This window comes from Chiloscyllium plagiosum, unplaced genomic scaffold (genome assembly GCF_037043375.1).
Source record: "Chiloscyllium plagiosum isolate Xiang-an unplaced genomic scaffold, Cpla_swu_hap1 HiC_scaffold_39, whole genome shotgun sequence".
Classification (NCBI taxonomy): Eukaryota; Metazoa; Chordata; class Chondrichthyes; order Orectolobiformes; family Hemiscylliidae; genus Chiloscyllium; species Chiloscyllium plagiosum.
This window is the reverse complement of record NW_028270177.1, coordinates 3280131-3424309: the sequence shown is the minus strand read 5'-3', so window position 1 is coordinate 3424309 and position 144179 is coordinate 3280131. Positions and strand designations below refer to the sequence as shown.

The following is a 144179-nucleotide window of genomic DNA, read 5'->3' as shown; positions in this document are numbered from 1 at the left end:
GTGCAAGTTACACATCAATAGCTATTTTGTTAAAGCGGAATTGATTTCTCTTCCCCAATCTGCACAGACCATTGTTTCTGGTTTATGTGGAATGAGGTAGTTCCTCCCAAAATTAGACATCGATAATTAGAGAGGTTCTTCACGATCTTGTCAGACTAATTAGTAATTAATGATGATTTTTATTGCATAATTCCAATCTCTTATGACACCCCCTTCCTCCCACTTCAAAAGGTCAATCATCCATGGGGATGTTCATCGATGACTCCACAATGTTCACCATCACTGAGGCAGTCCAGGGTTCAAATACAACAAGATCTTGACAATACCCAGTCCCGGGCTGACCAGTAACATTCAATACCCAGCCTCGGGCTGACCAGTAACACGCAATACCCAGCCCCGGGCTGACCAGTAACACCCAATACCCAGTCCCGGGCTGACCAGTAATACCCAATACCCAGTCCCGGGCTGACCAGTAACACCCAATACCCAGCCCCGGGCTGACCAGTAACACCCAATACCCAGCCCCGGGCTGACCAGTAACACTCAATACCCAGCCCCGGGCTGACCAGTAACACCCAATACCCAGCCCCGGGCTGACCAGTAACACTCAATACCCAGTCCCGGGCTGACCAGTAACACCCAATACCCAGCCCCAGGCTGACCAGTAACACCCAATACCCAGCCCCGGGCTGACCAGTAACACCCAATACCCAGCCCCAGGCTGACCAGTAACACCCAATACCCAGTCCCAGCCTGACCAGTAACACCCAATACCCAGCCCCGGGCTGACCAGTAACACCCAATACCCAGCCCCAGGCTGACCAGTAACACCCAATACCCAGTCCCAGCCTGACCAGTAACACCCAATACCCAGCCCCGGGCTGACCAGTAACACCCAATACCCAGCCCCAGGCTGACCAGTAACACCCAATACCCAGCCCCAGGCTGACCAGTAACACCCAATACCCAGTCCCGGGCTGACCAGTAACACTCAATACCCAGTCCCGGGCTGACCAGTAACACCCAATACCCAGCCTCGGGCTGACCAGTAACACCCAATACCCAGTCCCAGGCTGACCAGTAACACCCAATACCCAGTCCCAGGCTGACCAGTAACACCCAATACCCAGCCCCAGGCTGACCAGTAACACCCAATACCCAGCCCCAGGCTGACCAGTAACATTCAATACCCAGCCCCAGGCTGACCAGTAACACTCAATACCCAGCCCCAGGCTGACCAGTAACACTCAATACCCAGCTCCAGGCTGACCAGTAACACTCAATACCCAGTCCCGGGCTGACCAGTAACACCCAATACCCAGCCTCGGGCTGACCAGTAACACCCAATACCCAGTCCCAGGCTGACCACTAACACCCAATACCCAGTCCCGGGCTGACCAGTAACACCCAATACCCAGCCCCAGGCTGACCAGTAACACCCAATGCCCAGCCCCGGGCTGACCAGTAACATTCAATACCCAGCCCCAGGCTGACCAGTAACACCCAATACCCAGCCCCAGGCTGACCAGTAACACTCAATACCCAGCCCCAGGCTGACCAGTAACACTCAATACCCAGCCCCAGGCTGACCAGTAACACCCAATACCCAGCCCCGGGTTGACCAGTAACATTCAATTCCAGAAGTGGCCTAACCATTATGTTTTATTTTGCCTGTCCTCGGGTGCTGCCTGAATTGCTGTGCTCTTCCAGCACCACTAATCCAGAATCTGGTTTCCAGCATCTGCAGTCATTGTTTTTACCTCAATGTCCTGTACAGCCGCAACATGTCCTCCCAACTCCTGTACTCAATACTCTGACCAATAAAGGAAACCATACCAAATGCCTCCTTCACTATCCTATCTACCTGCGACTCCACTTTCAAGGAGCTATGAACCTGCACTGCAAGGTCACTTTGTTCAGCAACACTCCCTAGGATGTTACCATTAAGTATATAAGTCCTACTAAGATTTGCTTTCCCAAAATGCAGCACCTCACATTTATCTGAATTAAACTCCATCTGCCAGTCCTCAGCCCATTGGCCCATCTGATCAAGATCCCATTGTAATCCGAGATTACCCTCTTCGCTGTCCACTACACCTCCAAGTTTAGTGTTATCTGCAAACTTATTAACTATACCTCCAATGTTCACATCCAAATCATTTATATAAATGACGAAAAGTAGTGGACCCAGCACCGATCCTTGTGACACTCGACTGGTCACAGGCCTCCAGTCTGAAAAACAACCCTCCACCATCACCCTCTATCTTCTACCTTCCAGCCAGTTCTGTATCCAAATGGCTAGTTCTGCCTGAATTTCGTGAGATCTAACCTTGCTAACCTGTCTCCTATGAGGAACCTTGTCAAACATCTTACTGAAGTCCATATAGATCATGTCTACCGCTCTGCCCTCATCTATCCTTTCTATTACTTTTTCAAAAAACTCAATCAAGTTTCTGAAACATGATTTCCCATGTACGAATCCATGTTGATTATCCCTAATCAGTCCTTGCCTTTCCAAATACATGCAAATCCTGTTCCTCAGGACTCCCTCCAACAACATGGCCACCACCGCTGTCAGGCTCACTGGTCTATAGTTCCCAGGCTTTTCCTTAAGTTCCAGGACTTTGACCCAGTAACAATGAAGGTGGCGATTATATCCCATTGACAGAAGGGTACACTCATCCCACTGTGTTTCTGTTTGATTGTTTTAAGACCTTTGAGAGACATGCCAAGAACAAGTGGTAGCTCACTATTCTCTGTTGGCATAGTGCCACATTTCACCCGGGGGGGCGCTGCCAATCTATTGACACAGAAGATGTTTGTGAGCCAAGTTAAATCCCACCCAATCCCCTCCCCCATTACTGTTCCACTTTGCAACACCAAAGTGGTGTCACATGACTGAGTTGCTTTGATCAGTATCAAGTGGATCTAAATGACCAAAACATGTAAAATTCAATTACAGTTTGAACAATGAAGGTTATACAGTTTTCTGGGTCTCCATGGTAACTGTTCTTTCCATTATTATAACAGATAATAAATAGATTTTGTTATTCAATTAATGACAAGTGATTATTCATTTTCTCACAGAGACAAGCATAATACAGTAAGGCATTGGGTAGATTTGAAATAAGCACTTCAGATGTGTGTGTGTGATGTTTGTGAGAGCATGGAACACTTTCTATTTTGGGACTGAACTGTTCCTGGGTCAGCTCCATTCCATTTAAACAGAAAGTCTACGGTGACACAAACCCATTGAGTCTTCACTCCTAAGTTATCACACCTAAAGAGTCATGTCCAACTGCCCCAGGTACATTTATCCATCTCACAATCAGGACAGTGTTACACTGGATAACTCACTGCGATTGGCTGCTTCATACAAATTTTGCCTCAGGACATACCACCTTCAATCACCCTCCCCTCCCCTCTTGCCATTGCTCATCTACATCATTGTAGACCCCTCCCCTGTCTTCCCAGAGCCAATTGGAAAATGAACAGATTTGCCATCACTTGATTGGATGTTTCTTCATTGTCAACCATTATCCTCTTATATTTATAACCAATTAGCACATGTATGAGCAAAGGCTCAGTGGTTAGCACTGCTGCCTCATAGCACCAGGTACAGTGTATGCCTTGGGTGACTGATTGTGTAGAGTTTGCACATTCTCCCTCAGGGTATGCTGGTTCCCTCCCATAGTCAAGGGATGTACGTGGTCAAGAGATTGACCATGGGAAATGGTGGGTCTGAGTGGGATGCTGTTTAGCGGGTTGGTGTGGACTTGATGGGCTGAATGGCCTCCATCCACACTGTGATGATTCTGTAATATTCAAAGAACATGGGGAAAGAGTTAACTTACTGCCACTTCTCCTGGGTTTTGCTCACTGCAGTGTTCTGGAGATTAATCACCTTTCCCAGTCCATGGAGATATGGGATCATAGTGTCACACTGTGCTGTCAGTTTTTTAGATTGCTTACAGTGTGGAAACAGGCCCTTCGGCCCAAGAAGTCCACACTGACCCTCTGAACAGCAACCTACCCAGACCCCTTCCCCTACATTTACCCCTTCACCTAACACTATGGACAATTTAGCATGGTCACTTCACCTGACCTGCACATCTTTAGACTGTGGGAGGAAACCGGAGCACCCGGAGGAAACCCACGCAGACACGGGGAGAATGTGCAAACTCCACACAGACAGTCGCCCGAGGTGGGATTTGAACCTGGGTCTCTGGCGCTGTGAGGCAGCAGTGCTAACCACTGTGCCACCTTGCCGTTCTTCAGCTTGGACACTAACAACAGTCAAAGCACCCAGAGATGGTCTGGCCTTTAGTTCAGACTCAACTTGAGCTGATATCATGAAGCTGAAAATGTGTTGCTGGAAAAGTGCAGCAGGTCAGGCAGCATCCAAGGAGCAGGAGAACCGACGTTTCGGGCATGAGGCCTCCTCCAGGTAAGGATCCAGGGCCTGCACTCCACCGGTTTGCCTTTTACTGCTTTTTATTCTCAAAGCTGAGATGATGAAGTCATGTGCTCTGATTCATTGTCAGTGGAGAAGATTCGAGTTCATCTAAAGGGCAGTTTGAAATCTGTGACTAAGGACATGAGCAGATTGCAATAATGAAACTGTGCAGTACACCAAGTCTGTTCCATCTGAATATGACAACATGTCAGAGTCTCTAAGTACATGGTGGCGTAGGTGAGAGACTGGGTGTAAGATTGTATAAAACTGTGTGTAGGATTACATCAGACATGAGGAGAAAAACTGGCCATTCAGCCCAACCAACCCTTGCTGAGGGATGGTGGATGGTTGCTCCTCTCAAGCCACCCGTGTTAAATCCGTTTCGGAAGTGGATGTAAGGTGATGTACAGTAATATTTGAGATTGCGTAGGAGCTTGGATAGGAGTGTGCAGGACGATATGAGAGTTTTTGTTTTGGTGTGTAGGAGTCAGTACAGAGTTTGCACAGTCACCAGCGAAGATCTGACAGTGTGAAAATCATGATTCTACGTCAAAAATCAGCAAAATAATTGAGGTGAACTCCATCCTGCCAGTAGCTGAGCTGAAACAAGGCTTTGATAGAAGAGACAGCAGTTGCCTGAATGGGAGGCAGCAGTCAGAGAATGCTCTGAGGGGATGGTCTGACCTTAGCTGGTACAATTCCATTGTGTGACCGAACCCAGTTCAATCGACTAACAGAGGCACAAGTCACCATATTGTTTCCAGATGTGCTCAGAGAGCTTTGTGCTTTGGAAGCATCTTGTGTATTAATAGGAGCAAATGATGAAGACAGCCGGAGCACAACATTGCTATCTGCACCTTTTAGAAGGAAGAAACTGACAGAGCTGGCTTTATTTTTTTTTAGCAACAAATGGACACATTCTGAGAGGGAACCCAAATCTGCTTTTTTAAAAAAAACAGCCAGTTCCAAAAAAAACACAATTTGGCCATAACCCAAAACCCAAATTGCTATTGTTCTCATCAGGCGAAGGCCTTGCCATTCAAATGATTTTTATTATAAATGAATGTTTCACATTTCAATGTGAATCTTGGTGCCTCAGGTTGAAAGCAAATTTGATTCTAATGGCTTAGAAATTAATGTATCTCCAGCAACCCCAAGTTACACAAGAGAAATGAATGTTTCCTATAGTCGAGCCATTAGAGCAGCTTTAGTCGAACATGGTACAGTCTATCGGATAGACTGCGCCAATAACAGGCATCTATCAACCTCTACTCACCGTGTTGTAAAACATGCATTTCTCAGCAAATAAAACAATGCCTTACTGCAGCTCTTGGACTAAACTCTGTGATTCACAACAATTATTCATTCTCAATGCAGTGACTTTCATCAGGTACACCAGTGCAGTAGCTATTTAAGCACAGCATGATCCCATTAATAACCTTGAGAAAGATGAACACCTGTGCACCTGGTGGTGTTTCAGGGAGGGGTGATGCCTTTGAAAATCTACCATAGGATCATTAAAACCCGCATAAATTGCTGGGAAAAGTAGCTGTTTCTTGAGATTGTGTAAAGTTTGGATGGGGTAAAGATGGAGAAGGTGTTTCAGGGTAATCCGAATTAGGGTCAAGAATCATTTATAAAAAAGACAATTACTTATAAAGTCAATAGGGACTCAGAAAGAACTTCTTAACTCAGAGAAAGTGCTGAGAATATAAAACTCGCTACCAAATGGAGTGGTTCAGGTGAATAGTATGGATGGATTTAAAGGGAAACTTGATAAGTAATCTTGGGAAGAAGGTGGGGAGAAAGAGAGAGAGATATTGAAAGGAGGAGGGGCTTAAACACTAGACTGAACCATTGGGTCAAATGGCTTGTTTCTGCACCATAAGGAACAAAGTTAATATGATATAGTTGTGCCCTCAGCTTAATGCCTTTCCTGAAGGATCTCTCTTCCTGCTGTGTTTCTGAAGAGGTTTCCTCCACTTTGACTTCAAGCTCAGCATTTCTGTACTCCCCCTTTCCCAGCAACGTTGTGCAGCAGCCCCACCCTCCCCACTCGGGAGCACCGATGTTATCAGCCTGAGCAGGTGTACAAATTCCACTTTTAGTTGTTTCCTAATTGAGGTTTCCTTCAGGTAGTGAGCATTAACTAGGGATTCACTTGTGTTCCCATAGTCAGAACAGAGAGTGTGGTTGTTGGATTTGAAGGATAATGTTTGTAATGTCTACCCCTGCAAATCAAACCTTCTAATTGTTTAAAGATAGCTTCCAGTTTTCTGTTTCTCAGCTTGGCTTTTTGGGAGACAGTACTGTTTCCTTGCCACCTAATACAACAACAATTTCCACTGCCCTTTCAATGTCATATAGAACAAAACATAGAACAAAACAGCACAGAACAGGCCCTTCGGCCCACGATGTTGTGCCGAACATTTGTCCTAGCTTAAGCACCCATCCATGTACCTATCCAATTGCCGCTTAAAGGTCACCAATGATTCTGACTCTACCACTCCCACAGGCAGCGCATTCCATGCCCCCACCACTCTCTGGGTAAAGAACCTACCCCTGACATCTCCCCTATACCTTCCACCCTTCACCTTAAATTTATGTCCCCTTGTAACACTCTGTTGTACTCGGGGGAAAAAGTCTCTGACTGTCTACTCTATCTATTCCTCTGATCATCTTATAAACCTCTATCAAGTCACCCCTCATCCTTCACCGTTCCAATGAGAAAAGGCCTAGCACTCTCAACCTATCCTCGTACGACCTATTCTCCATTCCAGGCAACATCCTGGTAAATCTTCTCTGCACCCTCTCCAAAGCTTCCACATCTTTCTTAAAGTGAGGCGACCAGAACTGCACACAGTACTCCAAATGTGGCCTAACCAAGGTCCTGTACAGCTGCAACATCACTTCACGACTCTTGAATTCAATCCCTCTGCTAATGAACGCTAATACACCATAGGCCTTCTTACAAGCTCTATCCACCTGAGTGGCAACTTTCAAAGATCTATGAACATAGACCCCAAGATCCCTCTGCTCCTCCACCTTACTAAGAACCCTACCGTTAACCCTGTATTCCGCATTCTTATTTGTCCTTCCAAAATGGACAACCTCACACTTGACATATAGTATGTAAAGACAGTTGGCAGGACTATTAACACATCAACAATAACATGTTGCCACGGGAGGAGATACCAGGTCAGATGAACAATAATTTGATCAAGGAGGTAGATTGCAAGGGTTTCTCAAACGAGGAAAGTACAACAAAGGGGCAGAAAGGTTTCGGGAGATTAATTCAGACCTTCGGACCTGAGCAGTTGAAGGACTGATGGAAATCAGGGATGCTCAAGGGAGTAGAATTTGAGGAATATGCAGATCACAGAGGATTTGGAGCTAGATGAGATGACAGAGATGGAGAGGAGCAAAATTGTAGAGGGATTTAAAAACCACTGATTAGATCAGGCCTACTTGTAATGCAGCCCAGGACTACATCAGAATCCAGCTCTATCTACTCTCTGGGCTTCAGTGAAACTTTGCTGCTGGTCTCGCTGAATATCCAAACTGGGACAGGACTCCAAAATCTTAATGAGAAAGTAAGTATTAAGAAGCATCTGAAAGGGGGAGTGGTAAAGAAATTTAGGGAGTGAATTTCAGAACTTAGACAGCTGAAGACATTGCTGAAGTGATTAAAATTGGGGGATGTTCAAGAGACCAGAATCACAGGAGAGCAGAGATCTTTGGGGAGAGGATTGTATTAATATTGAGTTATGAATACTAATACTAGTTGGAAAATAATCCAAAAATATGACATTGATGTTACCCTCAACCTTTCCTTCGGTAAGGGCTCAAATCCAGCCATGGGTGAGAGGCGGGAACACAGGCAGAATTTGAAATCGGTTAATAAATTTGCAATATAACAGCTAGTTTCAGTGATGGCGACTGTGAAACTACTGTCAATTGCTGTAAAAATATATCTGGTTCTCTAAAGTCCTTATTTTAAAGAAGGGAATCTGCCATCCTTACCTGGTCTGGCCCCCATGTGACTCCAGACCCACAGCAATGTGGTTGGTTTTTGTCCGGCCTTGGAAATGGCCCTAACAAGCCACTCGAGTTCAAGGGTAATTAGAGATGGGCAACAAATGCTGGGCTCATCAGTAACAGCCACGTCACAGGAAAACATAAAGATAGTGGGCGGCACGGTGGCACAGTGGTTAGCACTGCTGCCTCACAGCGCCAGAGACCCGGGTTCAATTCCCGCCTCAGGCGACTGACTGTGTGGAGTTTGCATGTTCTCCCCGTGTCTGCATGGGTTTCCTCCGGGTGCTCCGGTTTCCTCCCACAGTCCAAAGATGTGCAGGGTCAGGTGAATTGGCCATGCTAAATTGCCCATAGTGTTAGGTAAGGGGTAAATGTAGGGGTATGGGTGGGTTTTGCTTCGGTGGGTCGGTGTGGACTTGTTGGGCCGGAGGGCCTGTTTCCACACTGTAATCTAATCTAATCATAACACCGTGCTCTGTTCAGCTGCTTTTGTGGGCTCACCATTAATGTAGACAACCCACAAGATGAGCAATAACTAACATTTCAGTCATTGGCTCTTTGGCCAATTCACTTTTAAACGATGGTCCATGGGAGGTTAGAAGGTGAGGGGATGGGGAACAGTCCCTGAGATTATAGATCTCACACCATCAGCAGAGTCTGTATTTTTCTGGAACCGTTGGATTTACCAGAACAGGAGCAGGTCTGTTTCCGTGCTGTATGACACTTTTTTTGTAAAGTGTTGCAGGCAGCAAGCTCTTGTGGAAATTGAGATTGTGAATTCCCCAGGATAGTGTCCTTATTTATGGAGACTCCCAGATGGCGACAGTATCAGTGCGAGTCCCTGAGAATGCTTTACTCATTGAGCATTCCTCCACATTGATGAGCAGGGTCCCTTACTCCACTCTCATTGATCCTTCGCTGTGCTTTGCTTCCTGTCACTGGATGAACAGTGGGCTTTAACTGTGGGCATTTCGAACACTGTGACTCTGGGATGCTAGTCACTGCCAGAAAAAGCCAAGTAAACTCATCATTACCAGAAAGGTAGTTTCATGTGGCTGATAAAGGATAGCATGGAACTAGATGGGCTGAATGGCAGGAAGGTCATTGGCTGCAGTTGGATCCTGTAAACAAAGAGGATATGAAGACGAACTAAGTGCCCAAGTATTGATATACTAATTGGAAATCCTAAAACAGCAATTGGCCACACAGAAATCCAGAAACTGTACATTTGTGCTGAGTGACTGAAATTAAAAAATAATTTTCCAACAAAGAAACAAAGATGTAGGTAAAAATATCTCTGGTAAGTGATCCCACCATGCGAAACATTTACATTTATTTTTATGCTGGTAATGAAGTCAGTTACAAATATAAACAGGTGATTCGACAGTCCACCCAACCGAGGTCACCAATATTCAGCGGGAACTGCTTGCTCTCGGCCTGACAGCTCCTTGGCGACATGACCTTGTGATTGAAGGATTGACTTCTCCGATGACCGACCCTCCCCAACATGGGCACTCTGTGTTGGTCACTTTCTCTCAGGCCTGAACAAAACTCAAGTGTCCCCTTGGAGGCAGCCCCAGTTCCAGCACAGATTGTAAACGCATGATTACCAGGCACGACCAGAGACAGCACGAGAAAGAGAGGGAGGGAGAATTGACATTGACCTAATCTGCGTTGAGTCTGCAGCATTGAAACAGGCCATTTGGCCTAGCTTGATCATACTGATGGTGCTGCTCCGATAGAACCAGCTGAGGGAGTCCAGAACTAGAGGGCATAGGTTTGTGGTGAGTGGGGGAAGATTTAAAAGGAACCTAAGGGGTAATGTTTTCACACAGAGGATGATGCGTATATTGAATGAGCTGTCAGAGGCAATGGTGGAGGCTGGTACAATTGCAACATTTAAAAGGCATCTGGATGGGTATATGAATAGGAAGGGTTTGGAGGGATTTGGGTCAAGTACTGACAAATGGGACCTAGATTAATCTAGTCCCATCCGGTCAGCATGGACGAGTTGGGCCAAAGGGTCTGTTTCCGTGCTGCACAGCTCTATGATTCTATGACTCTCTTCAGTTTACCTCATCCCCACTTCTTTCTTATCCTTTCTCCTTCCTGTGTCTATCCAGTTTTCCTCTTCATTACATCTAACATTCATCTTAACTGCTGTAGTCCCCATGGAGGCAAGTTCTCCTTTCCACGCATTTTCTACACAGAGGAGCTTCACTGGGATTCCCTGTTGGATTTACTCGTGACCACCTTATACTTGTGGTTAATAATATATTTGTTGTTATAGCTCCAGTCTGATTCACAAAAAAATAGAAATGTCATCTTTACACTGACCTTAACGACCATTCCATAAACTTAAAGACTTCAATCAGGCCACCCCTCGGCCTCTCCTTTTCCAAACAAAGAACCACAGCCTGTTCAATATCTTTCTTGTGGTGCTTCCTGTATCTTCTCCAATGTCTCTATATCTGTTTATATTTACAGAAAACCTTTAATATAATGAAACGTCCCACAGTGCTGTGCAGGCTGCTTATAAAAGAAAATGTGTCAGCAAACTCGATATGGAAATCTTACATCTGATGAGAAAAGGTTTGGTCAAAGAGGTAGGTTTTAAGGAATGTCTTAAAGGAGGAAACTGCAGTCAAAAAGGGAGAGAGCTGCAGGAAACATCTTCCAGAGCTCATGGCCCAGGCACGTGAAAGCATGGCCATTAACGGTAGAGCGATTAGATCTGGGAACATTTGGGACGCTGGAATACGAGGAGCACTGAGACCACCTGAAGGCAAGGGGCTGGAGGAGATAGGCAGGGGATAGGACAAGCAAAGATTTGACAAGCAGGGGACTGTTGTTTGACTGGAACCCTGTGTGGGTCAGTGAGCACAGAAACAATACAGGAGTGGGAACTTGCAGCAAGTTGGGATTCAGACTTACAAAGAGGAGAATGTGGGGGACAAGAGAGGAGAAGTTTGGGGATAAAGATAACAATGGTGTGAATGAGGGGTTCAACAGCCAGGTGGAGGAGAGACCGAGCTGAAGGTGGAAATAGGTGACCTTAATGATGGCATGAATATGAGGTCAGAAGATCATCTTAGAATCAAACATGTCACTGAGGCTGTGAACAAAATACATCTCTCAATGTCAGATCCTGGGACACTCAGTTCCCTGCGACTCAGTTTTCCTGCTGCACGTTCACGGGGCTACCAGCAATCTGGCCGAGACCAGGCGGACTGCACTGCTGGACTAGAGGAAGCACACTAGTTAGCGTCTTAATGCATGACAGGCTGGACTGCACATTGTACAGGTCCATGTCAATCGCAATAGACATTGAGCTCCATAACTCTCCAACCTTAGAGCGCCCAAGGGAGGTCCTCAAATTATTGCAGATGTTTTGGGGTGAGGAAAGTTTCCATCTGTGGACTCACCTAATATTTATCCCCATACCCCCACCAGCCCCTCATCCCTCCCCCACAGCAAGCCCCATCCACTGGCACCATTTTCTGGATAAACGCTCTGGCACTTGCCCATTTAGTACCTGCTGTTCACTGGTTAATGAGGCTCCAGTCTGAACATGACCTTGAGTGAAAGCCATTTCACCCACTACCCTTGATCCCATTGGCTGGTAAATGGAACTGATGTTCAGATCAGTCATGACATCATTGAATACTGGAAACAGCTGGAGGGGCTGAGTGGCCTAAGTTCCTCTGTTATGATGTCTGTGTTTGTCCAAGTTATTATTTCCCCAGTTTCTTCCTCTGAGCTAGTGACCAAAGCCAAACTGTGCCTCAGTGATACTCTGTCCAGTTATAAGGGCTGGAAAGGTTCATGCATTCTGCACTGTATCACAAATAATCACACAAGATGAGACTGATCAAAGCCAGGGCAGACTGTATAACGCAATTCCAACTTGACAATTTCTCTTTCTGAGGACAATCGATGCAAACTGAAAAGTATCAATTAGATCCATCAAGCAGAAGCCCCACCGAGCAGTTAGCAGTGTTGATTGTTGAAGGAATGTGTTTGTTCTCTGTGATGACCTGTCAGGTTTTGTTGTACTTGATCCCTCAGCTCAGTCAAGTAGCCTTCTTGTTACATTTTAGCAAAAGGAAATTTGCACAAAAACTCACCGACTCTGTTCCTATAAATAACAAAATCTCAAGGTGTCACAGAACCTGCATCAAAATATAAGTCTGAAGTATATGCAAACTCAGGTGAAAGCTCACACACAGCAACCCCTGAAATGGGGATGTCAGCCACTCCGCAGTCTGCTGGAGGAAGATGTTATGAGGCTTCTGTCTCTGTGGAATTAAATCAAACTCAGTTCTTGCAGGGGTTTGCAAGCAGACTATGTTTCAAGTGTGTCTTGAGACCCTGTGTGCTTTATGAAGCTTATAAATCCTGCATTGCTGGCAGTTGCGCATGAACAGAATGGTTAATGTGTAAGATGCTGAGAGTGTTCAGGGTCAATAGCTGGCATCTGGAGGATGCTGTTGTTTAGTTTCAGAATGCACAATGCCATTGATCTTCTACAGTTACATCCTCATGTACAAAGCAGGTTGTGTAAAAGGTGATTATTGATTTATATCTGATTAAGATCGAAATGAGTTTATTGTTGACAATTTGACCAGAAGATTCCCTGGGGGGGGGTTTGTTTGCCCAGGGGCATCACAAGCAATTTTCTGTCTTTGTTTTCATTTCTGGCCCTGATCTTTTCTTCAGTTTCACTTCCCCTGGGAGATCACGTGACTGTGTCTTCCAGGTACCCGAGAACAGAAAGAGGGAAGAGGTGTCCTCTCGTGTTTCTCTGGCCCCTCTTGGGGCATGGGGCAGGTGTGATCCGTCACTTGGCCAACTGCTGCGAGTGGATGGGTCTCGGGATCTCAAAGTCAGTTGATGGGCCCTTGCCTACAGGACGTTCCCACCCACCACTGCCAGGAAGTCCGTTTGAGGAGGGCAGTAAGAGGCATTCAACTCTTGATGGAAACACACAAGATTCTTCCAGGAGTTTACTGGGGAGATACTTCAGGGTTGTTTCCCTTCTAGGACCAGAGGGTGTCACCTCAGAAGAAGGTGTTGCATGTTTAAAATCAAGATAAAGAGGAACTTCCTCTCCCAAAGACTAATGAATTTGTGGAATTGTTTCCTTCAGAGGGCAGTTGAAGCTGGGTCATTCAGTATATTCAAGACTGAGATAGACAGATTTATAATCAGTGAGGGAATCTGCAGTTAGGGAGAAAAAGCAGGCAAGTCGAATAGAGGATTATCCGATCGACCAACATCTCATTGAATGGTCAAGCAGACTCAATGGGCTGAATGGCCTACTTCTACTTTCACGTCTTAATGTCTCGTGTTTTACTGTTGGACAGACTGAGAAAGAGGGAGGATTTTGGCATATGACTGGCTTAGTTCAGGGACAGGGTGGAGGATTTCTGACTAACTCCCTCACTTTTGGTGCTGTCTGTCATGGTGAAAATCTGACCCCCTAGTCACTCTGCCATTGAAGGTGATCAGGCACTTGGGTGAAGAGAGTGATGTGGTGGTATAACACTCAGCTGGTGGCCCAGGCCAAGCTTGAGGGCCATGGGCTCAAATCCCACCTCAGTACCAGTTATAATGCAATTACAAAAGTTGCAACCTCAAGCATATCTCAGTAAAAAGAATGTTGATTAATGATTGTCAATAGTTATATAGCACAAAACCAATCCGTACCAAACATAATCCCAAATTAAACCAGTCCCACCTGCATGTGCTTGGCCCATATCACTCAAAACATTTCTTATTCATGGGCTTATCTAAAGGTCTCTTAAACATTGTAGAACAAAGAACATTACAGCCCAGGAACAGGCCCTTCGGCCCTCCAAGCCTGTGCCAATCCAGAGCCTCTATCTAAACCTGCCGCCTATTTTCCAAGGATCTGTATCCCTCTGCTCCCTGCCCATTCATGTATCTGTCTAGATCCATCTTAAATGACACCATCGTTCCTGCCCCTACCACCTTCTGTGTGAAGAACTTTCCACGTATATCTCTCATAAACTTTTCCCCTCTCACTTTGAATTCATGACCCCTAGTAATTGAGTCCCGCAGTCTGGGAAAATGTTTCTTGCTACCCACCCTGTCTATATCCCTCATGATTTTGTAGGCCTCAATCAGGGCCCCCCTCAACCTCCTTCCTTCCACTGAAAATAATCCGAATCTACTCAACCTCTCCACATCGCTTGCATCCTTCATACCAGGTAATACCCTGGTGAACCTCCTCTGCACCCTCTCCAAAGCATCCACATCCTTTTGGTAATGTGCCGACCAGAACTGCACACGGTATTCCAAATGTGGCCGAACCAAAGTCCTATACAACTGTAACATCACCTGCCAACTCTTGTACTCAATACCCCGTCCGATGAAGGAAAACATGCTGTATGGCTCCTCACCACTTTACTGACCTGTGTTGCCACCTTCAGGGAACAATGGACCTGAACACCCAGATCTCTCTGTACATCAGTTTTCCCCAGGACTTTTCCACTTACTGTATAGTTCACTATGGAATTGGATCTTCCAAAATGCATCACCTTGCATTTGTCCGGATTGAACTCCATCTGCCATTTCCCTGCCCATCTCTCCAACCTATCTATATTCTGTTGTATTCTCTGACTGTCCCCTTCACTATCTGTTACTCCACCAATCTTAGTGTCGACTGTAAACTTATTAATCAGACCACCTATTCCTTCCTCCAGATCATTTGTGTATATCACAAACAGCAGTGATCCCAGTATGGATCCCTGTGGGACACATCTCCACTTTGAGAAGCTCCCTTCCACTATTTCTCTGTCTCCTGTTGCCCAGCCAGTTCTTTATCCATCTCGCTAGAACAGCCTGTTGTAGCTGCACCCATATTCATCACTTCCTGACAGTTCATTCCACACTCTAATCTGCTGGCCTACTTGTGACTCCAGACCCACAGTGATGTTCGTTGACCTTGAATTGCCCCCTGGAATAACACAGTAAGCTGTGCAATTAGGGATGGGCCACAATTGCTGGCCTTGCCTATGGTGCCCACACAAAAGAATGAATTATTTAGCTGAAGTCTTGCTGTATGTCACTTTCCATCTTATTTATGCTCCTGTGAAGCACCTCACCTATATTAAGGGTGCTATATCAATGTAATCTGTTATTGTATGTCAGCATGAAAATTCTGCAGATGGCTGCTGTTTTCCCCACCCATCTGAACCGAGCCATGGGTCCACATCTCTCTGATCCTCTCTATACTTATCAATAAATGTAAATCCATTCAGAAACCGCAAAAAGGGTGAACATCCCCCATTATTACTGTGGTTAGAACAAGGTAATTATAGAGTCATAGAGATGTACAGCTCAGAAACAGACCCTTCGGTCCAACTCATCCGTGCCGACCAGATATCCTAAATTAATCATAGAATCCCTACAGTGTGGAAACAGGCCATTCAGCCCAACAAGTCCACACTGACCTCCAAAGAGCGACCCACCCAGACCCATTCCTCTCCCCTATTACTCTACATTTAAAGAGTGGTAGAGATATTTACCCCTGACTAATGTACCAAGCTAGTTCCATTTGCCAGCACTTGGCCCATATCCCTCTAAACTCAAGCAGCAGACTCGCAGCAGTTGGTAAGATGCCAAGAGGCATGCTGGGAAGGCTTCCTGGTTTATTCCTGCGGTCAGGCTATTTACCGCTGCCCTCCCGGCTGATTGCACACTGCCAATGTAAAGAAGTAAAGGCTAATTGTTGGTCATTGTATTGGTGATAGCGTTATCTGGCTACAGGCCTCAGCATGGCCATGTGTGATCCGTTTGACCAGATCCATGTCCAACTGCAGCAAACCTTGGACAGTACCCAGCCTGGGGCTGGGGCTTGTTTTATTCTGCCCTTTTTTAAATATCTTAAAGCTCTTACAGACACCTCAATGATTTTTTGTTCCCATAACCAAATCACCGTGGCAGATTTGAGCTGATAATTTATCAATGCCACAATGAGACAACAGTAAATTTGAAAGGAGGTCATGAAGATATCATGACAGGTTGAGTGAATAGCTAAGTCATGGCAAATAGGGAATAATGGGGAATAAATGTCTAGAGTAGCCGGAGGATATAAAAGAAGCATCCTAATGAAATCGTCAGAGATTGCAGAGCTCTGAGATGCAGAGGGATCTGGGTGTCCTTGTGTCTGATTCACAACAGACTAAGAAGCAGGTACAGTCAGTAATTAGGAAAACTTACACAGTGTCATTCAAAGACAGTTAAATACAAAAGTAGGAGGTTAAGCTTCAGTTATATAAGACACTGATGAGACTACATCTCAAGTAATGTGCACAGTATTCAAATTCAAGTCTCGATTAGATTCTGTGGAAACAGGCCCTTCGGCCCAACCAGTCCACACCAACCCTCCGAAGAGTAACCCACCCAGACCCATTTCCCTCTGACTAATGCACCTAACACTACGGACAATTTAGCATGGCCAATTCGCCTGACCTGCACATCTTTGGACTGTGGGAGGGAACCAGAGCACCCAGAGGAAACCCACGCAGACACGGGGAGAATGTGCAACTCCACTCAGGACCTTATTTAAGGAAGGTATGAATGTGTTGACAGCTCAGAGAAGACCTTCCAGATTAATCCCGGAAATGGACGGGTTATTCCAGGAGGAATGGTTGCACAATCTCAGCATATACTGACTGAAGTTTGGAAAAGTAAGATTTGATTGTCTTGAAGCATAGAAGAGTTCGAGGACAACCAGGTACTGCAGAGGGGAGGTTCCCCCTTTCAAAAATCAGGGGTTGTCCATTTAAAACAGAGGTTAAGCTTTTTTTCCCCACTAAAGTGTTATAAGTCTTTGGAACTCTCTTCCTGAAAAGGTGTGGAAACTGAATATTTCTAAAGTAGAGGTGGATAGGTTCTTGTTAAACACTGGTGGAGAAAAGTTATTGGGAGGGGATGTGGACATAATTTCCAGTCAGGTCAACCATGATCTTATTGACTAGCAGACCAGGCTCGAGGGCTGAATGGCCTACGCATGCTTTAATTTGCACTTTCCTATGAAAATAACAGCTCAATGCTGGACTGAGAGAGTGTTGATCTTGCAGCTGCACCTGAGATTGCAGGCTTACTTCTAGATTTACCTGTCGACATCTTATAGTTATTACAGTTACAACATTTAAAAGACATTTGGGTAAGTGCATGAATAAGAAATGTTAGGAGGGATATGAGCCAGGAGCAGACAGGTGGGACTAGTTAGATTGGGATTATGGAGGGTTGAATTGAAGGGTCTGTTTCTGTGCTGAATGACTCTATTTCTGTATCTAGGTCACTTTGCGGGAGCAGGCCAACAGACATTGACTTCAATGTAAATAACATCAGAGAGAGATTTTAACTGCATTGTCCATTCACCATTATTCATTTAACTCTATTGACCAAAGTCACGATTTACCCAATGGGGTTTCAAGTTATTGTTCTGCATCCAGTATTTTAACAAAACATTCCAGATGTCTGAAGCATGAACTCGCAATTCCTTGGCTCACACGATGGTACAAACCCTATCTTCAGGACATAACTAAGGTGTTTCATTCTCTCGGTTTAGGGAGCATTTATCTTGTAACAGCTGTTGACATTACTCTGCTCCAAGCTCCTCATCACATCAGGAACCACGTTTTCCCTGAGACCAAGGGACACATTGTTATTCTTTATTTGCATCTTCTCCTCCTCACTCAAAGTCGTGAGATCGTGCCAGTGCAGCAGGAACAGGGCTGAGGGCTGAGCTGTGGGGAAGGAAGAGAGCTTCCCCAGATTGTAAGTGTTCACACTGTCTCAGCTTCTCAGTGAGTTGTTGATACAGCTCCTGCTACTGGGATTGAGCGACTGGATCTGTGCAACCACATATAAAAAATTGTGGATATAATTACCATTATAACTCTTCATTGACCATGAAAGATATTTCTTTTATATTCATTTACAGGATGTGGGAACTGCAAAGACACTATTTATTGTCCATTGCTAACTGACCTTGAAAATGTAGTGGTGACATTTACTAAAATCGGATCTTTTTTATTCTAGATTTATGTAATTAGCAGAATTCGAGTTCCCTTGCAAACTTCACCTCTCACAAGATGTCATTCTCCAGTGTCACTGTCTCAATCTCACATCGCATATTCGACTCTGATCTGTAAATGGTAACTTTGAATTATTCACAAATTTCCATCACCAGCCTCCAATTAGAACACAGTGGCTATAAAATGATGACGATTTAAACACAGAGATATTCTGGTCCCATAGAATCACACAGACTGAGTCGCATCTTTTTTGACAAAGTTTGAAATGGATTAGATTTTTTTGAGTAATGCCCAGTGAGTTCTTTCTCCATAATTTACCAAACCCACTGCATTCATCAAGAATGGCCAACATCCTCCCTCCCTCACCCTCACCCACCCCAACCTCCGACACCACTAACCCTGCGTGCCCTCTGTGCTGCCCACTCAGTCACTCATGGACCTCCCCATCCCCCTCCCTCCCCCACGCGCGCGCGCACGCGCACACACACACACACACACACACAGTAACAGCTGTGCCACCCCATTTCCATCTCCATTAATACCCGCCTCTCTCTTATTCCAGGGACAAACCAGCCCTCATTGGGACAGGAAGAACCCCATTGTGTGGTGGGCTGCCTGATATTCACCCCCTTAATGAGGAGAGCTTCCTGACTCTGACCCCCTCCACCTGGCCTGAATGTCTGTCTGACCATGCCCAGGCCCCAGGCCTGGGATGGGAGGCTGCCCTGGGCCTTCCTGAGCTGGGAGTCCCTGACTGATGTGGGGATGTGTGGTCAGTGCCCATAGAGTGTGTGCTGAGGTGTCGATGCCCAGTCTCCAATCCGCAGGTCACTCTGAGCAAGCTGAGCTGAATTCACCAGGCACCCACGCTGATATCTCTTTCGAGAATCCTCAGTGCCTTGCTTACTCTGGGTTTGGTGAGATTGGTAGCTGAATATTAATGTGTTGGGTTGGGCTGTTAACAAAGGTGTTTGATGAACAATAATCGCCCTTAAATGACAATTCACCTTGCCACTTGTCAGAAGTAGAAAGGATGGAGTGAGATGCTGCTGACTCTGAGATGGGCCTCACTGGATGTTTCGCATGGTCCTGCCATAAATCTTATAATAGCTCACATTATTCAGATCCATTAAGATTCCACCAATTATGTGCTGTGGGTATGCCACCCTTACCCTTATAAGGGGGATTGTGAAATACAGTACCACAGACCTGCTGGTATTTAAAACCATGTATTTCCTCAGCACAATCATTACTTTGCAAAGCTCATACCAGGAGCATTGATTGTCAGGTCACACCTGGTGAGCAGAGTCCCTGAGAAATGTTACACACTGTAATCACTCAGGTATCTGCATTAAAGAAAACCTGAGATCTTAAAACATTTCCTGTGAGAAAGCTGTACAGTCTATTTTTATTGCCACACTTTGTGTTTGACATTCTCATTGTCAATGAGTATGTCAACATTTCCAATGCCATCAATATATGGGAACATGTCCCTGTAATGACACCTTCCTGCCAGCAGGTGGATGGTAGCAGCACTCACCACCCCCTCCCCCACCTTCTCATAAACACTTCTGTACCAATCAACTCAGTTCCTCGATTTATCGTACACTCTGCTACTAACTGTAAATATTATCAAATCGAAATGTTTTGTATATATCAGGACCACATGTACAATGTATAATGAGGTTTAAGTTACATCTGTAGCTCCCAATCCAATTATCTCCCACCCGGTAACCTTGCTTCACCTCCACATGCTGAGTCTTGCCTGTCAGACACTCGACGACATCAATTAGTTTATCTCAGTATCTAGAAGCTACATGAACACTTTCATTATATGCTGCTGCGATCATTCCTGAATAACTATCATTCTATATATGAACTATCTGAGTACCTTAATTAGATCACAGACTGTATAGTGACAAAATATACATCATGCTGTATAGGAGCCAACTGAATGCTACAATTGGAATTGGAATGTGAGCACTCTTGGGTATCCATTTCTTTACAAAGCAAGTGGACAGGTTAGTTACATTGAAACTGCACTGACAAAGAATCATCTGAGTATTTCATTTACACGAGGCAGTAATCACAACAAAGCTTACATTGTTCTATAGATCAACAATTTGAATATCTCATTAAGATTACAGCCTGTAATCAGATCTCAAATCTTTGTTGCTGCATTAATAATTGACCGCTTTGGTGAGGTTTGAGATTCTGAGCACTCACGATATATCCTTTAATATATCATCTCCTCCCCTGTACCAGCCATCTGAAACCAGAACAGAAAATGTCGGAATCTCTCCGCAGGGCTGAAGGCGATGGTTGAAATTTCTCTTCACCTAGCCCTGTGATCACACAGGAATCAGAGATGCCATTTTAAAAGGATTCAAACTTCTCCCTTCAATTCTGGCCTGCTATCACTCCCACGTACCTTTTATTGATAATATATATAAATATAAATATAAATATAAATATATAAAGGGTTGCTGTGTTAAACAAAGCAGAGAGCTGTCTTGTCTCATAATTATGTTATACCTCATACGGCATTGCAGTATAACACACTGATTGGGAAGCTTTTGTCCTTTGCAATATTTTAATCATTTAAAATGCATGATTCACCTTCTCAGTGATTAGGTCTAATTGAGGATGTATAGCCTCCAACCTTCATTTGAATCTTAATGAACAGGTCCATCTGATTTTCATTGTGATTAGGCAATGATTTAATAGTCAGATCATATCTCCAATAATCAGCAACATGAGAACATGTTTCTTTCATTGAATTCCTGAGAATAACTTGCCCGTTCAGCTTCAACACTGAATTTGGGATTCACTGGACAACAATAACTTTTTTTTTAGCATCTTTAATATGATGAAAAATTGCTAGGCTTTTCACAGGAGCGTTGTGAAAGTGAATTTGACACCGAATCACAGAAAACGTTAGAAGAAGTGATCAAAAGCTTGGTTAAAGAGATAGGGTTTAAGAATCAGCTTAAAGGGGCAGAGGGAGAATATACTTGTTTGTATTATTTTTGTAATTTTGTAAAAAAAATTTGAAAAATTTTCTTTTTTCAATTAAAAATACCAATTTTTTTTTATAAAAGGGACAGAGGAGGGAATATCGTGGCTGAAGGACAATTTCAGATTTCAGAGATTAGAACCATGGATTCTCCTTTAAGGCATCCCACAGAAACATGGGCAAATCCCAGGGGGGTCGAAAGGTGGGTTTTCCGCAAACGAGAGAGAACTTTGAGCTTAATAGAGGAGGTACCAGGTCAAAGATCCCAAAAAACATCATGGTGTTATTAAAGACCAGGGGGGCCATTCAGCCCATCATTGCTCTACCAGTTCTATTATCTAATGCCAATCTCCTGCCTTTTCCAATATCCCTGGGCACCTTCACGACCCAAAACACCATCCAGGTTCTTTTTCTCTTGACTTCCTCCTTTTGCCCTGGGTTTCCGGGAGTGCACCTTTACAGCTGGGATACCTGGACAGTGAGGCTGCTGGAAGCTCGAATCCAACATGGCAGTCTGAGAACTCCCAATCCGTTTTAAAGCTAAACTCACAAGTGATCTGCTGGGATTAGATTGTGCAAAAATCCAACAGGGTCATAATTGCTGTCCTCACCCAGTCTGTTGCAATTGCACCCACCTCCACCACTTCCTCTGGCAGCTCATTCCATACACGTACCACCCTCTGCGTGAAAAAAGTTGCCTTTTAGGTCCCTTTTATATCTTTCCCCTCTCACCCTAAACCTATGCCCTCTAGTTCTGGACTTCCCCACCCCAGGGAAAAGACCTTATCTCTTTACCCTATCCATACCTCGCATGATTTTATAAACTTGATAAGGTCACCCCTCAGCCTCCGATGCCCCAGGGAAAACAGCCCCACTCTATTCAGCCTTTCCCTGTAGCTGAAATCCTCCAACCCTGGCAACATCCTTGTAAATCTTTTCTGAACCCTTTCAAGTTTCACAACATCCTTCTGATCGGAAGGAGGCCAGAATTGCACGCAATATTCCAACAGTGGCCTAACCAATGTCATGTGCAACTATATGTTGACCTCCCAACTCGTATACTCAGTACTCTGACCAATAAAGGAAAGCATACTAAACATCTTCTTCACTATCCTATCAACCTGAGACTCCTCTTTCAAGGAGCTATGAGCCTGCACTCCAAAGTCTCTTTGTTCAGAGTCATTATAGTGAGTGGCTGAGAGGTGAACCTGCATTTGGTGGACTCCCTGTACTGCCCTTGTCCTTCTAAAGAGTCGAGGTTGCAGATTTGGAGGGTGGTGTTGCTGGATCCTTGGTGAGTTGCTGCACTGCATCTTTAAGATGGTACCCATTGCTCCTGCTGAGCTGCGATGGTGGAGTGAATGAGGTCACCAGATGGAGCGTCAATTAATCTGGTTGCCTTGTCTTAAATAGTGTCAAACAAGAGTGTTCTGGATGTAGGTGTGCTCGCTGAGCTGGGAGATTCATTTCCAGACGTTTCATCACCTAACTAGGTAACATCTTCAGTGGGCCTCAGGTGAAGCAGTGTACATGATTCCTGCTCATCTCCTGTGGTGATCTCATTTCTGGTTCTTTTTCTCAGGGGGCAGGTTGATGGGTTCTCAAAACCCACTAACAAGTGCGTTGTTGGAGCTGCTCCCATCCAGCTAAGTGGGGAGTATTCCATCACACTCCTGACTTATGTCTTGTAGATGGTGGATGGGCTTCCTGGAGATAGGAAGTAAGTTACTTGTTGCAGTATTCCTGGCCTCTGACCTGCTCTGGTAGCCCCTGTGTTTATGTGATGAGTCCAGTTCAGCTAAATCAATGGGAAGCCCCAGGATGCTGATGGTGGGGCAATTTAGCAATTGTCACGCTGATGTGTTGGGAAGGGGTTTTGACTCATCCGGTGATTGTCTGGCATTGGGCTGGTGTGAGTGTTACTGTGAGATACCTATCCCCTTGGTGCTCTCTGCATCCCAAACTCCAGAGCGTTTCTGGTCATCCTTGAGCTGTCAGTCAAACAATTCTCTACACTGCCCCCAGTCCACAACAATTTCAAATATTTTTACAAATAATAAGCAAAAGTGTTCAAATAATTTTTTTAGAACAATTTTCCACTGAGCCTGCCCTCTCCTGTGTTTTGGATCACATCAATATCGTGGAGGTGACGCTTCCTGCTGACTCCAGGAGCGACCCTGCAGAGTTGGCGATGCTGTTCCCCATGACTTTCAGAGTTAATTGCATCTTCTGGTAAAATGCTCATTCTGTTCCAATAGCCCAGGTCAAATTGAAGGATTTTTCAATTGATATCTGGACTCTCCCTAAAGGGGAATAAACATTAAACTAGGAAACAAAATATGACACGACTTAAATCAATTGTGTAGATTGTTCATCATCTGATCTCCTTCATTCTCTGCAACTGCTGTGTCATATTTATGTTTGATCTTTTGTTTCATAATTAGCTGATGAAGGCAGATGGATGTTTATGGCTGAGATTTCACTGTATATCAGTTCTATAAATATCCAGTGTATGAGGATCTGCTAACTGTACAGATATTATTGTTAGTCTCCAGACAAGGTCCAATCCCAATCTTCACTGACATTTAGACAGCGTGTTCCCTGAGGGAGACAGTTGTAGGAGGCGTCAATCTTTGCTCAGTGGTCTGTGGATAAGAAGAAAGGAAATTGAGCTGCACAGCTACTGCCTTGAGTCAGTGAAGCAGCGTCAGGAATCTCTGTGAGTGCAATTCCCCATAGTTACTGAAACCAGCACCAGTCAAAGTTTACTCGAGAGAGATGGATAAGGGAGAAAAACAGTGAGAGTGGGAGAGAAGGGAAAAGGAGCAAGGTAGAGAGTGTCAGAAAACTGCAACTGAAAACCCATGAAATTTCTGATATGCCCAACTCCCATTAACTCTGGCAAAAAGGTGAAAGAAAGAAATATATTAATAGACAAAAAGAGAGAGTCGAGAGATGGAAAAGGTTGGAGAGAGAATTCCAGAGTTTGGGATTTGGGCATCTTAAAGCACAGCTCCCAGGACTGCAGAAACCTTTGAGGATTGCAGGGCTGGAGAAAATTAGGAAGATGGCAAGGCAGAAAGACCAGAGAAAACAATGCTGATAATGTAGAGTATTATTCTGTTACTAAGGCTCTGTTGTGAGTAATCTGGTCTGACCTCCTAATCTCAGAACTGGGATTCAAGCCCAGCTGCTGAACTACCTGTGACTCTGGCCTCACCACAGGATAGATTGTCTTGGCCAGCACAGGGCTCCCTGCTCCTCAGATCTGAAGCTACGTCTTAACCCAGTCACCCATCACCTCTGTGACCATCGGCCTGCTGTCGCCATTTCAAAAAGGATTTAGATCAATTGAAAACAATTTGTGGGTCTGAGGAAAACGGCAGGGAAGTGAGACTAATTAGAAATCTCTTTTAAAAAGTCAGTGTGGGTCTGATGGGGTGAGCAGCCTCAATCTGTTCTATAATCCTGAAGGGTGTACTCCCGAGATAACCCAAGGGCGGTTCCTGATTCCCAATTGATGGTGTTCTCAATGGAATTGGGAATCATCTGTGCACCATGAGTTCCCAGGAAATTTAGTGCCATTGTAATTTGGAGAATGGGAATCTCGAAACCCCCATGTCTCTTTGGAAGTTCCTGATTGGTGCACCTTCTCCACTGGGAAAGAAAGGCCTGAATTTTCATAGCACCCCTTATAACCTCAGGACTCCCCAAAGTGTTTGACAGCCAATGAAATAATAACACTTGCCAGAAGTATAGGCACTAATGTAACGCAGGGAACACAACAGACAATTTTCACACAGCAAGATCCCACAAACAGCAATCTGACCACTGGTCTTCATGAGCTTGGTTGAGGTATAAATATTGGCCAAGGTACCAGAGAGTACAACCCCACCCCCCCTCCATCTTCCAAACGGTGAGCTAGGATATGTTTGCATCCAGTGGAGAGATCCAGATAGGGGTCACGGGAAAGGCCAGGGGATCCGGGCTGGCTCTCTCTGGGAACGTTGACCCGGGTGTTTGGCGGCTGGCCAGGGTTAGGGCTGGTGAGTGTTTTGAGCAGCTCAGGGACCCCATCTCCGATTTGGAAGATGGATTGGGTTTCGTCAGGCTCTGGCCCTGGCTGTGATGAAGTCATTTTTGCTTCATTCACATTCTATTTCCATCTTCTCCCAGTCGGATGTGAGCACTGACAGAGTCAACACAAACCGCCATTCCCAGCACAAAGCCGGGGCACTATACGCGGTGCCCCACAGTCATTACAATCTGATGTTGGCAGTGCCAGGAGAATGAAGGAAGGACGTTTACACCCTGTCTGTCTCCTGCCTTCACAACTCTCTAATTACCTGAAATCAGTTCTCCCAAAATACACACCGTCTTTTATGCAAGCATCTTGCTTGATAGAGGTGCATTCTGTAAATATGTCAGAATCCATCTGCAGTTATTTAGCCTCACCAACGGTAGTTGCATTCAGTTGCTTAGCAACCAGGCATGACAAGTGCTTTTCTGGGGGGTGGAGGTTGGGGGGGGTGGGGGAGATGAGAGAGAGAGAGCAGGAGCTGTTGTACTCCTGGCTGCTACCCAGTACACTGCAATCATTAACAAACTGCTTCTATATTTAATTACTGTCAGCAAAAGAGAAGGGTTGTGAATAAAAGAAAGAGACAGGAGGCAGATGAACTTCTGAGGGTTGGGAAGGGTGCTCTGCTCTGCTGCCATTGCCCATGGACATATCACTGCCAATCCTAACCATCAACGCTCAACGTCTGTCACTCTCCCGTCTGCTCTAATGATGCAGGCTGCACAGAATAGCCTTTGCTTAAAACTGCAGCCTGAAATCCTGGGACAGCTTTAACCATCCACTCACACTGACAGCAACAGGACAGGCGAAGCTGTTGCCCAGACCTTCTGGGGTGTAAGGATTTTTTACTAAATCAACCTGTTCAGATAGTACCATCAGGCCATTCGGCCCCTCAAGCCTACTCCATCATTCAATAAGATCATGGCTGATCCTATACTCCTCACATCCATTTTCCTATTACCCGTATTACCCTAGTGATATCTGTTAGGGCATGCCTACCAGACCCCATGCCTCCTGGCTTAGAGTAGAGACACTACCACTGTACCAGAACAGCTCTCTCCTGATTGAGTAATCCACCACCAGGGTGCTATTGTCAGAAGATTAATCACTGGAGCATGAAAACACTTTGATCATTTCATTCAAAAACTTGCAATTTTTTGTAATAAGGAAGTCTGGATGGATTCAATCAAGATGAAGCCAAACAGGTAACATTAAATTCCCCAATCCCCATCTTCCAGTGGCCCAGGGGAAATGGGCTGTCCTCAGGAAGAGTCTCAGTGGTAGGAAGGAGGGTTTGCAGGGGGCTCGAGGCAGGTGATGATGGAGACTCCCCCAAGAAGACACTCAGTGTTGGGGCATCACCACCTCACCATGGGATACACCGTCCTCTTTAAGTGGAGGATCTACAGGGCCAGGACCATCACTTAATGGTCTAACAAGAAAAGAATGGACTGAAAAAAAAGTTGTTTTAGATTCACAGGGGTCTACAACTCAGAAAAAGGCCCTTCAGCCCATCAAGTCTATCCCAGTCAAAACAAGCACCTAACTTTTCTAATCCCATTTTCCAGCACTTTGCCCATAGCCTCATATGTTTTGGCATCGCAAATGTACATCATTTCAAAGTTCGGAGTGTTTCTGCGTCTGTCCCCCCTTCCAGGCAATGCGTGTTGATTCCAGGGGGCAATGACAGACATTGTGACAAAAACTGGGAATGTAAGCAAATGTTTAATCTCACTCCTTTGAAATCCCAAATAGGTCCGTCCAAAAGACAGTGTAACACCATAAGGGGGCTGCTTATGGCCTTTCTGAGGATTAACCCTTTCAGACCCATTTCAACACCAATTTGTTACTCTTATGATAATCAGAATTGGTGAAATTGAAGGAGTCTTGTGATGCTGTGGTAGTGTCCCACCTGCTCCTGACACTGTGTCATAATGTGCCTGGACAAAATTATTTTAAAAAGCCTGCACCAATCAGAGTTGGTGTTCCTATCTGAGAAGTTATAGGATTGGCTGGCAAATCGTAGAATCCCCACAGTGTGGAAGCAGGTCAGTTGGCCCATCACATCCATACTGACCATCTGGAAAGCAACTAACTCAGACCCTAGCCCCATAACCCTGTACTTCCCATGGCCAATCCAACCTAACCTGCACATCTTTGGATTGTGGGAGGAAACCCACACAAACACGGGGGAATGTGTAAATTCCACACAGACAGTCACCCGAGGCGGGAATTGAACGCAGATCCCTGGCGCTGTGAGGCAACAGCGCTAACCATTGAGCCACTGTGCTGCCCAGCATTGTGAGTTCAAATCCCATTGACACAATTAGTCAAACTGAGATCAGTAAGTTTGTTAACCTGGCCCCAATATCTTTTACAAAATGCTGGACTTGGAAAAATGAATTGCAACATGCCTGGGCTTCAATGAAGGCAAGGGAAACTGTCACCTTCCCTTGTCATCTGCAGGATTATTTGGGCTTCTGCTCAGCCTGAAACTGGGGCTTAAGCCTCATTTACATCCCTTGGTGCCTGTAGTCCCTCCTGAGGTAAGGAAAGCTGTTTGCAGCTGTGAAGGTTGGAGCTGTTTGCTTTGACAAACAGGAAGAATTCTGATGGACCTACAATGATCAGAGTTTGTTGAAGTCTGTTGGATTATCCATTGATATTTGGGAACTATGGGGCATGATGTCCCTGGCATTTATGGTCCATAGCTGGCTGCGCTGAGCAGGTGACCCTGGGTTATCTGCACCATGTGGTGAAGCAGTATCAGTGTGCTAGGCCACTGCCAAAGTCAGCTCAGAGTCCAGCACACGGGATTGGGAATGGAATCCTTATAAACTCTGAGCCGGCCAGAATGGCAGGTTTCCATCCTGAGAGAGCTCCAGGGAAAGTGACCTGTTTTCAGACAAACCAACAGCTTCCCATTTTACTGATCCCAGATTTCTATTTCCAGATTTCTTTTTCCAAACTGAGTTTGAATGTTTAAGTTACTATGGTGAATGAGAAAATGCTCACTCTCTCAGTCAGTAATAAAGGGTCCTGGAATACAGGACCTCACACTCATTAGAGTGCAGAAGGAGATCATTTTGCCCATCATTTCAGCACAGACTCTCTGAGTCTTTTAATTTACTCCTGGCTTTTCCATATGCCCATAGACATCAGAGCCTCATCTCTGTTTAAATGTGTGACCTTTTACTATGAGATTACACCCTCACATTTCAGACTCTCCCTCAAGGGGAGACAATCTCTCAGCATCCACCCTGTCAACCCCCCCCAAGAAAGGTCGCGTCTCACTCTTCTAAGCTGCAGTTAGTACAGTCGCAATCTACTCAACCTCCCTCTGGACCTAGAATCACCGAGGGAACCTTCTCTGGACCTGTCTCCAAGGCCAGTCTGTCTTTCCTTGGATAAGGGCCCCCAAGCTGTTCCCAGGATTCCAGCTGGGGTCTGGCCAGTGGCTTGTATATAGTTTCATTTTTTATTCCATTCCCTTTGAAATGAAGGCCAACATTCCATTACCCTTCCCTATTACCCTGAACTTGTAATCCTGTGAGTTGTGCAGAAGACCCTGCCCATTGTTCCTGTATAAATAACCATCATTATTAACGAGACATCCACTCAATTATTCAATTCCTCAGTATTCCCCTTACCCAGGCTCCAGCTTTTCAAACTTCAATTTGCTGAAAACGCCAGACCCCTTACTGTATCTCACAAGATCCCCCATGTCAATCATTCCATCCTTGCTCGTCCCTCTCACATCAGCAACACAATGTTCTTTCTCCTGAATAGATCCCCAGACGGACCTGCTCCACCCATTGCAATCTCCTTCAGCTTCATCTCCTCCCTAATCTGGTTGCCTCTTGCACTGTGACCTGCTCTGCTTACAATGCAGCATTAGTCATGGGACTTTCACTGAGACAGACTCCCTTTACTCGTCAATACCCTTTGGCCTCACCCAGCTTTGCCCTGACCTTTGGAAGCCCCACTGATGCCGAACCTTTCTGTGATATTATTGGTCGCTGTGGTCAACTCCAGTGTAACCAGAAAGGGAAAACCAGGTCCCGGTGATGTAACTCATCATAATGTTTTAGAACAGCTGGATCTCACTGTGAAGTATCATGTGACAGTCTTTTACATTGAAGAGGCTATACAAATGTAAGTTGTTGCTTAACTGTGTGTTGGATGCGATTTTAATTTGGGATGGTGAGGTGTCGGTGTACATTAACTTCAAATGACCTCCACTACTAATTACTGTTGAAACATGTAACCAACAAAGCAATTGGTGTATTTGAATGTGTCAATTTAATTCAGTTCCTTCCATCTCTTATTTCTTTACATTAAAACATTAGAGACTCAAATTTCCCAGAGAACGTGATCTTACTATCCAGGCTAATACCTCAATATTTTCCCTGACTGTCTGTATCTCCATAAGCAGCAATACCCTTGGGGTGACAATGACAAGTAACAATCACACTGCACTAATACCAGGCAATGACCATCTCGAACCAGCGAGAATTCAACCTTCTCTCTTTGTCTTTCCTTGGAGTTACCATTGCTGAGTCCCTGACCATTAATGTCCTGGAGTGTATCATTAACCAGAGAAGTGAACTAATCCATCCATACAAACATTGTGGTTACAGCAACCGGTCAGAAGCTGGGACCTCTGCAGTGAATGCCTCCCCTCCACCCACGAGGCCAAAGGCAGAATGTGATGGAATACTCTCCATATCTCCACCCACCCACCATTTCCACCCTGGGGAAAAGTCTCTGGCTATCCACTCTGTCTTTGCCCCTCACCATCTTGTACACCCCTATCAAGTCACCTCTCATCCTACTTCACTCCAATGAGAAAAGCCCTAGTTCCCTCCAGTCTTCATAAGACATGCCCCTCCAGTCTAAGCAGCATCCTGGTAAATCTCCTTTGCATCCTCTCTAAAGCTTCCACATCCTTCCTGTAATGAGGCGACCAGAACTGAACACAATATTCCAAGTATGGTCTAACCAGGGCTTTACAGAACTGCAGCATAATCTCGCAGCTTTTAAACTCAGTTCCCCTGCAAATGAAAGCCAACACACCATATCTATGGACATAGACCTCAAGATCCCTCTGTTCCTCCACACTGCCAAGAATCCTGCCTTTAACCCTGTAATCTGCATTTAAATTTGATTTTCCAAAATGAATTACTTCACACTTTTCCAGGTTGAACTCCATCTGCCATTTATCAGCCCTGTTGCAACCTACAACAACCCTCAACACTGTCCACAACTTCACCAACCTTTGTGTCATCAGCATACTTACTAACCCACCCTTTCACTTCCTCATCCAAGTCATTTACAAAAATCACAATGAGCAGAGGTCCCAGAATAGATCCCTGTGCAACATTACTGGTAATCGTGTGACAGGCTGAATACTGTCCATTTGGTACCACCCTCTATCTTCCATGGGCCAGCCAATTCTGTCTCTAGACAGCTAAATTTCCCTGTATCCCATGCCTCTTTACTTTCTGAATGAGCCTACCATGGGGAACCTTATCATGCACCTTGCTAAAATCCATGTACACCACATCCACTGCTCTACCTTCTCCATTGTGTTTTGTCACATCCTCAAAAATTCAGTAAGTTGTGTGAGGTATGACCTTCCCCTCACAATGCAATGCTGACTGTCTCTAATCAAGCTATGGTTTTCAAATATTCATAAATCCTTTCTCTCAGATTCCTCTCCAATAATTTGTCCACCACAGACGTAAGACTGACTGGTCTGTAGTTCCCAGGATTATCCCTATTCACTTTCTTGAACAAGGGAATAACGTTTGCCGCCCTCCAATCATCTGGCACTACGCCAATGGGCAGTGAGAATGCAAAGATCATCGCCATAGATGCAGCAATCTCTTCCCTTGCTTCCCGTAGTAACCTTGGGTATATCCTGTCTGGCCCAGGTGACTTATCTGTCCTCATGGTTTTCAAAGTTTTTGCCGCATCCTCCTCGTTCACATCAACCTGTTTGAGTATATCAGCCTGTTTCACGCTGTCCTCACAAATAACGAGGTCTCTGTCAGTAGTGAATACTGAAGCAAAATGCTCATTGAGGACCTCCCCTACCTCCTCTGACTCCAGTTGCAAGTTCCCTCCACTATCCCTGATCGGCCCTGCCCTCACTCTGGCCATCCTCTTGTTCCTCACAGAAGTGTAGAATGCCTTGGGGTCAGCTTTTTCATGCCCCCTTCTAGCTCTCCGAAGTGCTTCAGATCCTTCCTGGTTCCCTTGTAACCCTCGAGAGCCCTGTCTGATCCTTGCTTCCTCAACCTTAAGTAAGCTTCCTTCTTCCTCTTGACTAGATGTTCCACATCTCTTGTCATCCAAGGTTCCTTCACCTGACCATCCTTTCCTTGCCTCAGTGGGACAAACCCATCCAGCACTCGCAGCAAGTGCTCCCTAAACAACCTCCATATTTGTGTCGTGCATTTTTCTGAGAATATCTGCTCCCATGGCCGGTGTGTTGGAGGCATGGCCGGTGAGTTGTGAGCATGGCTGGTGTATTGGGAGCATGGCCCATGTATTCGGCGCATGGCCCATGTATTGGGAGCATCGCTAGAGTATTGGGAGTGTGGCCGGAGTATTGGGAGCATGGCAGGTGTATTGGGAACATGGCCAGTGTGTTGGGAGCATGGCTAGACTATTGGGAGCATGGCTAGTGTGTTGGAAGCATGGCCGGTGTATTGGGAGCATGGCTAGACTATTGGGAGCATGGCTAGTGTATTGGGGCAGTGGCCATGTATTGGGAGCATGGCCGGTGTATTGGGAGCATGGCCGGTGTTTTTGGGGCATGGCCAGTGGGTTGTGAGCATGGCCGGTTTGTTAGGAACATGGTCGGTGTATTGGGAGCATGGCTAGAGTATTGGGAGCATGGCTAGTGTATTGGGAGTGTGGCCGGTGTATTGGGAGCATGGCCGGTGTATCTAGAGTGTGGCCGGTGTATTGGGAACATGCCGGTGTACATTGGGAGTGTGGCCGGTGTATTGGGAGCATGGCTAGAGTATTGGGAGCATGGCTAGTGTATTGGGAGCGTGGCCGGTGTATTGGGGGCGTGGCCGGTGTGTGGGGGGCATGGTCGGTGTGTTGGGGGCGTGGCCGGTGTGTTGGGGGCGTGGCCGGTGTGTTGGGGGCGTGGCCGGTTTGTTAGGAACATGGTCGGTGTATTGGGAGCATGGCTAGAGTATTGGGAGTGTGGCCGGCATATTGGGAGCGTGGCCAGTGTATTGGAGTGTGGCCGGCATATTGGGAGCGTGGCCGGTGTATTGGAGTGTGGCCGGCATATTGGGAGCGTGGCCGGTGTATTGGAGTGTGGCCGGCATATTGGGAGCGTGGCCGGTGTATTGGAGTGTGGCCGGTGTATTGGAGTGTGGCCGGTGTATTGGAGTGTGGCCGGTGTATTGGGAGCGTGGCCAGTGTATTGGGAGCGTGGCCAGTGTATTGGGAGCGTGGCCGGTGTATTGGGAGCGTGGCCGGTGTATTGGGAGCGTGGCCGGTGTATTGGAGTGTGGCCGGTGTATTGGAGTGTGGCCGGTGTATTGGGAGCGTGGCCGGTGTATTGGAGTGTGGCCGGTGTATTGGAGTGTGGCCGGTGTATTGGAGTGTGGCCGGTGTATTGGGAGTGTGGCCGGTGTATTGGAGTGTGGCCGGTGTATTGGGAGTGTGGCCGGTGTGTGGGGGCGTGGCCGGTGTGTTGGGGGCGTGGTCGGTGTGTGGGGGGCATGGTCGGTGTGTGGGGGGCATGGCCGGTGTGTGGGGGGCATGGTCGGTGTGTGGGGGGCATGGTCGGTGTGTGGGGGGCGTGGCCGGTGTGTGGGGGGCGTGGCCAGTGTGTGGGGGGCGTGGCCGGTGTGTGGGGGGCGTGGCCGGTGTGTGGGGGGCGTGGTCGGTGTGTGGGGGGCGTGGTCGGTGTGTGGGGGGCGAGGCCGGTGTGTGGGGGGCGTGGCCGGTGTGTGGGGGGCGTGGTCGGTGTGTGGGGGGCGTGGCCGGTGTGTGGGGGGCATGGTCGGTGTGTGGGGGGCGTGGCAGGTGTGTGGGGGGCGTGGTCGGTGTGTGGGGGGCGTGGCCGGTGTGTGGGGGGCGTGGCCGGTGTGTGGGGGGCGTGGCTGGTGTGTGGGGGGCGTGGTCGGTGTGTTGGGAGCGTGGCCGGTGTGTTGGGGGCGTGGCCGGTGTGTTGGGGGCGTGGCCGGTGTGTGGGGGGCATGGTTGGTGTGTGGGGGGCGTGGCAGGTGTGTGGGGGGCGTGGCCGGTGTGTGGGGGGCGTGGCCGGTGTGTGGGGGGCATGGTCGGTGTGTTGGGAGCGTGGCCGGTGTGTTGGGGGCATGGACAGTGTGTTGGGGGCGTGGCCGGTGTGTTGGGGGCGTGGCCGGTGTGTTGGGGGCATGGCCGGTGTGTTGGGGGCGTGGCCGGTGTGTGAGGGGCGTGGCCAGTGTGGGGGGGCGTGGCTGGTGTGTGGTAGGCGTGGCCGGTGTGTGGGGGGCGTGGCTGGTGTGTGGAGGGCGTGGCCGGTGTATGGGGGTCGTGGCCGGTGTGTGGGGGGCGTGGCCGGTGTGGGGGGCGTGGCCGGTGTGTGGGGGGCGTGGCCGTGTGTGGGGGGCATGGCCGGTGTGTGGGGGGCGTGGCCGGTGTGTGGGGGGCATGGTTGGTGTGTGGGGGGCGTGGCCGGTGTGTGGGGGGCGTGGCCGTGTGTGGGGGGCATGGTTGGTGTGTGGGGGGCGTGGCCGGTGTGTGGGGGGCGTGGCCGTGTGTGGGGGGCATGGCCGGTGTGTGGGGGGCGTGGCCGTGTGTGGGGGGCATGGCCGGTGTGTGGGGGGCGTGGCCGGTGTGTGGGGGGCGTGGCCGGTGTGTGGGGGGCATGGTTGGTGTGTGGGGGGCGTGGCCGGTGTGTTGGGGGCGTGGCCGGTGTGTGGGGGGCATGGTTGGTGTGTGGGGGGCGTGGCCGGTGTGTGGGGGGCGTGGCCGGTGTGTGGGGGGCGTGGCCGGTGTGTGGGGGGCGTGGCCGGTGTGTGGGGGGCATGCATGTCCTCTTTCCGTTGTTTGTCTGTTGGCATCTGCGGAGGCGGTCGTGGGGATATCCGTTCTTGGCAAAGACTCTGTCGAGGTGTTCTTCTTCCTTTCTTCGCAGGTCGTGCGTACTGCAGTATGTTGTCACCCCTTTGAACAGGCTGCTGATCCAGCTTGCCTGTGTTTGGGTTTTTGCTGGTTTTGCTCAGGGTCTAGTCCCTGTATGCGGCTTTTCTTGTCGTTTACCATCTACAAGATTCACTGCAGCAACTGGACAAATTTTCTTCAACAACATCTTCCAAGCCCCCGTTCTCCGGCACCTTGGAGGACAGGGACACAGACAGTTGGGAACATTATTGCCTGCATGTTCCCCTTCAAGTCACACACCATTCTGCCCTGGAGCTCTATCCCTAATCTTTCACTGTCACTAGGTCAAAATCCTGAAGCTCACGCTAACTGCACTGTGGGTCTTCCTGCACCATGTGGACTGTAGCGGTTTGTGAAGTCAGCTCACCACCACGTTCCTGAGGGCAATCAGAAATAAATACTGGTCTTGCCAATGGCACTCATTTCCCATAAAAGCTGAGAAATTCATTAAGCAGAGCCCTGTCTGCCATTTTAGGTAGCTGTTGTAGGTTCCATGGCTCTATTGTGAAGAAATGCAGGGCAAAGTCTTCACTATCAGTGTTCTGGCCAGGATTTGTCCCTCACCTCTCACCACTAAAACGGAATATCTGGTCACTAATTCATCGTTGTTGATGGGATCTTGCTGTGTAGAAATTGGTTTCTGTGTTTCTGACATTACAACAGTGTTCAAAAAAGTGTTACCTTGGCTGTGTAGCAATTTGGGACATCCCGAGGTTGTGAAAAGCGCTATATAAATGCAAGGCCTACTGTCACTCCAGCGATGCCGTGGAGAGGGCTGTTCCCAGAAATAAGATCAAAAGGAGTGATGCCCTCGGTGAGCATCCCAGGAGAGTGGGGGAGGTGCTATGTGTTTATGATGAGAGTTGACGAGCAGTCAATATGTCGCTGAGCTGTGAGTGTAGAAAGGCAATTCAGTTAATTTTCAGAGTACAACTAAAGATGTATCGCACTCCCAATTAGTAGCAGCACAACAGAGAACTGACATTAGGCTCCTGTTGGCTGTTTCCTCACACAAAGTGCTAGTGCCATCAGTGAGGTACGATTCACATCTGAGCCCCACGTAATGTTTGCCAATTAGTCAGAGTCTGTGAGAGGAAGATTGCTGACAAGTTGAAGACATCAAATCGAGTGAACATTTTACAGGGAATTAAAAAATAATGGACTGTTCAACTTGCTTCATGTCATTTCTCAAGAGGAAAGCTAAAGATCTGAACATCTTGGTGCATTTATGTTGCCTCCAGCTGTTTTCTTTATTTAAAGTGTTTGGAGAACAATCTGGGGGCAGGGGGGAATTGCTGAATGTTGTCCTGTTTGAGTAGATTGGAGGGGACCATCTCCCTGTCCTCCACTGAGAGCATTTGGGGAAAGACTGTTGAGAAAGTCTAGCCCCATGTTAACCCGGATGTCAGCGAGAGCTGAGATTTCCTGGGTTGGGGAATTTCTTTATCTCTGATCTGATTGACCCCAAACTCAACCAGTGTTCCCCACCATGACACAAGCAGAGATGCAAGCTGGAGAAACGGCGAGGATGGTGGCCCTGTCAGAGCTCCCTGTCATGATTGGGTTATTTGGTGTCCATCAACCCATGGACTTGCGCGAAAAGTGAAATTAAGGATCAGAGTTTCTTTCTGAAAAAGGGCTTATGACAAAATCCCTTCTTCAGTTTCATTTGGCACCTCCTAGCATATTCATGAAGAATTATTCAAGGGCATTTACTGCGTAGTTTTCTTTACATATATTAATAAAATGTACAATTAAGATTAATTTTGTTTTATTCATTTTTGTGGGATATGAGTGTCGCTGGCTGGGCCCAGCATTTATTGCCCATCCCTAGTTACCCCTTGAGAAGGTGGGGGTGAGCTGCCATCTTGAATCACTGCAGTCTACCTGCTATGGGTTGACCCACAGTGTTCTTAGGGAGAGAACTCCAGGGTTTGACCCAATGACAGTGAAGGAACGGCAGTATATTTCCAAATCAGGATGGTGAGTGGCTCAGAGGGGAACTTGAAGGTAATGGAGATCCCACGTATCTTTTGGATGGAAGTGGTTGTGGGTTTAGAATGTGCTATCAGAGGATCTTTGGTGAATGTCTGCAGTACATCTTGTAGATGATATACACTGCTGCTACTGAGGAAAGATTGAATTTAAGCACCAAATTAGGATGCTTAGCATGATGGACCATAATACCATTGACTAATCATGAAAGCTAGTAGCAGAAATAGGCCGTTCAGCCCTTTGAGCTTATTTCAGCCCATTCAGTATGCTTATGGCTGATCCTTTATCATAATGCCATATTCCTGCTTTCCCTTCATATTTCTTGATGCCTCTAATATCTAAAAGCTTTTCAATTTTGTTCTTGATTATAATTAGCGACTTGTGTGGTGGAGAATTTCACAGGTTCACTACTCTTTAACAGAACAAATGTTTCCTCCTCTCAGTCTGAAATGGTGTTCCCCCATGTCCTGAGACTTTGTCCCTTGGTTCTGGGGAAAACATTGTCCCTGTATCCAGTCTGAGCAGTCTTGTTTCAATCGGGTCCTCTCTCATCCTTCCAAACTCAAGGGAATACACAGCCAATCCCTCCTCATAGAATATTCATCATCGCATTGAACATTTCATCAAGATTAATTCAATTACCGAGAAGTAATCTCACTAACATCAGATTACCATGAATATCATTAACCATCAGAATGTAGATGTACAGTAGGCCATGTGACCTTATGAGTCACCATCATAATTCTTAAAGATTATGACTGCATTTTTCCATCAAAATCCCAGCTGCTGGGATAGACAAAGAGGGACAGAACTATAACAAAAAAAAACAGAGGCAAGAAAGGAAGGCAGGATGGAACAAAGCTGGAAAGAAAGATAGAGAAAAAGAAAGAAGTCCAGGTAGAAATTAAAAAAGAGTTGAACGAGACCAATGAACTTGCATTTCTACAGATAGTATCGAATCATCTCTGCCCCAGCCCCAGGATTCTATTACACCTGATCACCAAACCCTAACCTCAACATCAAGCAGCACAATGATATTTATTCAAGGAGTTTTTTGTTTTGTGTCTATTTCGAACCATGATGTTAACAACAGACAAATCAAAACAATGGGAAGTTCCTGTGAAGCTGCAAATTGAAATCTGCCTGGTGGAGGGAGTGTGTACTGGCAGGAAGCCATTGATAGTCTGAGGTTAATATGTGTTTAGGTCAGTTGTAAAGCTTTGCTTTGCCAAGTTGTTAATTATTACAAAATAGAGATTAAATGTCAGCTGGTGGAAAGAACCGCAGTGATACAGCAGAACGAATATTCTGTCACAGTTTAAGGACTTATTAAATTATACATTATAATAATGTGTGATGAAAAATTCATAAGATTTTCATCACCCTTCTCGCATCCTCATGTACAGTTCTCTAACATCTCAAGCTTTCAGTTTTCTCACTCTCCATAAACTAGGTTCTGGAATAAAATTCAACACCATTTTCAACTTGACTGCTGATTATTTAATTGATTTTAATTTTTTTTTATTCCCTTACCACCAGTAACCTTCTCCGAAAACGTGACTATGTTGGATCACAGAGTGTATACAAACGGTTGCTTGGATTCTGTTAAACATAGTTAAGAGAAGATACGACAACATAAATTTATTTAAATATGAACATTTATTAAGGAAATAAAAAGAAAGGAGCAAGAACAATAGGTCTCAAAGGAGGACAAAGGAAGGAAGTTATGTGTGGAGTCAGAGAAAATGGGTGAGATTCTTAATGAGTATTTTGTATTAGTATTCACCGAGGAGAGGAACATGACAGATATTGAGGTGAGGGATAAATGTTAGATTACTCTAGGTCAAGTCGGCACTAGGAGGGAGGAAGTGTTGGCTATTCTAAAAGGCATTAAGGTGGACAGATCCCCAGGATCTATCCCAGGTTAGAGAGAAGCGAGAGCAGAAATAGCTGGGGCCTTAACAGATATCTTTGCAGCGTCCTTGAACACGGGTGAGGACCAAGAGAACTGGAGGATTGCTAATGTTGTCCCTTGTTTAAGAAGGGTAGCAGGGATACTCCAGGTAATTATAGACCGGTGAGCCTGGTGTCAGTGGTAGGGAAGCTGCTGGAGAAGATACTGAGGGATAGGATCTATTCCCATTTGGAAAAAAATGGGCCTACCAGTGATCAGCAACATGGTTTTGTGCAGGGAAGGTCATGTTTTACCAACTTAATAGAATTCTTTGAGGAAGTAACAAAGTTGATTGATGAGGGAAGGACTGTAGATGTCATAAGGCATTTGATAAAGTTCCCCATGGTAGGCTGATGGAGAAGGTGAAGTCACATGGGATCCAGGCTGTTCTAGCTAGATGGTTAAAGAACTGGCTGGGTAACAGGAGACAGAGAGTAATAGTGGAAGGGAGCTTCTCAAAATGGAGACCTGTGAGCAGTGGTGTCCCACAGGGATCCATATTGGGACCACTGGTGTTTGTGATATACATAAATGATCTGGAGGAAGGAATAGGTGGTCTGATTAATAATTTTACAGTCGACACTAAGATTGGTGGAGTAACAGATAGTGAAGGGGACTGTCAAAGAATGTAGCAGAATATAGATGGATTGGAGAGCTGGGGAGAGAAATGGCAGATGGAGTTCAATCTGGTCAAATGTGAGGTGATGCATTTAGGAAAATCCAACTCAGGAGTGAACTATACAGTAAGTGGAAAGGTCCTGGGCAAAACTGATGTACAGAGAGATCTGGGTGTTCAGGTCCATTGTTCCCTGAAGGTGGCAACACAGGTCAGTAAAGTGGTCAAGAGCCATACAGCATATTTTCCTTCATCGGACGGGGTATTGAGTACAAGAGTTGGCAGGTGATGTTACAGTTGTATAGGACTTTGATTCGGCCACATTTGGAATAATGCGTACAGTTCTGGTCGGCACATTACCAAAAGGATGTGGATGCTTTGGAGAGGGTGCAGAGGAGGTTCGCCAGGGTATTACCTGGTGTGGAGGATGCGAGCGATGTGGAGAGGTTGAGTAGATTCGGATTATTTTCACGAAAAAGAAAGAGGTTGGGGGATGGGTCCTGATTGAGGCAGACAAAATCATGAGAGGTGTCGGCAGAGTGGATAGCAAGAAACGTTTTCTCAGAGTGGAGGACTCAATTACTCGGGATGATGAGTTCAAAGTGAGAGGGGAAACGTTTATGGGAGATATGCGTGGAAACTTCTTCACACAGAGGGTTGTGATGGCCTGGAACGTGTTGCCAGTGGAGGTGGTAGGAGCAGGAACGATGGTGTCATTTAAGATGGATCATGAATGGGCAGAGAGCAGAAGGATACAAATCCTTGGAAAATAGGTGGCAGGTTTAGATAGAGGATCTGGATTGGCGCAGGCTTGGAGGGGCCGAAGGGCCTGTTCCTGGGCTGTAATGTTCTTTGTTCTTTGTCCTTACACCTTTCTGCCCATTGGGATTCCTCGATCGATGGCTGGGCTGAAGGCTTAGGTTCATTCCTGGCATCGTTTGTGATCCCAGTCCGGGGGGAAGTCCAATCATTCAGAATGAAGCGCTGTCTCTCATACAGTGCAACAAACAGCAAGTACAGAAAAACAATTGGATTGTGCCATCTTTGGCGCGTACAGGAATGTGAGTCACCCACCACAGGACTTATTCAAGGACATGCAGCTGTCAAATATCATCAAAAATTCTGAGCCATCCTATAGAAACCACCCTGATGATATTTGACAGCATGTGTTACAACTGTAGATGCAGCAACAGCTGCATGAGAACGTATAATAAGAATATGTAACCCACACCAGAAAATGAAAACTACAATGAAAATAACCATCATCAACATGAACAATACAACATGGGCAGCACGGTGGCACAGTGGTTAGCACTGCTGCCTCACAGCGCCAGAGACCTGGGTTCAATTCCCGCCTCAGGCAACTGTCTGTGTGGAGTTTGCATATTCTCCCAGTGTCTGCGTGGGTTTCCTCCTGGTGCTCCGGTTTCCTCCCACAGTCCAAAGATGTGCAGGTCAGGTGAATTGGCCATGCTAAATTGCCCTTAGTGTTAGGTGAAGCGGTAAATGTAGGGGAATGGATCTGGGTGGGTTGCTCTTCGGAGGGTCGGTGTGGACTTGTTGGGCCGAAGGGCCTGTTTCCACACTGTAAGTAATCTAAAAAAAAATAGGGTGTATCATCAAATTAATGATTGCAATGGCTTTGGAGACCTACCCTGTGTGAACTTGTAATTGTGGTCCTGTAGAATCTTCAGTCAGTGACTATTCTTCATGTGAGTGTCAGAGAGGAGCCTGATCTTGCCTTCACGTGATGTCCACAGACTCGTGTGCCAGGGTCCTGGCTCATCTCCCCCTCCTAGGCCTGAGGGTGTTGGCTGTAATTGTCACACCCGATTGTGAGATCAGTTAATGTATGGCTCAGATATTGAAGCTGGGAATTCCTGTTCATAACGGCTCAGTGCTCATTAGGGCCTTGCATGTTGTTGTTATTATTTAATATGGTCTGGCAGTAATGTCGGAACAAGGGGACAGATGATCTCATGTGTTAGTTCAGGGATAATTGGGTGAGATTGCAAAGTACTTGAAAGTGCATAGTAAAATAGTTATCACCATTGTTAACAGCTAACCTGAGAATGCAGATTTTAAAAAAGGGTTTTGTGATTTACACATGAAAGAAGTGAAACTATCACTGTATTCTAACAGATGAAAGGCTTAACAGACAATCAATCTTTCAATGTATAATTTCAGTTACATCACACTGCAAATTTTTACTATAAATTCTGTGTTACGATCGAGCCCTCCACTATCACCTGATGAAGGAGCGTCGCTCCGAAAGCTAGTGCTTCCAATTAAATCTGTTGGACTATAACCTGGTGTTGTGTGATTTTTAACTTTGTACACCCCAGTCCAACACCGGCATCTCCGAATCATAGTAAAATAGGGCTGAGTCAACATGGCTTTGTAAACAGGAGATTATGCCTAACAAACCTGTTTGAATTCTTTGCGGAAGTAATGAGAAAATTAAGACAAAGGAGGAGCCAGGGGATATGATCGATTTTGATTTCCAGAAGGCCTTTGACAAGATGCTGCTCAGGAGGCTGTTAAATTAGAGCCCATTGTGTTAGTGGCAAGGTACTTGCATGGATAGAGGATTAGCTGATTGGCAGAAGGCAGAGAGTGGGGTTCGCCTCAGGATGGCAGCTGGAGGATAGTTGAATTTTGCAGGAGTCCATATTGGGACCATAACTATTCATGCTGTACATTTACAATCTGGACAAAGAAACTGAGGGCTTTGTTGCTAAACTTACAGATGATGCAAATGGAGAGACAGGTTCTATTGAGGAACCAGGGAGGCTGCAGAAGGACTTAGGCAGATGAGGAGAGTGGGCAAAGAAGTGGCAGATGGAGGACAATGTGGGAAAGTGTGAGGTCATGCACTATGGTTGGGAGAAGAGAGGTATACACGAACATCTAACTGGGGAAAGGTTTCAGAAACCTGAAGCACAAAGTGACTTGCAAGCCCTCATTCAGGATTCTTTTAAGATTACCATGCAGAGTTGGTTGGTGGTGAGTGTCTCAAATGGGCTGTCAGAGGTAGTGGTGGAAGCAAGTACAATTCCATCATTTAAGAATCATTTGGACAGGTCCTTGGATGGGATAGGTAATGAGGGATATGGACCAAATGCAGGCAAATGGGACTGGGTCAACTGTAACAACTGGATGGAATGGATAAGTTGGGCCAAAGGGCCTGATTCCATGCTGTAGAGGTGTATGACTCATGACTATTATCAGTTCCTCATATACCTGGAAAATCTAGATTGGGTTCACCAGACATAATATAAACCAATCTTATTCCCTAAGTGTCACAATCAAGCTTATAGGCTGCAAGTAATTATTCCCTGATAGTTCACGTGGTGAAACATTTATATGAACACAGAAGGAGGTCGCTCAGCCCATTGAAGCAATACTGACTCTTTGAAAGACTGATTCAAACATCCCACTCCCATACCCAGTCAGTTGTTCCCTTCATTATTCAACTCCCTTTTAATCGATCAATTCCATTGTCCGCTCAGGCAGTGCATCCAGGATATCTTGTCTAAACGATTGTTTAGATGTGTCTCCTGTGGTTCTTTTCTAATAGCTTTAAAATAATAATATTTTTCTTACACAACCACCAAATACAAGAAACACTCCAACAAGGATGTGAACAAAGGCAAAGTCCACGCAGAATGGAGAGAGGGGCTTTTAATGAACAGTTGGTGAGGCTGTCCTGGAATACATTGCAAGAGGTTAACATCGTCATCTGCGTGAACGTACAGCTACACAGCTGGCAGGGACTGTGGCCCGTTGTTATTCTGTAAATCTGTTTGTGAAGCTCAGTTACCCGGCATCGACAATCTCATACAGTGAGGTGGACTGTAGCACGGGGAAAGGATTGACTGCTTTCACAATGCAAGAGACATCAAAGCTCACTCCAGTAATCATAAGTTTCAGCCTTGAGGTAGCTGTCACAAACAGCATTTACTGGAAAATGAAAGACCCCATGGGGTGGTTTACAGTCCAATTCCCAGCACATATACACACTGTCCAATACCCAGCACATATACACACTGTCCAATACCCAGCACATATACACACTGCCTAATACCCAGCACATATACACACTGTCCAATACCCAGCACATACACACACTGTCCAATACTCAACACATACACACACTGTCCAATACCCAGCACATATACACACTGTCCAATACCCAGCACATACACACCCTGTCTGATACCCAGCACATACACACATTGTCCAATACCCAGCACATATACGTACTGCCCATTACCCAGCACATACACACACTGTCCAATACTCAGCACATACACACACTATCCAATACCCAGCACATATACACACTGCCTAATACCCAGCACATATACACACTGCCTAATACCCAGCACATATACACACTGCCTAATACCCAGAACATATACACACTGTCCAATACCCAGCACATATACACACTGCCTAATACCCAGCACATATACACACTGCCTAATACCCAGCACATATACACACTGTCCAATACCCAGCACATATACACACTGCCTAATACCGAGCACATATACACACTGTCCAATACTCAGCACATACACACACTGTCCAATACCCAGCACATATACACACTGCCTAATACCCAGCACATATACACACTGCCTAATACCCAGCACATATACACACTGCCTAATACCCAGAACATATACACACTGTCCAATACCCAGCACATATACACACTGCCTAATACCCAGCACATATACACACTGTCCAATACCCAGCACATACACACACTGTCCAATACCCAGCACATACACACACTGTCCAATACCCAGCACATACACACCCTGTCTGATACCCAGCACATATACACACTGTCCAATACCCAGCACATACACACACTGTCCAATACCCAGCACATACACACACTGTCCAATACCCAGCACATACACACCCTGTCTGATACCCAGCACATATACACACTGTCCAATACCCAGCACATACACACACTGTCCAATACCCAGCACATACACACCCTGTCTGATACCAGCACATATACACACTGTCCAATACCCAGCACATACACACACTGTCCAATACCCAGCACATACACACACTGTCCAATACCCAGCACATACACACCCTGTCTGATACCCAGCACGTATACACACTGTCCAATACCCAGCACATATACACACTGTCCAATACCCAGCACATACACACCCTGTCTGATACCCAGCACATACACACATTGTCCAATACCCAGCACATATACGTACTGCCCATTACCCAGCACATACACACACTGTCCAATACTCAGCACATACATACACTATCCAATACCCAGCACATATACACACTGCCTAATACCCAGCACATATACACACTGCCTAATACCCAGCACACATACACACTGCCTAATACCCAGCACATATACACACTGCCTAATACCCAGCACATATACACACTGCCTAATACCCAGCACATATACACACTATCCAATACTCAGCACATACACACACTGTCCAATACCCAGCACATATACACACTGCCTAATACCCAGCACATATACACACTGCCTAATACCCAGCACATATACACACTGCCTAATACCCAGCACATATACACACTGCCTAATACCCAGCACATATACACACTATCCAATACTCAGCACATACACACACTGTCCAATACCCAGCACATACACACACTGTCCAATACCCAGCACATACACACACTGTCCAATACCCAGCACATACACACACTGTCCAATACCCAGCACATACACACACTGTCCAATACCCAGCACATACACACACTGTCCAATACCCAGCACATACACACACTGTCCAATACCCAGCACATACACACCCTGTCTGATACCCAGCACATATACACACTGTCCATTACCCAGCACATACACACACTGTCCAATACCCAGCACATACACACCCTGTCTGATACCCAGCACATATACACACTGTCCAATACCCAGCACATATACACACTGTCCAATACCCAGCACATATACACACTGTCCAATACCCAGCACATACACACACTGTCCAATACCCAGCACATATACATACTGCCCATTACCCAGCACATACACACACTGTCCAATACCCAGCACATACACACCCTGTCTGATACCCAGCACATACACACACTGTCCAATACCCAGCACATACACACACTGTCCAATACCCAGCACATATACATACTGCCCATTACCCAGCACATACACACACTGTCCAATACTCAGCACATATACACACTGTCCAATACCCACCACATACACACACTGTCCAATACCCAGCACATAGACACCCTGTCTGATACCCAGCACATATACACACTGTCCAATACCCAGCACATATACACACTGTCCAATACCCACCACATACACACACTGTCCAATACCCAGCACATAGACACCCTGTCTGATACCCAGCACATATACACACTGTCCAATACCCAGCACATACACACACTGTCCAATACCCAGCACATATACATACTGCCCATTACCCAGCACATACACACACTGTCCAATACCCAGCACATATACATACTGCCCATTACCCAGCACATACACACACTGTCCAATACTCAGCACATATACACACTGTCCAATACCCACCACATACACACACTGTCCAATACCCAGCACATAGACACCCTGTCTGATACCCAGCACATATACACACTGTCCAATACCCAGCACATATACACACTGTCCAATACCCACCACATACACACACTGTCCAATACCCAGCACATAGACACCCTGTCTGATACCCAGCACATATACACACTGTCCAATACCCAGCACATACACACACTGTCCAATACCCAGCACATATACACACTGCCCATTACCCAGCACATACACACACTGTCCAATACTCAGCACATATACACACTGTCCAATACCCACCACATACACACACTGTCCAATACCCAGCACATAGACACCCTGTCTGATACCCAGCACATATACACACTGTCCAATACCCAGCACATACACACACTGTCCAATACCCAGCACATACACACACTGTACAATACCCAGCACATACACACCCTGTCTGATACCCAGCACATACACACATTGTCCAATACCCAGCACATATACGTACTGCCCATTACCCAGCACATACACACACTGTCCAATACTCAGCACATACACACACTGTCCAATACCCAGCACATATACACACTGTCCAATACCCAGCACATACACACACTGTCCAATACCCAGCACATACACACCCTGTCTGATACCCAGCACATACACACATTGTCCAATACCCAGCACATACACACACTGTCCAATACCCAGCACATATACGTACTGCCCATTACCCAGCACATACACACACTGTCCAATACTCAGCACATACACACACTGTCCAATACCCAGCACATATACACACTGCCCAATACCCAGCACATACACACACTGTCCAATACCCAGCACATACACACACTATCCAATACCGAGCACATATACACACTGTCCAATACTCAGCACATATACGTACCGCCCATTACCCAGCACATATACACACTGCCTAACACCCAGCACATATACACACTGTCCAATACCCAGCACATACACACACTGTCCAATACCCAGCACATACACACACTATCCAATACCGAGCACATATACACACTGTCCAATACCCAGCACATACACACACAGTCCAATACCCAGCACATACACACACTATCCAATACCGAGCACATATACACACTGTCCAATACTCAGCACATATACGTACTGCCCATTACCCAGCACATACACACACTGTCCAATACTCAGCACATACACACACTGTCCAATACCCAGCACATATACACAGTGTCCAATACCCAGCACATGTACACAGTGTCTAATACCCAGCACATGCACACATTGTCCAATACCCAGCACATACACACACTGCCTAATTCCCAGCACATACACACATTGTCCAATACTCAGCACATACACACACTGTCCAATACCCAGCACATACACACCCTGTCCGATACCCAGCACATACACACCCTGTCCGATACCCAGCACATACACACACTGTCCAATACCCAGCACATACACACACTGTCCAATACCCAGCACATACACACCCTGTCCGATACCCAGCACATACACACACTGTCCAATACCCAGCACATACACACCCTGTCCGATACCCAGCACATACACACACTGTCCAATACCCAGCACATATACGTACTGCCCAATACCCAGCACATACACACACTGCCTAACACCCAGCACATACACACATTGTCCAATACCCAGCACATATACACAGTGTCCGATACCCAGCACATATACACAGTGTCTAATACCCAGCACATGCACACATTGTCCAATACCCAGCACATACACACATTGTCCAATACCCAGCACATACACACACTGTCCAATACCCAGCACATACACACCCTGTCCGATACCCAGCACATACACACACTGTCCAATACCCAGCACATATACGTACTGCCCAATACCCAGCACATACACACACTGCCTAACACCCAGCACATACACACATTGTCCAATACCCAGCACATATACACAGTGTCCGATACCCAGCACATATACACAGTGTCTAATACCCAGCACATGCACACATTGTCCAATACCCAGCACATACACACATTGTCCAATACCCAGCACATACACACACTGTCTGATACCCAGCACGTACACACACTGCCTAATACCCAGCACGTACACACTGTTCAATACCCAGCACATACACACACTGCCTAATACCCAGGACATACACACTGTTCAAGGCCCAGCACATACACACAATGTCCAATACCCAGCACATATACACACTGTCCAATACCCAGCACATACATACACTGCCTAATACCCAGCGCATACACACACTGTCCAATACCCAGCACATACACACACTGTCTAATACCCAGCACATATACACACACTGTCCAATGGCCAGCACATACACACACTGTCCAACACCCAGCACATACACACACTGTCCAATATCCAGCACATATACACACTGTCCAATACCCAGCACATGCACACACTGTCCAATACCCAGTACATACACACACTGTCCAACACCCAGCACATATGCACACACTGTCCAATACCCAGCACATACACACTGTCCAATACCCAGCACATATACACACTGTCCAAAACACTGCACATATACACACTGTCCAAAACACTGCACATACACACAGTGTCTAATACCCAGTACATACACACACTGTCCAATACCCAGCACGTACACACACTGCCTAATACCCAGCACGTACACACTGTTCAATACCCAGCACATGCACATACTGTCCAATACCCAGCACATATAACACTGTCCAATACCCCGCACATACGCACACTGTCCAATACCCAGCATATACACACACTGTCCAATACCCAGTACATACACACACTGTCCAATACCCAGTACATACACACACTGTCCAATACCCACATATACACACTGTCCAATACCCAGCGCAAACACACACTGTTTAATACCCAGCACATGCACACACTGTCCAATCCCCAGCACATATAACACTGTCCAATACCCCGCACATACGCACACTGTCCAATACCCAGTACATACACACACTGTCCAATACCCAGCATATACACACTGTCCAATACCCAGCGCAAACACACACTGTCTAATACCCAGCACATACACACTATCTAATAACCAGCACATACACACACTGTCCAATACCCAGCGCATATACACACTGTCCAATACCCAGCACATATGCACACACTGTCCAATACCCAGCACATATACACAGTGTCCAATACCCAGCACATATACACACTGTCCAAAACCCAGCAAATATACGCAATGTCTAACACCCAGCACATATACACACTGTCCAATACCCAGCACATACACACTGTCCAAAACCCAGTACATACACACTATATCCAATACCCAGCACATATACGCACGGTCCAAAACCCAGCAGATACACATAGAGTGTAATACCCAGCAGATATACACACTGTCCAATACCCAGCATATACACACTGTCCAATACCCAGCACATGCACACACTGTCCAATACCCAGCACATACACACACTGCCTAAAACCCAACACATTTACGCACGGTCCAAACCCGAGCACATACATGCATTGTCCAATATCCAGCACATGCACACACTGTCTGATACCCAGCACATACACACATTGTTTAATATCCAGCACATGCACACACTGTCTGATACCCAGCACATACACACATTGTTTAATATCCAGCACATGCACACACTGTCTGATACCCAGCACATACACACATTGTTTAATATCCAGCAAATAAACGCACTGTCAGACACCCAGCACATATGCACACACTGTCCAATACGCAGCACATACACACACTGGCTAATGTCCAGCACATACACACTGTCCAAAACCCAGTACATACACACAATGTCCAATACCCAGCACATATACGCACGGTCCAAAACCCAGCAGATACACACAGAGTCTAATACCCTGCATATATATACACTGTCCAATACCCAGTACATACACACACCGCCCCCCACACACACACCGCCCCCCACACACACCGCGCCCCACACACACACCACGCCCCCACACACACCGCCCCCCACACACACCGCGCCCCACACACACACCACGCCCCCACACACACCGCCCCCCACACACACACACACACACACCTCCCCACACACACACACACCGCCTCCCCACACACACACACCGCGCCCCACACACACACACCTCCCCCCCACACACACCTCCCCACACACACACACCGCCTCCCCACACACACACATCGCCCCCCCCACACACACACACCGCCCCCCCACACACACACACACCGCCTCCCACACACACACACATCGCCCCCCCACACACACACACCGCCTCCCACACACACACACATCGCCCCCCCACACACACACACCGCCTCCCACACACACACACATCGCCCCCCCCACACACACACACCGCCCCCCCACACACACACCGTCCCCACACACACACCGTCCCCACACACACACACCGCCCCCCCACACACACACCGTCCCCACACACACACACCGCCTCCCCACACACACACATCGCCCCCCCACACACACATACACCGCCCCCCCCACACACACACCTTACACACACACCTTTCACACACACACACAAACCTTACACACACACAAACTTACACACACACCGCCCCACACACACACACACCGTCCCCACACACACACCCCCACACACACTTACACACACTTACACACACACACCGCCCCCCACACACACCGCACTCCCACACACACACACACACACCCCACACACACACCATGCCCCCACACACACACACACCGCCCCCCCACACACACACACCGCCCCCACACACACACACTCCACACACACACACCACATCCCCACACACACACACCGCCCCCACACACACACCGCCCCCCACACACACATACACCGCCCCCCCCACACACACACCTTACACACACACCTTTCACACACACACACAAACCTTACACACACACAAACTTACACACACACCGCCCCACACACACACACACCGTCCCCACACACACACACTGCCCCCCCCACACACACACCCCCACACACACTTACACACACTTACACACACACACCGCCACACACACACACCTTTCACACACACACACACCTTACACACACACACCTTTCAAACACACACACCTTACACACACACACCGCCCCCCCACTTACACACACACACACCTTTCACACACACACACACCTTTCTTGGTGCAGACAGGTTGCACCCCTGCCCTGTACAGGACAATGTGAGAGAGATTATCTGGGGAAGTGGGGTTTAGGGTACATGCCTGTTTAGAACTCCAGAGAAAGTTTTGGGGGAGGGAGAGAGCACAGGAGGTCAGTCATTTGGAGATGGTGCCTGGACTGTCCAGGACTGTTCTTCACAGCATTTCAGTGAGGCAAGATTGTTTTCTAAAGGCACAATCAGGGTTGAAACAGCGCTTTGACGTAATGTTTCTGTGGGGACCTTGAGATCCCTTTAGATAATCTGTCTGATACCCCAGCTCATACACACACTGTCTAATACTCAGCACCTGTACACACTGTCTGTTACCCAGAACATATGGACACTTTCCTCTACCCAGCACCATCCAATATGCAGCACACATACACATAGTGTACAATACCCAGCACATATACACACTGTACAATACCCAGCACACATACACACTGTACAATACCCAGCACACATACACTGTACAATACCCAGCACATATATATACTATACAATACCCAGCACCATAATACACGTCCCATACCCAGCACATATACACACTGTCTGTTACACAGTACACATACACACTGTCCGATACCCAGCACATATAAAGACAGTCCAATGTGCAGCACATATACACACTGTCTCATCTCCAGCACATATATACACTGTCTGATACCCAGCACATATACACACTATCTCATACCCAGCACACACACACTCTCATACTCATCACATATCTTCACTGTACAATACCGAGCACATTTATACACTGTCCTATGCCAAGCACATATACGCATTTTCTCATACCCAGTATGTATACACACTTTCCAATACGCAGCACATATACACACACTGTCTGATATTCTGCGCATATACACACTGTCCGATATCCAGCACATATACGCACTGTCCAATATCCAGCACATATACGCACTGTCCGGTATCCAGCACATATTCACTGTCTCATACCCAGCGCATATACACCAGGAGAATGTGAGAACTGCAGATGCTGGAGGTCAGAATCAAAAGGTGTGATGCTGGAGAAGCACAGCCGGTCAGGCTGCATCCGAGGAGCAGGTGTGTCGACGGTCTGATCATATGCTTTTCATCAGGAATGTGGGTCTGGCCCAAGGAGGCTGAGAGATAAATGGGAGGGAGCAGGAGCTGGGAATGTGATAGGTCAATGAAGGTGAGGGGTTAAGGTAATAAGTTGGAGAGGAGGGTGGAGTAGATAGATAGGAAGGAAGATGGACAGGTAGGACAGTTCAAGAAGGCAGTGCCAAGTTGGAGGGTTTGGTCTGGGCTAAGGTGGGGGGAGGGGGGATGAGGAAACTGGTGAAATTGATGTTGATCCTGAGTGGTTGGAGGATTCCAAGGCGGAAGATGAGGCATTCTTCCTCCATGCGTCAGGTGGCTAGAGTTTGGCAGTGGAGGAGACCCAGGACCTGCCTGTCCTTGGTGGAGTGGAAGGGGGAGTTGAAGTGTTCAAGCCATGGGGCAGTGTGGTTGTTTAGTGTGTGTCCCAGAGATATTCCTGAAATGTTCTTCAAGGTGGTCTCCTGTCTCCCCAATATAGAGGAGACCACATCGAGAGCAACGGACACCATAGATAAGGTGTTTGGATGTGCAGAAAAATCTCTGCCGGATGTGGAAGGATCCTTTGGGGTTGGACGGAGGTGAGGGGGGAGGTGTGGGAGCAGGTTATACAGATCCTGCGGTGGCAGGGGAAGGTGCTGGGAGTGGAAGGTGTGTTGGTGGGGGGATGTGAACCTGACAAGGGAGTTGCAGAGGGAATGGTCTATGCAGAATGCAGATAGGGGTGGGGAGGGAAATATATCTCTGGTGGTGGGGTCCGTTTGTAGGTGGCAGAAATGGCGGAGGATGATGCGATGTGTCTGAAGGTAGGTGGGGTGGAGGGTGAGGATCAGGGGGGTTCTGTCCTTACTGTGTTGGGAGGGGTGGGGTTCAAGGGTGGATGTGCGGAAGTGAAGGAGATGTGCTAGAGGGTATCATCGACCACGTAGGAGGGGAAATTGTGGGCTTTGAAGAAGGAGGCCATCTGGGATGTTGTATGGTGGAATTGGTCTTCGTGGGAGCAGATGCAGTAGAGGGGGAGGAATTGGGAATTAGGGAGAGCGTTTTTACTTGGGGGAGGGGGGTGCTGTGGGAGGAGGTGTAGTCGAGGTAGCCTTGGGAGTCGATGGGTTTGAAGTAGATGTCCATGATTTATTAGTCACCGGAAATGGAGGTGGAGAGGTCCAGGAAGGGGAGGGAGGTGTCCAGGTGAACTTGAGGTCGGGGTGGAAGGTGTTAGTGAAGTTGATGAACTGTTCAACCTCCCCGTGGGAGCACGAGGTGGCGCCCGTACAGTCATCAATGTAACAGAGAGAAAGATGGGGAATGGTGTGAGGGTACCTGTAACATCTATAAACTTACACCTGAACGACCCCAGTTCTTTCATCCAGATCATTAATGTATAAAGTGAAAAGGTGTGGTCCCAACACTGAGCCTTGCGGAACTCCACTTGTCACCAGCTGCAATCCTGAGAAAAGCCCTTTTATCCCCACTCGCTGCTTTCTGCCAGACAGCCAATCCTCTATCCATGCCCGCACCTTGCCTCTAACAGCATGGGCCCTTATTTCATTCAGTAGTCTCCTGTGCAGCACCTGGTCAAAAGCCTTCTGGAATTCCAAATAGATAACATCCATTGGCTCTGCTTGGTCTAACCTGCTCGTTACCTCCTCAAAACATTCTAGCAGATTTGTCAGACATGACCTCCTCTTAATGAAACCATGCTGACTTTGCCCTATTTTACCACGTGATTCCAAGTATTCAGAATTCTCATCCTTTACAATGGGCTCCAAAATCTTATCAACAACCGGGGTGGGGGGGGTACATTAGTGGTTTTCCAGGCCTCTGGGAGCCTCTCTGAATCCTGAGATTCCTGAAAGGTCACCGCTGAAGTCTCCACTACCTCTTCAGCTATCTCCCTTGGAATCACCCATCTGGTCCAGGGCGATTTATCCACTTTCAGACTTTTCCGTTTTTCCAGCACCTTCTCCTTGGTGATGGCCACCATACTCAGCTCTGCCCCCAACTCTCTTGCTTTTGGGATATTACTCCTGTCTTCTACCATGAAGACTGATGCAAAGTAATTATTCAGTTCTTCAGCCATTTCTTTGTTCCACATTACTACTTCTCCAGCATCATTTTCCAGTGGCCCAATGTCCACTTTTGCCTTTCTTTTGCCCTTTATATATCTAAAGAAACTCTTGCAATCTTTTCTTAATATTACTAGCTAGCTTACTCTCATATTTATTCTTCTCCTTCCTTATTTCTTTCTTCGTTGTCCTCTGTTGCTCTTTGTAAGCTTCACAATCCTCTGGCTTCCCACTGCCCTTCGCCACATTACCTGCTTCCTGTTTTGCTGTTACGCTATCCCTGACTTCCCCCGTCAGCCATGGTTACCTCATCCTCTCTGTACCATGCTTCTTTTCCATCGGGATGAGGTTTGGCTGTGTCTCCCGGATTACTCCCAGAAACTCCTGTTCCACTGTCTTTCCTGCTCGGCTCCTCTCCCAGTCCATTCTGGTCAGCTCCTCCCTCATGCCTCTGTAGTTGCCTTTATATAACTGGAATACTGTTACCTCTGATTCCATTTCTCCCTCGCAAATTGCAGAGTAAATCCTATCATATTATGATCACTGCTCCCTCAGGGTTCCTTCACCTTAAGATCCCTTATCAGGTCAGCCTCACAACACTAAATCCGGTATGACCTGTTCCCGCGTGGGCTCCCCCACAAGCTGCTTCAGTCAGGGGCTGGCCTCATTAACAGGAGGGCCACTTCAGACTCTGTTGTTTCACTTCTCTGAAGAAATGTGACAGGAACAGAGTGTTACATTAGCAATGGACCCCCCGCACTCAAACCCACACACACACACACACCTGCTCACACATACCCCATCACGTTCACACACACACTTAATCAAGTGTACACACACACACACACTCTATCACGTGCACTCACATGCACACTCAATCTGTCACTCCTATATGTGCACACATATAAGCGTATGGGGTGAATTTGTTTTTGCAGAATTGCATCTTATTTATCTCAAAAACTGCATAAATCCATATAAAACTCTGTAAGACTATACAGAGGGTTTGTCAGTCTGACACAATGTTGGGATACAGACAGACTTCACACTTATTGTTTACAAACCTGAGCTATCTTGAGAATGTAATTTCAAAGAAGTTCCGGGTTTTCCATATCAAAGAACAGAAACCAGCATATTATACTAGAACAGATGAAAGTTTTAATCTAAGATTGTTTACTGTGTCATATCTCCATGACACTGAACTCCTTTGGCTATAAATTCTGTGAGCAAGATCTTAACCTCCACAATCACCTGATGAAGGAGCATCGCTCCGAAAGCTAGTGTGCTTCCAATTAAACCTGTTGGACTATAACCTGGTGTTGGGTGATTGTTAACTATTAGCATTGGAGAAAAATTACACTTTGGCCACATCCTGATCCATTCCCAGCTCAGAATGTGGGGTGGAGCTCAGGCTCCTGTGATCAGTTCCAGCCCCTGGGGGACAATAATGACCAATTCTTTATGTATCGCTCTCAGCCAGCCCATGCCTTGCTCTTTCCTTGAGCTGTTTGGATTGACACCTGAATCACGGCTACAAACTGAATGTGAAATCTGTCAAAAACTCAGAGCCACAGGATACCAAGTTAGAAGGTGCCTGTAACAGATCCTCTTCCCTGTAAAATTAACAGGTTTGTATGAGTCTGTGTACACCCCATCACCCTCACCCCTTCCAGCAAGTGCCAAACCGCTGGCATTCTGAGTGGATTGGGAATCCGCTGGCAGACATATAGTGAAGTCACTCTCTCTGTAAAGGTGTGTTTTAGGGTTTGTGGAGATACCTTTATCATCTTCAAAGAGCAGGGAGCCAATTTTAAGACCTGCCCCATAATATTGCAGCACAGGAACAGGCTATTCAGACAAACTGAACATGTTAGGCTCCATATGAGCCTCCTCCTAAAATAACTGCACAGAGGCTGGTATTCTGTCACCAAGTCACCCTTTATTTACACGTGTACAGTACATGGTACTCACCCAGCTAGCTCAGACCATGCTCCTAGAGTGACCAGAACTCCTGACCCTCCTATTTCTATCTGTCAGCCAGGGCTCCCTGATTGGACCAGGTTAACAGCCCCAACCAGGGAACTCACATTCTATGCAATTACTACATAAAACCCTTCCATAATATCCAAGAGCAGATTGAGGTCTCTTTATCAATCTGTTCAATCTGTCCAGTCACTTATAAAGTGAGTAACTGCAGAGCTCTGGTGGTTGAAGAGCCCAATTGTCATTCAATGTTCTTGTTTCAAGGCTTTGACAGAAAATCTTGCATTAAAATATTCTAATGGTGCCTTGCAGTTATATAGTGTTGGGACTGGGGCCCTTAATACAATTAAATGGGCTATAGATTAGGCACTGAAATATACAGGGATTTATTTACAATTACCTTCCTCAATACAAACTTCTCCTAAACTCTTCACATATAAAACTGATCCATCCCAAGAGAAATCTATATTTCAGCAAAATAACATTCTCTCTTCTTTTCTGGCAGCTCATTTCAGTTTCAAACATTCCCAGGGATGATGCACTCTAACATGAAGCAAAACACCTTTCTTATTTACTCATTAACGTTGATCTTGAAACAATTGTCTGCTGCTGCTGCATTTGGAATCGTCCTCTTTCTGATGGTGGTTACCACAGATCACCAAGAGAAGGTAAGTGTACCATCGTCTCTGTGCTCCCCGTGAAGCCCCCCAGCACTCCCCTCCTGGCTCCAAATCCTAGAGCTTCCTACCTTCCATTACCTTCACCCTCAGGGGAAATCAGGCAAGGGCAATAAATGCCAACCTCAATATTGCCACCATATTCCAGGAATTAGTTCTTTCACTAATGCCACTTTGAAGAAAGTTGTGACCAGTTTTGGGGTACAACAGTGTGGCCAGAAATTGTAACAAGTGATTAAATTGACAGCAACGGGAGAGAGTGGGAACTGCAGATGCAGGAGATCAGAGTCGAGAGTGAGACACTGGAAAAGCACAGCAGGTCAGGCAGCATCCAAGGAGCAGGAGAGTCGACGTTTTGAGCATAAACTCTTCATCAGGAATGACCAGCACCACAAATTTACAGCAACTCCAGCAAAGATATTCCTGTCATCAACATGGGCTGGAATTAGATTGAAGGAGTGGCAGTCATCTGAACTGCTGCTTCAGAGCATGTCAGGAACACAGAGAAACACCTTACTCCCCATCGACCTGACGTGTTTTCACTTTCACATCAGCCGATCTATCAGACCATGCTGACGGAATCCTTCAATCCGAATGAGCAGTTTCAGTAACAAGCACATTCAATTCCCCCAGTTTGTTGATGTAGGAAATAATCTGAGAACAAATAGCGAATTTATACTCTCGGGTGCTGTACACTTCTACATCCTGCGACCCTGATGAAAGGTGTTTACATCCCGATGTTGTAGAGTATGTAATTGCCATACATAGAGGAAAGGGAAGTATATGGCATCTGGAGTATATAGAACGCAGTGCTCTGAGTTGAGCAGAAGGGAGGTCAGTGTGACTGTGCTACTGAAGGAGTCTTTGCTGACACTGAGAGTCTGCACAACCTGGAGACTTTGTTCCTACAGTTGGATTATTGAAGAGACCTGTCGGCAAAGATAGTTTCAATCCTATAGTGTCATTCAGGATGTCCCAAAGCACTTTATAACCCATTAAATACGGTTACGGGCATTCTAACATGGAAATAGTGGCAGCCATTTACACATAGCAAGATCCCATAACGAGCAATGTAATCATGACCAGATCACCTGTTTTAGTGAGGTCGGTTGATGACAGATATTGGCTGCAGCACTCAGGCTAACTCCCCCGGCTTCTCTTCATGAGAATGTCATGGTGTCCACAACCGGAGGGCTGACAGGGCCAGGTCACATCTGGAAGCCAGCCCTTCCAACTCAGCAGCACTCCTTCAGGCACGAGGAGCACCAGCTTCGAGTTTGTTTTCAAGGCTCTGCAGTGAGACATCAATCCACACTCTGGACCAGAACCAAGATAACCAAATCCCCAAATGGCTAACGAGATTCCACAATTTGTTTGATTTAACGTTGACATGAATCTGAACTGCACAAATTTTACATGAATGAACAGACAAGCAATATTTCAAGTCAAAAAATAAATTTCACTTTAACTAATTGATATAGCAAAGACATGTCTACACAATCACAAACGTATTTCACTCCCCACTAGAAATACAGCACCATGTTGTTGCTCAGTTCCATAATGCACTGCTCTTTAATTACACAGTATGGGTCCGGAGTCCTATCCGAGTATCGCTTTCACCCCCAACTTTCAGGTCGATGATTATCAACAGTAAGACAACTTCCACAAAGTCTCTCTCCCTTGTATCAGAGTTTTCCTGATGGTATGCTGTCTGAGTTCTTTTCTCAACTGACCAACCAATATCATGCTGGTTCACTGCTTGGCCATTTTTTGGGAAAACGTACAGCCCTTTGGAGTATCTGAATTATTCACACAGCTTTCCAGTTTTACACCTCATTAGCCAGATAGGGTGCCTCCCAACAGTCCTCTCTCCTTTTCTGCCAAATAAAATACCCTCCTTGAGAGGAATTTGCCTCTTGATGTTGCCATGTTTATCTCTGTTTGCTGTCTGTTTGAGATTGTTCCCACCTCCAGCTCTGCTGGTTGTAGCTCTCCCTTGAGTCTGCGGCACTCCTTTATGTTTGGTTAGGTGGCTTCCATCTTAGCTTCCTTTCTGTTGGCACAACTTCCAGGTTAAGGCTTGCCAGGTCACTGAGACCAACATTACTTCTCAGTCAAAAAAAAAATTACAATTGATTCTTTCACCATTAATGGAAACATTGAAAAATCTTTTTCAAAAAACCCTTTGAAGCAATTATAGATTGCATAGACATTTAAAATAAAGTACAAATTTTTTTCCTTACTGTGCTTCTGGTTCAGGGAGCATTATGCTAGGTTAGAATGATCAGTGTAAAGGGAGACAAGAGAGAAAGATAGAATGAGAAATGGGATATTGATTATAATCATCACCTCCACATGGAATCACCTGAGGTACAAGGAAATGGGATGATGATGATTTAATATTAAGGACTACTGGAGAACACATGTATTGTTGCGGTTGTGTTAATCTCAATGTTTTAGGTGGGACACTTAGCAGTCATGCAGTTTATTCAACATAAATATTTCACAGTTTTCATTTTTATTTTAATACTCACTCCTTGGGCACATAAATATGAAGTGGTCCTTTAATAGTTAATGAAAATAAAAGAGTCATTTATCACTGTGTATAAAAAGGAAAATATTCCTCATAAATGAAATTTTTCAAGGTTTTATAAGACTCATTACACATTAGTTACACTCAATACTTTCAAATCTCTGGTAAAAATATAGTCACAGAGTCATAGGGATGTAGTGCACGGAAACAGACCCCTCGGTCCAACTCGCCCATGGCGACCAGTTTTCCGGCCAGAAATTGTAACAAGTGATTAAATTGACAGCAACGGGAGAGAGTGAGAACTGCAGATGCAGGAGATCAGAGTCGAGAGTGGGACACTGGAAAGGCACAGCAGGTCAGGCAGCATCCGAGGAGCAGGAGAGTTGACGTTTTGAGCATAAACTCTTCATCAGGAATGACCAGCACCACAAATTTACAGCAATTCCAGCAAAGATATTCCTGTCATCAACATGGGCTGGAATTAGATTGAAGGAGTGGCAGTCATCTGAACTGCTGCTTCAGAGCATGTCAGGAACACAGAGAAACACCTTACTCCCCATCGACCTGACGTGTTTTCACTTTCACATCAGCCGATCTATCAGACCATGCTGACGGAATCCTTCAATCCGAATGAGCAGTTTCAGTAACAAGCACATTCAATTCCCCCAGTTTGTTGATGTAGGAAATAATCTGAGAACAAATAGCGAATTTATACTCTCGGATGCTGTACACTTCTACATCCTGCGACCCTGATGAAAGGTGTTTACATCCCGATGTTGTAGAGTATGTATTTACCATACATATATAAGACTCGTTACACATTAGTTACACTCAATACTGTTAAATCTCTGGTAAAAATATAGTCACAGAGTCATAGGGATGTACTGCACAGAACAGACCCTTCGGTCCAACTCGCCCATGGCGACCAGTTTTCCGAAATTAATATGCCATCATTTGCCATCGTTTGGCTCATATCCCACTAAACCCTTCCTATTCATATCAGAGAAAGTGGGTACTGAAGATGCTGGAAATCAGAGTCAAGAGTGCGGTGCTGGAAAAGCACAGCAGGTCAGGCAGCAGGTAGAGTCGCAGATAGATAGGAGGGTGGTGAGGTAAGTGGGAGGGGGTGTGAGGTTGGGGGGGAGGTGGTTTTAGAGCAAGGGAGAGGACCTAGGGTTGCAGTGAGAGACAGACTCACTGAGGTCCTTGTAGAGAGAGGAGGAGAACGTCTTCAGGTAAGCATCTCCTCCTGATCCTCGGATGCTACCTGATCGGCTGTGCTTTTCCAGCGCCACACTCTCAATGCTGATCTCCAATATCTGCAGTCCCCACTTCCTCCTAGTTAATTATAACCTTACTGCGAAGCCTCTTCCAAGGATGCCTACCTTGAAGAAGTTCTCCTCCTCTCTCTACAAGGACTTCAGTGTGTCTCTCTCTCTCTCACTGCATCCCCCAGGTCCTCTCCTCTGCCCTGAAGCCACCTTACCCCCAACCCCACACCCCTTCCCACTTACCTCACCACCCTCGTATCTACCTGTGACCCTACCTTCAAGGAGCTATGAAACGAGACTCTAAGATCTCTTTGTTCAGCAGCACTCCCTATCTTACCATTACCAGGGAGTGTTGCTGAACAAAGAGACCTTGGAGTGCAGGTTCATAGCTCCTTGAAAGTGGAGTCACAGGTAGATAGGATAGTGAAGAAGGCATTTGGTATGCTTTCCTTTATTGGTCAGAGTATTGAGTACAGGTGTTGGGAGGTCATGTTGCAGCTGTACAGGATATTGGTTAGGCCACTGTTGGAATATTGCATGCAATTCTGGTCTCCTTCCTATCGGAAGAATGATGTGAAACTTGAAAGGGTTCAGAAGAGGTTTACAAGGATGTTGCCAGGATTGGAGGATTTGAGCTATAGGGAGAGGTTGAACAGGCTGGAGCTGTTTTCCCTGGAGCATCGGAGGCTGAGGGGTGACCTTATAGAGGTTTATAAATCATGAGGGGCATGGATAGGGTAAATAGACAAAGTCTTTTCCCTGAGGTGAGGGAATCCAGAACTAGAGGGACATAGGTTTAGGGTGAGAGGGGAAAGATATAAAAGAGATCTAAGGGGCAACTTTTTCACGCAGAGGGTGTTACATGCATGGAATGAGCTGCCAGAAGAAGTGATGGAGGCTGGTACAATTACAACATTTAAAAGGCATCTGGATGGGTATATGAATAGGAAGGATTTAGAGGGATATGGGCCGGATGCTGGCAGGTGGGACTAGATTGGGTTGGGATATCTGGTTGGCATGGACGGGTTGGACTGAAGGGTCTGTTTCTATGCTGTACATCTCTATGACTCTATTAAGTGTATAAGTACTGTCCTGACTTGCCTTTCCAAAATGCAGCACCTCACATTTATCTAAATTAAACTCCATCTGCCATTCCTTGGCCCACTGGCCCATCTGATCAAGATCCCATTGTAACCTTCTCTGCTGTCCACTACACCTCCAATTTTGGTGTCATCTGCAAGTTTACTGACTATACCTCTTCTGCTCACATCCAAATTATTTATATAACTGATGAAGAGTAATGGGCCCAGCACCGATCCTTGTGGCACTCCACTGGTCACAGGCCTCCAGCCTGAAAAACAACCCTCCACCAGCACCCTCTGCCTCCTATCTTCGAGCTGTTAAATCTCAGATATGAAAAGGAGTTAATTAATTAGCTCCCATTGCCTTTCTGCATTCCTTTGGGTTAATGTTATACAGTGAGTTGCAAGGAAGTTAAAACACAGCAACAAACTAATTACCCCAAATAGTTCATGTTGATGCATTTCTCGAGCATGTCCTGCTCACTACTCCACTACCCGATCAGCTTGTCCTTTTATCCCTTTTTCCTTCATATGTCTGTCTAGCTTTTCCTTGAATACATCTCTGCTAATTGTCTCAACTATTCCTTGTGACATTGCTCAGAGGATATATTAGTGTACACATGGAAAATAAGAGTCAGGAATCCTTAGTGTAGCTGTTGAAGGTGCAGGTGAGACCACATCTGGAGTACTGTGAGCAGTTTTGGTCCCCTTATTTAAGAAAAGATATCGTTTCTGTGGAGGCAGTTCAGAAAAGGTTCACTAGGATGATCCCTGGTATTGAGGGGTCGTTTTCTGAGCAAACGCTAAACTGATTGGGATTCTACTCACTGGAGCTTAGGAGAATGAGCGATGATCTCTTTGAAACATTTACGATTCTTAAGGGATTGACAGGATAAATGCTGAGAGGATGTTTCTCCTCATAGAAGAGCGGAGGACCAGAGGATATGTCTCAAACTTAAGGGGGGGTCAATTGAAGACTGAGATGAGGAGGAATTTCTTCTCTCAGAGAGTTGTGAGTTTTTGGAACTCCTTGCCACAGAGAGCTGTGTCCTTGTGTATATTTTAGATAGAGATAGATTTTAAATCAGTCGGGAATCAAATATTATGGGGAAGGACATGAAAATGAATGTGAGGAATGTCTGATCAGTCATCATCCTATTGAATAGCAGAGCAGGCTCAAGGGGTCGAATGGCCTCCTCTAGTTCCTATTTTTAATGGTCATATGGTAAGCAATGGCCTGGTCTTGGATATACAGAATGTCATTTCAGAGCTTACAAGTAAATCTAATAAATAGGAAGCTCAGGGACAGTCTGAAGTTCTGTTCTCACAGCCATTGACCAATGGAAATAGCAGAATAAAGAAAATGTGCATGTGGCATCAGCAAAATCTTTTAGGTTAACAGCAAAACTTAGCAAGAGCAAGCCTTTAAAAACACGACCCTGTCCCCTTTAAATTTATAACTTGAACCTTTATTTCCCCAAAACATTTGATATATCTCTGAAAGACCTTTTTAAGCCTTTTTAAAAAAAATTACTTTGATAAGAACGTCTTTTGGATCATGAATATATTCCATTGTAACAATAATAAGATGCAGAGTGTGGACAGTGTTTGATGATTTCCCCCAGGGTGGAATTTCAATAGAACAATGTTAAACTCCAACCGAGGACGCAGCATCCAGTGAGAATCTTGGTCTGCAAGAAGAAACCAATTCCATCAGCCCATCTGGCCCACCAGAGATTTATCAAATACATTCTCATCCTTTCACATCAAGAGCAAAAGCAAGACACATTCACACAGGGAAATAATCCTCCATCTGTTAATTTGCAGAGCAAGAGAATGGATCATAGAATCACTACAGTGTAGAAACAGGCGAGTCAACCCATCGAGTCCACACCAACCTTCAAACAGCATCTCCCCCAGACCTGCCCTATCCCGGCATTTCCCGTGGTTAATCCAATAACCTACATATCCCGGGACACTATGGACAATCCACACTAACCTGCACATTTTTGGGTTGTAGTAGGAAACCCACACTGACAAGGGGAGAAGGTGCAAACTCCACACAGACAGTCACCCGAGGATGGAATCAAACCCAGGTCCCTGGCGCTGTGAGGCAACAGTGCTACCACTGAGCCACCCATTGAGTGAGGGTTTCCGACGACAGTAGTCATTCAACTGTACTGTGTATGCATTTATTCTACAAGTTTAGTTTTGGTGCAGAGAGAGGGTGCTTGACACCAACATGAAACCTCTACAGGATAAATCTGAAATTAAGATTTGAAAAATGAACAAGTCATTTTGGCAGGTTCAGTCCCAGAGTGAGTCACGCAGTGGCTCTACAGTGAGGCTGTGGGCTTTACAGAATAAAGTGTCATTCTTCAATGGTCCCTGACTGGCTGATAATACCACAGGGTGACCCAGCACCAGCCCTGAATCACTAGGGGCTCCTCATGACGGGGATGGGGGCAGGGGGAGGCAGATGTGAAGCTACAACTCTCCTGGTTCCCAAATGCAGATCATCCACCATCGAAATCTCTTCCACAGCTCACACTGATACACAGGCAAATGTCTCTTCGGGTGTTTGTCACAACACCCAAACCTTCCACTTGCAAGTCGAAACAACAATTTGCCTCAACTCTAGAAATTTAAAACCTTCTGAAAATTTAACTTCCATTACCCTCCCCAAGGATTAAAGCAAAGGCAGAACTCACCACAGGAGCAATTAGCACGATGATATTTTTCAACATCTTGAATAAATGCAAAAAAAGTCTGTAATCCCAAGAGCAGGTGTAAAATAGCTCAAGGTCCCAGATGACACATAAACATTACCAAAAGTGCATCTTGTAACAATACCTTCTCTTGAGGTTACACTTGTTTAAATGCTTTGAGGAATAGATTTAGTTTGAACATGTGAATGTAAGAAATCCCAGCAGAAGACCGTTCAGCCCCACCAGCCATTCACGAAGGTGTGGTCGATCTGATTTTGGTCCCTCCAGCCTCTCTGATTCAGAAAGCTGCCAGTCTCGGTTTTGAAAATGTCCAATGACCCAGTCTCCACCGCTCTCCAGGATAGAGAATTCTGAAGATATAGGACCCTCTGAGAAAAGAAATTCCTCCTCACCTCCATCTTAAACGGGTCACTCAGGAGTTTGAAATGATGCCCCTTAGCTGTGGTTTCCAGTATGAAAAGCATCTTTGCCTCAGCACCTGCTCCATCAAAGCCCTTGACAATCTCACATTTCAGGAAGATCACCTCAGACCTTCCCCATAGTTCCCCACAAGGCAACCCTTCCTTCCCAAGAAGCTGCTGAGAGAACCTCCTCTGATTTGCTTCCAATATAAATGGACCACTCCTTAAGTAGAGGACTCAAAACTGTACATCAGTATCCTGGCTGTTTCTTCTCCACACCCATCCTCCCCTACAGCCCCACATCAAGAAGATCCATCTGGTCTGCAGGAGTTTTTCTGAAGGAAGTGTTTCTTGTTAACTCACTGTTGGGCATTTGAAGCTACTACTTGAGGCGTGTTGTGTGTTAGGCTGATACCTTGCATGTTTTATAAATAAGGGGTGTTGAGATGGAGCCATCACGATGACAGCCCAGAGATCCACCACGGATCCCACACTCTCACAACCCACATTTCCATCAAATTGATGACAGGATTCTTGCCTTTACTTTCACATCTCTTTGTGCCATTCTCCCTGAGGGCTATCCTGGAGGTGAACTAGGCTGGTAATGCTATTCCCATGGTATTGCTGCTTGTGTCCCTTCTCAATGGCAGGAGTCACAAAATCAAAGGAACTTTGTTGAATTTCAGTAGCTGTGGTTCCTGCTGTAAGGCAGAGCCTCAGTCAGTATGGGCAAGGGTCATGTTTAGTCGAGGATACTATCCACACGGACTGGTTGGACCGAAGAGTCTGTTTCCATGCTATATGACTCAATGTCTGTACGATCTGCTGGATTGATTCTGATGGAGTGACATTGAAAGCCTTTGACTGATTGCAATGGGAATATAGCAGATATTGGGCTGTTGCAATTCCATAACATCTGTCGAACACTGTGAGCATCCTATTGCACTCTATTGGTACAATTTACAGAAAATAACAGCAGTTGAAGGTTTGATATAGGATTGAGTCCTACCTTTTGAAAATTTCGAGACCATCTGTTTATTGACAGACCCATTTCCAACAGCAGGGCTTTCATTTGTACAGCTCAGGTATCGTGTTGTATTTAAAGGAGGAAATTCAATAATACCTGGATATAAATGCAAATATCCTTTAATTTTGAAGCGTTTAGATTGAAGATTTTTTCATCACCACCCACTGAGACTCTGAGTAACAACAAAAGTCAACACAGAAAATAACCATCTCCCAAATTCCTCAGCTAATCAGTTTCGCGGCATGTAAAGGATCGGAGACAAATACCTGAATTTTCAAAATTACAATTAGCTCTGCTCATGATGCAATGAATGTTTTGGAGGAAAGTAGTTAATTTTAAAAAGGTAAAATTAAATGAGAAGAACCAACTAAAGAATGAGTCAAAGTGGCCACTGAGCTGGTGAATAACCTGAGAGAGATTAGGGTCATGGCAAAAGAAATTGATTAATTATAAACCTAGTGATAATGTAGGAACAAGAGGAGGCCATTCAGTTGCTCAAATTCACTGCATCTCTCTGTTAGATGATGGCTGTTCTATCACAACTCCATTTGCACCTCAGCTGTAGCATCCTCAATATGATAAAAGTCTTTCTTTTAATCGTGAAATTTTGGATTGACCTCAAGTCTTTTGGGGAGAATTTCAGATTTCCACTAGTCTTCCTGTGAAGAATTTCTTACTCACCTTAGCCCAGAGTGGTCTCATTCCTCCCCTGTCAGAGAAAATATCTTCACTGTCAACCCCAAGAACTTCTTTTCATTAACACCAAAGAAGGGCAGATGCTGGAAGTCTGAAATGAAAACAGAAATTGCTGGAAAAACTCAGCAGGTCTGGCAGCATCTGTGGAGAGAAATCAGAGTTAATGTTTTTGGATCCAGTGACCCTTCCTCTGAACTGTTTTTGTTTCTAATTTCTATTCAGCTACTTCCTGGACTGGTTTTAATAGTCTCTGGGATTCAGAGAGGCCTCTGTCAGGAACTTACAGGGTCAGAAGTCACACAACACCAGGTTATAGTCCAACAGGTTTATTTGGAATTCAGAGCACTGATTTGAAAGCTTGTGATTTCAAATAAACCTTTTGGACTATCACCTGGTGTCGTGTGACTTCTGACCCTGTCCACCCCAGTCTAACACCAGCACCTCCACATCAGAGGGTAAAAACAATGACTGCAGATGCTGGAAACCAGATTCTGGATCAGTGGTGCTGGAAGAGCACAGCAGTTCAGGCAGCATCCGAGGAGCAGCTGCCTTGAAGAAGTTTTCCTCCTCTCTCTACAAGAATCTCAGGGAGTCCCTCTCCCACTGCAACTCCCAGGTCATTTCCTCTGCCCTGAAGCTCTTCAACCATGTCGATCTCTCCACGCTTCAGGCTCACTGCCTTTATTCCTGATGAAGGGCTTTTGCCCGAAACGTCGATTTCGCTGCTCCTTGGATGCTGCCTGAACTGCTGTGCTCTTCCAGCACCACTGATCCAGAACCTCCACATCAGAGCCTACAGAGCCAGAGAGAGCTGAACAGGTGAGAGGATGAGTGTAGGGGGAGAGGAGAACAATTGCAAGAGGGTAACAGGAGGTAAATGATGGGGAAAGTGGTGGGGGTGTGGGGAATGAGGATGGGTGAGAGTAGGTGGAAGGGAGAGAATGGGGTGAGGGTGAGAAAGTATTTAGTTATGATGCTCTGACCATTATAAGTATGGGGCAGGCTGTATATTTCATTCCTGATGAAGGGCTTTTGCCTGAAACGTTGATTTTCCTGCTCCTCGGATGCTGCCTGACCTGCTGTGCTTTTCCAGCACCACTCTCTCAACAACATATTTCATTTGTATTGTCGTATTTCTGCCTGTTGTATTTCATTCTCCAGAAAAGGAAACAATTTTGTGTCTTGAACAATGCAGAGTGTGAGAGGCCCCTCATTATTCCAGTGACATGAGAAGACTGGGGGAGGGAAGGAGAGTCTTGAAAAAGCAGCAATCTGACCATTTTACTGTTAGTTAAAGCACAGCTATGAAATCAAAATGTCAGCTTTATAATTATGGCCTTTCTGTATTTCCTGCTCACACATCACTGTCTTTGCAAATTACTTGAAATACATTTTAACTGTAACATCCCTCCCTGTAAGTAATTAAACACCATTAAATAAAAGATCACAATGTTAAAATGCACAACGTCTGGGTCAAAGTCTAATCTAAAAATTGGCAAAAATAATCGTGTACTTTGATAATAAGTTTTTAAATAAAATTGTACTCAAGCTGAAGGATTCCCTGTCTCACTGCAAATTATAAGATGTCCATATGCTTGTGAACCAATTAGCATTTATCATCTTTGGGTGATTACCATGGCAACAGATCCCAAAAAAAAATAGAAAATCAATGTTGTCACGTTTTGCCACCAGTTCCGATTACACCAGGAAGGTGACTATTCAAAACAGACACAGATATATTAACACACTAACAGACACAAATACATAGAGAGTCATGCACGCTCATTCATGTAAATACACACTCAAATCCATTAACCAACAAACAGCATGCACACACTCAATGCCAAAACAGCAGAATCATGTTGATCGAACTCTGTTCAAATTCTGCCAATATTTAACAAAGATCTGTTCAGTATCAGACCCTCTCATTGCCTCAATGTATGTAAATACTGTCCAGCATGAGTAAGAAATATCTTTGGGTTTTGTAACTACAGGGAATGTCAAATTCCAATGCATGTTTTTATTAATACACACAAACTGTACAGACCTGCTCTGGTACCTGTGAATGTAGATAAAGATTTTTTACGAATAAAATATATCTTTTAGCAATTAAAAAAATCTTCATTTGAATTGTAATTCGGAGCTGAATGTTAATAGAGTTGTTTTGAGGTTGTTTTTAAGCACCTTTCCAGTGCAAGTGCTGAACTGTTGCCATGAAGCTGGCTTACATTATACCTGAGCAGAATTCATTGCCACTATTAACAATAGTGTCTTCAGATTCATACCATATAACCAGCCAGAGCCAGCATGGCATCATGAAAGGGAAACCAGGTGTGACAGATTCATTCGAGTTCTTTAAGAAGGTAACAAGCAGGATAGATAAAGGAGGACCGGTAGATATTGTACATTTGTTTTTTTCAGAAGGCATTGACAAGGTACCACACAATACATTACTTAATATGATAAGAGTCCATGGCATTAGGGACAGTATAATTAGCATAGATAGAGGATCGGCTAACTAATAAAAACAGAGTTGGGATAAGAGGACATTTTCAGGACGGCAACTTGTAATCTGAGGTGTGTCACAGGAATCAGTGTTGGGGCTGATGTTAGATTATTTACCATCTGTATTAATGAGGAAAGGGAATGTACTGTGGCCAAGTTTATGGATGACACAGCAGGAGGTGAGAGTACAACTGGAGAGGGTGACACAACGGGCCAGATCTTACTTTTTCTGACTAAGTGTCCATTTTGTCCCATTTTGTGGAACGTTTCTCTCTGTAAGGCCTAGCGAATTTTCTCAATGCATCCGTTAAACAATCAAACTCATTATATTACCTACGCACCTACAACACAAAGGGACTTGTGTGTCGTCATTCTTATTTACAAGAAACTAGCATACCAGTTAAGCAGATGATTTTTTTTCTCATTTGTGGGATGTTGGCATCATTGGCTGAGCCAGCATTTCTTGCCCGGCCCTATTTGCCCCTTGAGAGGGTAGTGAGCTGCTTTCTTGAACTGCTGCAGTCCATGTGCTATCTGTAGACACACAATGCCTTTAGGGAGGAATTCCACATTTTTGACCCAATGACTGTGAAGGACTGGCAATATATTTCCAAGTCAGGACAGGAACTTGCAAGGAATAGTGTTCCTATGTCTTCCCATGTCTGCTGCCCTTTTCCTTCCAAATGGTCAAGATCATGGGTTTGTGTTTCATCCTTTTAATATTCTTCATATATCACTGCCCAAAAGCTCTGAAACTCTCAATCACTTGGAACAGTTTTTGTTTCTCTGTCTTGATCTTTAAGGTCCAGTGTTGCCAATGATTATCCAGACGGGGCATCTCCAGCTCTCCCCATTGGACAGTATTAGTCTCATTCTAACAGCCTTTTAAATGTGGGGTCTGCAGAGGGCTCTGTCAATGATCTGATTGGAATAGCTGACAAACTCAAAGGGCAATTGGACAATGCTTAACCAGAAGATGGAGAATGTCTACAACACTACCAAAAGATTGGCAAATCACAATTAAGAGGGAGTAAAAAGGGAGAAATTAAACTATGGGATCCAACTAGCAAGTAATAGAGGAAAGAAAATGTGCACTTGAGTAACTGAATAGCTTCTTCAAAGAGCCAGCACAAATATAACAGGATGAATGGCCTTCTTTTACGTTCTAAGCCTTTTAAATGTGGAGGGTCACAGGGTCACACTATCAAATGAGGGGACTCTTGGTTCAATGTCAACAATGTAATTACTCCTAACCATCATTAACTGATATACAATCCGTCTGATACCATTAATTAGACTACAGTCTTCTCATTATACCCGAATCGTGTTTATATAGAGAATAAACCATTTGAAACATTAACTAGGATTCAGCCTTATAATCACTCATTGCTGTCCATTCCTCTGCTCATAAACCACCTGAATCATTCAATTAGATCATTGTGTTTTATAATCTCCTGTAGATAGCCAGTAAGTAATTTAGAAATCATCTGGATCACTCAATTTCAGCCTTTTAATGATTCTGAGGTTTGCAAGTGTTTTATACATAATTATCCGAACCCCTCAATTAGATTACAGCCATGTAATCATTACCAGGAGTCTATTATTCCACATATAAACCATTTCATCTTCTCAATTAGATTACTGGCACATTATCAGTTCTAAATGATTTTTCTTTTAACTGGTAACTTTGGTGTGAATGCTCCCAATAAACTGGTGTGTACCATCTCATTGTTCTTCCTTTATTGTTGTCTGGGGGAAAGAGTCATTCAGTTCCATCTTGTTAGCAATTGTATTTTGTGTACTGGCTGGCTTGCCGTAGTAATCCAACTTACACTTTTGTTGTAAGGGCCTTGTGTGTAAGCTGGAGCAGCCAGGGAACCTGTCTCTGAGAACAACATGTTGTCCGAATGCCGTAACTGAAAATGAAGGGACTTTCAGTGTGTGTAAGAGAGTCAGCCGTTGAAAGAAACTTCAGAGAAGGAATTTTTCGAAGTCTGTAATTTTGAATTACTCAGGGAGTCAAATTGGTTGTACATTTTCCATTCCCTGTTCATGTGGATGTGAAAGGGGAGTTATCAGACCGGCTTGGAAATTTTTCCACTCCCAGTGGCAAACAGTGAATTGCCTACAGAATTAATTGTAAAAACTTGAACAAGTAAATTAGTAACTGTGCCATCAGTGCTGGGGAAAGGGTGCTATAAGATGTACTGCAGCTTAGATCTCACTGTGGGGCAGAAAAGCCAGAACTCCCTCCCCAAGGGCACATGGCAGTTCAAGAAGATGCTGCCTACCACCTTCTCAAAGGCAACTAGGGGGGGCAACGGAGAGTTTGGGTGAAGGGAGAAGGGGACCTGGGGGGGGGTGCAGTCAACTGAGGACTGGACGTAAGTTCAGGTGGTGTCCAAAATAAGGTAAATGAGCTTAGAGCACAGAGTGAAATTGGTGGGTACGATGTTGTGGGTACCACAGAGACGTGGCTGCACGGGGATCAGAGCTGGGGACTCTATATCCAAGGATATGTTTCCTATCAAAAGGGCAGGCAGATGGGCAGAGGCCATGGGGTTGCCTTGTTAGTAAGAAAGGAAATGAAATCAATAGCAGTGGGTGATCTAGAGTTAGAAAGTGTAGAAGCTGTGTAGTTAGAGTTGGGGAACTGCAAAGGGAAAAAGCACTCTGATGGGAAGCATGTCCAGGCCTCCTAGCAACCGTCAGGATGTGGGGCAGAAAATAAATCAGGTAATAGAAAAGGCAGGTAAGGAAGGCACTATTCCAGTGATCATGGGGGACTTCAGGATGCAGGGGGACTGGGAAAATCAGGTTGATGGCAGATCTCAAGAAAAGGAATTTGTGGAATTACTACAAGATGGTTTTTGGAGCAACTTGTGGTAGATGTCACGAGGGAACACATAGTTGTGGATTTGGTGAAATGTAATGGGACAGGCTTGAGGGAGATTGAGGGAAAGGAACTCACTGGGGGCAGTGACCATAATATGATAGAATTCACCCTGTAGTCCAAGAAGGAGAAGCTGGAATCAGCTGTAACGATGTTAGAGTTGACTGAGGGTAACATGAGGGAGGAGTGGCCAGAGTTGATTGGAAGGGGAGCCGAGCAGAGTAGATGGTGGAGCAACAAAGGCAGGTGATTCTGGGATAATTCAAGGAAGATCCATACTAAGGGGAGGATGAGGGAAACATGGCTGACCAGGGAAGTCAGGGATAATCATAAAAGCAAAAGTAAAAGCAGACAATGTGGTGAAGATTAGTGGGAAGCCAGAGGATTGGGAAGACTTTAAAAACCAATACAGGATAATTAAGAAAGCAATAGGGAGGATAATATGAGAGTATTCGCATTCCTGAAGAAGGGCTCATGCCCGAAACGTCGATTCTCCTGCTCCTTGGATGCTGCCTGACCTGCTGCGCTTTTCCAGCAACACATTTTCAGCTCTGATCTCCAGCATCTGCAGACCTCACTTTCTCCTAATAGGAGAGTAAGCTAGCTAGAAATATAAAAGAAGATTGCAAGAGATTTTTTTTGCTATCTAAAAGATGAGAGGCAAGAGTGGACATTGGACCGCTGGAGAATGAGGCTAGAGAACTGGTAATAAGGAACAAAGAAATGGCAGAGGAATTGAATAGGAACTTTATATCAGTTTTCACACTGGAAAACAGCAGCAATATACCAGAACTTCAAGAGAGTCGGGGCAGAGGTGTGTGTGATGGGCATCACAAAGGAGAAGGTGCTGGGAAGCTGCAAGGTCACCTGGACCAGATAGACTACGCAAGAGAGATCTGAAGGCAATAGCTGAGGAGGTTGTGGAGGCACTGGAGGTGATCTGTCAGGAATCACTGGAATCAGGAAGGGTCTCTGAGGACTATTATAACACCCTGTTTAAGAAGGGAGGAAGGCAGGAAACTGTAGGCCAATTAGCCTGACCTCAGACAATGGTAAGATTTTAAAGTCCACTATTAAGGATGTGATTGCGGAGAACTTGGAAATGCGATGTAAAATAGGCTTGGTCAGCATGGCTTCATTGAAGGGAGGTCATGCCTGCCAAATCTGTTCAAATTCTTTGAGGAGGTAATGAGTGAGTTAGACAAAGGAGAGCCAGTGGATGTGATCTATTTGGATTTCTAGAAGCTCCATGACAAGGTTCTGCAGGAGGCTGCTCAATAAGACAAGAGCCCACAGTTTTAGGGGCAAGGTACTGGCATGGATAGAGGATTGACTGACTGGCAGAAGGCAGAGAGTGGGGATAACGGGACTTTTTCAGGATAAAATTAAAAATCACACAACACCAGGTTATAGCCCAACAGGTTTATTTGGAGGCTTTAGCTTTCAGAATGCTGCTTTTTCAGGATGGCAGCCATGACTAGTGGAGTTCCACAGGGGTCAGTGTTGGGACATTATATATTATGATCTGGACAAGGGAACTGAGGGCATTGTTGCTAAGTTTGCAAAGGACACAAAGGTAGGTGGAGGGACAGGCAGTGTTGAGGAAATGGGGAGGCTGCAGGAGGACTTGAACAAGTTAGGAGAGCGCGCAAAATGGCTTAATTCTGTTCCTATATCTCCTGGTCTTACAGTCTAGCTAGAGATGCCGGTCCAGTCAGTGACACCCGCCCACATCTTGGGGACAAAGTGAAGAAGCTTCTTTAGTGTTTTCACATCGATGAGGGCCACTTCTTAATTCAGATTTGAGATGAAATTTTAATCAGAATGTTCATCAGATAATGTGTATAATATGTGCAGGCTATCAATGTTTATAAAATGCACACACTCTGCATCTTTCTTTATTAATTCCATGAAGTCAGGATCAGATCAGGAATTGATCTGGAACTAGTGAATGATTGGACAGGTTGGTCTGACTGAGAGTGATTGAGGCAGGCTGCGTGGGATCAGTGTGCACAAGCCTGCAGCCTCCTGTCCCCAATGCTGCACTGCGTTCAATGTTATCACCACATTGAAAGCTTGTTGGTATATACAGATAAAACCTCAAGTCATCTCAAGGGGCAGTAACCTGAAAAATTTTAGGATTTACATATTAATCGATCGAGACCTGTATCCCCATTCTAACTGATTAAAGACTTAACAGCAATCTAGATTTGTCTAATACATCACATCAGTGTATGATACTTTGGTTGTTTACTTATAAATTCTACCTCCTATGTATCCTGGCCCACTAGTTACCTAACGAAGAAGGAGCGCTCCGAAAGTTTGTACTTTCAAATAAACCTATTGGACTATAAGCTGTTGTCATGTGGTTTTCAACTTTGACCTCGTCACTGACTGACAGAGTGTTCTCATCTAAACTTCAATCTTGTTGTTTTTCTCACATTGTGTACAAACTCTACATGATTTGATTTGCAGGTAGCAACAGTTCAAGAAGGAGTTTAAAAAAAAGCAAGCTCTAAGGCTTTTCAAATCTGATACAGCATCCAAACTCCTGAGGATTTCGAACAGACGTTAGACAGCAGGAGCAGTACACTCTTGCACAGAATCCCTCTGGATACCACATCACAGGAAGTGCTTTCCTTATCGACAGGGAAAGCCAGTGTGTGTCATTTGAAATATTTTCAATCGACCTGATCAGACATGATGTAACGCCACTGTGGAGCAGGTGGGTCTGGAGCCAAGGCCTCCTGGCCGAGAGGTAGATGCACGACCAATGTCCTACAAAAGCCCAACCAAAGGATGTGAAAAGCCAAGGACTAGGTTATTAGGCAACAGTGGGGCGTACGTGATACACAGATGTGGGGAGTGAAAGCCCAGTTTAGTAATTTGAATGAGTGTGGCTTTGGTCTGACTAATTAGCTACAGACCAGGGCAAACAGATGCAAAGCAGCTGCACTTAAGGTTGGATTCCACTTCCATTTTTATGCAACAATTTGATTTTTAAACAGCAAAACTGGGAGGTAATTCTGGGAGCAGAGGCAGAGTCTGAGATCTCTCCACAGCGCAGACTGAGGAGTTGGGAGCCACAGTCACCATAGAGAGTGCTTCCTTTTATTTCGATCATGGGAGGTGGGTGGTCACTAACAGAGCCAGCATTTGTGCCTGTCCCAATCTCCCTTAAACTGAGCCATTCCAGAGGACAGTTAAGAATCAACTACATTGCTGTGGGTCGGCAGTCATGTGCACACCACACCAGGTGAGGATGGCAAGTTTCCTTCCCTGAAATCCTTAGAAGAGTATAAAGGCAGTAGGAGTATACTTTAGAGGGAAATCAGGAGGGCAAAAAGGATAGCTTTGATGAATAGAATTAAGGAGAATCCAAAGGGTTTTTACAAACACATTAAGGACGAAAAGGTAACTAGGGAGAAAATAGGGCTCCTCAAAGATCAGCAAGGCGGCCTTTGTGTGGAGCCGCAGAAAATGGGGGAGATACTAAACGAGTATTTTACATCAGTGTTTACTATGAAAAAAGACGTGGAAGATATAGACTGTCGGGAAATAGATGGTGACATCTTGCAAAATGACCAGATTACAGAGGAGGAAGTGCTGGAGGTCTTCAAACATATAAAGGTGACTAAATCCCCAGGACCTGATCAGGTGTACCTGAGAACTCTGTGGGAAGCTATAGAAGTGATTGCTGGACCTCTTGCTGAGATATTTGTATCATCAATAGTCACAGGTGAGGTGCCGGAAGACTGGAGGTTGGCTAACGTGGTGCCACTGTTTAAGAAGGGTGGTAAAGACAAGCCAGGGAACTATAGACCGGTGAGCCTGACGTTGGTGGTGGGCAAGTTGTTGGAGGGAATCCTGAGGGATAGGATGTACATGTATTTGGAAAGGCAAGGACTGATTAGGGACAGTCAATATGGCTTTGTGCATGGGAAATCATGTCTGACAAACTTGATTGAGTTTTTTGAGGAAATTACAGAGGATTGATGAGGGCAGAGCGGTGGACGTGATCTATATGGACTTCAGTAAGGCGTTCGACAAGGTTCCCCATGGGAGACTGGTTAGTAAGGTTATATCTCACGGAATACAGGAAGAACTAGCCATTTGGATACAGAACTGGCTCAAAGATAGAAGACAGAGGGTGGTGGTGGAGGGTTGTTTTTCAGACTGGAGGCCTGTGACCAGTGGAGTGCCACAAGGATCAGAGCTGGGGTTCTGTACTTTTTGTCATTTACATAAATGATTTGGATGCGAGCATAAGAGGTACATTTAGTAAGTTTGCAGATGACACCAAAATTGGAGGTGTAGTGGACAGCGAAGAGGGTTACCTCAGATTACAATGGGATCTTGACCAGATGGGCCAATGGGCTGAGAAGTGGCAGATGGAGTTTAATTCAGATAAATGCGAGGTGCTGCATTTTGGAAAAACAAATCTTAGCAGGACTTATACACTTAATGGTAAGGTCCTAGGGAGTGTTGCTGAACAAAGAGACCTTGGAGTGCAGGTTCATAGCTCCTTGAAAGTTGAGTCGCTGGTAGATAGGATAGTGAAGAAGACGTTTGGTATGCTTTCCTTTATTGGTCAGAGTATTGAGTACAGGAGTTGGGAGGTCATGTTGCGGCTGCACAGGACATTGGTTAGGCCACTGTTGGAATATTGTGTGCAATTCTGGTCTCCTTCCTATCGGAAGGATGTTGTGAAACTTGAATTGGTTCAGAAAAGATTTACAAGGATGTTGCCAGGGTTGGAGGATTTGAGCTACAGGGAGAGGCTGAACAGGCTGGGGCTGATTTCCCTGGAGCATCGGAGACTGAGGGGTGACCTTATAGAGGTTTACAAAATTATGAAGGGCATGGATAGGATAAATAGACAAAGTCTTTTTCCTGGGGTGGGGGAGTCCAGAACTAGAGGGCATAGGTTAGGGTGAGAGGGGAAAGATATAAACGAGATCTAAGGGGCAACTTTTTCATGCAGAGGGTGGTACGTGTATGGAATGAGCTGCTAGAGGAAGTGGTGGAGGCTGGTACAATCGCAACATTTAAGAGGCATTTAGATGGGTATATGAATAGGAAGGGTTTGGAGGGATATGGGCCGGGTGCTGGCAGGTGGGACTAGATTGGGTTGGGATATCTGGTCGGCATGGGTGGGTTGGACTGATGGGACTGTTTCCGAACTGTACATCTCTATGACTCTTTGACTCTAAAGTTATTAGGGAACTGGATGAGTTTTTAATGACTAACAATAATTTTCTTACTGAGTCTAGCTTTCAGATTTATTGAACTTACATTCCACTAGCTGCTGCAGTGCAACCCAGTCCCTGAGTGTGAACCTGAGTCTGGGGATTACCATTCAGTGACATTGTCACCACACACCTGACTCCCTTTAAATTACAACGTGACATGTTTATGTCGGAAATTTCCATTTTAAACGGGGGCTTAGAAATTTACAGCTGCAAAGCAATGACATATAGACGTAACAATAATGTGTTTAGGAAGTACGTTTTCACTGAGAAAAAAGTGTGTGGAAACAAATGATTTTTCAAAAGTCACAGATGAGCATTGAAAGGAATCTGATAATTCTGCAAAAATCCATTTCCCAAATTGCAATTTAAAGTGGCAGTTCCACAGTGAAATGATTTTGTTCAAGTTTGAAGATTTCTGGGCTCAGAGGTACCGTGGCCTTGAGGGTCAGTGAAGTCTGTGTGTCTGTGTGGAGAGATTCTCACAAGGAGTTTCTATCTGACTGAGCCAATCTGTGCAGCTCATTTCAGCTATCCTGAATCCTAGCTCTCTGCAAATCTTATTGCACTGAGATGGTTGTCATGGAAACACATGTTCTATATGAATCATAACTGATATTCAATGGGTCAAGGCCAACTTTACTCATCCATCCCTCATTAACTCCACCTTAAGATTATATCCCAAACTATTTTCTTCTGAAACAAGATCACTCTGTAAACAGAATGAGCATTGTTGGGGAAAAGTGAGAAGGATTCTGGATGTTTGTTGCTTCCTCTTTTTACAAATGACAGTGTGGAGTTCAACTCCCTCCCAGTGCCTGAGGCCAGTATTCCTGAAATAGCTGCTCCCATTATTGCTGTAGTCCCTGCAGTGTGAAAGTTACTGACAGATGGTGACAAGTCAAGATTCCTGTGGTGAAGTCTGTCTGTTAAATTCATCAAATGTGTCACTCCTGTCGTACAAACAGCTCACCTCTCATTATGAGCCAGAACCTGGCAACAAAAGGCAGAACGGGTGAAACAGAACTCCAGAAAAGGTTTTACAAATTGTTTCAGGGGAATTGCTGATGTGAGTGTGTTTGAGCACGATTCTTCCATCTATATTGCTCCACAGGTGAATTGGCCATGCTAAATTGTCTGTAGTGTTAGGTAAGGGGTAAATGTAGAGGTATGGGTGGGTTGCGCTTCGGCGGGGCGGTGTGGACTTGTTGGGCCGAAGGGCCTGTTTCCACTCTGTAATGTAATCTAATCTACTCTCAGTGGGATCACAAACTCCAGCAAAGTGAGATCCCCATCAGGGATTCTCTGATGTAGAGCCTGGTGCCTCCTGGAAGTGAGCAGGTGTGAAACAACACTCTGCCTAAACATTACAACCTTGGGCCCAGGCCTCGCTCCTCAGTGAGAGACTCACAGTTAAAGAAGTTGATTGGCAAAAAATCCCAAGGTGACATGGGGAAATTTACTTTCATGCAGCAAAACTATGGTTTTCAAAGGGGAGCTAGACGCGTCGTTGAAAGGGGATAAATTGCAGGAGTTTCGGAGGCAGCTGTGGGACCGCTCTTACACTGAGAGAGAGCTGACCCAACCCTGATCGACCCAACCCTAAACCATCCTCCAACCCATGGTGTAGATCTCTTCCAAGTGTAGTCACTCCCAAGTGATGTTTCGAGGGATAAATACTGAGCAGGAATCTGGAGCGAACTCTTTTGTTCTTCAAAGTAATGTAGGTGTGTCGCTGTACCCAACACATACACTGGCAGCACCCTGTTCTGCCCTCAGTAACAATGCAGGCCATTTCCTCAGAGATCTCACTGTGCTCAGCCTGTTTGTATCAGTTCAAAATACAACCAGGTAATGGAGGGTGATGGAAGGAAGGCGGCTACAGGAGGACAGGGAATCCCATTCCAATGGAATCTATTCCAACATTGGTGGGGGGAGGTGATGAACAGACTTGGCCGTGTTGGTGGGGAAAGTGCCCAGAATGCCAAAAAAGGAGTAACATTACCGTCAGCAGCCCGCTCACATTGATGGGAATGGCTGGGTAAGCCCTGAACTTGATAACATGTCGACTTGAGATCCTGTCATGTTCTTAGTCATGGAGGACACCCATTCAGGTGGCTCAAGCCCTGTGCATAGAGTTCATTTGTCAAACACGGGAATGACAATAGAAAAACTGTAAAGATCTTTGGCAATACACAGACTCCCAGAAGTGTTGGGCAGAGGTAAGGGGCCATCGTTTACCAGCAGGGAATCTGAGTATTTCCAAAAATTGAATGGTATTTGACATAAGTACAGCACCAACACCAATCCATTATCCAATGGTCTGGCAGAAAGAGCAATCCAAACTTTGAAAGCAGGCTTAAAGAAACAGCCTACTGCTGCACTCAATACCAAGCTGTCCCAGCTCCTGTTTGATTACAGGACCACCCCCTCATGCAAGTAGAGGGTTAGCTGCAACAGAGTTGTTCACGCAGAGAAGACTCTGCACCAGGTTAATTCTGATCTTCCCAGACTTCAGGGGGAGGGCAAAAGGGCATCAACAAAGTGAATGCTGGACACAAGGCTCCGCTAAATGAGAGAAACTGTTTACACCAGGGGATGTAGTTTGGTGTCGGGTCCATGGGAATGGCCCTGTATGGGTAAGAGGTATGGTCGACGTGACAAATAATGTTTGGGGAGGTGTAACGGTTCTGAAGGAGCCACGGGCCTTATGAAAGCTGCAAACTCGCAAACGGTGTGGGAGCAAAGTGTGCCCAGCTCCCCGACAGCCTTTCTGGAATTGGAAGTCTAATAGTGACCATGAAACCATTGTTGGTCACCAGGAAAACCCACCTGTTCCACTAATGTCCTTCAGGGAAGGAAATCGGCCAACCTTACCTGGTCTGGCCTACATGGGACTCCAGACCCACAGCAGTGTGGTTGACTCTGAGCAATTAGGAATGGGCAATAAGTGCTGGCCTGGCCAGAGATACCCTCATCCTGTGAGTGAATAAAAACAATTGAAGGATCCTGCATTGGAGAATTTATACCGTCCCAAGTCGCAAAATGTCACTGAACAGCTGATCATTATTCAGCTTTTAAGTAGGTCATCTCCTGTCAAAGCAACTCTGTAACATTTAAAGTAATGTTCTCATCTGAGAGGTTTAAACCTGGCGATATTTAGTAAACAGAAAAATAATAGAAAATGGCAGTCTGCAATTCAATGACATCATCCTGTGACCTATTAACAAAGTATGCAACAGGGGGGGTGCTGTGTAACGGGGGGGGGCTGTGTAACAGGGGATGCAGAGTAACAGGGGGGCTGTGTAACAGGGGATGCAGAGTAATGGGGGGCTGTGTAACAGGGGATGCAGAGTAACGGGGGGCTGTGTAACAGGGGATGCAGAGTAACGGGGGGGGCTGTGTAACGGGGGGTATAACAGAGGGGGCTGTGTAACGGGGGGGCTGTGTAACGGGGCGGCTGTGTAACAGGCGGTATAACAGAGGGGGCTGTGTACGGGGGGGGCTGTGTAATGGGGGGGGCTGTGTAACAGGGGACGCAGAGTAACGGGGGGGCTATGTAACGGGAAGCTGTGTAACGGGAGGCTGTGTAACGGAGGGGGCTGTGTAACGGGGGAGGGATGTACAAGGGGGGTGTAACCGAGGGGGGGCTGTAACAGAGTGGGATGTGTAACGGGGGGGTGTAACAGAGTGGGGGGTGTAACAGAGTGGGATGTGTAACAGGGAGGGCTGTGTAAAATGGGGTATAACAGAGGGGGCTGTGTAACCGGGGGGGGATGTAACTGGGGGTGTAATAGAGGGGGGGGTGTAACAGAGGGGGATGTGTAACGGAGGGGTGTAACAGAGGGGGGGGTGTAACAGAGGGGGATGTGTAACAGAGGGTGGTGTGTAACAGAGTGGGGGTGTAATACAGGGGTTGTGTAACAGAGAGGCAGGGTGTAACAGATGGGGGGAGCTATAACAGAGGGGCGTGCAACCGGATATGTAACAGGATAATTAGGGAAGAAATTGTAGGGCCCCTACAGAAATATTTGTATCATCTACAGCCATGGGTGAGGTGGTGGAGGACTGGAAGGTGACTAATGTTATGCCTTTATTTAAGAAAGGATGTAGGGAGACGTCTGGGAACTGTAGTCCTGTGAGTCTGACATTGGTGGTGGGTAAGTTGTTGGAGGTGATTCTGAGAGGTAGGGTTTTGGAGAGACAAGGATTCATTAGAAGTAATCAACATGGTTTTGTGTGAGGGAAATCATGTCTCACTAATTTGAGTTTTTTTCAGGAAGTATCAAGGAGATTGAGGGCAGAGTGGTGGACATCGTTTACATCGTTTACTTCAGTAAAGCCTTTGCTGAAAATGTGTTGCTGGAAAAGCGCAGCAGGTCAGGCAGCATCCAAGAACAGGAGAATCGACGTTTCGGGCATAAGCCCTTCTGCAGGAATGAGGAAAGTGTGTCCAGCAGGCTAAGATAAAAGGTAGGGAGGAGGGACTTGGGGGAGGGCATTGGAAATGTGATAGGTGGAAGGAGGTCAAGGTGAGGGTGATAGGCCGGAGTGGAGGTGGGGGCGGAGAGGTCAGGAAGAAGATTGCAGGTTAGGAAGGTGGTGCTGAGCTCGAGGGATTTGACTGAGACAAGGTGGGGGGAGGGGAAATGAGGAATCTAGAGAAATCTGAGTTCATCCCTTGTGGTTGGAGGGTTCCCAGGCAGTAGATGAGGCGTTCTTCCTCCAACCGTCGTGTTGCTATGGTCTGGCGATGGAGGAATCCAAGGACCTGCATGTCCTTGGTGGAGTGGGGGGGGGAGTTGAAGTGTTGAGCCACGGGGTGGTTGGGTTGGTTGGTCCGGGTGTCCCAGAGGTGTTCTCTGAAACGTTCCGCAAGTAGGCAGCCTGTCTCCCCCCAATATAGAGGACAATATAGGTGGCCTCCTCTATATTGGGGAGACAGGCCGCCACTATCCTATCTACCTGTGACTCCACTTTCAAGGAGATAAACTTTGAGCCCTCAAAGTGAAGCGATAGGAAGAGTAAAGCATGATCACAAATCCAATGGATGCTAACACAGTTTGACTTTTGGAAATGTTGTTAAAATAGTTTTGTAACATTGGCAGTGAACACCTGATTCTTTTATATAACACTTCTTGCTGTATAGTGGAGGCATGCCAGGACAGTGCATTAACCCATTTCCCAAGCTGTAGATTTCAGACTAGGTTCACACATGGCTCATTCCTAAAGATGAGGAAGTGGAGCCCACGAAACCAAAATCCTGCAGCTGCTGGGAATCTGAAATGGAGACCAGAGTCTGGAGAACACTCAGAAGGTCAGGCAGCAGTGGAACAGAAAACGTTAACTCTGTTTCTGTCTCCACAGGTGACCTTGTTGCTTTTGATACTTCCCAAATGGCTATTTAATCTACCAACCCTTCCATAAAAGGTACTCAGAGGAACAATTCATCTCATTCACTCTCAGAAAGACATCCTCTCTTTGTTTGATATTGAAGTTATACCTTGTGAGAAGGAGACAGACAGGTTGGGATGGTGCTGTATAAAACTGGCCAAAACCCACCACAAGTTGTCTGACTGTGAAATGGACATGTTTATACGGACATGAGAGGGCTATACATCTGAGACGGTGGTAACTACAGGAGGGATGTTCTAATCTAATCTAATATGGATGTTCCTGATCACCGGGGAGTTCCTACCGGGGTCACGGGATAAGGATACCGGGTAGGTCAGTTAGAACTGAGCTGAGGAGAAATTACTTCACCCAGTGTATGCTGGGCCTGTGGAATTCACTACCACATAAGGGCCAAACATTGAATGTTTTCAACAAGGAGTGAGGAATAGTTCTTACAGCTAAAAGGATCAAAGGATTGGGACAATGTGAGACTAAGGTACTGATTGGGTGATCAGCCATAATCATACTGAATGGCAGAGCAAACTGACGGGCTGAATGGCCTGCTGTTCCTATTTTCTAATGTATCGTGGAATCACATGGCAGGGAATCACATGGCAGAGAATCACATGGCAGGAAATCACATGGCAGGGAATCACATGGCAGAGAATCACATGGCAGGGAATCACATGGCAGAGAATCACATGGCAGGAAATCACATGGCAGGGAATCACATGGCAGGGAATCACATGGCAGGAAATCACATGGCAGGGAATCACATGGCAGGAAATCACATGGCAGGGAATCACATGGCAGAGAATCACATGGCAGAGAATCACATGGCAGGAAATCACATGGCAGGGAATCACATGGCAGGGAATCACATGCCTTACTGCTGCTGACCCCTTGACAGAGCCTGCCAATTATTTCTGCTCCCCTGATCTCACCTCAGAAACATATACATTGTTTTCCCTTTTGAATTTAGCAATAATTGTGTAAACGCGGCTCTGTCTTATTTGTAACCCAGGTGTGGAATTAGGTGCAGCGTGAAGGAAACAATTTGTTTTACCAACAACAGATAATGTGTGCCGCACGAAGACAGCATCAAAATGATAACAGTGAGGCAAGCTGGAAAGAGTGATTCCTCAAATTAGATTGCAGGTAGCTCACAGAATGGAGTCTCCAATAACATTAAAGGGAACTCCTGCATTAGCAGCAGCAATTCAGCACAACCCAATCAACAAATACCCAGAATCAAATTAACAATCTCTTCCAAATGGATTAGGGTGTCTCTCAGCAATTAGTGCTATTGTGGAGCCATCAGCAAGTCATCAGAGACTTGTCACGAGGAGATTAAGCTAACTGGACTGCAATGGATTCAGTTAAGGAGTGAACCTGTTAATAACATAAAAGATAAAATAGTTTTTATTTGGTAGTAGGGTGCAGGGAAGGGGCAGGAAGCTTTTAGAGAATACTATCGGGAATAAGGAATTTAAGTCACATGGAGATTCCAAGAAACTGTGGTCGTTTACCGAGCTGATAAAAATGTTAAAGGAAAATTTAATAAAAATTTTCAAACTTCTCGCGATGTGAATAGAGCAAATAAGGAGGAGTGAAGGGCTGTTGTACCAGGGAGTAGTGTCCCTTCATCTGAGCCAGGAGCTCCAGATTCAAGCCCCTCCAGAGTTGTATATGTCCAGACTGATTGCTTAAAAATATAATCAGAGCAAATTACTGCAGAGGTGGAATCTCTCCTTAAAACATCAAATGCTGGAGATCACAGCAGCTCGGACAGCATCCACACAGAGAGAGAGCAAGCTAACGCTCCGAGTCTCAGTGACTCTTCATCAGATCTGAGGTGAAGTGTGGAAGGGACAGCATTTATAGGGGGTGGGGTTTGGGGGTGGTGAGGTGTAGAGTGTTGGGGGAGAAAGGGTGTTGATAGTTCAGATTAAGTGATCAGAATGTAAGAATGGCAGAACAATGGTGTGTCTAACTGTCCGACTGGAAAGGGCAGGCTGTCCAACTGGGGGAAGGGGGAGGGCACAGAGGGCATGGGACAGAGAGTCCAACAAGTAAAGCTGAAAGAAAGGGAAGGAATAGGAGTTGGTTCACAGTTTAAACACATTGAACTCAGTCCAGAAGCTGTGGAGTGCCATGTTTGAAGATTAAAAGTACATTTTTTTCAAAAACTGGCAACGCTGGAAGGCGGAGTGTTACAGAACGGTGTGTGACAGGGGAGTGTGTGACAGGGGGGTGTGTGACAGGGGGGGTGTGTGACAGGGGGGTGTGTGACAGGGGGGTGTGTGACAGGGGGGGTGTGTGACAGGGGGGTGTGTGACAGGGGGGTGTGTGACAGGGGGGTGTGTGACGGGGGGGTGTGTGACAGGGGGGTGTGTGACGGGGGGGTGTGTGACAGGGCGGTGTGTGACAGGGGGGTGTGTGACAGGGGGGTGTGTGACAGGGGGGTGTGTGACAGGGGGGTGTGTGACAGGGGGGTGTGTGACGGGGGGGTGTGTGACAGGGGAGTGTGTGACAGGGCGGTGTGTGACAGGGGGGTGTGTGACAGGGGGGTGTGTGACGGGGGGGTGTGTGACAGGGCGGTGTGTGACAGGGGGGTGTGTGACGGGGGGGTGTGTGACGGGGGGGTGTGTGACAGGGGGGTGTGTGACAGGGGGGTGTGTGACAGGGGGGTGTGTGACGGGGGGGTGTGTGACGGGGGGGTGTGTGACAGGGGGGTGTGTGACGGGGCGGTGTGTGACAGGGGGGTGTGTGACAGGGGTGTGTGACAGGGGGCGGTGTGTGACGGGGGGGTGTGTGACGGGGGGGTGTGTGACAGGGGGGTGTGTGACGGGGGGGTGTGTGACGGGGGGGTGTGTGACAGGGGGGTGTGTGACGGGGCGGTGTGTGACGGGGGGGTGTGTGACAGGGGGGTGTGTGACAGGGGGGTGTGTGACGGGGCGGTGTGTGACGGGGGGGTGTGTGACAGGGGGGTGTGTGACGGGGGGTGTGTGACGGGGGGGTGTGTGACAGGGGGGTGTGTGACGGGGCGGTGTGTGACAGGGGTGTGTGTGACAGGGGGGTGTGTGACAGGGGGGTGTGTGACAGGGGTGTGTGTGACGGGGGGGGTGTGTGACAGGGGGGTGTGTGACAGGGGTGTGTGTGACGGGGGGGGTGTGTGACAGGGGGGTGTGTGACAGGGGGGTGTGTGACGGGGGCGGTGTGTGACAGGGGGGTGTGTGACAGGAGGGTGTGTGACGGGGGGTGTGTGACGGGGGGTGTGTGACAGGGGGGTGTGTGACGGGGCGGTGTGTGACGGGGGGGTGTGTGACAGGGGGTGTGTGTGACAGGGGTGTGTGTGACGGGGGGGTGTGTGACGGGGCGGTGTGTGACAGGGGGGTGTGTGACAAGGGGGTGTGTGACAGGGGGGTGTGTGACAGGGGGGTGTGTAACGGGGGGGTGTGTGACGGGGGGGTGTGTGACGGGGGGGTGTGTGACGGGGGGGTGTGTGACGGGGGGGTGTGTGACGGGGGGGTGTGTGACGGGGGGGTGTGTGACGGGGGGGTGTGTGACAGGGGGGTGTGTGACGGGGGGGTGTGTGACGGGGGGGTGTGTGACGGGGGGGTGTGTGACGGGGGGGTGTGTGACGGGGGGGTGTGTGACGGGGGGGTGTGTGACGGGGGGGTGTGTGACGGGGGGGTGTGGGACGGGGGGGTGTGTGACGGGCGTGTGTGTGACAGGGGGGTGTGTGACGGGGGGGTGTGTGACAGGGGGGTGTGTGACAGGGCGGTGTGTGACAGGGGGGTGTGTGACGGGGGGGTGTGTGACAGGGGGGTGTGTGACAGGGGGGTGTGTGACGGGGGGGTGTGTGACGGGGGGGTGTGTGACGGGGGGGTGTGTGACGGGGGGGTGTGTGACGGGGGGGTGTGTGACGGGGGGGTGTGTGACGGGGCGGTGTGTGACAGGGGGGTGTTGACAGGGCGGTGTGTGACGGGGGGTGTGTGACAGGGGCGGTGTGTGACAGGGGTGTGTGTGACGGGGCGGTGTGTGACAGGGGGGTGTGTGACATGGGGGTGTGTGACATGGGGGTGTGTGACGGGGGGGTGTGTGACAGGGGTGTGTGTGACAGGGCGGTGTGTGACGGGGGGGTGTGTGACAGGGGGGTGTGTGACAGGGGGGTGTGTGACAGGGGGGTGTGTGACGGGCGTGTGTGTGACAGGGGGGTGTGTGACGGGGGGGTGTGTGACAGGGGGGTGTGTGACAGGGGGGTGTGTGACAGGGGGGTGTGTGACGCGGGGGTGTGTGACGGGGCGGTGTGTGACAGGGGGGTGTGTGACAGGGGGGTGTGTGACGGGGCGGTGTGTGACGGGGGGTGTGTGACAGGGGGGTGTGTGACGGGGGGGTGTGTGACGGGGGGGTGTGTGACAGGGGGGTGTGTGACAGGGGGGTGTGTGACGGGCGTGTGTGTGACAGGGGGGTGTGTGACGGGGGGGTGTGTGACAGGGGGGTGTGTGACAGGGGGGTGTGTGACGGGGGGGTGTGTGACAGGGGGTGTGTGACAGGGGGGTGTGTGACGGGGCGGTGTGTGACAGGGGGGTGTGTGACGGGGGGTGTGTGACAGGGGGGTGTGTGACGGGGCGGTGTGTGACAGGGGGGTGTGTGACGGGGGGTGTGTGACAGGGGGGTGTGTGACATGGGGGTGTGTGACATGGGGGTGTGTGACGGGGGGGTGTGTGACGGGGGGTGTGTGACAGGGGGGTGTGTGACAGGGGGGTGTGTGACGGGGGGTGTGTGACGGGGGGGTGTGTGATGGGGGGGTGTGTGAAAGGGGGGTGTGTGACAGGGCGGTGTGTGACAGGGGGGTGTGTGACGGGGGGGTGTGTGACGGGGGGTGTGTGACAGGGGGGTGTGTGACGGGGGGGTGTGTGACGGGGGGGTGTGTGACGGGGGGGTGTGTGACGGGGGGGTGTGTGACGGGGGGGTGTGGGACAGGGGGGTGTGTGACGGGGCGGTGTGTGACGGGGGGGTGTGTGACGGGGGGGTGTGTGACAGGGGGTGTGTGACGGGGGGTGTGTGACAGGGGGGTGTGTGACGGGGGGGTGTGTGACAGGGGGGTGTGTGACGGGGCGGTGTGTGACGGGGGGGTGTGTGACGGGGGGGTGTGTGACAGGGCGGTGTGTGACGGGGGGGTGTGTGACAGGGGGGTGTGTGACAGGGGGTGTGTGACGGGGGTGTGTGTGACAGGGCGGTGTGTGACGGGGGGTGTGTGACAGGGGGGGGTGTGACAGGGGGGTGTGTGACAGGGGGGTGTGTGACAGGGGGGTGTGTAACGGGGGGGTGTGTGACAGGGGGGTGTGTGACAGGGGGGTGTGTGACAGGGGGTGTGTGTGACGGGGGTGTGTGTGACGGGGGTGTGTGTGACGGGGGGGTGTGTGACAGGGGGGTGTGTGACAGGGGGGTGTGTGACGGGGCGGTGTGTGACAGGGGGGTGTGTGACAGGGGGGTGTGTGACGGGGCGGTGTGTGACAGAGGGGTGTGTGACGGGCGTGTGTGTGACAGGGCGGTGTGTGACAGGGGGGTGTGTGACAGGGGGGTGTGTAACGGGGGGGGTGTGACAGGGGGGTGTGTGACAGGCGGGTGTGTGACAGGGGGGCTGTGTGACAGGGGGTGTGTGTGACAGGGGGGTGTGTGACAGGGGGGGTGTGTGTGACGGGGAGGTGTGTGACGGGGAGGTGTGTGACAGGGGGGTGTGTGACAGGGGGGTGTGTGACAGGGGGGTGTGTGACAGGGGGGTGTGTGACAGGGCCTTGTGTGACAGGGGGGTGTGTGACAGGGGGGTGTGTGACGGGGGGGGGTGTGTGACGGGGGGGTGTGTGACGGGGGGGTGTGTGACAGGGGGGTGTGTGACAGGGGTGTGTGTGACGGGGGGTGTGTGACGGGGGGTTGTGTGACGGGGGGGTGTGTGACAGGGGGGTGTGTGACAGGGGGGTGTGTGACAGGGGGGTGTGTGACAGGGGGGTGTGTGACAGGGGGGTGTGTGACAGGGAGGTGTGTGACAGGGGGGTGTGTGACAGGGCGGTGTGTGACGGGGGCGTGTGTCACAGGGGGGTGTGTGACAGGGGGGTGTGTGACAGGGGGGTGTGTGACGGGGCGGTGTGTGACGGGGGGGTGTGTGACAGGGGGGTGTGTGACAGGGGGGTGTGTGACGGGGGGTGTGTGACGGGGGGGTGTGTGACGGGGCGGTGTGTGACAGGGGGGTGTGTGACAGGGGGGTGTGTGACAGGGGGGTGTGTGACAGGGGGGTGTGTGACAGGGAGGTGTGTGACAGGGGGGTGTGTGACAGGGCGGTGTGTGACGGGGGCGTGTGTCACAGGGGGGTGTGTGACAGGGGGGTGTGTGACAGGGGGGTGTGTGACGGGGCGGTGTGTGACGGGGGGGTGTGTGACAGGGGGGTGTCTGACAGGGGGGTGTGTGACGGGGGGTGTGTGACGGGGGGGTGTGTGACGGGGCGGTGTGTGACAGGGGGGTGTGTGACGGGGGGGTGTGTGACGGGGGGGTGTGTGACGGGGGGGTGTGTGACGGGGGGGTGTGTGACAGGGGGGTGTGTGACGGGGCGGTGTGTGACGGGGGGGTGTGTGACGGGGGGGTGTGTGACGGGGGGGTGTGTGACGGGGGGGTGTGTGACGGGGGGGTGTGTGACAGGGGGGTGTGTGACAGGGGGGTGTGTGACAGGGGAGTGTGTGACAGGGCCTTGTGTGACAGGGGGGTGTGTGACAGGGGGGTGTGTGACGGGGGGGTGTGTGACGGGGGGGTGTGTGACAGGGGGGGGTGTGTGACAGGGGGGTGTGTGACGGGTGGGTGTGTGACGGGGGGTTGTGTGACGGGGGCGTGTGTGACGGGGGCGTGTGTGACAGGGGGGTGTGTGACAGGGGGGTGTGTGACAGGGGGGTGTGTGACAGGGCGGTGTGTGACGGGGGCGTGTGTGACAGGGGGGTGTGTGACGGGGGTGTGTGTGACGGGGGGGTGTGTGACAGGGGGGGTGTGTGACGGGCGTGTGTGTGACCGGGGGATGTGTGACGGGGGGGTGTGTGACGGGGGGGTGTGTGACGGGGGGGTGTGTGACAGGGGGTGTGTGACGGGGGGGTGTGTAACGGGGGGGTGTGTGACAGGGGGGTGTGTGACAGGGCAGTGTGTGACAGGGGGTGTGTGTGACAGGGGGTGTGTGTGACAGGGGGTGTGTGTGACAGGGGGGGTGTGTGACGGGGGTGTGTGTGACAGGGGGGTGTGTGACAGGGGGGTGTGTGACAGGGGGGTGTGTGACAGGGCCTTGTGTGACAGGGGGGTGTGTGACAGGGGGGTGTGTGACGGGGGGGTGTATGACGGGGGGGTGTGTGACAGGGGGGTGTGTGACAGGGGGTGTGTGTGACAGGGGTGTGTGTGACGGGGGTGTGTGTGACAGGGGGGTGTGTGACAGGGGGGTGTGTGACAGGGGGGTGTGTGACAGGGGGGTGTGTGACAGGGCCTTGTGTGACAGGGGGGTGTGTGACAGGGGGGTGTGTGACGGGGGGGTGTATGACGGGGGGGTGTGTGACAGGGGGGTGTGTGACGGGGGTGTGTGTGACGGGGGGGTGTGTGACGGGGGTGTGTGTGACGGGGGGGTGTGTGACAGGGGGGTGTGTGACGGGGGGGTGTATGACGGGGGGGTGTGTGACAGGGGGGTGTGTGACAGGGGGGTGTGTGACGGGGGTGTGTGTGACGGGGGGGTGTGTGACGGGGGTGTGTGTGACAGGGGGGTGTGTGACAGGGGGGTGTGTGACAGGGGGGTGTGTGACAGGGCCTTGTGTGACAGGGGGGTGTGTGACAGGGGGGTGTGTGACGGGGGGGTGTATGACGGGGGGGTGTGTGACAGGGGGGTGTGTGACAGGGGGTGTGTGTGACAGGGGTGTGTGTGACGGGGGTGTGTGTGACGGGGGGGTGTGTGACAGGGGGGTGTGTGACAGGGGGGTGTGTGACAGGGCCTTGTGTGACGGGGGGGTGTGTGACAGGGGGGTGTGTGACAGGGCCTTGTGTGACGGGGGGGTGTGTGACAGGGGGGTGTGTGACGGGGGGGTGTGTGACGGGGGTGTGTGTGACAGGGGGGTGTGTGACAGGGGGGTGTGTGACGGGGGGGTGTGTGACGGGGGGGTGTGTGACAGGGGGGTGTGTGACGGGGCGGTGTGTGACGGGGGGGTGTGTAACGGGGGGGTGTGTGACAGGGGGGTGTGTGACAGGGCGGTGTGTGACAGGGGGGTGTGTGACAGGGGGGTGTGTGACAGGGGGGTGTGTGACGGGGGAGTGTGTGACGGGGGGGTGTGTGACGGGGGGTGTGTGTGACGGGGGTGTGTGTGACAGGGGGGTGTGTGACGGGGGGGTGTATGACGGGGCGGTGTGTGACAGGGGGGTGTGTGACAGGGGGGTGTGTGACAGGGGGGTGTGTGACGGGGGGGTGTGTGACGGGGGGGTGTGTGACAGGGGGGTGTGTGACGGGGCGGTGTGTGACGGGGGGGTGTGTAACGGGGGGGTGTGTGACAGGGGGGTGTGTGACAGGGCGGTGTGTGACAGGGGGGTGTGTGACAGGGGGGTGTGTGACAGGGGGGTGTGTGACGGGGGAGTGTGTGACGGGGGGGTGTGTGACGGGGGGTGTGTGTGACGGGGGTGTGTGTGACAGGGGGGTGTGTGACGGGGGGGTGTATGACGGGGCGGTGTGTGACAGGGGGGTGTGTGACGGGGGAGTGTGTGACGGGGGGGTGTGTGACGGGGGGGTGTGTGACGGGGGGGTGTGTGACGGGGGGGTGTGTGACGGGGGGGTGTGTGACAGGGGGTTGTGTGACGGGGAGGTGTGTGACGGGGGGGTGTGTGACGGGGGGGTGTGTGACAGGGGGGTGTGTGACGGGGAGGTGTGTGACGGGGGGGTGTGTGACGGGGGGGTGTGTGACGGGGGGGTGTGTGACGGGGAGGTGTGTGACGGGGGGGTGTGTGACAGGGGGGTGTGTGACAGGGCGGTGTGTGACAGGGGGGTGTGTGACGGGGGGGTGTGTGACAGGGCGGTGTGTGACGGGGGGGTGTGTGACAGGGGGGTGTGTGACGGGGGGTGTGTGACGGGACGGTGTGTGACGGGGGGGTGTGTGACGGGGGGGTGTGTGACGGGGGGTGTGTGACGGGGGGGTGTGTGACGGGGGGGTGTGTGACGGGGGGTGTGTGACAGGGCGGTGTGTGACGGGGGGGTGTGTGACGGGGGGGTGTGTGACGGGGGGTGTGTGACGGGACGGTGTGTGACGGGGGGGTGTGTGACAGGGCGGTGTGTGACGGGGGGTGTGTGACGTTACGGTGTGTGACGGGACGGTGTGTGACAGGGGGGTGTGTGACGGGGCGGTGTGTGACGGGACGGTGTGTGACGGGGGGGTGTGTGACAGGGGGGTGTGTGACAGGGGGGTGTGTGACAGGGGGGTGTGTGACGGGGTGGTGTGTGACGGGGGGGTGTGTGACAGGGGGGTGTGTGACAGGGGGGTGTGTGACAGGGGCGGTGTGTGACGGGACGGTGTGTGACGGGGGGGTGTGTGACAGGGGGGTGTGTGACAGGGGGGTGTGTGACAGGGGGGTGTGTGACAGGGGCGGTGTGTGTGACGGGGGGGTGTGTGACAGGGCGGTGTGTGACAGGGGTGTGTGTGACAGGGGGGTGTGTGACAGGGGGGTGTGTGACAGGGGGGTGTGTGACAGGGGGGTGTGTGACGGGGCGGGTGTGTGACGGGGGGGTGTGTGACGGGGGGGGTGTGTGACGGGGGTGTGTGTGACAGGGGGGTGTGTGACAGGGGGGTGTGTGACAGGGGCGGTGTGTGTGACGGGGGGGTGTGTGACAGGGCGGTGTGTGACAGGGGTGTGTGTGACAGGGGGGTGTGTGACAGGGGGGTGTGTGACAGGGGGGTGTGTGACAGGGGGGTGTGTGACGGGGCGGGTGTGTGACGGGGGGGTGTGTGACGGGGGGGGTGTGTGACGGGGGTGTGTGTGACAGGGGGGTGTGTGACGGGGCGGGTGTGTGACGGGGGGGTGTGTGACGGGGGGGGTGTGTGACGGGGGTGTGTGTGACAGGGGGGTGTGTGACGGGGGTGTGTGTGACAGGGGGGTGTGTGACAGGGGGGTGTGTGACAGGGGGGTGTGTGACAGGGGGGTGTGTGACAGGGGGGTGTGTGACGGGGGGGTGTGTGACGGGGGGGTGTGTGACAGGGGGGTGTGTGACGGGGGGGTGTGTGACGGGGGGGTGTGTGACGGGGGGGTGTGTGACGGGGGGGTGTGTGACGGGGGGGTGTGTGACGGGGAGGTGTGTGACGGGGGGGTGTGTGACGGGGGGGTGTGTGACGGGGGGGTGTGTGACGGGGGGGTGTGTGACGGGGGGGTGTGTGACGGGGGGGTGTGTGACGGGGGTGTGTGTGACGGGGGGTTGTGTGACAGGGGGGTGTGTGACGGGGGGGTGTGTGACAGGGGGGTGTGTGACAGGGGGGTGTGTGACGGGGGGGTGTGTGACAGGGGGGTGTGTGACAGGGGGGTGTGTGACAGGGCGGTGTATGACGGGGGGGTGTGTGACAGGGGGGTTTGTGACGGGGGGGTGTGTGACAGGGCGGTGTGTGACGGGGGGGTGTTTGACGGGGGGATGTTTGACAGGGCGGTGTGTGACGGGGGGGTGTGTGACGGGGGGGTGTGTGACGGGGCGGTGTGTGACGGGACGGTGTGTGACGGGGGGGTGTGTGACGGGGCGGTGTGTGACGGGACGGTGTGTGACGGGGGGGTGTGTGACGGGGGGGTGTGTGACAGGGGGTGTGTGACAGGGGGGTGTGTGACAGGGGGGTGTGTGACAGGGGGGTGTGTGACAGGGGCGGTGTGTGACGGGGGGGTGTGTGACAGGGGGGGTGTGACGGGGGGTGTGTGACAGGGGCGGTGTGTGACGGGACGGTGTGTGACGGGGGGGTGTGTGACAGGGGGGTGTGTGACAGGGGGGTGTGTGACAGGGGGGTGTGTGACAGGGGCGGTGTGTGACGGGGGGTGTGTGACGGGGGGGTGTGTGACAGGGGGGTGTGTGACGGGGGGGTGTGTGACAGGGTCTGGACATTGTGCCAGGGGAGGAGATGATTGGAACTTTCTCCTAACGTTGAGTTGTTGGGAATTAGAAGCAGGTGGTGGAAGCTGCTCCAAGAGGAAATTAGATATATCCTCAAACCTGTAAAATGTACTGGGCCCCAGAGATCGAGCTGGGGTTTGGGATGGTCCTGAGACCACTGCAGGCATGATGAGCTGGTTGGCCTAATTTTCAGCTGGAAGTTTCTATTTCAATGTAGAAGTTACTATTAACCATGCTCGCATTACTTTCTCAGGCAGCGCATTCCACATCGGAACAGTTCCTTGTGCCAGCTCACCTTCTGTTATTTGCAAAGTCTGATTGTTGGCCAAAGTGAGGACTGCAACTGCTGGAGATTCGAGTCAAGATTAGAGTGGCGCTGGAAAAGCACGGCCGGCAGGCAGCATCCGAAGAGCAGGAAAATCAACGTTAACAGCACAACTCACTCCATTAATGTTCAGCTTCCTATAGGAAAGACAACACTCACCTGCACATGAAAGCACTTCTGGATATAAGAAAAAAGAATTCAGCTTTCAATCGTTGCAAACACACTGAACAATTGAGAGGTCAAGAATTTTCAACATGGAAATCGGAGTGGCTATCTAGTGACTTCTACTCACTCCTTACTTTGCAATGCCTCCATGGTGGGCACTGGGTACCACTTCTCAGGGCATGGTTCATGGCCACTGGCCACACACCCCCATGTCCTTGGACATTGGCATCTAATATATGCCAGCCTCTACGAACCCTCATGGTCCATCTCTGACCCATTTCCAGGCCACTCTGCCTTTCAATGCTGCCCCTCAGGCTGCCCCGGTATCTCTCACTGTAACCCTGCAGCAAGGACACTGTGTGCTCAGGGATACCCCTCCTCCCCTTCCCCGCCCCCAGGTCAGGGACTGCCCCGGGCTGTACCTCCAGGCCCTTCCCTCAGTGTCAGGGCCCTCACTCACTCTGAGCTGACCCCGATGCTCACAGCGCCCCTACCTTACAGGGACATGGCTCTTTGTGCTTTCCCCCCTTAGCCAGAGAGAGCAGGCTGACAGTGCTGCTGCCTGGCCTTGCTGTTAGCACAGACACAAAGCCAGGAAGCTTCTCATCGTTGTCAGCTGGATTCAGTCAGGCCGAGAGGGACAGCGTTCGGTCAGGGGCTCCCAGCTCAGGAAGGCCCAGGGCAGCCTCCCATCCCAGGCCTGGGGCCTGGGCACGATCAGACAGACGCTCAGGCCGAGAGGGAGTCAGAGTCAGGAGATAGAAACACAGAAAATAGGAGGCTATTCAGCCCTTTGGACCTGTTCCACCACTTATCATGATTATAACTGATTGTCCAACTCAAGAGTCTAATCCTGCTTTCTCCTCATAACCTTTGACACTCTCATCATAAGAATATCGGCCAGCCCATTGCCCGCCGGGCCTCTTCCTGCCCCATTGGGGGCTGGTTTGCCCCTGGAATGAGAACAAGGTGGGGATTAATGGAGATTGAAATGGGTGGAATGGGTGTGGGCAGGGGAGGTGTCCTGAGTGAGTGAGTGGGCAGCACAGAGGACACTCCGGGTCAGTAGTGTCAGGGGTTAGGGGTGGGTGAGGGTGAGGGAGGGAGGATGTTGCAGGCGATAGTGAGAGTGGCAGAGCGTGAGGCTCAGTGGGAGGTGGAGCAGAGGGAGCCAGTGAGGGTGAGGTTAACCTCGGTCCAGGCTGTGCGTGGCCTGGCGTCGTGGTCTCCCCTGTTAGTCCCTGGGGGAGGAGGACATCTCACATCAGCCCCACTTTGTCCCAGGAGGAGCTCCAGCTCCCTGCCCACACAGAGGGTCACCAATTACCCCCGGTCTGCCACGTCGGGGGCAAATAACAGGAATTTGGCTCTTAAAGATGGGACAGCTGAGTCAATTGCAGGATATCCCAGCATTGGAGAGATTATTCTGGGAATGACATGTGGGAAGATGAGCTGGAATGAGATGTGAAAGCCACCCTGGTGGGGGAGAGCTGGGTGACACGGGGTAGGTAGTTAATGAGGTGAGTTTGGGAAGATGCAGTGAGAATACTTGATAAACCTCACCGTGTATAAACACAACTCATGCTGAGTCTAAAAATGTTCGATTCAGCCTAAAGTCTTTCTTTCAGTTGTTGGATATTTTTGTTGGCTTCTGGTCAGTTTTTATGGAAGCTGGCTGACTGACTGTTCCCTGTGCTTCCCACCCCCTGCCGGGCCACAGGCTCTCACCCTGATACTGTGCAGCAGCACCAGCTGCTTTCCATGGTCACTGCTAAAACCATGCTGATGTGAGAACTTTCCAGTTTTCAAATGCACTTTGGCTCTCTGGCATCCATTTAAACTTTTCGGCCACTTTTCCATAAAGTCTGTTAAAGAGACAGTGACCCTGGTGAAGTTCTAAAGCAAGGTGCAATAAAATCCACTGAAAATTCCATAAAATTTCATATTTCATCCTAGGCACATGAATAGACTGTACTTCCACCTCTCTCAATGGTACCTGGGCTTGTCCCACAGGGCGGCCGAAGTAAAACACCTTTACTTTGGCAAATGCACTCTTCACCAGATTTTTAACCAAATTGGCTGTTTGTAACGAATCAACACATTCAAGAAAATGTAAATATTATTCCCAGGATTAGGTAAGAACAACCAAACTGTCATTGTAAACAACACAGTGACAAAAACAGAACATTTCAGCAGAGAGAAAGCAGAATTAACATTTCAGGGGCGGTTGACCCTTCCTCAGAACAAATGCTAGCTAGGAAAAAGATGGTTTTTATACAGGAGGTGGGATGGAGGGAGGGGGGGGGCGGGGGGGGGAGAGAGTAAACAGTAGGTAGAGATAGAGCACAAAGAGAGAGAAAAACAGTTGGACAAAGGAGTGGGTAAAGATCTGAGAGAACGAGTAGCTGCTAATGGGGACCGTTAGTGGGTGACAACGGGTTGTGTGTGATAGCAGCCCATGTGATGACCAGGCCTAGAGTGTGGGGTTTGGCATAAGGACATGACCTCAAACCCCAAAACTGTTTTAAGTCCAGGAGACTGCAGGGTCCCCAAGTGGGAAATGAGGTGTTGTTCTTCCAGCTTACACTGAGCTTCGCTGGCGCTCTGCAGCAAACCTGAGACAGAGATGCTGGCCTGGGAATAGGGTGGGGTGTTAAAGTGGCAGGCAACTAGAAGCTCAGGGTGTTTTTTTTTTGTGGGCAGAACGTAGGTGTTCTGCCAAGTGGTCGCCCAATGTACACTTTGTTTCCCCAAAGTATCGGAGACCACATTGTGAGCAGCGAATGCAGTAGACTAGATTGTATGCAGTGTAGGTAAAACGCTGCTTCACCCTGGAAAGTATGATTGGGCCCTTGAGGAGGGAGGAGGGAAATGGGCAGGTGTTACATCTTCAGTAGTTGCAGGGGAAGGTGCTGCAGGGCTGTGGGGGGTATTGGGAATGAAGGAGGAATGGACCAGGGTGTCCCACAGAGAATGGTCCTTGTAGAAGGCTGAAAGGGAGGAGGAGGGGAATGTGCGTCTGTGGTGCCATCCCAATGGAAGTGGCAGAAATGGTGGCTAATGATCCTCTGGATGTGGATGTTGGTGGGATGGTAAGTGAGAACAAGAGGGACCCTATCACTGCTGTGGGAGGAGGTGAGGGCTGAAGCATTGTTGATGGCTCAGACCTGGCTAAGGGTCCTGTCAATCACAGTGATGGGAAATCGTTGGTTGAGAAAGAAGGTGGATATTTCGGAGACCCCCTTGTCAAAGTTGGCATCATCAGCACAGATGGAATGGAGACAGAGGAACTGGGAGAATGGATTGGAGTCCTTGTAGGAAGCAGAGTGTGAGGATGTATAGTCGAGGTAACTGTAGGAGTCGGTTGAGAGGTGGTCAGCCTATCCCCAGAAATGGAAACAGAGATGTCGAGGAAGAGAAGGGAGGAGTCAGGGATGGTCCAGGTGAAGGGGGGAGCAGGATGGAAATTGGAAGTGAAATAGATAAATGTTTCCAATTCCAGATGAGAGAGGGAGGCAGCTCTGATGATGTCATCAACATATTGGAGAAAGACTTGTGGTTGGGGGCAAGACTATGACTGGAACAAGGAAGTTTTTGTTCCAAACAGCATTGATAAAAATCCATCTGGTGTTACAAAGGCTGATAGATCTTTCACTCTCTCAGTTAATGGACCGTGCCAATATCCTTTTATCAGGTTGATTTTTATGTCAAATAGTGTCCAGTTTGTTCATTAAGTTCCTCCAGTCTCATTAAAGGATGTGAATCTGCTTTCACTACTACATTGACTTTACATTGACCAATACAGACCTCTGTGGCCAGATCCATTTCAGCATCATCTCGAAAGGTGAACTCCAGCTACAATGTCTGGATTCAATAATGTCATCATTCATCAGGAACTTTGTCTCTTCACTCCCTTGATGCCCTGCTCATTCCCCTTATCTCTGCATCAATCCCAAGAATATCCCACTGCACTATGCTCTTCCCCACTTTCTCCTGAATTCTCAGTCCAAAACCTGGCCAACCCACTGCACTGTTATGTCCACATTGGATTGGTTATAGATGAAGGTCCAATCCAACCTAACCAGAAAAATGGGGATCAGTCCCCAAACTGTGGGGTGATCCACATCAGCGATTCAGCCAACCAGCATCGCAAGGGGTCTGAGTGGTTATGGTAACAGGTACTTTTCCTTCATATCATGACCTGGACCTGTGGTAGAGATGGTGAAGGCTCCATTTCATTTCCATTATGAGTCTGATCAGGAATCTCCCACTCTCACCACCTACCGCTGGTGTGTGGATCAACCCTAAACCCTAACCCTAAACTTTACTGCGGCTGGATGGATTTATAAATAGATACAGGAGCTGTTTGCACAGTTAATAAAACACTTTCCTCAGTCACTAATCCTGGAGTGCTGGAGTGAGGCTTGAACCTGGAATTCCTGGCTCAGGGACATGCCTCTTCCCATTGTATCAATCCCAAATTAATCCCATTGTCCAACATTCCCTCCAGATCCCTGTGGCCTTTTTCAGAATGGCAATACCAGAGTTGGTCCTCTCCTAGACAGAGCAGACTTGGAGCTGCGTGTCTGATCTCTATCTTTGATTTCAGCAAGAAGGTTATTGCCTGGGTCACCTCCACAGCTTTGTGGATCTGCAGCCTTCTCCAGCTGGGAGACCCAGACTACAGTATCTGCCTGTTTACCAGGGGCCAGCTGTGGAGATCTGAATCAGACTTATTTTCTGAGTGACCTCCATTTCTCCTGCTCTCTCTGTTCTCCCAGCACACCCGGTAGAGAGAAAGGCTAGTGAGTATTTGTCCAGCCCTGGTCACACAATGCTATTAGAACAAAGTTAAAAATCATACAACATCAGGTTATTGTCCAACAGGTTTATCTAGAGGCACTAGCTTTCGGAACACTGCTCCTTCATCAGGTGGGGTTGTGGAGTATAAGATCATATGACACAGAATTTATAGTAAAAGTTTACAGTGTGATGTAACTGAAATTATACGTTGAAAAAGTCCTGGATTGTTTGTTAAGTCTCTCATCTTTTAGAATGATTTGGAGATGCTGTTGGACTATAACCTGGTGTTGTGTGATTTTTAATCTTTTAGAATGACCAGGTTGGTTTCAGTTCCTCCACATGTAAATCCAAGAGCTTTTTAAAAAAGTAACATTCTCAAATGAACGTTAACTGTGGGTGCCAGATCATCCACTGAAGTGTGAGGTTAAAATCTGTCTGTCTGTGCCCCAATGTTCAGACTAATGCTATTTCTAAAAAAAGGGATTTACAGATTTTTACATGGGATTCATGCAGTTTTTGAACAAAATAAAATGTAATTCTGCAAGTACAAATTCACCCCACAAACTTTTATGTGTGTGTGTGTTTGGGGGGTGGGGTGGAGTGCGGAATGTGACGGCGGTGAGACACCGCATGAATCCATGTAAGATTCTGTAAATCCCCTTTTTTAGAAATAGAATCAGTCTGACCATTGGGGCACAGATGGACAGACGTTAATCTGACACCTTCAATGCACTATCTGAGCTGACTTGGCACCTATTGTTAACGTTCACTTGAGAATGTAACTTTTAGAAAAAGCTCTTGGATTTACATATGAAAAAGCTGAAGCCAACCTGGTCATTCTAAAAGATGAGAGACTTAACAAACAATCCGGGGCTTTTTCAAGGTAGAGTTTCAGTCACATCACAGTAAACTTTTGCTATAAATTCTGTGTCTTACGATTTTATACTCCACAGCCAACTGATGAAGGAGCAGCGCTCCAAAAGCTAGTGCTTCCAATTAACCCTGTATTAACCTGGTATTATAATGTGATTTTTAACTTCATCCACCCCAGTCCAACACGAGCTCCTCCACATCATGTCAATCCGAACAAGTGCGTGGTAGTTTGGGTGTTCTACAGAACAACACTGCCCCCCATTGGTGTAATCCCCACAATGAAGCAATAAATGAAGCAGCATCGTGTTCTGTGAGCTGCTGAGCATGTGGTACCCTGATAATGAAGATGATTCTCTCTGTCAAAGAGGTCCTTTCCTGAACTATTTTCCCACGCTTAATCAAAGGGAGGGTTGTTTTTGCTAAAGGGTGAAAATGGGTGATACACTAGTAAGAAATACCTGGCTGAAACTTCAAAATTAACATGCAGTGTTTCACATCAATTGATAAGCAGCAGGACGTGGCTGTGCCTGGAGGCACTCACCAGCACCTACTCTGAAACTGAGATTGGATTTCATTTCCTGTCGGGACAGTGGATGTCAGTGAAAGCACGTCGTACCTGGCTTTGGGACACAGGGAGGGAGGTCCCAGGTTCTCGAAAGCAATAGCTCCAGGCCAGAGGGATGTCCTTGTAGCCGGAGGGAAGACCACCTCACTTTCTGCTCCCACTCCTTCAGAAATTGTCTCTGTCCTGCCTGACCTCACCCTTATCCAAGTCAGCCCCCAGCAGAAGGTCAATGAGCAAACACTTTCCCATCCTGATGACCCCTATAACGTGTCCAATTTCTTAAAGTTATACAAAGCTCATATTCTTCAGGTGAAGCCTTCAGATTTTGCATATTATTGGCAAAATCTTGACAAAGTGTCCCAGAATGTCTCTCAATGTATTTCACACATACATAGAAATTAGAAGCAGAATTAGACCATCCAGGCCCTCGAGCCTGTCCCAGTATTTGATGATACTGTGGCTGGCCTGTTTATGTTTTGCGTTCCACGTTCATCTCTACCCCCAATTACCTTTGATTCCTTCACCTATCAGGAATCTATCTTTGTCATGCGGGTGGTGGGATTGTCTGATCTCTACCTCTTCACCCCCGAAGTAGGGAGGCTGCTAGCATTGCCAGAGAGGCAGTGGGAACACTCCCGCGGAGATCCTGACAACTGTGTCCCCACCAACAAAGTAAGAAGCCATATTCTTTGCAGTGCAACCCCCACATTAGCTCCACTGTCAGCATAGCTTCCGCGCACAGTCTCATGAATGCCCTGTTTAATTGAAACATCAAATCCTTATTTTTATGGTCAATTTCTCTCATGATAAGGGGTAGTATTCCATTAAACCATATGACTCTAAGGTATAGATGCAAAAAAAGGCCATTCGGCCCATCTGGGTGCTCCACCATTCAGTGGGATCATGGCTGATCTGATCATCTTCAACTCCATTTTCCCGCCTTTTCCCCATGACCACTGATCGCCCTCACTGATTCCCTCACTGATTCCCCTCACTGATTCCCCTCACTGATTCCCCTCACTGATTCCCCTCACTGATTCCCCTCACTGATTCCCTTACTGATTCCCCTCACTGATTCCCCTCACTGATTCCCCTCACTGATTCCCTCACTGATTCCACTCACTGATTCCCCTCACTGATTCCCTCACTGATTCCCCTCACTGATTCCCCTCACTGATTCCCTCACTGATTCCCTCACTGATTCCCCTCACTGATTCCCCTCACTGATTCCCCTCACTGATTCCCTCACTGATTCCCCTCACTGATTCCCTGACTGATTCCCTCACTGATTCCCCTCACTGATTCCCCTCACTGATTCCCTCACTGATTCCCCTCACTGATTCCCTCACTGATTCCCTCACTGATTCCCTCACTGATTCCCTCACTGATTCCACTCACTGATTCCCCTCACTGATTCCCCTCACTGATTCCCTCACCGATTCCCTCACCGATCCCCTCACTGATTCCCCTGACTGATTCCCCTCACTGATTCCCTCACTGATTCCCCTCACTGATTCCCTCACTGATTCCCTCACTGATTCCCCTCACTGATTCCCTCACTGATTCCCTCACTGATTCTCCTCATTGATTCCCCTCACTGATTCCCCTCACTGATTCCCTCACTGATTCCCTCACTGATTCCCTCACTGATTCCACTGACTGATTCCCCTGACTGATTCCCCTCACTGATTCCCCTCACTGATTCCCTCACTGATTCCCTCACTGATTCCCCTCACTGATTCCCTCACTGATTCCCTCACTGATTCCCCTCACTGATTCCCCTCACTGATTCCCTTACTGATTCCCTCACTGATTCCCCTCACTGATTCCCTCACTGATTCCCCTTACTGATTCCCTCACTGATTCCCCTCACTGATTCCCTTACTGATTCCCCTCACTGATTCCCTTACTGATTCCCCTCACTGATTCCCTCACTGATTCCCCTCACTGATTCCCCTCACTGATTCACTTACTGATTCCCCTCACTGATTCCCTCACTGATTCCCCTCACTGATTCCCTCACTGATTCCCCTCACTGATTCCCCTCACTGATTCCCTCACTGATTCCCCTCACTGATTCCCCTCACTGATTCCCTCACTGATTCCCTCACTGATTCCCCTCATTGATTCCCCTCACTGATTCCCTCACTGATTCCCTCACTGATTCTCCTCACTGATTCCCCTCACTGATTCCCCTCACTGATTCCCTCACTGATTCCCTCACTGATCCCCTCACTGATTCCCCTGACTGATTCCCCTGACTGATTCCCCTCACTGATTCCCTCACTGATTCCCTCACTGATTCCCTCACTGATTCCCTTACTGATTCCCTCACTGATTCCCTCACTGATTCCCCTCACTGATTCCCCTCACTGATTCCCTTACAGATTCCCTCACTGATTCCCCTCACTGATTCCCCTCACTGATTCCCTCACTGATTCCCCTCACTGATTCCCTCACTGATTCCCCAGACTGATTCCCTTACTGATTCCCCTCACTGATTCCCTCACTGATTCCCCTCACTGATTCCCCTCACTGATTCCCTCAATGATTCCCCTCACTGATTCCCTCACTGATTCCCCTCACTGATTCCCCTCACTGATTCCCTCACTGATTCCCTTACTGATTCCCTCACTAATTCCCCTCACTGATTCCCCTCACTGATTCCCCTCACTGATTCCCTTACTGATTCCCTTACTGATTCCCTCACTGATTCCCCTCACTGATTCGCCTCACTGATTCCCCTCACTGATTCCCCTCACTGATTCCCTCACTGATTCCCTTACTGATTCCCCTCACTGATTCCACTCACTGATTCCCTCACTGATTCCCCTCATTGATTCAACTCACTGATTCCATCATTGATTCCCCTCACTGATTCCCCTCACTGATTCCCCTCACTGATTCCCTCACTGATTCCCCTAATTGATTCCCTCACTGATTCCCTCACTGATTCCCCTCACTGATTCCCTTACTGATTCCCCTCACTGATCCCCTCACTGATTCCCCTCACTGATTCCCCTCACTGATTCCCTTACTGATTCCCCTCACTGATTCCCCTCACTGATTCCCCTCACTGATTCCCCTCACTGATTCCCTCACTGATTCCTGACTGATTCCCCTCACTGATTCCCCTCACTGATTCCCCTCACTGATTCCCTGACTGATTCCCCTCACTGATTCCCCTCACTGATTCCCTCACTGATTCCCTCACTGATTCCCTCACTGATTCCCCTCACTGATTCCCCTCACGGATCCCCCTCACTGATTCCCCTCACTGATTCCCTCACTGATTCCCTTACTGATTCCCTCACTGATTCCCCTCACTGATTCCCTTACTGATTCCCTCACTGATTCCCCTCACTGATTCCCTCACTGATTCCCCTCACTGATCCCCTCACTGATTCCCCTCACTGATTCCCCTCACTGATTCCCCTCACTGATTCCCTTACTGATTCCCCTCACTGATTCCCTTACTGATTCCCTCACTGATTCCCCTGACTGATTCCCTTACTGATTCCCCTCACTGATTCCCTCACTGATTCCCTCACTGATTCCCTCACTGATTCCCCTCACTGATTCCCCTCACTGATTCCCTCACTGATTCCCTCACTGATTCCCTCACTGATTCCCCTCACTGATCCCCTCACTGATTCCCCTCACTGATTCCCCTCACTGATTCCCTTACTGATTCCCCTCACTGATTCCCTTACTGATTCCCCTCACTGATTCCCTCACTGATTCCCTGACTGATTCCCCTCACTGATTCCCCTCACTGATTCCCCTCACTGATTCCCTGACTGATTCCCCTCACTGATTCCCCTCACTGATTCCCTCACTGATTCCCTCACTGATTCCCTCACTGATTCCCCTCACTGATTCCCCTCACTGATTCCCCTCACGGATTCCCCTCACTGATTCCCCTCACTGATTCCCTCACTGATTCCCTTACTGATTCCCTCACTGATTCCCCTCACTGATTCCCTTACTGATTCCCTCACTGATTCCCCTCACTGATTCCCTCACTGATTCCCCTCACTGATCCCCTCACTGATTCCCCTCACTGATTCCCCTCACTGATTCCCTTACTGATTCCCCTCACTGATTCCCTTACTGATTCCCTCACTGATTCCCCTGACTGATTCCCTTACTGATTCCCCTCACTGATTCCCTCACTGATTCCCTCACTGATTCCCTCACTGATTCCCTCAATGATTCCCCTCACTGATTCCCCTCACTGATTCCCCTCACTGAATCCCTCACTGATTCCCTTACTGATTCCCTCACTGATTCCCTCACTGATTCCCCTCACTGATCCCCTCACTGATTCCCTCACTGATTCCCCTCACTGATTCCCCTCACTGATTCCCCTCACTGATTCCCTCACTGATTCCCCTCACTGATTCCCCTCACTGATTCCCTCACTGATTCCCTCACTGATTCCCTCACTGATTCCCCTCACTGATTCCCTCACTGATTCCCCTCACTGATTCCCTCACTGATTCCCCTCACTGATTCCCCTCACTGATTCCCTCACTGATTCCCCTCACTGATTCCCCTCACTGATTCCCCTCACTGATTCCCTGACTGATTCCCCTCACTGATTCCCCTCACTGATTCCCTCACTGATTCCCTCACTGATTCCCTCACTGATTCCCCTCACTGATTCCCCTCACGGATTCCCCTCACTGATTCCTCTCACTGATTCCCTCACTGATTCCCTTACTGATTCCCTCACTGATTCCCCTCACTGATTCCCTTACTGATTCCCTCACTGATTCCCCTCACTGATTCCCTCACTGATTCCCCTCACTGATCCCCTCACTGATTCCCCTCACTGATTCCCCTCACTGATTCCCTTACTGATTCCCCTCACTGATTCCCTTACTGATTCCCTCACTGATTCCCCTGACTGATTCCCTTACTGATTCCCCTCACTGATTCCCTCACTGATTCCCTCACTGATTCCCTCACTGATTCCCCTCACTGATTCCCTTACTGATTCCCCTCACTGATCCCCTCACTGATTCCCCTCACTGATTCCCCTCACTGATTCCCTTACTGATTCCCCTCACTGATTCCCTTACTGATTCCCCTCACTGATTCCCTCATTGATTCCCTGACTGATTCCCCTCACTGATTCCCCTCACTGATTCCCCTCACTGATTCCCTGACTGATTCCCCTCACTGATTCCCCTCACTGATTCCCTCACTGATTCCTTCACTGATTCCCTCACTGATTCCCCTCACTGATTCCCCTCACGGATTCCCCTCACTGATTCCCCTCACTGATTCCCTCACTGATTCCCTTACTGATTCCCTCACTGATTCCCCTCACTGATTCCCTTACTGATTCCCTCACTGATTCCCCTCACTGATTCCCTCACTGATTCCCCTCACTGATCCCCTCACTGATTCCCCTCACTGATTCCCCTCACTGATACCCTCACTGATTCCCCTCACTGATTCCCTTACTGATTCCCTCACTGATTCCCCTGACTGATTCCCTTACTGATTCCCCTCACTGATTCCCTCACTGATTCCCTCACTGATTCCCCTCACTGATTCCCTCAATGATTCCCCGCACTGATTCCCCTCACTGATTCCCCTCACTGAATCCCTCACTGATTCCCTTACTGATTCCCTCACTGATCCCCTCACTGATTCCCCTCAATGATCCCCCTCACTGATTCCCTCACTGATTCCCCTCACTGATTCCCCTCACTGATTCCCCTCACTGATTCCCTCACTGATTCCCCTCACTGATTCCCTCACTGATTCCCTCACTGATTCCCCTCACTGATTCCCTTACTGATTCCCCTCACTGATTCCCCTCACTGATTCCCTCACTGATTCCCCTCACTGATTCCCCTCACTGATTCCCTTACTGATTCCCTTACTGATTCCCTCACTGATCCCCTCACTGATTCCCCTCACTGATCCCCCTCACTGATTCCCTCACTGATTCCCCTCACTGATTCCCCTCACTGATTCCCCTCACTGATTCCCTCACTGATTCCCCTCACTGATTCCCCTCACTAATTCCCTCACTGATTCCCCTCACTGATTCCCTCACTGATTCCCCTCACTGATTCCCTCACTGATTCCCTCACTGATTCCCCTCACTGATTCCCTCACTTATTCCCCTCACTGATTCCCTCACTGATTCCCCTCACTGATTCCCTTATTGATTCCCCTCACTGATTCCCTCACTGATTCCCTCACTGATTCCCCTCACTGATTCCCTCACTGATTCCCTCACTGATTCCCTCACTGATTCCCTCACTGATTCCCCTCACTGATTCCCTTACTGATTCCCTCACTGATTCCCCTCACTGATTCCCCTCACTGATTCCCTCACTGATTCCCCTCACTGATTCCCCTCACTGATTCCCTCACTGATTCCCCTCACTGATTCCCCTCACTGATTCCCCTCACTGATTCCCTCACTGATTCCCCTCACTGATTCCCTCACTGATTCCCCTCACTGATTCCCCTCACTGATTCCCCTCACTGATTCCCCTCACTGATTCCCTCACTGATTCCCCTCACTGATTCCCTTACTGATTCCCTCACTGATTCCCCTCACTGATTCCCCTCACTGATTCCCTCACTGATTCCCCTCACTGATTCCCTCACTGATTCCCCTCACTGATTCCCCTCACTGATTCCCCTCACTGATTCCCTCACTGATTCCCCTCACTGATTCCCTTACTGATTCCCTCACTGATTCCCCTCACTGATTCCCCTCACTGATTCCCTCACTGATTCCCCTCACTGATTCCCTCACTGATTCCCTCACTGATTCCCCTCACTGATTCCCCTCATTGATTCCCCTCACTGATTCCCTCACTGATTCCCCTCACTCTTTCCCTCACTGATTCCCTCACTGATTCCCCTCACTGATTTCCTCACTGATTCCCTCACTGATTCCCCTCACTGATTCCCCTCATTGATTCCCTCACTGATTCCCCTCACTGATTCCCCTCACTGATTCCCCTCATTGATTCCCTCACTGATTCCCCTCACTGATTCCCTCACTGATTCCCTCACTGATTCCCCTCACTGATTCCCTCACTGATTCCCTCACTGATTCCCCTCACTGATTCCCCTCATTGATTCACTCACTGATTCCCCTCACTGATTCCCTCACTGATTCCCCTCACTGATTCCCTCACTGATTCCCTTACTGATTCCCTCACTGATTCCCTCACTGATTCCCCTCACTGATCCCCCTCACTGATTCCCTCACTGATTCCCCTCACTGATTCCCCTCACTGATTCCCCTCAATGATTCCCTCACTGATTCCCCTCACTGATTCCCCTCACTGATTCCCTCACTGATTCCCTCACTGATTCCCCTCACTGATTCCCTTACTGATTCCCTCACTGATTCCGTCACTGATTCCCCTCACTGATTCCCTCACTGATTCCCCTCACTGATTCCCTCACTTATTCCCCTCACTGATTCCCCTCACTGATTCCCTCACTTATTCCCCTCACTGATTCCCCTCACTGATTCCCTTACTGATTTCCCTCACTGATTCTCTCACTGATTCCCCTCACTGATTCCCTCACTGATACCCTCACTGATTCCCTCACTGATTCCCTCACTGATTCCCCTCACTGATTCCCCTCATTGATTCCCTCACTGATTCCCCTCACTGATTCCCTCACTGATACCCTCACTGATTCCCTCACTGATTCCCTCACTGATTCCCCTCACTGATTCCCCTCATTGATTCCCTCACTGATTCCCCTCACTGATTCCCCTCACTGATTCCCTCACTTATTACCCTCACTGATTCCCTCACTGATTCCCCTCACTGATTCCCTTACTGATTTCCCTCACTGATTCTCTCACTGATTCCCCTCACTGATTCCCTCACTGATACCCTCACTGATTCCCTCACTGATTCCCTCACTGATTCCCCTCACTGATTCCCCTCATTGATTCCCTCACTGATTCCCCTCACTGATTCCCCTCACTGATTCCCCTCACTGATTCCCCTCACTGATACCCTCACTGATTCCCTCACTGATTCCCTCACTGATTCCCCTCACTGATTCCCCTCATTGATTCCCTCACTGATTCCCCTCACTGATTCCCCTCACTGATTCCCCTCACTGATTCCCCTCATTGATTCCCCTCACTGATTCCCTCACTGATTCCCCTCACTGATTCCCCTCACTGATTCCCCTCACTGATTCCCTCACTGATTCCCCTCACTGATTCCCTCACTGATTCCCCTCACTGATTCCCTTACTGATTCCCTCACTGATTCCCCTCACTGATTCCCCTCACTGATTCCCTCACTGATTCCCCTCACTGATTCCCTCACTGATTCCCTCACTGATTCCCCTCACTGATTCCCCTCATTGATTCCCCTCACTGATTCCCTCACTGATTCCCCTCACTCATTCCCTCACTGATTCCCTCACTGATTCCCCTCACTGATATCCTCACTGATTCCCTCACTGATTCCCCTCACTGATTCCCCTCATTGATTCCCTCACTGATTCCCCTCACTGATTCCCCTCACTGATTCCCCTCATTGATTCCCTCACTGATTCCCCTCACTGATTCCCTCACTGATTCCCTCACTGATTCCCCTCACTGATTCCCTCACTGATTCCCTCACTGATTCCCCTCACTGATTCCCCTCATTGATTCACTCACTGATTCCCCTCACTGATTCCCTCACTGATTCCCCTCACTGATTCCCTTACTGATTCCCTCACTGATTCCCTCACTGATTCCCCTCACTGATCCCCCTCACTGATTCCCTCACTGATTCCCCTCACTGATTCCCCTCACTGATTCCCCTCACTGATTCCCTCACTGATTCCCCTCACTGATTCCCCTCACTGATTCCCTCACTGATTCCCTCACTGATTCCCCTCACTGATTCCCTTACTGATTCCCTCACTGATTCCGTCACTGATTCCCCTCACTGATTCCCTCACTGATTCCCCTCACTGATTCCCTCACTTATTCCCCTCACTGATTCCCCTCACTGATTCCCTCACTTATTCCCCTCACTGATTCCCTCACTGATTCCCCTCACTGATTCCCTTACTGATTTCCCTCACTGATTCTCTCACTGATTCCCCTCACTGATTCCCTCACTGATTCCCTCACTGATTCCCTCACTGATTCCCCTCACTGATTCCCCTCATTGATTCCCTCACTGATTCCCCTCACTGATTCCCCTCACTGATTCCCCTCACTGATTCCCCTCATTGATTCCCCTCACTGATTCCCTCACTGATTCCCCTCACTGATTCCCTCACTGATTCCCTCACTGATTCCCCTCACTGATTCCCTCACTGATTCCCTCACTGATTCCCCTCACTGATTCCCCTCATTGATTCCCTCACTGATTCCCCTCACTGATTCCCCTCACTGATTCCCCTCACTGATTCCCTCACTGATTCCCCTCACTGATTCCCCTCACTGATTCCCCTCACTGATTCCCTCACTGATTCCCCTCACTGATTCCCCTCATTGATTCACTCACTGATTCCCCTCACTGATTCCCTCACTGATTCCCCTCACTGATTCCCTCACTGATTCCCCTCACTGATTCCCCTCATTGATTCCCCTCACTGATTCCCCTCACTGATTCTCTCACTGATTCCCCTCACTGATTCCCCTCACTGACTCCCCTCACTGATTCCCCTCACTGATTCCCCTCACTGATTCCCCTCACTGATTCCCCTCACTGATTCCCTCACTGATTCCCTCACTGATTCCCCTCACTGATTCCCTCACTGATTCCCTCACTGATTCCCTCACTGATTCCCTCACTAATTAAGTATCTGTCTATCTCAGCCTTGAATGTACTTAATGACCCAGCCCCAACAGCATTCTTGGATAAGCAATTCCACAGATTTGTTACCCTCTTGGAGAAGAAATTCCTTCTCATCTGTGTCTTAAATGGATGCCCCCACACGGGGGAACAAGCTCTCAGCATCGACCCTGTCAAGTCTCTTAAAGATCTTGTTTCAATGAGGTCGCCAGTCATTCTTCTAAACTCCAATACGTACAGCCCAACCCCCTCAACCTCTCCTCACAGGACTGTCCCTCCCTACCTGGGATCAGCCGAGTGAGCCTTGTCTGGACCTGCCTCCAGGGCCAGTTGGTCTCTCCTTAGATAAGGGGCCCAAAACTGCTCACAGGATTCCAGCTCGGGTCTGACCTCGTACCTTGTATAGCTTTAGCATAACATTCCTTTTATACATATACTTCATTCCTTTTGAAATAAAGGCCAACATTCCATTTGCCTTCCCTATGACCTGATGAACTTGGTCGCTAGCTTTCTGTGATTCATGGCTGAGGACTCTCAAAGCCCCCTGTTCTGTAGTTTTCTGCATTTAACTAATATGCAGCTCCTCCATACTTCCTGTCAAAGTGCATAACCTCACATTTGCCCACATTATGTTCCCTCTGCCAGGTTTTTGTCCATTCACTTTACCTGACTATATTCCCCTGTTAGACTCTCTGTATCATTCTCACCACTTGCCTTCCCATAACCTTGGCTACAATACATTCACACTCCTCACCCAAGTGATACACATTGTAATAATTGTGGCCCCGGCAATGATCCCTTTGTTAGTTAAAGGTTACCATCCTGGAAATGTCCCTCTTATCCAAATTCTGTTTTCTATTAATTAGCCAATTCTCTGTCCAGATTAATATACTCTGTCCAACACCATTGGCTCTAACCTTAGTAAGTACCCTAATGTGTGGTACCTTATCAAACACGTTCTGAAAATTGAATTACATCCACCGCTTCCTCAACCTCCATTCTACTTGTTACTTCTGCAAATAAGTCATCCACAACAAGCTTTCTTGGACTCTTCATGTGGACGCACTGGTTACAAAGGCCCAACAACGTCTCTTCTTCCTCAGGCAGCTGAGGAAATTTGGCAATATGGCCAACTTTTATAGGTGCGCCATCGAGAGCATCCTGTCTGGATGTATCACTACCTGGTATGGCAACTGTACCATTCAAGATCAGACTGTTACAGAGAGTGGTGAACTCGGCCCGGACAATCACAAAGACCAACCTCCCATCTATAGAATCCATCTACCAGGCCTGGTGTCAAGGAAAGGGCATCAGCATTCTCAAAGATCCATTCCACTCTGGCAATGCTTTTCTACAATCTCTACCATCCGGGAGAAGGTACAGAAGCCTGAACACGTGCACCAGCCGGTTTCAAAACAGTTTCTGCCCTACTGTTAGAATACTGAATGGACTCTCAAACTCTTAACATTCGCCTGTACCTGTGTTTTTGTTTTTGCCACTGTTTACCTATTAGTTACTATCTATGCTACTTAACTCTGTGATCTGCCTGTATTGCTCACAAGACAAAGCTTTTCCCTGTGCCTCGGTACACATGACAATAAATTCAATTCAATTCAATTCCCATAAATTTGTCAGGCATAATTTCCCCTTTGTGAAGTCATGCTGACTTTATTTGATCATATTATGTATTTTTAAATACTTTGCTATTCCATCCTTTACAATAGACCCTAATGTTTCCCTAATAACAGGCATTAAGCTAACTGGCCTAAAGTCAGCAGCTCTTTTTAAATAAAGGTGTTACATTGGTGGTTTTCAAATCCCCTGGGATTGTTTCCATAATCTTTTATTTTTAAAAATCAGATGCTTAGAAGATTACTACCAGTGCATCCACTATCTCTGTAGCTACTTATTTTACTATCCTGGGATGTATCCCATTCAGATCACAACACCTTACTGTTCCTGCATATTAACAATCCTGTGACTCAGACTAGGAAAACACACAGATGTTGCTGCGTTTTGGAATTCTGTAGTCATTCTCCGTTTGGGTAATACTCTGCTTCCCCAAAGTAAAGGATTTCACACTTTATACTGTCTGCCAGATTTTTGCCCATACACTTAAGATTCTATATTTGTCTGCTAAGTCCTTATGTCCCCTTCACAACATAAAAAGACCATAAGAACATATATTCCTACTTAACTTTGTGTCATCTGTAAAGTTAGCTTTGATTCTTTGCTCTCCTCACCCAAGTCATTGATAGAAATTTATAAAATGTTGACACCCCAGCATAGAGCCTGTGGGACTCTACTCACTACATTCTGCTAATCAGAAAAAGGCCCATTTATGCAGTTGCTGTTTGATGTGAATCTCCTGTCCGTACTAATATGATACCCCCTACACAATGAGCTCTTACTCTCTGCAATGACCTTTTAAATATGAGGAGAAAGAGAGGGCTGCAGATGCTGGAGATCAGAGCTGAAAATGTGTTGCTGGAAAAGCGCAGCAGGTCAGGCAGCATCCAAGGAACAGGAGAATCGACATTTCGGTCATAAGCCCTTCTTCAGGAATGAGGAAAGTGTGTCCAGCAGGCTAAGATAAAAGGTAGGGAGGAGGGACTTGGGGGAGGGGCTTTGGAAATGCGATAGGTGGAGGGAGGTCAAGGTGAGGGTGATAGGCCGGAGTGGGGTGGGGGCGGAGAGGTCAGGAAGAAGATTGCAGGTTAGGAAGGTGGTGCTGAGTTCGAGGGATTTGACTGAGACAAGTTGGGGGGAGGGGAAATGAGGAAACTGGAGAAATCTGAGTTCATCCCTTGTGGTTGGAGGGTTCCCAGGCAGAAGATGAGGCGCTCTTCCTCCAACCGTCGTGTTGCCATGGTCTGGCGATGGAGGAGTCCAAGGACCTGCATGTCCTTGGTGGAGTGGGAGGGGGAGTTGAAGTGTTGGGCTATGGGGTGGTTGGGTTGGTTGGTTCGGGTGTCCCAGAGGTGTTCTCTGAAACGTTCCGCAAGTAGGCGGCCTGTCTCCCCAATATAGAGGAGGCCACATCGGGTGCAGCGGATGCAATAGATGATGTGTGTGGAGGTGCAGGTGAATTTGTGGCAGATATGGAAGGATCCCTTGGGGCCTTGGAGGGAAGTAAGGGGGGAGGTGTGGGCACAAGTTTTGCATTTCTTGTGGTTGCAGGGGAAGGTGCTGGGAGTGGAGGTTGGGTTAGTGGGGGGTGTGGACCTGACGAGGGAGTCACGGAGGGAGTGGTCTTTTCGGAACGCTGATGGGGAGGGGAGGGAAATATATCCTTGGTGGTGGGGTCCGTTTGGAGGTGGCGGAAATGACGGCGGATGATACGTTGTACATGGAGGTTGGTGGGGTGGTAGGTGAGGACCAGTGGGGTTCTGTCCTGGTGGCGGTTGGAGGGGCGGGGCTCAAGGGCGGAGGAGCGGGAAGTGGAAGAGATGTGGTGGAGGGCACCGTCGACTATGTCTGGCGGGAAATTGCGGTCCTTGAAGAAGGAGGCCATCTGGGTTGTACGGTTTTGGAACTGGTCCTCCTGGGAGCAGATGCGGCGGAGACGAAGGAATTGGGAGAATGGGATGGCGTTTTTACAGGCGGCAGGGTGGGAGGAGGTGTAGTCTAGGTAGCTGTGGGAGTCGGTCGGTTTATAGTAAATGTCCGTGTCGATTCCGTCACCTGAGATAGAAATGGAAAGGTCTAGGAAGGGGAGGGAGGAGTCTGAGACGGTCCAGGTGAATTTGAGGTCGGGGTGGAAAGTGTTGGTAAAGTGGATGAACTGTTCAACCTCCTTGTGGGAGCACGAGGCAGCGCCGATACAGTCATCGATGTAGCGGGGGAAAAGGGGGGGGTGGGGCCAGTGTAGCTGCGGAAGATGGACTGTTCCACATATCCTACGAAGAGGCAGGCATAGCTGGGGCCCATATGGGTGCCCATGGCTACTCCTTTTGTTTGGAGGAAGTGGGAGGATTGGAAAGAGAAGTTGTTCAGGGTGAGGACCAGTTCAGTCAGTCGAAGGAGGGTGTCAGTGGAAGGGTACTGGTTGGTACGGCGGGAAAGGAAGAAGCGGAGGGCTTTAAGTCCTTCGTGATGGGGGATCGAGGTGTACAGGGATTGGATGTCCATGGTGAAGATAAGGCGTTGGAGACTGGGGCAGCGAAAATCATGGAGGAGGTGGAGGGCATGGGTGGAGTCCCGAACGTAGGTGGGGAGTTCTTGGACTAAGGGGGACAGGACGGTGTCAAGGTATGCGGAGATGAGTTCGGTGGGGCAGGAGCAGGCTGAGACAATGGGTCGGCCGGGGCAGTCAGGTTTGTGGATTTTGGGCAGGAGGTAGAAGCGGGCGGTGCAGGGTAGTGGGACTATGAGGTTGGAGGCGGTGGATGGGAGGTCCCCTGAGGTGATGAGGTTATGGATGGTCTGGGAGATGATGGTTTGGTGGTGGGGGGGTGGGGTCATGGTCAAGGGGACGGTAGGAGGAGGTATCTGCGAGCTGGCGTTTGGCCTCAGCGGTGTAAAGGTCGGTGCGCCAAACTACTACCGCGCCTCCCTTGTCTGCTGGTTTGATGGTGAGGTTGGGGTTGGAACGGAGGGAGTGGAGGGCTGCACGTTCCGAGGGTGAGAGGTTGGAGTGGGTGAGAGGGGTGGACAGGTTGACGCGGTTAATGTTCCGCGCCTATTTTTTCAACCAGGATTCCCGCCCACCCTCTGACGACCCCTTCTCCTGCCTCCAACACACCCCATCACCTGGACACCCCGTGCTGGCCTCTTACCCGCCCCTCGATCTCTTCATAGCCAACTGCCGCCGCGACATTAACCGCGTCAACCTCTCCACCCCTCTCACCCACTCCAACCTCTCACCCTCGGAACGTGCAGCCCTCCACTCCCTCCGTTCTAACCCCAACCTCACTATCAAACCAGCAGACAAGGGAGGTGCGGTAGTAGTTTGGCGCACCGACCTTTACACCGCTGAGGCTAAATGCCAGCTCACGGACACCTCCTCCTACTGCCCCCTTGACCATGACCCCACCCCCCACCACCAAACCATCATCTCCCAGACCATCCATAACCTCATCACCTCAGGGCATCTCCCATCCACCGCCTCCAACCTCATAGTCCCACAACCCCGCACCTCCCGCTTCTACCTCCTGCCCAAAATCCACAAACCTGACTGCACCGGCCGACCCATTGTCTCTGCCTGCTCCTGCCCCATCGAACTCATCTCCGCATACCTCGATACGGTCCTGTCCCCCTTAGTCCAAGAACTCCCCACCTACGTTCGGGACACCACCCACGCCCTCCACCTCCTCCATGATTTTTGCTTCCACAGTCCCCAACGCCTTATCTTCACCATGGACATCCAATCCCTATATACCTCCATCCCCCATCACGAAGGACTTAAAGCCCTCCGCTTCTTCCTTTCCCGCCGTACCGACCAGTACCCTTCCACAGACACCCTCCTTCGACTGACTGAACTGGTCCTCACCCTGAACAACTTCTCTTTCCAATCCTCCCACTTCCTCCAAACCAAAGAAGTAGCCATGGGCACCCGCATGGGCCCCAGCTATGCCTGCCTCTTCGTAGGGTATGTGGAACAATCCATCTTCCGCAGCTACACTGGCACCACCCCCCACCTTTTCCTCCGCTACATCGATGACTGTATCGGCGCTGCCTCGTACTCCCACGAGGAGGTTGAACAGTTCATCCACTTTACCAACACCTTCCACCCCGACCTCAAATTTACCTGGACCGTCTCAGACTCCTCCCTCCCCTTCCTAGATCTTTCCATTTCTATCTCAGGTGACCGAATCAACACAGACATCTACTATAAACCGACCGACTCCCACAGCTACCTAGACTACACTTCCTCCCACCCTGCCGCCTGTAAAAACGCCATCCCATTCTCCCAATTCCTTCGTCTCCGCCGCATCTGCTCCCAGGAGGACCAGTTCCAAAACCGTACAACCCAGATGGCCTCCTTCTTCAAGGACCGCAATTTCCCGCCAGACATAGTCGACGATGCCCTCCACCGCATCTCTTCCACTTCCCGCTCCTCCGCCCTTGAGCCCCGCCCCTCCAACCGCCACCAGGACAGAACCCCACTGGTCCTCACCTACCACCCCACCAATCTCCATGTACAGCGCATCATCCGCCGTCATTTCCGCCACCTCCAAACAGACCCTTCCACCAAGGATATATTTCCCTCCCCTCCCCTATCAGCGTTCCAAAAAGACCACTCCCTCCGTGACTCCCTCGTCAGGCCCACACACCCCACCAACCCAACCTCCACTCCCGGCACCTTCCCCTGCAACCACAAGAAATGCAAAACTTGCGCCCACACCTCCCCCCCTCACTTCCCTCCAAGGCCCCAAGGAATCCTTCCATATCCATCACAAATTCACCTGCACCTCCACACACATCATTTATTGCCTCCGCTGCACCCGATGTGGCCTCCTCTATATTGGGGAGACTGGCCGCCTACTTGCGGAACGTTTCAGAGAACACCTCTGGGACACCCGGACCAACCAACTCAACCACCCCGTAGCCCAACACTTCAACTCCCCCTCCCACTCCACCAAGGACATGCAGGTCCTTGGACTCCTCCATCGCCAGGCCATGGCAACACGACGGTTGGAGGAAGAGCGCCTCATCTTCTGCCTGGGAACCCTCCAACCACAAGGGATGAACTCAGATTTCTCCAGTTTCCTCATTTCCCCTCCCCCCACCTTGTCTCAGACAAATCCATCGAACTCAGCACCGCCTTCCTAACCTGCAATCTTCTTCCTGACCTCTCTGCCGCCACCCCACTCCGGCCTATCAACCTCACCTTGACCTCCCTCCACCTATCACATTTCCAACGCCTCTCCCCCAAGTCCCTCCTCCTTACCTTTTATCTTAGCCTGCTGGACACACTTTCCTCATTCCTGAAGAAGGGCTTATGACCGAAACGTCGATTCTCCTGCTCCTTGGATGCTGCCTGACCTGCTGCGCTTTTCCAGCAACACATTTTCAGCTCATTTAAATATGACCTTATCAAATGCCTTCTCAAAGTCCAAGCAGATCTCCAGGATCCTCCTCATCCATTGTTTGTTTTTCTCCTTCAAAGAAACAGCAAGGTTTTGATTAAACAGGATTTCCCAATGACAAACCAACACTGACTTTTCCTAATTACATAGAGACAGCCTGAAAGCCCAGCTATAACCTCCTGAATAATTGATTCTAACTTTTCGACTCTGACTCTCCAGCATCTGCAGTCCTCACTTTCTCCGGACACTTTCCTCACAACTGACATCAAACTGACTGGCCTGGAGATTCCTGATTCCGACCTCCCTTCCTTCCTGAAAGAAAAGTCTTAAATAAATAAATTTGTTACTTTCCAGTCTCTAGGAACCTTTCCAGAATCTAATAAACTTTGGAAAGTTAACACCAGCTCTTCTATTACATCATTCGCTACTTCTCTGACACCTTGAGATAAAGGTCATTAGACCCTGGAGATTTATCCACCCCCAGCTCCATTCATTTGTCCAGTAGCACTTCCCTGATGATTATACTTTCACCAAGTTTCTCGTTCCCTCTCATCTCCTGATTACAGCTATTCCTGATTTTCTTTTGTACTTTGTAGAGCGAAGGTGAAAGCAAACGATTTGGTCATTTCATCCACTGTCTCCTTATCTATCATTATCTCACCAATCTCACCATCTGGAGGACCAATATCCCCTTTACTAAATCTTTTCCTTTTTTAGATGCCTTTACTAACTCTTGTGAGTTTCCTCTCATTGTCTAACTTTCTTTTGTTCATGGGACACCAGGGTTGCTGGCTGGGCCCAGCATTTATTGCCGTCCCTAGTTGCCCCTCAAGAAGATGAGGGTGAGCTGCCTTCCTGAACCGCTGCAGTCCATGTACTGTAGATTGACCCACAATGCCATTAGGGAGGGAATTCCAGCATTTATTTTGACCCAGAAATAGTGAAAGAACAGTGGTGTATTTCCAAATCAGGATGGTGAGGGGCTTGGAGGGGAACTTGAAGATGGTAGTGCTCCCATGTATCCGCTGTCCTTGTCCTTCTAGATGGAAGTGGTTGCCGGTTTGAAGTTGCTGTCTACAGAGACTTTCCATATCTATCGTGCAAGCAAAGTGCAGATCCTCCCTGTCACCAGGCGCCAACGCACTCAGGGAGTTAATGCAATCTGACTATCCTATTCAGTGTGGAATTGCATGGAATTAGAAATTCATCATTTCTTCACTGAACTGTTGCTAATCAAATTGTTTAAGCCTCGCCCTTTCCTGCAGCAGTGTGTATTTTTGCTGATTAAGGTGAGTTTGTTCAGTTACCATCACCTTCCTGCTCTGTCCATGTGAAACTGAGCATCAATGACTATGATGAATGGAGACAGTGAGTAGACAACAGCTGGACCCAGGACCTGAGCTCAGCATCAACCCGCGAGGATCTGACATTGTGGCAGCATTGACAAATGGGGGGGGGGGGGGAACTGGGGAAGTGGTGTAGGAACATTACTGTTTCAGAATCTTACAGCACCCCTTGTGCTAACTCTACCAGGGTTTCCCAATTAGCTCCACTGCTTCACCCTACCCCCATTTCCCGGGGTGGTGAGGGGTGTGGTGAGGGAGGGGGGGGAGGGCGGAGGTTTCCCTTTCAAGAGTTTCTCTAATTCCCTTCAGAAAGTCCCTGTTGAATCTGATTCCTCTGCCCTTTTGCAAACATTTTTAAGATTACAACAACTCACCACTTCAAACATATTCTCTTTGCTGCCCCCTTGGGCTCAGATGCTAATAATCTGAAGCCATTTTCTCTCGTTATTAACCCTCCTTCCCCTGAAAGCAATTGCTGCCTCTTGGCTCAATCAAAACACCCAAAATGTTTACTCAGTTTCCACTGAGTCTCCTGTGCCCTGACAGGTATAATTCCAGTTTCTCCAGGGAAGTGAAACTCCTCAACATGGGAACATGCAGGAAGGTCACCTCTCTGACCAGGATTTGTCTTGCACGGTGTTAGTCCGTGGTTCAAAATAACATAAACGCTTTTTAACTCTCAGGGTCACTGGGGGAGGGGGTAATCAGAGCTCCCGAAAGAAGTAAATCTTAATTTAGATCTTCATTCTGCTTTTCCAAAATAGGCAGTTTTCTTATTAACTTGGTCTAATGGTAACATTAATTTCAATTTTTGGAACCCAACTTCGCTATGAGAAAGGATTCCCACTTATTTCCAAATTTTCTTTCTGAAGCACCTTGGAAAGTTTTACACTGTTGAAGGTGTCACAAATCACGAGGTTCTTTAGGGCACAAGCTTACACCAGATGCATAGCTCAAAACCACACTGTTTAGTCCAAACAGACCAGGCTGATGTTTATACTGGACTTGACCTTCCTTCCATCTCTTATCATTTTCACCGTTTGTCATGACTCTGTGTTCTCCTCTCCCTCATCTGCTTGCTGTCCCTCAAACACAGCTGACCTGGTTGGTTCCACCACTCCCTGTCCTACCCTCTCACCACACTCTGGGTAAGGAGGTTTCTCCTATTGGATTTTATTTGATGGACTCGTGCCCTGTCCTTGCCCACAAAGAGAAACATTCTTTTCGAATCCACTTGATCAACACATTTCAGAGTCTTCAAGAATCTTCTATTCTCAAAACATCTGTGGCCTGGGGTTGATAATCTCAGAATTAAAAGTAGTTGGAGGGAGGGAGAGGTGGTGGGGGGGGGGGTGGGGGTGGTGACAGAGGAGAAGAATCATTCACAATGATTGGGAGTGATCAGGTAGGAATCACAATATGTCAAAGACAGAGAAGAACTCGCAATCACATAGCGCTGATGGACTATGTTTCAGACACATATCTCTGTTGTAAGGTAGGAAATGGTAGGTTGTAAGGTTGTAAGGTTGTAAGGTAAGAAATGTGGCAGCCCAATATCTCACAGTAACTTCCCACAGACAGCAATGTGAGAATGGCCAGTGAGTTCCCCTATTTTAGCCAGTCTACAACTCGATCAGGGTCAATCCTTTGCTCTCGAAGACTAACAAGTTTCAAGCAGCCCAAAGAGCATCTTTCACTGAGTTAATGTTCCTCCAGGAGCAGTCGATGTTTGTCTCAGTGTGTGTCCCCCATAAAGCACAGAGTCCCCCATCACAGAGCCGCTCACAATGAACTTCAACACAAACCACGGCATCTTCCTCCAGCCTTCCATTCCAAAGGCCGATTCCAGAAGGAGATGTGAGACAGTCTCTACCCCGCCCCACCTCGCCCCCCCCCCCCCCCCACCTCGCCCCCCCCCCCCCAACCCCCCACCCCCCCCCCTGCCGCATCGAGGGCAGTCTGTGGTGGCACAGACTGTCTGGGCATACAGGAAGGATGTCACAGACAGGGCCCTTCTCACCATCAGCCAAGCGATGGCTTGGTGCTTGATGGAAAGTTCTGGTGGTAAGGCATTCTGCCAAATGACTTTGATGGTTACCCAAGGAACCATGTGTCAGGATCCACCCTCTCCTTTTCACTCGGGCTCAGAGACACTACGTGCTGACCACTTCCTGATGGACTGATGGTCAAAGGGGTTTCTTCCATGAAGAACAGCTGGTACAAAACAGTCCAACTACTCCAAGGGTTCTGCAGCAGTAAGGCCAGGCCCATCCTTCCCAACCCCAGGGACAGGCAGAACCTTAGGACATAGTGACACTTGGTGTTTGCATACCGAGGGTCTACACACAGCTTGATGCAGCCATTTACAAAGGCAGCCATCAGGATGAGGGCGGAATTCCCACTCTTACCCAGCGTTTTGTACGTGGTGTCCCTGCAGACCCGGTCCATTGTAGACCTCCAGGTAAAGTGGAAGGTAGTCAGGTGACAGTGACAGCACAGGCTCAGGAAATGGCCAGACCCACGCCATGTACAAGGACAGCACAGGCTCAGGGAATGGACAGACCCACGCCATGTACAAGGACAGCACAGGCTCAGGGAATGGCCAGACCCACGCCATGTACAGGGACAGCACAGGCTCAGGGAATGGACAGACCCACGCCATGTACAAGGACAGCACAGGCTCAGGGAATGGCCAGACCCACGCCATGTACAAGGACAGCACAGGCTCAGGGAATGGACAGACCCACGCCATGTACAAGGACAGCACAGGCTCAGGGAATGGCCAGACCCACGCCATGTACAAGGACAGCACAGGCTCAGGGAATGGACAGACCCACGCCATGTACAAGGACAGCACAGGCTCAGGGAATGGCCAGACCCACGCCATGTACAGGGACAGAACAGGCTCAGGGAATGGCCAGACCCACGCCATGTACAAGGACAGCACAGGCTCAGGGAATGGACAGACCCACGCCATGTACAAGGACAGCACAGGCTCAGGGAATGGACAGACCCACGCCATGTACAAGGACAGCACAGGCTCAGGGAATGGCCAGACCCACGCCATGTACAAGGACAGAACAGGCTCAGGGAATGGACAGACCCACGCCATGTACAAGGACAGCACAGGCTCAGGGAATGGCCAGACCCACGCCATGTACAGGGACAGCACAGGCTCAGGGAATGGCCAGACCCACGCCATGTACACTGATAGCACAGGCTCAGGGAATGGCCAGACCCATGCCATGTACAGGGACAGCACAGGCTCAGGGAATGGCCAGACCCACGCCATGTACAGGGACAGCACAGGCTCAGGGAATGGCCAGACCCACGCCATGTACAGGGACAGCACAGGCTCAGGGAATGGCCAGACCCACGCCATGTACAGGGACAGCACAGGCTCAGGGAATGGACAGACCCACACCATGTACAGTGATAGCACAGGCTCAGGGAATGGACAGACCCACGCCATGTACAGGGACAGCACAGGCTCAGGGAGTGGCCAGATCCACGCCATGTACAGTGATAGCACAGGCTCAGGGAGTGGCCAGACCCACACCATGTACAGTGATAGCACAGGCTCAGGGAATGGACAGACCCACGCCATGTACAGGGACAGCACAGGCTCAGGGAATGGACAGACCCACGCCATGTACAGGGACAGCACAGGCTCAGGGAGTGGCCAGATCCACGCCATGTACAGTGATAGCACAGGCTCAGGGAATGGCCAGACCCACGCCATGTACAGGGACAGCACCGGCTCAGGGAATGGCCAGATCCACGCCAAGTACAGTGATAGCACAGGCTCAGGGAATGGCCAGACCCACGCCATGTACAGGGACAGCACCGGCTCAGGGAATGGCCAGACCCACGCCATGTACAGTGATAGCACAGGCTCAGGGAATGGCCAGACCCGCTCCATTTCAGGGCCGGTGAGAGTTCCTCACACCCAATGACCAGGTCTTTATGGCAATGCAGAGGCAGCAGTGCTCCCAAAAGCCCCAGTTTCTGCCTCACCTTAGCAATGCACTCCTCCCACGGTTTGGTGTTTGCCCCGGCCTCTCCGAACCCATATTCCTAGCACCTTCAGGTAATCTGTCCCTGATAGTGAAGGGGATAAAGAATCGATTGGCCCATGGCCCCCTCCCCAACCCCAGCCAAAAGATACCAACCGTGTCAGTGCAGGGGGTGGGGGTGAGGACGTGCTGCAGTCAGTTAAGACCAGACTCACTGTGACAGGGATTGCTATTGTGTCGTAATTGGCTGCTCCATCTCCGGAACTCAGCTCTGTTCATTTTTCAATGTTTTTTTGAGGTTGATGCTATGTCACATTCAATCCGCTCTCGTCCGCTGCTGGACAAAAGGGAGCTGCCAGTGAAGATTAAGGAGGAATTCCTGCCCAAAATCCAGTTTATTCAGGTCATCATTTCTGCAGTCTGCGGAATCACAATGTTTGAGATGATTAAACATTAACAATGAATGGGACAGCGCTGTTCTGTCTCTGGGACTAGAATGTGAGAGAGCACATTGTCTGGATAAGCACAGCGTGTAACTTATTAGAGAAATCTGCAAAGTAGTTTCTGAACTTTAAACAAAGAACATTCGGAACCCTTTCCAAATCTTTCATTTATTCTCCAGTTTTCACCTTTGTGAGGTTCAGAGGGTCGTTTCCCCTGCTCAGGGCAAAGGGTCAGTCCCACTCTGGGGGTGTGAGTACCCAGTGTAGGCTGACAGTGCCAGGGGCAGTGCTGAGGGAAGGTTACACAGCTGGAGGTGTCATCTCTCAGATGAAACATTGCCTCACGGCCTGATCTGCCCCTTTGGGTGGAAATATAAAATCCTGTGGCAATATTCTGCAGAATGAGCGAGACGGGTTCTCCACAGTGTCACAGTCAATGGCTATCCTTCACTCAACATCACAGCTTCAAAAGTCAAAAACGAAAAGCACAGCTGGTCAGGCAGCATCCGAGGAGCAGGAGAGTCAACATTCTGGGCATTAGCCCTTCACCAGGAATGTCAGAACTTGATCGAATGCAGCCCTGATGTCAACGGCTGTCCCTCTCCCCTCCCCCCTGAAAGTCAGCCCTTTTGTCCGTGTTTGAGCCAAGGCTGTAATGAGGTCAGGAGCTGAGTGACCCTGGGGGAACCCAAACTGGGCCTCACTGAGCAGGTTATTGCTGAGCAGGTGCTGCTTGATAGCTCTGTTACTGACACCGTCCATCACTTTACTGAGGATCGAGAGGAGACTGATTGGGCACTAAATGGCTGGGTTGGATTTGTCCTGTTTTTCATGTACAGAACCTGGGCAATTTTCCATCTGGCCAGTGCTGTAGCCGTTCTGGAACTCGGCGAAGGGAGTGGCAGGTTCTGGAGCACAAGTCTTCAGTACTATTGCTGGAGTGTTGTCAGGGCCCATAGCCTTTGCAGTATGCAGTGTCTCCAACGGTTTCTTCATATCACGTGGAGTGAGTCAAATTGGCTGAAGACTGGTATCTGTAACACTGGGGACCAGTGGAGGGAGGCCAAGACGGATCATCCAATCAGCACTTCCAGCTGAAGATTGCAGCAAAAGCTTCAGCCTTATCTTTTGCACTGTTGTGCTGGACTCTTCCATCATTGAGGAGGGGGAGATTTGTGGAGCCGCCTCCTCCTCCAGTGAGTTGTTTAATCGTCCACCACCAGTCGCACCTGGATGTGGCAGGACTCAAGAAGTTCAATCTGATCCAGTGGCTGTGGGATCGCTCCGTTCTGTATATCGCTTGCTGCTTATGCTGTTTGACATGCAAATAGTCCTGTTTGGAGACATCTCATTTTTAGGTATGCCCGGGCTGCTCCTGGCATGCCCTCCTGCACTCTCCATTGAACCAGGGTTGATCCCCTGGCTTGATGGTAATGTTTGAGTGGGGGATATGCCGGGCCGTGAGGTTACAGATTGTGCTGGAGTACAATTCTGCTGCTGTTGATGGCCCACAGCGCCTCATGGGTGCTTGAGTTGCTCGATCTGTTCGAATTCTGTCCCATTTAGCATGGTGATAGTGCCACCCAAAACAATGGAGGTTATTCTCAATGTGAAGGCTGGACTTTGTCTCTGTAAGGACTGTATGGTGGTCACTCTTTGCAATACTGTCATGGACAGATACATCTGCAGCCATCAGATTAGTAAGGATGACGTCAAACATGTTCTTCCCTCTTGTTAACTTCCTCACTGCCTGCTGCAGACCCAGTCCAACAGTTATGTCCTTTAAGACCCGACCAGCTCGATCAATAATGCTGCTCCCAGCCAGTCTTGGTGGTGGACGTTAAAATCCCCCACTCAGAGTACATTTTGTGCCCTTGCCAACCTCCGTACTTTCTTCAAGTGTTGCTCAACATGGAGGAGAACTGATTCATCAGGAAAGGGAGGAGGGTACGTGGATTCTTAACTACAGTTTTTTTTATTGAGTTCAAATTTACCATCTGCAATGGCACAGAACATGAGCTGAGTTTCTGGATTAACAGTCTCGCAATAATAACACTAGGTCATTGCCTCCTCTATACATTAATAGCTTACAGCAGAGGGTATGTCTCTGGTAGCATATCAGGTTTAGGTGACTCTGGATAAGATGGAGTTTGCAACCTTCACAGGTATTTGAATCATGCTGTGCATTATTCATGCTGTGACACACCACCAAAGAAAGAGGAATTTGAAGTCTGGTCTCTTGGCTTAGAGATAGGGACAATACCACTGTGCCACACAAACTCCCTGAAGCTTTCGGCAGCAGTTGGGAATCAAACCCAACATTGAGCTTAAATCCACCACCGTCTGCCACACCACATTAACGTGACCTTTGTACCCTTAGATCCCATGGTCTGATACAGAGATGATGTCCCGAGTATATCTGACAGCGAGATATAACACGAGAGCAGACCAACAGACTTCCTGCACAGTCATTTGCAAATGTTTAGGAGTGGAGTCCTCTCTACATTTTCCCATCTCTGATCCACTCTCAGCCAGCCCAGTTAGGATCAGCTATCCAGCATGGGTCAGAGGTCTGGCTGGGCTCAGAGCAATGAAATTAATAACCGTAAATGCTGGAAACCTGAAATAAAACCAGAAAATGCCAGAGAAACTCAGCAGGTCTGGGAGTTCTGTGCAAGAGAAACAGAGTTGACATTTTGAGTGCAATGGGTGAAGTGAGATATTACTTGCTGGAAAGGAAAGAGGAGTCAGAGGTAGACAGGCAGAACCCTGTTCCACATGGGCTTTCTCTATGGTCTGAGGAGCTGGTCACTTAATCCAGTCTGGTGGGACTTGTTTCATATTAATTGCCTGTCTTTTTTATAGTTTCTCATTTACACCAGCCTCTACTCTTCAGAAATAAAAAAATTAATAACTGTGGATGTTGGAAATCAGAAATAAAACCAGAAATTGCTGGAAATCTCAGCAGGTCTGACAGCATCTGCGTTTCCTGAGAACACAGTCCAACTCTTCAGATACACTTCGTCAGCTCAAAGCACTGTTAGACACATTAACGCTCAAGGCACTGTTAGACACATTAACGCTAAAAGCACTGTTAGACACATTAAGGCTCAAAGCACTGTTAGACACATTAACGCTAAAAGCACTGTTAGACACATTAACGCTCAAAGCACTGTTAGACACATTAACGCTCAAAGCCCTGTTAGATACATTAACGCTCAAAGCACTGTTAGACACATTAACGCTAAAAGCACTGTTAGACACATTAACGCTCAAAGTACTGTTAGATACATTAACGCTCAAAGTACTGTTAGACACATTAACGCTCAAAGCACTGTTAGATACATTAACGCTCAAAGTACTGTTAGACACATTAACGCTCAAAGTACTGTTAGATACATTAACGCTCAAAGTACTGTCAGACACATTAACGCTCAAAGCACTGTTAGACACATTAACACTCAAAGCACTGTTAGACACATTAAGGCTCAAAGCACTGTTAGACACATTAACGCTCAAAGCACTGTTAAACACATTAACGCTAAAAGCACTGTTAGACACATTAACGCTCAAAGCACTGTTAGACACATTAACGCTCAAAGCCCTGTTAGATACATTAACGCTCAAAGCACTGTTAGACACATTAACGCTAAAAGCACTGTTAGACACATTAAAGCTCAAAGCACTGTTAGACACATTAACGCTAAAAGCACTGTTAGACACATTAACGCTCAAAGCGCTGTTAGACACATTAACGCTCAAAGCACTGTTAGACACATTAACGCTCAAAGCGCTGTTAGACACATTAACGCTCAAAGCACTGTTAGACACATTAACGCTCAAAGCACTGTTAGATACATTAACGCTCAAAGTACTGTTAGACACATTAACGCTAAAAGCACTGTTAGACACATTAACGCTCAAAGCACTGTTAGACGCATTAATGCTCAAAGCACTGTTAGACACATTAATGCTCAAAGCACTGTTAGACACATTAACGCTCAAAGTACTGTTAGACACATTAATGCTCAAAGCACTGTTAGACACATTAACGCTCAAAGTACTGTTAGACACATTAACACTAAAAGCACTGTTAGACACATTAACGCTCAAAGTACTGTTAGACACATTAACACTCAAAGCACTGTTAGACGCATTAATGCTCAAAGCATTGTTAGACACATTAATGCTCAAAGCACTGTGAGACACATTAACGGTCAAAGTACTGTTAGACACATTAATGCTCAAAGCACTGTAAGACACATTAACCCTCAAAGTACTGTTAGACACATTAACACTAAAAGCACTGTTAGACACATTAACGCTCAAAGTACTGTTAGACACATTAACACTCAAAGCACTGTTAGACACATTAACGCTCAAAGTACTGTTAGACACATTAATGCTCAAAGCACTGTTAGACACATTAACGCTCAAAGTACTGTTAGACACATTAACACTAAAAGCACTGTTAGACACATTAACGCAAAAAGCACTGTTAGACACATTAAAGCTCAAAGTACTGTTAGACACATTAACGCTCAAAGTACTGTTAAACACATTAACGCTCAAAGCACTGTTAGATACATGAATGCTCAAAGTACTGTTAGACACATTAAGGCTCAAAGTACTCTTAGACACATTAACGCTCAAAATACTGTTAAACACATTAACGCTCAAAGCACTGTTAGACACAACAACGCGCAAAGTACTGTTAGACACATTAACGCTCAAAGCCCTCTTAGACACATTAACGCTCAAAGTACTGTTAGACACATTAACGCTCAAAGTACTCTTAGATACATTAATGCTCAAAGCACTGTTAGACACATTAACGCTCAAAGCACTGTTAGACACATTAACGCTCAAAGCACTGTTAGATACATTAACGCTCAAAGCACTGTTAGACACATTAACGCTCAAAGCACTGTTAGATACATTAACGCTCAAAGCACTGTTAGATACATTAACACTCAAAGTACTGTTAGACACATTAACGTTCAAGGCACTGTTAGATACATTAACGCTCAAAGTACTGTTAGACACATTAATGCTCAAAGCACTGTTAGACACATTAACGCTCAAAGTACTGTTAGACACATTAATGCTCAAAGCACTGTTAGATACATTAACGCTCAAAGTACTGTTAGACACATTAACGCTCAAAGCACTGTTGGACACATTAACGCTCAAAGCACTGTTAGACGCATTAATGCTCAAAGCACTGTTAGACACATTAATGCTCAAAGCACTGTTAGACACATTAACGCTCAAAGTACTGTTAGACACATTAACACTAAAAGCACTGTTAGACACATTAACGCTCAAAGTACTGTTAGACACATTAACACTCAAAGCACTGTTAGACGCATGAATGCTCAAAGCATTGTTAGACACATTAATGCTCAAAGCACTGTGAGACACATTAACGGTCAAAGTACTGTTAGACACATTAATGCTCAAAGCACTGTTAGACACATTAACCCTCAAAGTACTGTTAGACACATTAACACTAAAAGCACTGTTAGACACATTAACACTCAAAGCACTGTTAGACACATTAACGCTCAAAGTACTGTTAGACACAGTAATGCTCAAAGCACTGTTAGACACATTAACGCTCAAAGTACTGTTAGACACATTAACACTAAAAGCACTGTTAGACACATTAACGCAAAAAGCACTGTTAGACACATTAAAGCTCAAAGTACTGTTAGACACTTTAACGCTCAAAGTACTGTTAAACACATTAACGCTCAAAGCACTGGTAGATACATGAATGCTCAAAGTACTGTTAGACACATTAACGCTCAAAGTACTCTTAGACACATTAACGCTCAAAATACTGTTAAACACATTAACGCTCAAAGCACTGTTAGATACATCAACGCCCAAAGTACTGTTAGACACATTAACGCTCAAAGCCCTCTTAGACACATTAACGCTCAAAGTACTGTTAGACACATTAACGCTCAAAGTACTCTTAGATACATTAATGCTCAAAGCACTGTTAGACACATTAACGCTCAAAGCACTGTTAGACACATTAACGCTCAAAGCACTGTTAGATACATTAACGCTCAAAGCACTGTTAGACACATTAATGCTCAAAGCACTGTTAGATACATAAACGCTCAAAGCACTGTTAGATACATTAACACTCAAAGTACTGTTAGACACATTAACGTTCAAAGCACTGTTAGATACATTAACGCTCAAAGTACTGTTAGACACATTAATGCTCAAAGCACTGTTAGACACATTAACGCTCAAAGTACTGTTAGACACATTAATGCTCAAAGCACTGTTAGATACATTAACGCTCAAAGTACTGTTAGACACATTAACGCTCAAAGCACTGTTAGACACATTAACGCTCAAAGCACTGTTAGACGCATTAATGCTCAAAGCACTGTTAGACACATTAATGCTCAAAGCACTGTGAGACACATTAACGGTCAAAGTACTGTTAGACACATTAATGCTCAAAGCACTGTTAGACACATGAACCCTCAAAGTACTGTTAGACACATTAACACTAAAAGCACTGTTAGACACATTAACGCTCAAAGTACTGTTAGACACATTAACACTCAAAGCACTGTTAGACACATTAACACTAAAAGTACTGTTAGACTCTTTAACGCAAAAAGCACTGTTAGACACATTAACGCTCAAAGTACTGTTAGACACATTAACGCTCAAAGTACTGTTAAACACATTAACGCTCAAAGCACTGTTAGATACATTAATGCTCAAAGTACTGTTAGACACATTAACGCTCAAAGTACTGTTAAACACATTAACGCTCAAAGTACTGTTAAACACATTAACGCTCAAAGCCCTGTTAGATACATCAACGCTCAAAGTACTGTTAGACACATTAACGCTCAAAGCCCTCTTAGACACATTAACGCTCAAAGTACTGTTAGACACATTAACACTCAAAGCACTGTTAGACACATTAACACTAAAAGTACTGTAAGACTCTTTAACGCAAAAAGCACTGTTAGACACATTAACGCTCAAAGTACTGTTAGACACATTAACGCTCAAAGTACTGTTAAACACATTAACGCTCAAAGCACTGTTAGATACATCAACGCTCAAAGTACTGTTAGACACATTAACGCTCAAAGTACTCTTAGATACATCAACGCTCAAAGTACTGTTAGACACATTAACGCTAAAAGCCCTCTTAGACACATTAACGCTCAAAGCCCTGTTAGATACATCAACGCTCAAAGTACTGTTAGACACATTAACGCTCAAAGCCCTCTTAGACACATTAACGCTCAAAGTACTGTTAGACAAATTAACGCTCAAAGTACTGTTAGATACATTAACGCTCAAAGCACTGTTAGACGCATTAACGCTCAAAGCCCTGTTAGATACATCAACGCTCAAAGTACTGTTAGACACATTAACGCTCAAAGCCCTCTTAGACACATTAACGCTCAAAGTACTGTTAGACACATTAACACTCAAAGCACTGTTAGACACATTAACACTAAAAGTACTGTAAGACTCTTTAACGCAAAAAGCACTGTTAGACACATTAACGCTCAAAGTACTGTTAGACACATTAACGCTCAAAGTACTGTTAAACACATTAACGCTCAAAGCACTGTTAGATACATTAATGCTCAAAGTACTGTTAGACACATTAACGCTCAAAGTACTCTTAGATACATCAACGCTCAAAGTACTGTTAGACACATTAACGCTCAAAGCCCTCTTAGACACATTAACGCTCAAAGTACTGTTAGACACATTAACGCTCAAAGTACTGTTAGATACATTAACGCTCAAAGTACTGTTAGACACATTAACGCTCAAAGCCCTCTTAGACACATTAACGCTCAAAGTACTGTTAGACACATTAACGCTCAAAGCCCTGTTAGATACATCAACGCTCAAAGTACTGTTAGACACATTAACACTCAAAGCACTGTTAGACACATTAACACTAAAAGTACTGTAAGACTCTTTAACGCAAAAAGCACTGTTAGACACATTAACGCTCAAAGTACTGTTAGACACATTAACGCTCAAAGTACTGTTAAACACATTAACGCTCAAAGCACTGTTAGATACATTAATGCTCAAAGTACTGTTAGACACATTAACGCTCAAAGTACTCTTAGATACATCAACGCTCAAAGTACTGTTAGACACATTAACGCTCAAAGCCCTCTTAGACACATTAACGCTCAAAGCCCTGTTAGATACATCAACGCTCAAAGTACTGTTAGACACATTAACGTTCAAAGCCCTCTTAGACACATTAACGCTCAAAGTACTGTTAGACACATTAACGCTCAAAGTACTGTGAGACACATTAACGCTCAAAGCCCTGTTAGATACATCAACGCTCAAAGTACTGTTAGACACATTAACGCTCAAAGCCCTCTTAGACACATTAACGCTCACAGTACTGTTAGACACATTAACACTCAAAGCACTGTTAGACACATTAACACTAAAAGTACTGTAAGACTCTTTAACGCAAAAAGCACTGTTAGACACATTAACGCTCAAAGTACTGTTAGACACATCAACGCTCAAAGTACAGTTAAACACATTAACGCTGAAAGCACTGTTAGATACATTAATGCTCAAAGTACTGTTAGACACATTAACGCTCAAAGTACTGTTAAACACATTAACGCTCAAAGTACTGTTAAAAACATTAACGCTCAAAGCCCTGTTAGATACATCAACGCTCAAAGTACTGTTAGACACATTAACGCTCAAAGCCCTCTTAGACACATTAACGCTCAAAGTACTGTTAGACACATTAACGCTCAAAGTACTGTTAGATACATTAACGCTCAAAGCCCTGTTAGATACATCAACGCTCAAAGTACTGTTAGACACATTAACGCTCAAAGCCCTCTTAGACACATTAACGCTCAAAGTACTGTTAGACACATTAACACTCAAAGCACTGTTAGACACATTAACACTAAAAGTACTGTAAGACTCTTTAACGCAAAAAGCACTGTTAGACACATTAACGCTCAAAGTACTGTTAGACACATTAACGCTCAAAGTACTGTTAAACACATTAACGCTCAAAGCACTGTTAGATACATTAATGCTCAAAGTACTGTTAGACACATTAACGCTCAAAGTACTCTTAGATACATCAACGCTCAAAGTACTGTTAGACACATTAACGCTCAAAGCCCTCTTAGACACATTAATGCTCAAAGCCCTGTTAGATACATCAACGCTCAAAGTACTGTTAGACACATTAACGCTCAAAGCCCTCTTAGACACATTAACGCTGAAAGTACTGTTAGACACATTAACACTCAAAGCACTGTTAGACACATTAACACTAAAAGTACTGTAAGACTCTTTAACGCAAAAAGCACTGTTAGACACATTAACGCTCAAAGTACTGTTAGACACATTAACGCTCAAAGTACTGTTAGATACATCAACGCTCAAAGCACTGTTAGATACATTAATGCTCAAAGTACTGTTAGACACATTAACGCTCAAAGCCCTCTTAGACACATTAACGCTCAAAGTACTGTTAGACACATTAACGCACAAAGCACTGTTAGATACATTAACGCTCAAAGTACTGTTAGACACATTAACGCTCAAAGCACTGTTAGACACATTAACGCTCAAAGCACTGTTAGATACATTAACGCTCAAAGTACTGTTAGACACATTAACGCTCAAAGCACTGTCAGATACATCAACGCTCAAAGCACTGTTAGACACATTAACGCTCAAAGCAATGTTAGACACATTAATGCTCAAAGCCCTGTTAGATACATTAACGCTCAAAGCACTGTTCGATACATTAACACTCAAAGTACTGTTAGACACATTAACGTTCAAAGCACTGTTAGATACATTAACGCTCAAAGTACTGTTAGACACATTAATGCTCAAAGCACTGTTAGACACATTAATGCTCAAAGCACTGTTAGACGCATTAACGCTCAAAGCCCTGTTAGATACATCAACGCTCAAAGTACTGTTAGACACATTAACGCTCAAAGCCCTCTTAGACACATTAACGCTCAAAGTACTGTTAGACACATTAACACTCAAAGCACTGTTAGACACATTAACACTAAAAGTACTGTAAGACTCTTTAACGCAAAAAGCACTGTTAGACACATTAACGCTCAAAGTACTGTTAGACACATTAACGCTCAAAGTACTGTTAAACACATTAACGCTCAAAGCACTGTTAGATACATTAATGCTCAAAGTACTGTTAGACACATTAACGCTCAAAGTACTCTTAGATACATCAACGCTCAAAGTACTGTTAGACACATTAACGCTCAAAGCCCTCTTAGACACATTAACGCTCAAAGTACTGTTAGACACATTAACGCTCAAAGTACTGTTAGATACATTAACGCTCAAAGTACTGTTAGACACATTAACGCTCAAAGCCCTCTTAGACACATTAACGCTCAAAGTACTGTTAGACACATTAACGCTCAAAGCCCTGTTAGATACATCAACGCTCAAAGTACTGTTAGACACATTAACACTCAAAGCACTGTTAGACACATTAACACTAAAAGTACTGTAAGACTCTTTAACGCAAAAAGCACTGTTAGACACATTAACGCTCAAAGTACTGTTAGACACATTAACGCTCAAAGTACTGTTAAACACATTAACGCTCAAAGCACTGTTAGATACATTAATGCTCAAAGTACTGTTAGACACATTAACGCTCAAAGTACTCTTAGATACATCAACGCTCAAAGTACTGTTAGACACATTAACGCTCAAAGCCCTCTTAGACACATTAACGCTCAAAGCCCTGTTAGATACATCAACGCTCAAAGTACTGTTAGACACATTAACGTTCAAAGCCCTCTTAGACACATTAACGCTCAAAGTACTGTTAGACACATTAACGCTCAAAGTACTGTGAGACACATTAACGCTCAAAGCCCTGTTAGATACATCAACGCTCAAAGTACTGTTAGACACATTAACGCTCAAAGCCCTCTTAGACACATTAACGCTCACAGTACTGTTAGACACATTAACACTCAAAGCACTGTTAGACACATTAACACTAAAAGTACTGTAAGACTCTTTAACGCAAAAAGCACTGTTAGACACATTAACGCTCAAAGTACTGTTAGACACATCAACGCTCAAAGTACAGTTAAACACATTAACGCTGAAAGCACTGTTAGATACATTAATGCTCAAAGTACTGTTAGACACATTAACGCTCAAAGTACTGTTAAACACATTAACGCTCAAAGTACTGTTAAAAACATTAACGCTCAAAGCCCTGTTAGATACATCAACGCTCAAAGTACTGTTAGACACATTAACGCTCAAAGCCCTCTTAGACACATTAACGCTCAAAGTACTGTTAGACACATTAACGCTCAAAGTACTGTTAGATACATTAACGCTCAAAGCCCTGTTAGATACATCAACGCTCAAAGTACTGTTAGACACATTAACGCTCAAAGCCCTCTTAGACACATTAACGCTCAAAGTACTGTTAGACACATTAACACTCAAAGCACTGTTAGACACATTAACACTAAAAGTACTGTAAGACTCTTTAACGCAAAAAGCACTGTTAGACACATTAACGCTCAAAGTACTGTTAGACACATTAACGCTCAAAGTACTGTTAAACACATTAACGCTCAAAGCACTGTTAGATACATTAATGCTCAAAGTACTGTTAGACACATTAACGCTCAAAGTACTCTTAGATACATCAACGCTCAAAGTACTGTTAGACACATTAACGCTCAAAGCCCTCTTAGACACATTAATGCTCAAAGCCCTGTTAGATACATCAACGCTCAAAGTACTGTTAGACACATTAACGCTCAAAGCCCTCTTAGACACATTAACGCTGAAAGTACTGTTAGACACATTAACACTCAAAGCACTGTTAGACACATTAACACTAAAAGTACTGTAAGACTCTTTAACGCAAAAAGCACTGTTAGACACATTAACGCTCAAAGTACTGTTAGACACATTAACGCTCAAAGTACTGTTAGATACATCAACGCTCAAAGCACTGTTAGATACATTAATGCTCAAAGTACTGTTAGACACATTAACGCTCAAAGCCCTCTTAGACACATTAACGCTCAAAGTACTGTTAGACACATTAACGCACAAAGCACTGTTAGATACATTAACGCTCAAAGTACTGTTAGACACATTAACGCTCAAAGCACTGTTAGACACATTAACGCTCAAAGCACTGTTAGATACATTAACGCTCAAAGTACTGTTAGACACATTAACGCTCAAAGCACTGTCAGATACATCAACGCTCAAAGCACTGTTAGACACATTAACGCTCAAAGCAATGTTAGACACATTAATGCTCAAAGCCCTGTTAGATACATTAACGCTCAAAGCACTGTTCGATACATTAACACTCAAAGTACTGTTAGACACATTAACGTTCAAAGCACTGTTAGATACATTAACGCTCAAAGTACTGTTAGACACATTAATGCTCAAAGCACTGTTAGACACATTAACGCTCAAAGCACTGTTCGACACATTAACGCTCAAAGCACTGTTAGATACATTAACGCTCAAAGTACTGTTAGACACATTAACGCTCGAAGTACTGTTAGACACATTAATGCTCAAAGCACTGTTAGATACATTAACGCTCAAAGTACTGTTAGACACATTAACGCTCAAAGCACTGTTAGACACATTAACGCTCAAAGCACTGTTAGACGCATTAATGCTCAAAGCACTGTTAGACACATTAATGCTCAAAGCACTGTTAGACATATTAACGCTCAAAGTACTGTTAGACACATTAACGCTCAAAGTACTGTTCGACACATTAACACTCAAAGCACTGTTAGACACATTAACACTAAAAGTACTGTTAGAAGCTTTAACGCAAAAAGCACTGTTAGACACATTAACGCTCAAAGTACTGTTAGACACATTAACGCTCAAAGCCCTCTTAGACACATTAACGCTCAAAGCCCTGTTAGATACATCAACGCTCAAAGTACTGTTAGACACATTAACGCTCAAAACCCTCTTAGACACATTAACGCTCAAAGTACTGTTAGACACATTAACGCTCAAAGTACTGTTAGATACATTAACGCTCAAAGCCCTGTTAGATACATCAATGCTCAATGTACTGTTAGACACATTAACGCTCAAAGCCCTCTTAGACACATTAACGCTCAAAGTACTGTTAGACACATTAACGCTCAAAGTACTGTTAGATACATTAACGCTCAAAGCACTGTTAGACACATTAACGCTCAAAGTACTGTTAGACACATTAACGCTCAAAGCCCTGTTAGATACAATAACACTAAAAGCACTGTTAGACACATTAACGCTCAAAGCCCTGTTAGATACATTAACACTAAAAGCACTGTTAGACACATTAACACTCAAAGCCCTGTTAGACACATTAACGCTCAAAGCAATGTTAGACACATTAATGCTCAAAGCACTGTTAGACACATTAATGTTAAAAACACTGTGAGACACATTAATGCACGAAGCATTGTTAGACACATTAACGCTCAAAGCACTGTTAGACACATTAATGCTCAAAGTACTGTTAGACACATTAACGCTCAAAGCACTGTTAGACTCTTTAACGCTCAAAGCACTGTTAGACCCATTAACGCTCAAAGCACTGTTAGACACATTAACGCTCAAAGCACTGTTCGACACATTAACGCTCAAAACACTGTTAGACCCATTAACGCTCAAAGCACTGTTAGACACATTAATGCTCAAAGCACTGTTATATACATTAACGCTCAAAGTACTGTTTGACACATTAACGCTCAAAGCCCTGTTAGATACATCAACGCTCAACGTACTGTTAGACACATTAACGCTCAAAGCACTGTTAGACACATTAACGATCAAAGCACTGTTAGACACATTAACGCTCAAAGTACTCTTAGATACATCAACGCTCAAAGTACTGTTAGACACATTAACGCTCAAAGCCCTCTTCGACACATTAACGCTCAAAGCCCTGTTAGATACATCAACGCTCAAAGTACTGTTAGACACATTAACGCTCAAAGCCCTCTTAGACACATTAACGCTCACAGTACTGTTAGACACATTAACGCTCAAAGTACTGTTAGATACATTAACGCTCAAAGCACTGTTAGACACATTAACGCTCAAAGCCCTGTTAGATACATCAACGCTCAAAGTACTGTTAGACACATTAACGCTCAAAGCCCTCTTAGACACATTAACGCTCAAAGTACTGTTAGACACATTAACACTCAAAGCACTGTTAGACACATTAACACTAAAAGTACTGTAAGACTCTTTAACGCAAAAAGCACTGTTAGACACATTAACGCTCAAAGTACTGTTAGACACATTAACGCTCAAAGTACTGTTAAACACATTAACGCTCAAAGCACTGTTAGATACATTAATGCTCAAAGTACTGTTAGACATATTAACGCTCAAAGTACTGTTAAACACATTAACGCTCAAAGCCCTGTTAGATACATCAACGCTCAAAGTACTGTTAGACACATTAACGCTCAAAGCTCTCTTAGACACATTAACGCTCAAAGTACTGTTCGACACATTAACGCTCAAAGTACTATGAGATACATTAACGCTCAAAGCCCTGTTAGATACATCAACGCTCAAAGCACTGTTAGACACATTAATGTTAAAAACACTGTTAGACACATTAATGCCCTAAGCATTGTTAGACACATTAACGCTCAAAGTACTGTTAGATACATTAACACTAAAAGCACCGTTAGACACATTAACGCTCAAAGCACTGTTAGACACATTAATGCTCAAAGTACTGTTAGACACATTAACGCTCAAAGCACTGTTAGACTCTTTAACGCTCAAAGCACTGTTAGACCCATTAACGCTCAAAGCACTGTTAGACACATTAACGCTCAAAGCACTGTTAGACACATTAACGCTCAAAACACTGTTAGACCCATTAACACTCAAAGCACTGTTAGACACATTAATGCTCAAAGCACTGTTAGATACATTAACGCTCAAAGTACTGTTAGACACATTAACGCTCAAAGCCCTGTTAGATACATCAACGCTCAACGTACTGTTAGACACATTAACGCTCAAAGCACTGTTAGACACATTAACGATCAAAGCACTGTTAGACACATTAACGCTCAAAGTACTCTTAGATACATCAACGCTCAAAGTACTGTTAGACACATTAACGCTCAAAGTCCTCTTAGACACATTAACGCTCAAAGCCCTGTTAGATACATCAACGCTCAAAGTACTGTTAGACACATTAACGCTCAAAGCCCTCTTAGACACATTAACGCTCAAAGTACTGTTAGACACATTAACGCTCAAAGTACTGTTAGATACATTAACGCTCAAAGCACTGTTAGACACATTAACGCTCAAAGCCCTGTTAGATACATCAACGCTCAAAGTACTGTTAGACACATTAACGCTCAAAGCCCTCTAAGACACATTAACGCTCAAAGTACTGTTCGACACATTAACACTCAAAGCACTGTCAGACACATTAACACTAAAAGTACTGTAAGACTCTTTAACGCAAAAAGCACTGTTAGACACATTAACGCTCAAAGTACTGTTAGACACATTAACGCTCAAAGTACTGTTAAACACATTAACGCTCAAAGCACTGTTAGATACATTAATGCTCAAAGTACTGTTAGACACATTAACGCTCAAAGTACTGTTAAACACATTAACGCTCAAAGTACTGTTAAACACATTAACGCTCAAAGCCCTATTAGATACATCAACGCTCAAAGTACTGTTAGACACATTAACGCTCAAAGCCCTCTTAGACACATTAACGCTCAAAGTACTGTTAGACACATTAACGCTCAAAGTACTGTTAGATACATTAACGCTCAAAGCCCTGTTAGATACATCAACGCTCAAAGTACTGTTAGACACATTAACGCTCAAAGCCCTCTTAGACACATTAACGCTCAAAGTACTGTTAGACACATTAACACTCAAAGCACTGTTAGACACATTAACGCTCAAAGCACTGTTAGATACATCAACGCTCAAAGTACTGTTAGACACATTAACGCTCAAAGCCCTGTTAGACACATTAACACTCAAAGTACTGTTCGACACATTAACACTCAAAGCACTGTTAGACACATTAACACTAAAAGTACTGTAAGACTCTTTAACGCAAAAAGCACTGTTAGACACATTAACGCTCAAAGTACTGTTAGACACATTAACGCTCAAAGTACTGTTAAACACATTAACGCTCAAAGCACTGTTAGATACATTAATGCTCAAAGTACTGTTAGACACATTAACGCTCAAAGTACTGTTAAACACATTAACGCTCAAAGTACTGTTAAACACATTAACGCTCAAAGCCCTGTTAGATACATCAACGCTCAAAGTACTGTTAGACACATTAACGCTCAAAGCCCTCTTAGACACATTAACGCTCAAAGTACTGTTAGACACATTAACGCTCAAAGTACTGTTAGATACATTAACGCTCAAAGCACTGTTAGACACATTAATGCTCAAAGTACTGTTAGACACATTAACGCTCAAAGCACTGTTAGACTCTTTAACGCTCAAAGCACTGTTAGACCCATTAACGCTCAAAGCACTGTTAGACACATTAACGCTCAAAGCACTGTTCGACACATTAACGCTCAAAACACTGTTAGACCCATTAACGCTCAAAGCACTGTTAGACACATTAATGCTCAAAGCACTGTTATATACATTAACGCTCAAAGTACTGTTTGACACATTAACGCTCAAAGCCCTGTTAGAAACATCAACGCTCAACGTACTGTTAGACACATTAACGCTCAAAGCACTGTTAGACACATTAACGATCAAAGCACTGTTAGACACATTAACGCTCAAAGTACTCTTAGATACATCAACGCTCAAAGTACTGTTAGACACATTAACGCTCAAAGCCCTCTTCGACACATTAACGCTCAAAGCCCTGTTAGATACATCAACGCTCAAAGTACTGTTAGACACATTAACGCTCAAAGCCCTCTTAGACACATTAACGCTCAAAGTACTGTTAGACACATTAACACTCAAAGCACTGTTAGACACATTAACACTAAAAGTACTGTAAGACTCTTTAACGCAAAAAGCACTGTTAGACACATTAACGCTCAAAGTACTGTGAGACACATTAACGCTCAAAGCCCTCTTAGACACATTAACGCTCAAAGCACTGTTAGATACATTAATGCTCAAAGTACTGTTAGACATATTAACGCTCAAAGTACTGTTAAACACATTAACGCTCAAAGTACTATTAAACACATTAACGCTCAAAGCCCTGTTAGATACATCAACGCTCAAAGTACTGTTAGACACATTAACGCTCAAAGCTCTCTTAGACACATTAACGCTCAAAGTACTGTTCGACACATTAACGCTCAAAGTACTGTTAGATACATTAACGCTCAAAGCCCTGTTAGATACATCAACGCTCAAAGCACTGTTAGACACATTAATGTTAAAAACACTGTTAGACACATTAATGCCCTAAGCATTGTTAGACACATTAACGCTCAAAGTACTGTTAGATACATTAACACTAAAAGCACCGTTAGACACATTAACGCTCAAAGCACTGTTAGACACATTAATGCTCAAAGTACTGTTAGACACATTAACGCTCAAAGCACTGTTAGACTCTTTAACGCTCAAAGCACTGTTAGACCCATTAACGCTCAAAGCACTGTTAGACACATTAACGCTCAAAGCACTGTTAGACACATTAACGCTCAAAACACTGTTAGACCCATTAACACTCAAAGCACTGTTAGACACATTAATGCTCAAAGCACTGTTAGATACATTAACGCTCAAAGTACTGTTAGACACATTAACGCTCAAAGCCCTGTTAGATACATCAACGCTCAACGTACTGTTAGACACATTAACGCTCAAAGCACTGTTAGACACATTAACGATCAAAGCACTGTTAGACACATTAACGCTCAAAGTACTCTTAGATACATCAACGCTCAAAGTACTGTTAGACACATTAACGCTCAAAGTCCTCTTAGACACATTAACGCTCAAAGCCCTGTTAGATACATCAACGCTCAAAGTACTGTTAGACACATTAACGCTCAAAGCCCTCTTAGACACATTAACGCTCAAAGTACTGTTAGACACATTAACGCTCAAAGTACTGTTAGATACATTAACGCTCAAAGCACTGTTAGACTCATTAACGCTCAAAGCCCTGTTAGATACATCAACGCTCAAAGTACTGTTAGACACATTAACGCTCAAAGCCCTCTTAGACACATTAACACTCAAAGTACTGTTCGACACATTAACACTCAAAGCACTGTCAGACATATTAACACTAAAAGTACTGTAAGACTCTTTAACGCAAAAAGCACTGTTAGACACATTAACGCTCAAAGTACTGTTAGACACATTAACGCTCAAAGTACTGTTAAACACATTAACGCTCAAAGCACTGTTAGATACATTAATGCTCAAAGTACTGTTAGACACATTAACGCTCAAAGTACTGTTAAACACATTAACGCTCAAAGTACTGTTAAACACATTAACGCTCAAAGCCCTATTAGATACATCAACGCTCAAAGTACTGTTAGACACATTAACGCTCAAAGCCCTCTTAGACACATTAACGATCAAAGTACTGTTAGACACATTAACGCTCAAAGTACTGTTAGATACATTAACGCTCAAAGCCCTGTTAGATACATCAACGCTCAAAGTACTGTTAGACACATTAACGCTCAAAGCCCTCTTAGACACATTAACGCTCAAAGTACTGTTAGACACATTAACACTCAAAGCACTGTTAGACACATTAACGCTCAAAGCACTGTTAGATACATTAATGCTCAAAGTACTTTTAGACACATTAACGCTCAAAGTACTGTTAGATACATTAATGCTCAAAGTACTTTTAGACACATTAACGCTCAAAGTACACTTAGATACATCAACGCTCAAAGTACTGTTAGACACATTAACGTTCAAAGCCCTCTTAGACACATTAACGCTCAATGCCCTGTTAGATACATCAACGCTCAAAGCACTGTTAGACACATTAACGCTCAAAGCCCTCTTAGACACATTAACGCTCAAAGTACTGTCAGACACATTAACGCTCAAAGTACTGTTAGATACATTAACGCTCAAAGTACTGTTAGATACATTAACGGTCAAAGCCCTCTTAGACACATTAACGCTCAAAGTACTGTTAGACACATTAACACTCAAAGCACTGTTAGACACATTAACACTAAAAGTACTGTAAGACTCTTTAACGCAAAAAGCACTGTTCGACACATTAACGCTCAAAGTACTGTTAGACACATTAACGCTCAAAGTACTGTTAAACACATTAACGCTCAAAGCACTGTTAGATACATTAATGCTCAAAGTACTGTTAGACACATTAACGCTCAAAGTACTCTTAGATACATCAACGCTCAAAGTACTGTTTGACACATTAACGCTCACAGCCCTCTTAGACACATTAACGCTCAAAGTACTGTTAGACACATTATCGCTCAAAGTACTCTTAGATACATTAACGCTCAAAGCACTGTTAAACACATTAACGCTCAAAGTACTGTTAAACACATTAACGCACAAAGCAATGTTAGATACATTAATGCTCAAAGCACTGTAAGACACATTAACGCTCAAAGCACTGTTAGACACATTAACGCTCAAAGCACTGTTAGATACATTAACGCTCAAAGTACTGTTAGACACATTAACGCTCAAAGCACTGTCAGATACATCAACGCTCAAAGTACTGTTAGACACATTAACGATCAAAGCACTGTCAGATACATCAACGCTCAAAGCACTGTTAGACACATTAACGATCAAAGCACTGTTAGACACATTAACGCTCAAAGCACTGTTAGATACAGTAACGCTCAAAGCACTGTTACATACATTAACGCTCAAAGCAATGTCAGACACATTAACGCTCAAAGCACTGTCAGATACATCAACGCTCAAAGCACTGTTAGACACATTAACGATCAAAGCACTGTTAGACACATTAACGCTCAAAGCACTGTTAGATACAGTAACGCTCAAAGCACTGTTAGATACATTAACACTCAAAGTACTGTTAGACACATTAACGCTCAAAGCACTGTTAGATACAGTAACGCTCAAAGCACTGTTAGATACATTAACGATCAAAGTACTGTTAGACACATTAACGCTCAAAGCACTGTTAGATACAGTAACGCTCAAAGCACTGTTAGATACATTAACGCTCAAAGTACTGTTAGACACATTAATGCTCAAAGCACTGTTAGACACATTAACGCTCAAAGCACTGTTAGATACATTAACGCTCAAAGTACTGTTAGACACATTAACGCTCAAAGTACTGTTAGACACATTAATGCTCAAAGCACTGTGAGATACATTAACGCTCAAAGTACTGTTAGACACATTAACGCTCAAAGCACTGTTCGACACATTAACGCTCAAAGCACTGTTAGACGCATTAATGCTCAAAGCACTGTTAGATACATTAATGCTCAAAGCACTGTTAGACACATTAACGCTCAAAGTACTGTTAGACACATTAATGCTCAAAGCACTGTTAGACACATTAACGCTCAAAGTACTGTTAGACACATTAACACTAAAAGCACTGTTAGACACATTAACGCTCAAAGTACTGTTAGACACATTAACACTCAAAGCACTGTTAGACACATTAACACTAAAAGTACTGTTAGACTCTTTAACGCAAAAAGCACTGTTAGACACATTAACGCTCAAAG

At 47.1% G+C, this 144179-nt stretch overlaps 1 long non-coding RNA gene across 1 annotated transcript; it reads right to left on the bottom strand.

The window, feature by feature from the left end:
• Nucleotides 1-63406: 63406 nt before the first annotated feature.
• LOC122540805 (uncharacterized) lies at nucleotides 63407-123218 on the bottom strand. The gene is made up of 4 exons (XR_006309417.2): nucleotides 123124-123218; nucleotides 66771-66876; nucleotides 66072-66185; nucleotides 63407-63623 (listed from the first exon to the last, which is right to left on the bottom strand). It is a non-coding gene; the product is annotated as an uncharacterized LOC122540805 (long non-coding RNA).
• Between the last annotated feature and the right edge of the window lie 20961 nt (nucleotides 123219-144179).